General features: G+C 41.9%; 3 protein-coding genes across 6 annotated transcripts; all 3 read right to left on the reverse strand.

Annotated features, from left to right (window-relative positions):
- Positions 1 to 2,790: 2,790 nt before the first annotated feature.
- Positions 2,791 to 17,656, reverse strand: LOC142388579 (period circadian protein homolog 2-like). The gene is made up of 22 exons (XM_075473996.1): positions 17,519 to 17,656; positions 13,796 to 14,366; positions 12,992 to 13,084; positions 12,647 to 12,801; positions 12,333 to 12,454; positions 11,761 to 11,962; positions 10,900 to 10,951; positions 10,191 to 10,333; positions 9,955 to 10,033; positions 9,725 to 9,831; positions 9,397 to 9,550; positions 9,195 to 9,303; positions 8,853 to 9,114; positions 8,418 to 8,577; positions 8,182 to 8,312; positions 7,838 to 8,047; positions 7,466 to 7,711; positions 6,223 to 7,307; positions 5,880 to 6,099; positions 5,526 to 5,757; positions 5,220 to 5,370; positions 2,791 to 5,135 (listed from the first exon to the last, which is right to left on the reverse strand). Exons 2-22 carry the CDS (start codon positions 14,131 to 14,133, stop codon positions 4,980 to 4,982), a joined length of 4,407 nt encoding a protein of 1,468 aa, XP_075330111.1. The 5' UTR covers positions 14,134 to 14,366; positions 17,519 to 17,656; the 3' UTR covers positions 2,791 to 4,979.
- Positions 17,657 to 20,592: 2,936 nt separating this feature from the next.
- Positions 20,593 to 74,158, reverse strand: pik3cb (phosphatidylinositol-4,5-bisphosphate 3-kinase, catalytic subunit beta). Of its 4 annotated transcripts, none has more exons than XM_075473998.1 (24): positions 73,883 to 74,158; positions 58,658 to 58,737; positions 42,779 to 42,974; positions 39,877 to 40,105; positions 38,392 to 38,615; positions 36,550 to 36,729; positions 35,534 to 35,701; positions 33,851 to 33,940; positions 33,434 to 33,688; positions 33,215 to 33,311; positions 32,987 to 33,117; positions 32,565 to 32,615; positions 31,642 to 31,830; positions 30,498 to 30,619; positions 30,060 to 30,203; positions 29,827 to 29,926; positions 29,049 to 29,245; positions 28,856 to 28,965; positions 28,609 to 28,687; positions 26,364 to 26,531; positions 26,145 to 26,268; positions 25,916 to 26,061; positions 23,888 to 24,020; positions 20,593 to 22,305 (listed from the first exon to the last, which is right to left on the reverse strand). In XM_075473998.1, the coding sequence occupies exons 3-24, from the start codon at positions 42,935 to 42,937 to the stop codon at positions 22,168 to 22,170; spliced, it is 3,234 nt and encodes a 1,077-aa protein (XP_075330113.1). In that variant the 5' UTR covers positions 42,938 to 42,974; positions 58,658 to 58,737; positions 73,883 to 74,158; the 3' UTR covers positions 20,593 to 22,167. The 4 variants fall into 4 exon arrangements, with proteins under 4 accessions (XP_075330113.1, XP_075330112.1, XP_075330114.1 ...); XM_075473997.1 differs by having other exon boundaries at positions 73,873 to 74,158; XM_075473999.1 differs by lacking the exon at positions 73,883 to 74,158 and adding an exon at positions 59,256 to 59,274.
- Positions 74,159 to 87,041: 12,883 nt separating this feature from the next.
- Positions 87,042 to 88,769, reverse strand: foxl2a (forkhead box L2a). The gene has a single exon (XM_075474001.1). The coding sequence runs from the start codon at positions 88,545 to 88,547 to the stop codon at positions 87,627 to 87,629; it is 921 nt and encodes a 306-aa protein (XP_075330116.1). The 5' UTR covers positions 88,548 to 88,769; the 3' UTR covers positions 87,042 to 87,626.
- Between the last annotated feature and the right edge of the window lie 55,410 nt (positions 88,770 to 144,179).

Below are 144,179 nucleotides of genomic sequence, written 5' to 3' on the forward strand. Positions count from 1 at the left end.
ATTAGGTAACATTATTAGACAGCATGGCATAAATTTCCATTGCTATGCTGATGATACTCAGCTGTACTTATCTATAAAACCAGATGAACCCAATAGGTTGGTCAGACTACAAGCATGTCTTAAAGACATAAAGACCTGGATGACTCAGAACTGTCTGCTTCTAAATTCAGACAAAACTGAAGTCGTTATCTTTGGACCTGATCGTTTCAGGGAGAAATTGTCTAGCTATATAGTTACTCTAGATGGTATTTCCTTGGCTTCTAGTCTACAGTGAGGAACCTTGGAGTTATTTTTGACCAGAATTTATCATTTGACTCGCATATAAAACAGGTTTCTAGGACTGCCTTCTTTCATCTTCGTAATATTGTTAAAATCAGGAACATCTTGTCTTAGAGTGATGCAGAAAAACTAGTCCATGCATTTGTTACTTCAAGATTGGACTACTGTAATTCTTTATTATTGGGCTGTCCCACAAATTCTCTGAAAAGCCTTCAGTTGATGCAGAGCCTTCAGTTATCAGGCCCCTCTCTTGTGGAATAAGCTGCCAGTAAATGTCCGGGAAGTAGACACCCTTTCCACTTTTAAGACCGGGCTTAAAACTTTTACTTTTTGATAAAGCTTATAGCTAGGGATGTCTCAGGTGATCCTGAAACATCCCATAGTTAAGCTGCTATAGGCCTAGACTGCTGGAGAAGCTCATCTGTCACACCTTTCCTCACTTTACTCTCTTTACGTATATGTGACATTATTGTGGTCATTAACTCGTGTGTCCCCCCCCCCCCCCTTTCTGTCTTCTCAAACCCCAGCTGGTCGAGGTGGATGGCCACCCTTCCTGAGTCTGGTTCTGCCAGAGGTTTCTTCCTGTTAAAAGGGAGTCGTTTCTCTCCACAGTCGCCTCAGGCACGCTCAGGACGGGAGATTGGACCGAAAAAAAAAGTTTTCAGTGCAATCTGTTGGTTTTCTTAGCTAGGAAATTGTTTTTGAATTGGCTCTATATGAACGAATTGGATTATTTTATGAATAATTATGATTACAATGAATTGAATTCCAATTGGCTTGAATTGGACTTCATTATCTAAGTGCTTTGAGATGACATTTGTTGTATTTGGCGCTATATAAATAAAAATGAATTGAATTGAATTGAATTGAATTGAATTGAATTGAATTGAATTGAATTGAATTGAATTGAATCAATAAATTAGCAATAAGTATAACTTCATCACAGATAAAAATAAAATTTGAAATAAAATTAGCAATAAAATAACAATAACAGTAACAATAAAAGTAGCAAGCCAAGGTAAACTCCAGAGATGTGTTTTCAGTCTGGATTTGAACTGGCCTAAAGACTGAGAGGACCTGACAGACAACGGGATGCTGTTCCACAGTCTGGGTGCTGCCACAGAGAAGGCTCTATCACCTCTGGTCTTTAGCCTGGCTTTGGGAACAGCCAACAGAAGCTGGTCAGCTGACCTCAATGCTCTGAGTGGAGTGTAGGGCTGCAGTAGCTCACTTAAGTAAGACGGGCCCATGGAGTTTAAACACTTAAAAACTATCAATAAAACCTAATATACTATTCTAATTGTGTAATGTTTTTTTGTCTTAATTGTTGAAACATGGAAACAAGGTTTCCGAAAAGAAGAAAATGTTAGTTCTTCACAAACTGCTTCAGCGTTTCTGCTTAGCTTTTGTTAAAAGAAGAATATTAATATTAATACTTTGAATTATTCCTGTTTCGTTTCTCGTTTTCAAAACCTACAGACTAGCTGGCAATGCTTGCTCATAAAACATCTGATTAGGCGTGCACATGTAAACACAGGATCTACGAATGTATTGAACTAATTATTTTGTTAGGAATGGATGGACTGATAAATGATTTTATTTACATGTGAAAGGGAATAATCTTCCCGCTCAAATTAAATGTCAGCTTTAGCAAATTACTGGAAAATTAAGAGCGATTTCGTCTGAGATTATGCATCATCGGTGCTGTTCTGGTAAGACACCGATTAAAGAATCATTCATCCAAATGAATAATAATAGTAGAATTTTAGATTTCCATTTTCCCAACTTGCAGTGGTTCTTTTTGTTCTGGTTGCAATAATGATTTATAGGGAAAAGAGCTGTGAAGGCCAGCAAAGGTCAGGTCATATTGTACAACTTGTGATTCAACAATGTCTGTCTTCCCACGTCGCCTGGAGAATATACTGCAACATCTGAATATTACTTCTCATCAGAACTCTTTAGGGTTCAGACAACATGACTGCGGTCACAAAAGAAAGGAAAAAAGACAGTAGCAAGACTGCTTATTTTACTTCAGTTTTATTACAACATTTTTCCAAGTTTAAAACAACACGTGTTCTCAGCTACAAAAATGCACAGAATTGTGCAAGATTAATATACTGCAGATTCCTACAGTGGCAGTGAGACAAATTTACACGACAACACACAACACCATGTGCCACCGTGTGTACGTAATTACAGATCAGGGTGCCTCCAAGAGCCAACCAGTGTGTAACTTGTTTAAAAATGGGTTTCCTATTTGTAAAGCCTTAAAAAGACAACACAAACTCAGCATACTCAACGACCTCTTTCCACATTATCAAATGAATACATGATATTCTGACATTCTTCAGGGTTTATACACAGGTAAGAGTTGGAGACCTGTTGGAAACATTTTGCACCGAATTAGATAAAAGACAGAGATGGACTGCAGCTGCTAAGTGGTGACAGTTGTCTGTGTATTCATTCACAGAAGCAGACAGAAGGATCACACACACACACACACACACACACACACACACACACACACACACACACACACATCTGCCAGATTGAGGCAGCCCATCGCTCAGTTATCACTTAAGTGTCTGACCGCTTTGTCTATTGCGCTTTGCCCACATGCATATATTAGGCATGCTATGTTCTGCTTACAGTAACATGACCTGGGATTTATCAGAGGTAGGGTTCGTCCCCAATGATGCTCAGAAACTCTTACCATCATTCAAATAAAATTTAACACGCATACACACAAGAAAAATAGAAAAATAGAATAAAAAAAGTTACAAGATGACATTAAAAAAGACAAACAAAAAAAACAACAACATGAAAATTAACTAAGTCAATGAGATGCTATTGGTCCAGTCTGTGTTATATTCACAGCCCCTGCATTTCTGTGTCAGCACCATAGTTGTTCCCAGTCCCACAGTCTCCTTAATACTTCATGCTAGATGACAAGGTTGCTAGATTGCTTCTACAACCGTCTCCTGTCTTTTGCTTTCACGAGAAGCTTACTGAGGAAGCATGATCCTCCTATTTTGCTACACTTGTAATGCTGCTTTCCCACCGTACTGCAGACAACAGTGCCGACACTCGATAATGGCCTTAAGAGTCGGACACCGTGTTAAACAGAAGCTTTCACAGTACTCAAGGATCCAGATTGCTGCACACAAACAACACACTTTCAAAATCAAAATATTAAGAGTTGGCGCAAAAAAATATTCTAACACTCAAAAACACACACAAAAAAAATGCAGGGAAAAACTATCTAAGAAGTCTTACTTTGTATTTTTCCATCTAAAAACAGATAATTGACCAAAAAAAAAAAAGGAAAAAAGCATCTGAAAAGTGTTCAAGTGGAGACCCTGTAACGTTGCATAATGTAGAAATTCGAGCAAATTTGTTCCGAAAGTGACATTATGTTGTAGTGCTGCTTTATTTCAAATGAGAACATTTGTTGAGAATTTTTCCAAACTGCATGGAAACAACTATCCCACATTCGTTTAGCTCTTAAGCTTGATACCTTTCTTTCTTTCTTTTAACAAACACCAATCCTAACAACCGTACAACGTATGTATCGGTTTTCTGCTGCCGAGTGTTTCACGTTAAAAAATAAATACTTTGGCAGCTTCTCAGTGTGTAACGCCGCCCGCTTCCTTGTAGCACCTATGCTGTTTTCAGGAGAAACTGGAAAAAGTCAGCTTCAGCTTCAAAAGTGACTTTAAAGGTCCTGTAGCATTTTCTGTCAAAGCGTGTAAGTGTTAATATATTTCTCTATAGCGGTAATTATTTGGCTTTAGCTTAAAAAAAAACTATGCTACTCACACTATCTACTCAAAATAAATAATAAACTGTAATGAATAGATTTATGTATCAGATTGTCACCACTGAGAACAGTTATACTCCGCATTTACGCCAGTCCGTGTCCTGCAGAGTCAAGTGCGACCACTGCTGTACACAATGATGCTTAGAGAGGGTGGTGACATTCGAACTTATTTATGACACAAAAGTGCGAGTGCCAGCTCTTTTGACCGGGCCGACTCCATCCAAAGAGCAGCACAACTATTCTACATAAATATTGATGGGAAAACAAGGCAAGTAGGCCTGGAATTAAAGGTTTTCGAACGCGACCGTGTGGTGTATCGAGAAAACACAAACATGATGTGGGGTAGCACAGCATGGTAACAGCAGTGCTGGGCGGCTTGATAAGGAACCTTTTTGCAAAAATAAATTTCCTAAAAATCCAACCAACAAAGAAAGCTGTTCAGAGGATGTCTATTCGTCATTCATTGGATTTGTATAAAAAATAAAAAACTTTGCCTCTGAGAGAGAGAGGATGGGAAATGACTACATTAAAAAAAAAACACTGCTCCGGGGTCATTTCGGAGACAGCGTGGTTGTGCGTAGAATGGCAGAAACTCTATATGAGGGTCGTATTTGCAAAGACCTCATAGAGCACTACTGCCTCCTTGTAAGGGCGCCCGGAGAAGCGCACCTCAGTGGCAGTGCTGCAACCAGCACACACACATGAACACACCATCTTAACACGCATCCATCAAATTGGCAACACAGTCCTCTTGCTCGTTTGTGTGTTTGCGTGCGTTTGTCAAGACGGTCAGGCACACATCCATAACATGTGCATGTATGTGTGCATTCTGAGGGTCCATGTCTGGATGACTATGTCCTCCTGCTGGCCGTGTTAATGTTCAGGAGCCTGAATCCGGCTGCGGCTGAGGCTCCTCTGATTGGCTCTGGGTGCTCAGGCCCTCTCGGCGCAGCTCCTGACCCATCTCGCCCATGTCCATGTCCGGCAGGTCCTCCTCGATGTGTGTGGCTGCTGCGTCCTCGCAGTACACACACTCCTGCACAAACACGCATGCACGTTAAGGACCATTTCTAGTTGCTCTGCTGTTTTCGGAAACGCATGCACTGTGTGGGTTCCTCACCTTCACGTTGATAGCTGCAGGTAGACCTCCCCTCCTCATCCAGGGATGTTCCTCCACGAGCTCTCGTCGCTGATCTGAGGTGAAATGAGGCTGGCTCTTCTGCATCTGCCTCAGTCTCTCCTTGTCTTCTCTCAGAACCCTCTGAATATCCCTGTTTGCCAGGCGGTTAAAAGAGATATTTATTGGTTTACTGAAAGTGATTCAATTTGGAGCACAAAAATTATTCATAAATTACATGGCAGTGATTGCATCAAGTCTGTTCCCCTTAAAAAAAAAAAAAAGACTTAAATCCCATTGGTAACTCACCGAGATGGCATTTGATATGTCATCATGACCTTGTCATCAGCATTGGCCATCAGCAGCCAAAGTGGCTCCTGGAGAACGTATTTGATTAAATTCTCCCCGTCCCCCTGACTTGAGGCTTTGGCCTGTGACTTGCTGCTCTCAGAGGCTCCTTCCCCAGGCATTTTTGGTTTCCCTTTAGGATCATGTTCCAGGGAGTCAATACTGCCGAAGTATTTGCTAGTGTTGCTGCTTCCTGCACACATGGGAAAAGATATAAATTAGCGTTTTTGTTTTTACATTAGTTAAAAACTACTGACCACATTGTGCCCAAAATGGGGCAAAACTCTTTCTGAGCTTGGATGTTTCTCAGCTGACCTGTTCTGCTGCCAGAGGCTCCACTGGCCGAGGTACGACAGCCGTTGGAGCCTGAACCGGAGCCGGAGCCGGATCCGGACCCTGACCCTGAGCCCATTGAGCCGGAGGTGGCTGACCCAGTGCCAGAATGCGAGTCCTCATGCTCCCGCAGCAGGATGTCCAGCAGATCACTGGATGAGGAGTTACCGTCACTTTGACCCCCATCACAAGGAGATTCCACCTGAAACAAACCAGCGATAAGAGAGATAAGTTACTTCTATCATCAGGTGCTGTGGTAGCTTTTTAGTGCAAGCATGTGTAAATTAGAGTAACTTTTAGGCTACTGGCAAACTGTGGCTCTTACCTGTTGGTGATTCTCAATCTTGGCTGTACTTCCGTTCTTTTCCCCTGCTGCCCCCAGTCCCCCTGACACTGCTGAACTGCTGCCCTGCCCTCCAGCAGAGAGCACAGCGCTGTCCTGACGTTCCACCGAGCGCTGCCCCTCCTCCATGCTCAGCAGATTCAGCTGCAGCGGCGAGCTGCAGCGGGACTCAAACAGTGGAGGTGATGTGGTGGGCTCCCGCACCCCGGAGGCAGGGGTGGAGGATCGTGAGACCGCACTCCCTCTGGGATCGACTGCCGGGGCTTTGGGGAGTTCGGGGGCTATGGTGTAAGGGAAGGCTTGAGGTTGAAAAGGGGTTGGAGGAACAAACTGAGTCTGTACTGCGAAAGCAGGCTGGGCAGCAAAGGGCTGCTGAGTAGTGAAGGCAGTCTGAGGTGCCTGGAAAGGCTGTTGGGTAGTGTATGGAGTCTGAGCGACTTGGAATGGCTGCTGGGGAGGAAAGGCAGTCTGTACAGGAAATGGCTGCTGGCTGGTGAAGGAAGGCTGTGTTTGCATGGTGAAGGTTGGCTGGGGCGCTTGAAATGGCTGCTGGGTGGCGTATACGGGCTGCGTCTGGGGCTGCTCAGTGAAAAATGCTGGTCTGGGTGCAGCTCCCAGCTGGCCTATCTGACCCAACTGTCCTATTTGGGGATAAATGTAATTGGGCAACACCAGAGCCACAACAGGTGTAACAATGGGCGCAGGGAACGGAGTGGTGGTGGGTGGAGCTTGGGTGTTCGGCCCTTCTACAAAACCAGCGGAAAGAGAGGGGTCCGGGTGGGGGGCCTGAGCTGGAGCAGTGGGTGTTGGGGGATAGAGCGGATATGCAGGCACCATGGTGGGGTATGAGACATTAAAGGCTGATAGCGATGCTTCTGATGGAGACCATGAGGTCTGGTTGAGCCCCTGGAGGGGAGGGCGGGGTTTGTGGTTAGACACAGTGCTGTCCGATGAATCAGGATGCTTAATTCGTGGCTTTTTGGATTTCCTGTTGCGGTTGCCCTTCTTGGCAGCAGTCTCTGGCCTTGTGGTGCCTTGTTTGGCAGCACTTCGTAGTCCTGATGATTCTGAGAGGATACATGTAGAAGTGAGAAAACTGTTTTTGCTAAACTTATACACATGTATGTAGTTCTGAACTGGTCCGAGAGTTAATTCCTCTTCCCATTAGCTGAAATTCAACTATAATTACATTGAATAACTCTTAAAACTTTGAACGTTGCAGTACCTTCAGCATTGGTTGGACCTCTCTGTTTGTGGAGATACGAGGAACATTCCTTCTGGAAGCTCCTGGCGTTGCGGAGCTCTCGGCAGCGGTTCAGGAAGGCCTGCTCTTCTTTTTGAGTGTGTGCTGCTAGCACCTGCTTTGTAAGCCCCAGCTTCTTGTAGGCCTCTTTCTCTTGGCTGGGTGGAGACACCATACTGACCGGCAGAGCTGGGGGCGCCGGGCTTTCTGCCACATCCTCGATTATCTCTGTAGCACATCACATCAAACATCTCATTGTTCAGCAAATAGTTTAAAAGTGCTCTTTACTCCAGCTCGGTTTCTGTGTGTGTGTTCTCTATCACGTCCTAAAAAGGCTTGAACCTAAAAACTCACCAGATTCTGGCTGAGGCTTCTTGTCTCCGACGTGGACAATGGTGCTGCTGTAGCTGCACTGTGAGGTGATTGACACAACGCTCTCAGCCTTACTGTGCAGAGTGAGGGGTGTCAGGGTGCCCCCCACCACAGCAGCTGCCCCAGATGGATGATGCTTCTTGGGTGCTTTCATGTTTGACAGGCCTGGCTGGGAGTCTCGCATCAGAGAATCTGGATGAGTTGGGGAGAATTTTTTAAGTAAGCAACCACCTTAGATTATTACTGTCTTGTTTCATGACAAGATTTAAACCCACAGATAAGAGCGGTTGCATGTGTATGTGTACAGATGCAGTAAGTCTGCATACCTGTGTGTGTATCCTGAGGTATACCATCTTCTATTCCCCTCTTGTCATCATCTGAGTTGGATGAGGTGGTGTTTGATGAGAACTGGTACTTTCTTTTCACTGTGATGGGTACATTGCAACTCTCCAGATACCTAGGAACCAAAAATCATTTATTTCAGAGATCATCAAGTTGCTTACATTCAGTCACAAGTGATCTTTAACCTCCCTCGTTCATGAAGAAAATCACCAGCTTTTACCTGATGACACTGTCGAGGCAGCTGATCTGCTGGTAGGAGCAGACAGTCTGGTCTTTGCAGGTGAGGTCCTCCATGCTGCCTGCGGTGCTGTCCCTGAAATGCTGAGGGGTTCCTGAGTCCTTCAGACGCACCCCTGAACTCCTCTGAACTGCTGACGATGCTGCACAGAGAGCGGGGAGAAAATGTCAGAACACACACTTAGAAGTGGTGATTCCTCACTTTTTGTTATCCGAGTTGTGGTTTAATCTAGTGCTGCATGTAAATGAACAATCTAACACTTATCTCAAGAAAGAAAAGCCCACTTATCCCAACATAAGTTACATTTTCTTAGTAAGTCTGGTTGAAATGGAAAGAGCATGTAGCTGCTCCCTGAACTGAGCTGTCAGTTAAAGCGATCACAGAATGTCAGGTTTTACTGTAACAAACTGGACTTACTGTCAGTGGTCTTCCTCTGCTCATGTTTGGACGCCAATGGTGAAAGTGGGGGGGAGCGCAGGCAGACCTGAGAGTCCTGGTTTTTCAGCATATGGACTCCCTTACAAATTTCCTGAAAGGTCCTGGGCTTGGTCGTGCCCGTCTCCTCCGCTTTGTTCCCAGCTGCAATGTTCCCGTTGCTTTCACTGGACGAGCTGATGCCCACTTGTTGTTCATGAGAACCATTGCTTCCATAACCACTGGAGCCCATGTTGTGGACGGGCTGAAGAGAAAAAAAGACCGTTAAGGGAAGTGACAAATGCCTCCTGTGTGCAAGTTGAAGACTTGTGCGCGTTAGCTTACTTGAAGTAGTAGTCTGTGGATCTGCTCGCTTATTTCCTGGATGTCAGAATCCATCATCTTCCCTCCATGGAAATCTGGTGCTGCAAAAACATCTTCGTTGACAGGACCCCTGAAACACATAAAGACACCACTGTCATCTATCCTGTTCAAATCAATAGCCAATAAAAGTCTGTGACTACAGCGACATGTTGGAAATACTCACATGCGGACTTTGTGCCTGCCGATCACAAAGGACACCTTGCGGCTCCAGGGATTGACGAAGCTGGACCAGCTGGTGTCGATGGTGATGTACTCGCCGTTTCTTGCACAAAAACGGATTGACGAATGGTCAAATGGCTGACCAGCATACTGCAGAACTGTTTGGAAACAGGATGCATTATTTATGAGTGACAGAGACAGAAAAGCACGAAGGATTGGTTGAGCCTCTCAGATTATTAAATTCTTGCTTTGTAGCTAAATATGTATTTCAGCAATTTAAAGAACATAACCAGTTTCATTTCAGTCCCATGAATTTAAATAAGTGTTCTCACTTTTGCGATGCACGGCCAGCATTAAGGGTCTGTCACTTGGGTGCAGATTGAGAAGTACGGATGTCCCGATCAGGTCCTGAGGGAGGTAACCTAACAGAGGCACAGCCCTGTTGGAGAAATGACAACAGTTACTTCAGTGTGATGCAGCACTGCAAAATGAACTCGAAACATGAGCGGGAAAAAAATAAAAAAGCTTCCATAAAGGTTTCCCAGCGACTCGTTTCACCCACCTCTCATCGACATCCTGAAACACACAGTTTGGTGTGTGTGTGGTGGTGAAGATCCGTTTGTCAGAGGGTATTCTGGGCGCTGAGTAGAAAGGAAGAAATATAATATAAATATCTTTTCAAACAATATTATCAAATCATTTTGTAATGATTACATGTTGCAGAGGGAGAGAACACCAGAATAAGCTTCAAATTTCAATTGAAGAAATGCATCTGGAAGCATGTCCGTCAGTTCTCACCTTCATATCCGGAGTGCACCCTCTCAGCCAGCAGGAGGCAGCAGAACTGCTCTTCGGCCAGCTCTGCATCCTGTACTTTCATCAGGTAAGGGGTCATACGGAAAGGATAGTACTGGAGATCCCCCTCGCGTTCCTTTCCACCACTGCAAGATAAGCACGCTGTTGGTGTGCAGTCTAGTTTGAGCACAACATCACATGTGGGGTTTATAACTTTCTTTACAGAATCATAAATTTGAAGGAAACATTTGTTCTTTGTACCCACCAGACAAACCCTCATGTTATGTTTTGTTAAGTAAATCAAGGTTAAAACTCAATATATAGTGAATTACCATTTTTTACTGAAGTAATTGTGTAATTTAGGCTAATGAACTCCAGTTCTAACCCTTTATAGTTAATCAATTTTCAGAAAACATACCTTTGGTAAGTCAGTAAGTAACTTATCGAACTTGGAATATATTAAAGCAATAAATGCCTATAGTGATAGTTTCTGATATATCACAACACCAGTAAACTCATTTTCAAATCTTAATCAAGTTCTTTTCGTTTTGAATCTCAGCTGTTATTCTCCATCTGGTCACTAGATGGTGGTGCAGTTCAAAAGCTCACGGCTGCTGACATTCCCACCTACTCCCCTCCCCTCATTCACCCTCTCTCAGAGCTGGTTTGAGCAGGTAACTCATCAAAGAAGCTTCCGGCTGCTGTCACTCACCTGATGCGGCAAAAGAAGGATTTCTCCTGCATGCACTCCGTGGGAGACGACTCTGAGTAAGACAGGGGGGAGGGGAGGGGAGTGTGATGAATATGTCATCAAATAATAAAGCTTGACTACTTCCAATCTGTTATGTGTTAATATTCATAACACCGTTCACTGGACCCGAGAGTTGAGTATCTCACCCAGGAGGGGAGGATAGGTTATTGCAATACAGGATTTGTAAAATGATGAAATAAAACTCAAGATTAAAAGTAGCGATAACACAAGAAAAAGGTTCCATGTAAAAAAAAAAAATAAAAAAATACAGCTGCTTATCACGTGCAAGACTTTACACACCAAATGATCTCTGCTCTGACAGAGCAGGACTGATGCAAACTAAAAAAATCGACTACTTTTGAATTAGACAGCAGAATGACAGCCTAAAGATTTACACAAGAGGAGGCTCAACGCTTTTTTTTGATGATAACTTTGTAGAAAAGTACATGTAATTGTTGATTAAAGCTTGCTGCTTTGGTTTGTAATGAAATGCACAGGTGTACCTAACAAAACGGTAAACAGGAGATTCTGACTGCTCCCATTGTGATGACATCCTCTGTGAATAAGCGACAGGTGCATGTGCGTAGGCGTGCATTCATTAATGTGTGGCTAAACGTGTTAATGAAATATGTGAAATGCGCTTCTCACCACGTTTGTAGGTAGGCGGGTCGTGAAAAAAATAGATGCATGTGTACGCGTGGGTGATTTGGTTTATGTTTCATGTGGATTTGCAACGTGCACATGCTTTGCAACGGAAATCTACCATCTGACTGTAACCTAGATGAAGACAAAAAGGGATATAAGCCCATTTTTGGCCTGTACCTGCTCCAGTGCACATGCTCCATGACGGCAGGCGGTAGGGGGTGGTGAAGCTGTAAAACACGCTGACATCCTGGGGAGTCAGGAACTCCACAAACTTGGCGTTGTTGAACACTTCGCGCTTACAGTTCAAAATGGTGGCCGCCTGGTCTGAGATGTAAACAATCTTCCCCGTGATAAGAGACACGGCCACAGCAAATATATCCTACAGGTATAAAGACAAAGAAAAGTCACCAAGTTAGTGGGTGAACATGATGGTGCAGTGGTTAGTACCGATGTGTCACAGCAAGGGCTTTTCTGATTTGAGCCTGGTGGGCTTAGGCCTTTCTGTGAAGAATCGGCATGAGCTTCACTGAAAGTCCTCATCTGGTGCCTGCAGCTTATTCCCACCAACCAAAGTAATTGGTCTTACGGAATTGGTTTAAGTATGAGCATAAATAGTATATTTGTTTGTCCTGTGATAGACAGGTGGCCACTGGAGAGGGTCTAAACTTTGTGCAACTTTTAAACGGGAATTTTCCCGAAATTTTCAGCTTGAGCACCGCTGATGTATGGTGAAGAGTGGTGATACTTACAGTGTTTTTGAGGGTGTATTCTGAAGTGATGGTGTTGATTTCCTCAATGGTGTAAGATGATACATCGAACCCTGGTGGCTGACTGTCATTACTCATTAGCATCTGGTAGTACTCTTCATTGGCTGCCAAAGCAAAACAACACACATCACTGCATGCGTCACAAAACAAAATATTCAACCACATTAAAAATTTTTTTTTTTTTTAAAGAAGCACGTTTAATTTGTCAATGTAACATCACCAATACACTATAACAGCACTGTTAAGAAATGTAAGAAAATGTGCATGAAAATAAAGCCAAAACACGTGAGTCCTACCTTTCACCTGCTTGATACATCGGAGCGCATATTTGAGCGTGTTGACAGTGTTGGACTTGCCCTTACTCCTCTTTTCTGAAGGCAAATGCATCTTCAGCTCCTTGAGAGTCTTGAAGAGCTCCTTCTGTGTCTTAGCTTTGGCTGACTGTTCACTGCTGTAGGATGTGACAGAGGCAGAAACACGTGCGTCAAAATGACAAGGTCTCACCAGTGATGTCACAGTCAGCTTTCCAGCATGGGGAGCAGCACAGGACTCGGATGGTACTGGAATGGTTCTGGGATTTATCTTTCTAATGGTTTGCCTTTGAGAGCTTTCTGGAATTGTGAACTGAAAGCACCGCTAACCTGCAGCCGCTGGTTGAAGGGTTGTCCTGCTCGGAGCTCATCAGACTGAAGGCATTGGAGCTGCTCGGCGGGGAGGGGCTGTGAGAGTTGGAACTGTAACCACCAAACACACGATATGTTATTTAACACGGTGTTCAGAGAAAAATACATCAAAACAAAAAGAGTGTTGTAAAAGAACAGTTACATTGGAAACACAAAAGACTAAATGTTTCCAAACTTATTGTTGTAGAATACCACAAACATATCATCCGTGTTTAACTTCACAAATGGAAAAGGTTTTAAAATGCTTTAAAATGTACAGACAAGGGGAGAAGTGAGGAAACTGAGTTATTAAGGAGAAAGAGGAGCCATGTGACGCAGCGTCATCGAGGGATGATGGCGTAATACATCAGACGACTTTTTAACTGCTCTGCAGCCCATTTGTTTAAGTCGGATTTGCCTTGATAAAAAATGTCTTACAGACACAGATCCAAGCAGAATCCCACGGAACTTAATGGAACAGCTGCTGTGTCATAATCACCGACGTCTGACCGGGAAGTTCAACCGACCCGTTCATTTTCAAAAGTTTAATTCGTAGTAAGTAATCAATCCTGCAGAACTTCAGATTGTGTTGGTTTACAGCTAGCTTTTGTATGCTGTATGTAGCTGCAAGTATGACTCATTAATGACTCAAGTTGGAGAAAATGAGCCTTCAGTAACTTCAATGAACCTTACTTCCATGACCTACATGGTCCGCCCCCCCAGGGTAGAGAAAAAAAAGCCCACCTCCAATAATATGATTCAGTGCATCTGACGGGATCTCACCTCTTATTGCTTCCTAAAGACTCCATAAGTGCAGAATCCTTGCCATTGCCACTTGAGCTGCCCACAGATTCGTTGCCGTGAGACTCATTGCCATGAGACTCGTTACCATGGGATTCTGTCCCACTCCCACTTGAGCCGCTGCCCCCCATCTCTACATCCTCATGTAAAGGTTGCCGTTGACGCTTCCTGTCGTCATGGGGGGAGCCCAATGAGACTGGGTGCTCGTGGCTGCTGTCGCTCCCTTCGGAGGCCAGTCCTAACTCGGGTTCGAGTTCTACCCCGTCCTGCCCGCCGCAACTCTCGTTATAACTGCTGGCCATGCGGTGACGTTGGCTCATGGAGTCACAGAGAAGCTCCTGCTCTTCCTCAGCCTAAAGGCTTAGACTTGCCCGGTTCTGTTCTCGCCCGTCTAAAGCTGAGGCGCGATGGTGCTTCGGATTGCTGTCTTCATACAAGGGACGAGCCAAAGGGCAAAGGATGGGAAATTAAGTTGTCGTCCACGTTCCAATGCCATGAGGTGTATGGCACTGGGATGAAAATGGAGTTGATCTCTTAGGACCAGGGGTGCAGACTGGGGAAACAAAAGAAGGAAAATACTTGTAAAAATCCCCTTTACAATACAGTGCACTTCTGTTGATAACAACACCAAGAAAACAGTGCTAAAATTAGAAGCAATCAATATGGATTATGACAAACAATCCATCATACCACAGTGACCATGACTTTGATCTGATCGACAAGCTTTCTATCTCAGCACTGCTTAAACTCAACACTAAAGGGCACGACAGTACAAAGGAAGCGCGTTTTCACACACAGGCAGTAAGGTTGGAGCCATCCATCTTTCAAATGGGCTGTACAGTTAAACTGGTCGTTGTCTACCCTTTCCAGGAGGATTACAGCCTCAGGCCACTGTGATCTCTTTCAAATTTTCAAAGAACTGCTCACATAAAAGGTGAGTCTGCAGAGATGAAAATGAAACTCTGAGGATTGAAACAGCTTGGGAGTTCACACACATCACCGGGACTAACGCGGATGTTGCAACGGGGCAGGATTAGTTGGGGCTATTTATGTTTGTTACAGGAAATACAATAGGTACTGAAGACAAATCCAAACCATTTCACAGCTTTTCTTGCTGTCCAGTATCAGGTTGCAGCTATTTATGTAAGCGTGCAAATTCACTGGCTTGTCTATTCTTCACCGTTTACATAAGATTTTTATGTAACTTGGGAGTTTTTTTTTTTTTTAGGAAAGTTACTCATATTTTCAAATCTACAAAACAATAACCCGGTAGAAATTCCAAGCCCCTACACATTCACTGCCACCTTTGTAGATGGCCCACTAGCAATTTTAACAGTGGAAGCAGTGGAAGCAAGTGGAAACAATGGCTGCCGCAGAGGGCCAATCGGGTGAGAGAAAGAAGCGCCAACAGGTTAATATGACATCAGCTCAAATAGGGTTTAAATCATTACAGACACACTTTTTATTTGATCTTTTTTAACCAAAAAAAAAAAGCCATGACTTTAGGAGTGGTGTGTTTCATCTACTGACACAGCATATGTAATACATAATCATAAAATTAGAATTAAGGCTAATTATCGGGCAGAACTTCTCATTGTAGCTCAGATGATTTATAAAGAAGGGTATCAAGTCCTTCAACAAGTCAACAATAAATGCGAGAAATAACCTAAAAACCAGCTGAACTCATTGGAAAAAAAAAAGCTCTTTCACAGGATAAACAGTAGATACGACATAGTTCCTTTAACTGAACAGTTTATTTGCCATGTTAAATACAAGATATGCGGCAGCGTTGCCACGTGGTTCAAACTAAAAGATTGAATTTAAAATAAACTATGAATAGCACACTATCAAAAAGACAGTTAATACACTCTTAATCAAAACTTAAAAATACCATTTAAGTTTACAATATACATTTACAAGAGCCTACCTAGTAAGTGCAAGCAGCATGGACATGAACTGACCAGAGACCCTTCTCTGTGAACATGACAAGAAACACCAGCAACCAAAATCATCCAAGGATAAAACTCCTTCAAACTCCTTCAAGCACAGTAAGCAAATACATATGCAATTCTCAAAACAGAGAATTAAATCCTCCCGGGAAATCCTTCCGCTTTCTGCTTCCAGCTGAACTCCGTTTCAGAGTGAGCGCCAGTAATATCTACACATTAGCACAGATCTCTAACATTATACAACCCTGTTCCGGTCACATGGATTTGTTTGGCACAAAGCCAATAGCCCTGTTTCATAAAACCACATGCTTTTTCTTGTAACCCGCAACTCGGGTGTATTCTTTCATCAAACGTGAGACAGAGATAACACAAAAACAGTTATGAGTACTATCTATCCGTTAATTTTTGCAAGCAATTCACTCTTAGCTGCAAAAGCAAGGGGAAAACATTCCTCTCATTTTCTTGAAAAGGAAAATGAATGAAAAAAAAGACATAGATAATGTTCCTGTGGGAATAATTGATTGTATTTTCATGCCTAATCATGTGAAGGCTTTCCCCGCTATTTGATCAAAATGACATCATCACATGAGTTACATCACTGTATCAGTTAATGTATGGTATAACACACGCTATTTTAGACTGTGTCTTCTTATACTGTAGCCTACATATTGTGTGTGTGTGTGTGTGTGTGTATATATATATATATATATATATATATATATATACATACACACACACATACACATACACACACACACACACACACACACACACACACACACACACACACACACACACACACACACACACACACACACACACATACATGTGAGTTAATCACTCTTTGTCTTACAGGAGGGCCCTCAATTAGTTTCTGTGTACTATGGGGGCAACATATCTGCCATGATTAGGAATCTAAACCTTTCAAGGTCTACCTAATCTACCAACAAGTACCTAGCTTCTCTAACCAGATCATATAATTAATGCTAATACCTACTTAATATTGATATTTACAGTGAGATAAGTCCCCAAAAATGTTACGTGCAGTGTGTTACGTGCAGCCCTCTTTGGGGACCTTGAAAAGTATTGAAATCAACTTATCGACTAGTAATTCCTACCAATTCCAGGTCCAAACGCATATGACATAAGTGTACCTATTCAATGTAAATGATTTACTCATTGTACACATGTATGTGATTACCGCAGAGACATTTTCCCAATGATTTCCCAGTCCCTTGTAAAGAAAACTGAGCAATTAGTAAATATTATTATTATAAATATATTATTAGTCACTGACTAACTTTTTTACATTTCTCACTTATCCAAACTTACATTAAATAACGGTTCGAGCACATAAAAATATAATAATAGGAGAAGAAATATCATATTTGCCTACATCCCTTCCCCCCAGCTCCCATTGACCTGCTAGTCACAATCCACACACACGTTGACCTGCAATCCACTGCACGGTACACTGACACAGTTATGTAAAAATAACAACATTGCTAAAAGCACGCAACAAAATAAGCGTAGCTTACCCAGAGACGACTCATTTAACAAAATTTTACGTTTCTTCACCTATGAGAATGCACAGAAAACTGCAACCGGTATTTCTTGGTTATAAAAGTAAAATAAGTAGAGCAATCACGCTTTCCGCGCATGCGCAAATGTCAATTTAGTTATGCAACGTATTTTTTTTAAGGCTCTGGTATGAATTTCTACCACAATTGAAAGGCTAAAATAAAAGAAAACCAACCTGTTCTGTCCAACTGAAAGTCCCCTCTCCGTTAGGCTACGGCGAAAAGCAAAAGCCAAGCTGACGAGTGAATAAAACGCTGATTTAGTACATCCAGTACACCTCAATGGGACTCTGGCTTTCAGACTGGTTGACACAGTAGTCGTTGGTTCCTCCCCGGCTTTCTACGGCAAAGACTCATCGGCGAATCAGAGAGCTCGCCGCGTGACCTCAATTCAGTCTCCTCCCCTAACATCACTCGATTGGCTGAAGGCTATGGGTTTCCATGGAGAAAGTTATGGAACAGCAACGGCGTGAGCTCATTGGTGCAAAGTGCTGTCCGTCGTTTTATATAAACAAGTCATTCATTGCACGTGGAATCTCATGTTGTCTGTATCGTGGGATGATGCAGCGAGCAGTGACGACCACACGGAGTAGTAGGGCTTGAAAACAACGTGTCAACTGTTGAAATTACATAAATATAAAATATGTGAGGAAGCAACAGCAAGAAACGATAAAACAAACTAAAAACATTAAGAAAACACATGTTCTTAGAACCAATTAAAGAAGTTGATTTAATATGCGAGATATTGCGAACATATTGGCAAAATGACATGTTACATCTCGAAAAAGACTCAGTATTTAGGTAGTGAAGACACGCCTGAGAATGTGTATTAAGTAAAAGACAGACTACGGTCGTGATGGGATAGCAGGGTGCTTTTCCATAGTTACCTGCGTCACATCTACTGTTCTACTCTTTGAAGAGTCGCTATACTGGGGAGATAAATTGTTCTTGTTCAACTGCGATGACAAGCTTGGCACAAAGTAAAGCCCAGCTCATCGCAGTTGAGTTGTTGTGTGTGGCAGAGGCTGGAGAGCACAGAATTATTTTCATTCTGCTGGCGTGGTAGCCACAACACCATATTTTCTCTTGTCGCGCCAAGAGCCTCCGTAGAAAAAAGCTCAGTAAGAAAATCTGGGCTCTCTGCGTGCCAGTTCCGAGTGGCCACACACCCCTGCTGAGACGGCTCTCGAGCCACAACAGTCCCTGCTATTTGTCTGATGATACTCAGCGCCACTCACCAGGACATCTGAAAGCTGTCTCATCCACCCACTTTCACATGCACTTCAACATGATACTATACGCAGAGCCTGATATGCATTGGGCGCTGCAGTAGTCAGTAAGCCCCCATGTTGGGCATGACCGATTTGTGATCTTTTGCTCCAAAAGCCTCACTCCATTGGGCCCCAATGAGAAGGAGAACATGTATTTCGCATTCACCTGTGGTTATTTATAGTGTAGGCGGATTTCCGTTTATTTGGAAACAATTGAAATGCAAGACTCATTCATGAATATCTCCCTTCATCATCTGTTTTTTTTTTTTTTTTACAACCGGCCACCTCATTTGCTGGTAGCCGCAGCGGACTGGAGAAACTCACACGTGGGTGGAATCCCCTAAACAGGACTGACTCATGGTGGGGGAAGCTTTATTTGTCAAGCTCAGGATTTGCGCTTTAAAATGATCCGGCCACCATAGAGCCTCCAACCTCTGCTCTGCAAGGTGTTAGCGCTTTTCAGAATGGGCGGATATAATGGAGACATTTCCTCGTTGCATTGTGGGAAATGTAGTATGCAGTGTTTGTGTTTCCCTCCGGAACTGTATGCGTAATGCAACTCAATTCGGTGTGAACCAACTGTTCACAACATGCTACTTTCTACTACCTTCTTTAGAACTGTCGAAATATGTTCAGTTTATTTGAATTAGTCGGAATATAAATTGAAAAATGACCAGCATATCATGAGTAATACACAATTGAAGAGGCTGAAATTATGCCAAGTGCTCTTTCTTTAACATTTGTGTCTTAAAAAAGTACAGAACGTAAAATTAATTTTCACATGGAGATATAAAGGCTGGACAGATGTGTGCAATAGGTGTAAACATTGATCCAAATAAGTTGAGTTACTTGAGAAAGCTTGAAGATCCCTTTGCTTGTTTGTTTCTTTTGCAAATATTAATAGGTTGAAGCTTCAAACACATGGTCTTTGGATTTTTGACAAAGGCCTTAAGTTTCATTTTTGTGTGTATGCAGGTGTGTACATATGAAAAGTCTGCAGTCTTAACAAAAGGAATTCAATTGTTTTATTGCATTACTGTTATGTAACTGCAGAGAACAACACACCTACTGTAGAGCAGGTGATTCACGCTGAGCAATGATTGCAACTTTTGAGCAACAAGAATCAAATGAGTACTGCTTTGTTAACATCCCCCCTACAGACTGAAAATGACTTCATTACCCCCAGTCTATATGCAACAATTCAGATGATAAAGAGTCTGCAAATAAAGAAGCTTCATGGTGGGCAGGGTGGTGCCAACAAAGATAGCCTTAATTTTCTCTTAATCGAATGTAGCGTGGGGGAGAAACGCTGTCAAAGTGGGACACGCCCAGAAACAAGGGAACACCTTGTCATTTTGCAGATGCTTTCCTATTCGTTAGCCGTATTACCTTTGCTTAAGTCCACCATCTTACTTTATTATCGTTTATTCTAGATTTTACTTGCTTTGATGGTTATCCACTTTATTTTTCTCGAGCTCAGCTCCATCATCCTGTGAATAAGTCTACCCTATAGTGTTGTTCATCCTCTAACCAACTCCCTGAGTTATTAGAACTGAGGCTACTGGGGATGTGTGAAATGAAACAACTGGACAACAAAAAGTCATGTGACATTCAAAATTACCTCCCGTTTTCTTGAAAAGAACACTTCTTTATAATTGCATCCGTCTTATGATTTGAACTTAAGATTCTATGAGCGGCAGTAAAATTAAATTTTAAAGAGAAAGTCTAATTTCGGAACGTCAGTTTGCATTCATCTCTGAATGTGCAACGAGAGGATTTAACCACCCTTTCTTTTCAGATCCTCTCTTACAGCTAAAAGCAGGAAAAAAAAAAAAAAGGATTCGACTACGTTTCCGGTCTGGAATCAATAAAAAGGTCATCGCAGCTCTTATAAGCAGAAACAGTGGTGCCCTGAGTGGGTGCATGGTCACACAACCCACACCCAAGAGCAGAACAAGAACACGAACCACAGGCGGGAATGCGGCGCAGTGGAAAATAACTTTAATAAAACTATGAAAACAAAAAACCAGCAAAACATGAAAAGCCTGTACATTTGACAATATCCAGTGTCTGAGACTTCTGAAGGCTAGTGGTGCGAAATACAGCTGCATCACACATAAACCAGCAGACAAAACGATTATAGGCTTAGGCCTGGGCCCATGGTTTTATATGATAAGCTATGGGTCATATACTCGGATATTGCACAAAAACCTAACGCAGATGCAGATGCTGGGAGAACACCAGAAGTAGCCAGGGATCGCAGTATGACGTCCCCACTGATAAGCCCCGCCCACTCCGGCTCAAGACTCCACCCACATCTGCTTGTATAAAAACAAATAAACTTAAACAGAGCGGCACGTGTCTGCACATTCAGTTTGGAAACAGGTCATTAAAAACGCACATATGAAACAATAAAATTACGACAATTACTTTCTCGTTTTGGTCTGAACACGTTAAGAGCATCAGCTGCAGTGAGTTTAACATGGCTGCTAGGAGGAGGTGGATGGCCCTTTAAAAGATGACAAATAGGGGGGTAGTGATAGTAATGCTTTTGATTTCATAATGTTAAGATAAACCATTCAAACAAATAGAGTTTAGTTCATTAAAAGACCTTTTGAGGAACTCTCATGTCTCTCTAAAAACATTCCAGTGTTCAAAGATCCAAACAGTGGACCGAAAGGCTGAGACCATCTTTGTCTCCAATCAGTCCTTCTCTTTTATTGTTGTTTCCCTCAAGTTTTTGTACGGACAAGTGAAGTAGTCTGACACGTCGATATGACTAACTCTTCAACTGCAAAAAAACAAACAAAAAAACAACTCATGAACAATACAATCTTCCTGCAGTTTTGAGGCACACTTTAAGACAGCGGGAGCGAGTGTCAAGGTGCACTTCCTGTGGTCATGTCGCGTATTGTTTTAAGACACGAGGGTCACATCTTTTTCGTCTCTTCCTCTCCGCCCCTTTCACACCCCTCCGTTATCTTTATCCTGCTTGAAACACTCCAGGGGGGCATAGTCAGAAAATGTGTTACTTTCATTCAAACAGTTTCAAGTACATGACAAAAGTCCGCCACTCCCAAACTTTACTTTCGATAACTGTTGGTTCAGCCCGCTCCAGACGGTCCGTTTGGACAGGTCATCTCTGAAGATTTGTTGGAGGCAAAGTGGCTGCCTCAGTTCCCTTCCTTTGGATGTGTGCTCCAACAGCTGCTGTGCCTGTGCAAAACTTGCAATGACGTCACCTACCATGATTCCACAGAAATGTCCCGAGACCCTGAATTTGGTAGTTCATGGGCACAATGCCAGGGTGGTACAAGGCTAAAAGGGATACAGTAAATAAGGGTGCAGGGTAACTGAACTGTTTCAGAGAGCAGGTCTACTCTGTATGTACAGCACATTGGGGGGTGAATCTGCTCAGGTTCCAGATTTCAGCAAGATTCCCTTCTTTAAATCAGGGTATCTGTCACCCTGTCTCCTTGGCACTTTTCGCCCCTCCCACATGTTCCCCTCACAGCGTCTCTCGGCCTTCGAGCCTTTAAGTAGTTGCAGCAGCTCTAGGAGCGGTTGTCTTTGGCCACATTATGGGCCATCCAGTTCACCTTGGTTGTCCAGCTCTCTCTCAGGGCTTCGTCAAACTTCTGGCGGAACTGCTTCAGGGCCTCCTCGTCCGTTTTACCCAGAGCCAGAGAGTCCTGAAGAGGGAGGAGCGTGAGAGGGGAGAGGAATTAGTCCTGAGACAGGGGGAAGTAACGACACAGATACAGAATAACGCGTCCTTTCAGAAGTGTCAGTACAGCATGTCCCAGATTACATGCAAGGAAAACAATCACAGATGCATACATGCATGGCTCACTATGTTCACATTGTTTCCAGCCATCGCTTTGTACAGCGATTGTATAAATGACACAGCTTTCGCATTAAAATATGACGCGTGCTTAAACTCAGCAAATCACAGCTCAGGGATGAGCAGCCGGATAAAAAGGCTCATCTTCCATAACAACTTACAGTATCGATTTAATGCATTATGCAGTCGTATGAAGCCTAAAAAAAACTATTATTTTGACCCACTATGACTAATCACCTAGATATGGCTCTATTACGCTGCCAATTAATAGAAACACTTTGCCGATACTACAGCAAAGAAGGATGCACTCATAACTCATGTGACTTGGGTTTAAATGTTAGTATCTTACAATGTCGTGCTGCTGCAGCTGCTCTGCCAGCTGTGATCGTGACACTGTGGTTGGATTTAGTTATTGTTTAACACTTTGGCTGCTTCTGTGGGCTGATAGGTGGTGCTCCAGACAGCCATTACCATTTGAATCAACTGCTGCTTGTAGGCAGGGCTGTGCCAGTTAGAAAACAAAACAGAATTGGAACAACAGAGCCGCTGCAGCCATGGTAACAGGCAGTGACATCAGAGAGATGGCTGAGTCATTTCAAGGATGCAGTCATAATCAGAGCAGCAGCGCAAGTCAGCAGCTTGTGAACCTGCTCCTGTGGTTTTCTTTCTAAACACAGCGATTCTGACCTTTTCAGAGCCATGAACTTTACAGCTCCACGCTCACGCAACATAGTCAGTTAAAAACTGCTGGACCATCACACGCGTTTTGGGGTCAGATCAATCAGTATTTAAGATATTTCTTGGAAGAAATGGACCCAATGTACTCTGGACCATTGTGGTTGTTGTGGTTACGGGGTAAAAGCTAATTTACAGTACCCCTCTGTGATGGCGGCACTGTTGCAGAAAAGGTCATTGAGATTTTAGAGCGACACATGCTGCCTTCAGGACGAAATCTTTTCCAGAGTCCATCGCTTTATCAACAGAATTCCAAAGCCACAGTCCGCACCCATTCCAAAGGCATGGCTGAGGAAGAAGAGGGTACAGGCAGTGGACTGGGCCTTCCTGTAGTCCTCAACTGTCCCCTTGAGAGAATGTGTGGAGGATTTTCAAAGGAAAAATGTGTCAACAAACCATTACTGTTGCGCAATTTGAAGACAGGCTTTTTAGAAGCCTTTTGGAGGATGTGTACGATACCGCTCCATTTCCACAGGGCAGAACAAGAGAAGTGACACAGATGCTCCATCTTAAGTTCCACTGGGTAAACTTTCCAGCCTTTAAAATCTTCCTCAGACAGCTGTGTTCTTAAGTATGGCTGGCACATATCCACGTGAAGACCCTGTGTTTCGTTTAAGTGGACCGTAACCATCAACTCTACACATAGAGCATTACGACTTTACTTTTCACCTCCCCTACATCTCGGCATGCGATACCTTTAAGTACTGGATGTCTTTGACCGAGGTGAGCTCAGGCAGTCCAGCAGTCAGCATGAGGGCAAACAGCGTGATGAAGAGGTTGCCGTTTTTCCTCAAGATCAGGTAAGCCTCCTCGCAGTACTGACGGAAACTACAAGAAAAAAAACAAAAAAAAGAAATCAGACACCAGAGTTGCTTTTGTCTTTTAAAAAAAATGATGGCCGACGGAAAGATCTGCTGCAAGCATGTCAATGATGAATTTATTATCGTTTTTGTTTGAAACAATACAACACATTCAATGAAAGAGAGGTAACATTAAAAATAAATGTGTTAGTTTATTTTCACACTTCTTTCTTTGTCCAGAGGAGGAGTTATAGAAACGCACAACAACGCTGTAAGAACTCTCTGGTGCTTGTATCTGTAGGAGATAAAGTAGATCGTTGTGGTTAGGGGCTTTTGTTGGGAGTTTTGTTTTTGTCGTGTGTTATCTGAGGATCGATGACTGGGCTAAATGCCGTTGCCCACAAACTGTTCAAAACAGGTGACAAACATTTCCTCGTTGTCTGAGACCAAGGACCCGGATATTGTTTCAATGAAGTGTCTGCAGAGGAAAAAGCTCACTACAAACACAAACATTCACTGGTGGGATCATTAAAGCTTCTTAAATAGCTTTAATTAACCAACCAACAGTTTTCTAGCTTCATATAGATAATCCTCACCAACTGAAAACAAATGAAACCTGACTGAAACTCAGTCCATCACTGCTTTAGCTTGAACTGCACAGCACTGGATCCCAAAGGTCCCCTCGTTATGATTTCCAGTTATTGGCTGTGTCCAGTCAGTGTGGCATGTCACGGCAGTGCTAACAGTACAGCGGTACAGATATTTTTCAGCTGCACAACCACTGGATGTTTTATCTGACTTTTATTTATTACAGATATTTACTCCCCTGTAGTACAGCCTTCAATGTAGATATGCAACTAGGTCATAAGAGATTACTGTACCACATACCACGGGTATTTCCACTCTTCATAGATGTTTACATGGTACTTATTGTATGCATGGCAGTACGTTGTCATGAAGCCTTTGCATGCTTTACTTACATGTGCCACACTGCACGTACACAAACCCCAAGTGACAACAACACAGACGGACACAGTTGAAGTTTGTGCTTCCGAAATAAGACTGGAAATAAAACCACCAAGTTTTTCCACACGAGGTGGCATCAGCCACGCACTTGGCTGTTTCTGATTCAAATGAACCAACTTTTCTGAAGAAAAAAAAAACAACAACAACGATAAATATGAAAGAATATAAAGTGAGCAGTCGAATGTCCTAAAATACTGCCTGACCTTTGTGCCCCGTGCAGAAATGGTCCATGTGTGCTACTGTCGTCCGAGTTAAATCAATGTTTTATGACTGACCAGTGTGTATACCAGATAATAATTTCCTCCTTCAGATAATAATAATAAAAAAGCATCTTTTCTCATCTAAATAGAACTGTTTGTGAGTGAGCAGTCCCAAAAAACGGCCTGCTTAGAGGACTTCCATGCTTGGATCATTACTGCCCACTGCTGGTTGGAATGGGGTACTGCACCATCAATCTTCCACAAGTTCCAGTGCGACTGTTTTGTTATGTCCAGAAATACTTTGACTCTCTGTGCATTTTCTTATCCCACGGCAGCCCTGTATCATTTCACATTTCTCATGCAGGGCTCCTTCTTCACTTTCTCAACACACAAATGGAATAAAACACATTTTCTCTCATAACTTGTACTTGTTTTTTCCTTCTATGCTTTGGGGGTGAAACATCCTACAAAAAGGGAAGGCATCTTACTTTTAAGCAATCAGTGGAGGCAGCTTCAACTTCAACTAACACATTTATTTTTGTTAGTTGAAGTTCTATAACATAACAGACAAACCAGTCGTTTGACATTAAACTGAATTTGCTTCCTTATTTTCTGGTCCAAACAATGACGTCTATGAGGTTGAAGTTAAAGAAGCAACATTTGAAGATAAATAAGAAAAATATAGAGTGGAACAAACCTGGCAAATTTTTCTGTGTATCCCGTCTTCCCTTGCTGAATTACATGAATAAAGTCGTGCGTGAGGATGAACGGAACACGCTCCCTCTTGATGCCAAACTTGGACTTGAAGTTGCCCAGGATGTGACCAAAGTCTATGTGAAAAAGCTAACAAAACAAGACAATCGGTGAGCCTCGAGAAGATGTGAAGGGAGACTGCATTACGGCTGTATGCTTAACAACGGACAAACCTGTCCAGTGCTGCGAACCATGATGTTGTCACTGTGGCGGTCTCCGATGCCCAGGACGTAAGTGGCTACACAGTAGCCTGCGCACGATAAAGTGAACTCCTCGATGGCTCGTTCAAGAGCATCGCTGTCGACAAACAAAAACACACACGGGGCACATAAACAAACATATGTTCTAAAGAAAAGAACAGTTTGTTAAGCTTCCTTTAAGCTCCATCCTACCCAGAGTTTCTCTCTTTAAGCCAGTTAAGCAAAGCATCTTTATTGAATGCTGCAGCTGCTGCAACGTTGCTACTGGTCAACTGGATGTTTGCGATTGTGTCTGCCGATGAGACCACCTCTATTAGCCCCGCCCGGTCTCCTGTTGCCAGGCAGCCATATGGTACGATTCTGTATGGGAAAGAGAAAAAAAAAAAAAGTAAATATGATTACTTCATTTTATGCCCGTTTCATCTATTTACTTATTTTTAAACATATTGAACTTTTTCTTTTTCTTTCTTAAACCATGTTTATTGAAAAGAAAAATGGAAACTAACACACAGTAAACTTGGTTTTGTGCATCTTACTATAGATTTAGTTATGTTATTATATAACTAACGATTTATATTTCTCCGTACATGCGAGTGGCTAAAGTATGTGAGCCTTTGCTCTCAGAAACTGGCGCAAACCCTTTTTCTAGCAAACTTTTACAGTAACTACTGATCATTTCTGCACATCAGCCTGAAGGAAGTTTAGAAACAACTTAAACCCTGGAATGTTGGTGGGTTTGCACATTTCAATGTCTTGCTTCCGATTCTTCCAAAACATTTCTTTTGGACCGAGGCCACAACCATGACCTGTTCTCGCCAAAGTATTTGTTTTTTAAGACCCGCGTGCCAATAGTTGTTGCTTTGCCCCATGACCCACTTTCTCTGGAGATTCAGTCCAGACACCAAGGTTCCGAAATTTCCCTGTAGAAGTCGCAGGTATAATTTAGAATTACATGTTCCATCAGTTATGGCAAGCTAAAGGGGCCCAAACCATGACACCAGCATATTTCACAGATGGGATGAGGTTCCGAAGCTGGAATGCAGCGTTGTGCCACTTTGGTCTCATCCCTCCACAAAAAATTTTCCAGCAGCCTTCTCAGTGTACCAAACATGTGAGCCTAAGAAAACTGCAGATGACTGGCAGTTCCCCTAATTTCTTTCTGGACCTGGCAGCCAATAACCTGCAATGCTCTTGGAGCCATCTTTTTTTTGTTTTGGTCTCGTACTTCTGGGGAAGATATTAATGGTCTTGAATTTCATCCAATTCGCAAATCATATGGCGGTAAGATTTATGGAGCCAAAAGTCTCAAGAAGTGTTTTTGTAACCCATTCCAGCCTGTGAGCTTCAACAACTATTTCTGAGGTCCTCCAGTTTGTGTGCATAATGTCATCTGTAGCCTCACGTTTGGTCAAGGTTGATGAACTTTTACCACTCGCAGATATTTTATTTCGAGAGAATAAAATAACTCTCTTTGTCTTGCTTAATTAGGTTCTCTTTACACAGTTTTAGAGCTTGTGTGAAATATTGAGGTTTTAAATCCTATTTATTTAATGAGACATGAACATTTTAGTTATCAGAAATGGATTCAGTTATCACTGGGTGGAATACACTGTCGGACTGTAAAACATCGTAGAATTAACAGTGAATTAAGAGAATCAAGAATATGTGGTGATAAAGTGATGATGCATTTTCTTCTGGCATCGCTTTAACTTTTCCTAAAACATGGCAGTAGCTCGACTGTGTGGGATCTGGACAATTCTTTTAGAATTTCACTGTTACAGTGTATGAACACGGTGCCTCTCAGTCTTACACATATGACAGCCATGACCCAGTGCTCAATGCAGACTTTCTTTTGCAGCCTGAAAGAGGTTTAATGGAGACCAAATGCCTTCAAGGCAGTTCTTACTCACGTTAATGGGTGTCGAATTTAAGTAGATGAGAAAAAGACAGAGTTGACAGGGAACGTTACGAGTGGGAAAACATACCATATCATAGTGGTTTCATTACATTGTCCCTGCTTTTGCTCCCAGTATCCAATCCCAGTGTTCGAACTCTGAACCCATGTCTACGTAACCCGAAGCACCGTCCAAAAGCTCAACTGTCAAAACAACCCCCTCAATGCTCAGATCCAGATGTTGGAGTGGATGATGATGATGAGAGGAAGTGTGAAAAGTGTGGATTTGATTAGGCTGTAACTAAGATATTGTATCTGAGTGTGTGTGTGTGTGTGGGGGGTGGGGGGGTGTGGATGTCTGGGGTGCATGGACGTTGGAGGTCAAACTAGCGTGAGGTAATTAAGTGCGTCTTCTCCTCTCCTGCGCCCCACCAGAGCTTCCCCTTCCCCACTGAGAGGAGGAACAAACAGGCCTGACAAAAGCCTGTCCTCGGTACACACACGGGCACATGAGCGCGCATACGGACGCACAGGAATGCTCACCTGAGGTCCAGATTCTCCTCCTTCCACAGAAGATCCATTAACCTTAAAATCTGCAGGGTCAACATGTCTTGCCGAAGGTCTAGGAGATGAAAGTGAAGATGAAAAGGTGAGAGGGAGCCTTCATTTGAAAATGAAATATCCATTTACTCAGGAAATAGGAAACAACTGATCTTAATTTGTCATTCAACCGTTTTTTCCACCGCTCATCTCCCACCCCCCCTCGCTCTTTTGTGTCCCAATCCCCTACCGTCTCCGTTTTTGAAGATGATTCCCAGAGTGTCTCCGCCCATCAGCTTGTTGTTGTAAACAACCCAGAGTGGTTTCATCTTCGAGTCCATGTACCGGCATTTCTCCACACTGATGGGACAATGACAGAGAGGAAAATGGTTATCCCAAATCTGACAGCGGAGAGATTTTCATATGAAAACTAGTTATCTTACTTGATGCCAGACAGCAGGACATTGGGATTAAGGGGGGAGTGCAGGTCTGACAGAGTCTCCGAGTAGCCGCTCTGTCTTAAACATGTCATCATGGCCTCCTTGGTCAGCATTGCCTCCTTGGTTTTACTCCGAGCGTTCTTAATAGTTCCCAGTTTAATTAGCTCATTGACTGACTTTAGCTTACTCAGGGCTTCCACCTGGTAAAGAGAAGGACCGTGTAACAAAGAAAAGGTTCAAATACTGGACAGATATTTGAAATCTATTTGATTAAATCAGCCAATTATCCTTAGAAATAAATCATTGCTGGCACTGACAGCTGAGTGCATTATCTTTAGAAAGACATTGTGTTACTCTCCGCAACAGGAAAGTGGTCAGATAAATGATGAGGAAGTGGTAGGAAGTGTCCAAAGGACTGATTGTCAAAACCAACATTACAGAGGGCGAAGGTTAGAGGGCAGGAAGGGTGACACTGCTGTCACAATCTGAGACAATAACACACATAAATCTCGTTTTGTCAATGTTAAGAACAGACCAACGCTATTCTGAAAATATCAGTTTTAATTAACTAAAGTCAAACACATTGAAAAAAAAAAAGAAAGAAAAAAAGTCAACAACTGAGGTATACATTTTTTTTACATTTTAAGAAATAATAGAGACTTTCAAAGACTTCTGGCACTGCATCGCAGGCTTGTGAGAATAACTCTTTAATTTTATTTACAGCTTGTAAGTTAACGTGTGTAACAGCCAACAAATAAATCAAACGGCGAGTGTGGCTTGCCTGTTTCTTTAGAACCTCAATATGAGGGATGCTGCCTCTGCAATAGGCCTCCAGGATGAGTGAAAACTGGACTGAAACTGCTGGCATGTGGATCTCTGACCTATAGAGAGCAGCAGAGAGGAGTGAACAAAGAGAAAACACTCAAATGTTGCACACTCAAAGGCTTTAATCTCTTTCCCCCTGACTTCCAATGTTCAGAGGACGCGTTCACGTGTATTTAACGAGTAACGCACCGCAAGTGCCAGAAGAGGAAATGTCCAATCTTGCGGTTCCCTTGAGCACGTTCCAACAGGAAGTGGGTGAGGGCGCAGTCATAGTAGGGCTCATAACGTAACACCTGCACCAACTGTAGCAGGTACTGCGACAGTTCCTCATCACTGACGGGGCGAGAAGGGTACAGGAACAGAGAGAGATAAGGATAAGAGGACATATTCTGAAAGGCTGTTTTCTAGCAATAACTTAATGACGACGTTTCAAATGGTCTGCAGGAAAAAAGGCAAGCAGACAGGAACAGACAAATACCATCTACTGTCAAACACAGCCGGCAGAAAGTAGCAGAATGATTTAAATAGCGTGTACTGAATTACAGTGGATAAATTGAATTGAAAACAGACGCTTGACTATACAAAAAGCGCATCATTACAAATGTACGTGTGGGTGGAAATATTTACCTCATAGAACGCAGACAGCCCACAGCATACTCTCTGACGTACTGGTCAGGGTAGTTGAAGTCCAGAAGCTCCAAAGCATCTCTGGGACTCAGTTTGGTCCAAATCTGAAGCAGTGCCTGCAGCTGAGAGATACACACACACACACACACACACAGAATCTAATATTCAACCAGTTACAGACATATGCAGTCGTTGGGTAGCTGAATGAATCAAACACTTATTGTAAATCCCATGTGTTCACTCATAGTAGAAATGAACATTAATCTTACAGTAATAAAAAGAGAAATTTTAAATTTGATTTGGAAAGTAACCAGTTTGTTAAGCTGCTAAGGTACGCTACTTTTGTTGTTTTCAGCAAGGAAAGAAAAAAAAAAGAAAATTTATGTCCTCACAATATTTGAAACATCTTTTTGTTTAAAGGCTCATTATGTCGAATGTATAAGTGAGGGAGGCTTTCTGTCAGTGTGGGACATTTAACCCGTACTGTCTAATCGCTCCCCTCTCAAATCCGGTCGTATTGCTGCCATGGTAACGTTGAGCAAAATAACAGCGATCAGGATTTTTGTCAAGTGTAAAGCAAGCCGTCTGCTAAATGCAACAAAAACAGCCGAATCTCGCATATTAAGAAAATAACGCGGGGAATTTACAAGAAGGCATTTTGAGACTTCAATACAGAGTAAAAATTAGGTTTTCGGTACATGGTAACCTAACAAAAAAAAATGTCTTCATTTTTTTATTAATTTATTGAACTTTAAGTAAGTCCTCATTTGAAAGCTCCAGTATGTCGGATGTGGTGACATCCAGAGCAGTAAACTGAACGTTGGAAGCAACTTCCTCCTTTTTCAAGCACGGAGGAAGAACTACACTGAATCACTGCTTTAGAGCCGGTGTTTTATTTGTCCATTCCAGGCTACTATTAACATGGTGGTGCAACAGGGTGGAGGACGGGTGGAGGCGATACAAAAAGATATTGTATCCAAAGACAGTGGGAATTCACCAGAGATGATAAAGATTTTTTTCATGCTTCCACACCTATAAAATAATATTTATGAATTTTGGCATATTACAGTAAATGTTACAGGTTAGAACCTTAAAAGATCCATTTGTCTCATTTTTGCTGGTAATAACGGGGACGGCGGCTAACCTGGGCCATGTCCTCGTGTTTGCTCCACTTGACGGAGAGTAGCAGCTTGGGTAGCGACTGAGGAAAATTATCCCGACAGTCGTTTCGTAGTGTCCAGATCAAATCCTTCTCGTTTTCACACAGCTGAGAGAGCGGATCGCGTTCCATGATCTCCTTCAATTCTATGTGGAACTTTTTACCACCACGGCCCTGCGAAGGATCATGAAGGCAGAAAAAAGAAGATGAAGACAAGTAAGGAGCAGGGACTTTAAAGAACCACAGGAGGGCAGCAGCGTATCAAAGTTGCCATCAACTGCCTTGAATGCAGACAATGCGCCCATGATTATGATTCAAATATCTCAGTTAAAAGTGTATTTACCAAAACAAGAAGGGCCTTCACTTCAAGACCTAGGGCTGTTGATTTAAAGTGGATCTTACTGTAGCTGTCATAATTAAATTGTGTTAGCAGAGTTGTGCCGAGCTCCACATTAAACCACAAGGTGACTCACAAGAAAAAGAAACAGTCCTCTGTAGTCAGTGGCAATCCACTCATACATAAAACTCATACGAAAGGGCTGTGTGCAGACCTGCCCTCTGTGAAGCACAGGATTACATAACCAACTGTAACACACCCAGGAGTGGGGCTTTCGTTGAGGAGCAAAGAGACAGGAAAACAGACAAGTAATTGATTAGAGTCTAGTTTTGGATGGAGGGAGTTGAATATTTTTGCTACTACACTCTGCTAAATGATAAAAGGTTTCCAAGGAAACTGTTTGAGAGGTTCCATTTGTGCTGTCTGTGAGGGGGAAGAGATGTTTGTTGCTGGCCAACATTTAACAATTGTGCTACTTCATTTTCAATTGGTTGACCCTTGTATTTACTCTGAATGAATGCAATCATTTAAACGTGCTCGCACAATTATCTCCGATTGTACAATATCTCACCATAGGAACACAGTCATTTGCACTGGCGATCTCTGCAGCTTTTTCCAGTATCTGCAAAAAAAAAAAAAGAACCCAAAAAACACAAGTGAGCGCCGTGTGAGGGAAAATACACTGATTCATCACTTCCAGCTACAGTGCATTAAGCAAGCAGAGCACGTTCTGATCCTCTCATGCTAATAGCCACCACTTCATCATAATCACTAGGTACTTCTATGCAAACCCCACAGCCGCTGTGGTGACTGCTGCAGTCATGCCTTTCAAAAAGGCCACACTGGTTCCATCAAGTGTTCAGGTTAATAGTACGAGTATGTATGCATGTTCAATTGTGAGTGTAAACGTTTGAGTGACAAATCTAAGCCTATTAGCATGCGCCGAAGGTCAAACATTCATGTTTCTATGAGATGAACAGAGTGCAGTCTCACCTTGTCAAAAGGAGGAAAGATGATGGGGTGTGAGGAGTATTCTGGGAAGTGGATGTGCAGTGCGGTCGCATTCTCAGTGTACGGGTTGGTCTGAACAGTTCCTATTGGGTTTAGCATCTCTTCAAGTTCATCTGGGTAAGACACACACAGACACACACTTTTGTTGACTGAATCTGAAGCTCATTTCATCCACTTTGAATATTAGACAGTTTGTTTGTTGGAGTGTACCAGGAAAGGAAGACCAGCAGTGCAGGATGATGTCTCCAGTCTTCAGTTGCCCTTTGTAGTCAAACACCATGGTGTTGACCCAAGCTATGGGATAATGCTGGAACACACAACCGATTGCTAGTTCAATAACACGTTCTGTGCACATGTTTGAAAACTGACGAAGACTTAGGGCCCTTCTCCGACCTACGGCAAACCACAAACACTGGAGGTCCAACTTACCACTTTCCCTGCCTTACGGATGGTCTGGTACTTGTTTAAGTGAGCATTTTTGGTGGACTTCTGCTTCTTCACCTTATCCATGACGGCATAAATAGCGAAGCAGAGGCGGGTCATGCGCGGCAGATCGCAGACTGAGATGTCAAACTCCAGCCTGCTGTCTTTCCAGGTATGGTCTGAGCGTCCGCTACTCTCGCTGCTCACCGCCGGCTTGCACAGCAGCTCTGTGCCATGAAAAAGCCCCGCCCTCACCTGGACCTGTGTGTTCAGACATGCCATTATTTTTCATTCCACGCCACGCCACGTCACAGCTGTGTTTTCAGGTTTTGTAAGTGTGGCGACATGCCAATCGGAACATGATCATACTTTCAGAGATGTAGATAATACAAAAATAAATGTTCTTAAATCAGACAAATTTACCTTGGCAGTCTCCTCTGCATTCACCTTGCTGCCTTTCACCAGGACTATCTTAAATGGGCTAGACACATCCCACACACTCGTTTGTACTTGCTGAAAAGGAAAAGTGAGAGCAGAAAGAGAGAGCTGCTATGACTGAGCGGGATTAGCAGTATGCACTGTGAAAATATGCACAGAACTCTGCCTCTTCACACCCACCACTTCTCTGCACAGATACACAAACAATGAGGGAGGTCAGGCAGGTCACTGTGATGTCAAGCCAAGTGGATTTGCGAGGGTCAGCAGAACAAACGGCATCACATGACACATAGAAATCATGAACATGACTAACCAGCACACTTCCTGCTGTCTGCTGCCTCTATTTCTGAGTGGACATTTGCTGTAAATTCTCATGTGAATATGATGGCGCATTTCATTTATAGTCCCCTATCAGATATGACACCATTGTTGGCTGCATCTATTCCTATGTACTGAACCATGTCGTCACAAAAAAACAAGCGTCCCTTTGTTATGTTCGTTTGCTTTGTTTTCACCGACTATCAGTCACGTTTCCTGATGCACAACAACACAGCTCCTATCGGGTAAATAAGTCATAAAGCAACACTTCAGATGCAAGCCTGTTACTCTCTGACCTGCATCGGTGTCTCCCTACTCCCTCCACTGCGCTGCTAGTGTCAGGAGAGTTATTATTTGTCAAGACATCATGTGGCAGTTTAACTTAAGGCCTATAAAGTTCATCAAATACAGAGGATTGCTTTACCTCAGCTCCATATGTGAACATACTTTTTCCGTCTTTGTGCAGCGAGACTGAACTGATTATAAATCCTGAGAGTAGTGGCTGGGACATACAGCAAGTCATAAATGTGGTCAGAGAAATGTAGAAGTAGTGAGGTTTGTTTTACTGTAAAGCAAAATAAGATATGAACAAAGTTCGGAAACAACTGCTCTAACAGTGCTAGTGGGAATGTCGGATGTGATGACACACACCCGAAATATTTATTCTCTTTCCAAACCACACATCAAAGACACATCTATGGCCCGCACAGCATCAGGTAATTAAAAACACCAGGAGACTCCGTAACAAGACCAATTAAACTGAGCCTGACATTTGAAATGTGGCTGCGCACATTGAGCAGTGATATCACCGTGCACCTGGAAGCAGCAGCGAGGAGCTTCCGATGTTTTCTGACAACGTGGCAAATGCTGGCAGGATGCTGTGAGCTTGCTCTGACACACTTTGAACTCTTCCTCATAAAAGACAGGTGGCAGCTGCTAAATACATATTTACTTGGTAAACGTCCACACCTGCGTGGTTTCTGTGCAGGTGAATCAATCAAATGGTGGTGCCTTAGCTATTTCGGTGCAACAAGAACGCCACAAAGTAAACAGTGGGCATTATTAACTGAGTGCTATCTAGTCTACATGAGAACATTTCTTATGTGCATCACTGCAGTCAATTTAGTCCTGCCACAGCCAGAACTATACATTAACAATATTTGCATGTGAAATCAGTTGAAGGATATGAATTCTGTTCGACTCCACTTAGGAAATTCAGAATCATGTGGAACGGATTGCAAAACACAGTTACTTTAAATACAACAGCAGATGTTTAATAGACAACTGCCAAAACAAGGAAGTGAGAAGCGCATACAATCACATTCATTCTCTCAGCCAAACTGGACTAACCGTGGGAACTCTTCTCTTGGGAGGTAGTGGCAAAGGAGGGTTGGAGGACTTGCGGCTAACCACGGCTCCGATGGCAGACATTTCCTTGTCAAACAAGGTCTTTACAGTGCTTGTGTGGACCAGGGTGAGGTGAGGAGGCTCCTTGGCTTGGAGGCATGTACGGATGTACTGTACACAAGACAGGACAGGAGTATGTTTCAGCTATGTGTACATTCAAGCCACTTCTACAGAGGAACCAAAGCTCAATCAGCTGAGTTAAACAACCACATAAAGAAATACAGAAAATATGGAAGCAATAATAAATTAATTGTCTCCATAAATTTGTCATCCCGTAATTAACCAAATACATACAGATTTTACTACTTTGGCATCAACTCAACTGATAAAACTACAAAGTCCAGTGAATCTATAGGCAACTCCAACCTTAAATTTCATTATATTGACAACCTGCCCAACTTTATCGAGCACGAGGCAAGGTCATCTTTACCCATAAGCGGTTTAATTCTCTCAGATAACAACCAGACTTGTTTTAAATACTTGACACCCCCTATATGTGATATTTTTAGAGTATTCCCAAAACCGTGAACAGAAATTCTTTCCCGTTACCTCATTAACAGCTTAACACTGGAAGGACGAGTTTGATTTGAAATGAGTTGATAATTACGTGCATTTACACTTAAATGCTACACTGAAATGTCCTGTAAACCAACTACGGCACATTTAAGAGTAGCTGTAACGTTGAATCCTCTAATAAAAAAAAATAAAAATAAAAAAATACTAAAAACATCAATGCTGAGCTATCAACAGTGTGTCTCAAGCCAGATTTGAGCTATTATAACAACAGGAATATGTTGTATAGGTTGTTATAAAATGTTACCATCTTAGACCTATACAAATCATGCAAGCCAATTTGCAGGAAAAAAACAAAAAACAAACCCAAAACAAATATACCACTGTTAAAAAAGGACAATCCCTGTCCCCTGAAAACTGGTCAAGTCCCATGTGTCGCCACTGACCTTGTACTGAATCAAGGGATGGTCTCCACAGAGGAACTCCAGGCACTGACTGACTCTCAGCACATACTGACCCCTCCATTCTTCTTCTTCGGGCGCGTGGGTGGTCAGCCACTTCCTCACGGCTGTCTCCATCAGCTCAGAGGGGGTGACAGACGATGACACCTTCAAACTGGTTGAGTCCTGGAAGATGGGACGAAATTATTATTATTTATTTATTTTTTAAATTGAATAATAAAACAAAAAAAAGCAGATTGGTAAAACAAGAGAATGCACAGCTGAATCATACGAGAGATGTTTGTGATAAAATAGCAAAAATGCCTAACTCGCTTTCTTCTTTATAAAATACAAACTTCCAGTTATCTGAACATTGAGATGTTCAGGAGAGAAGACGAGCAACATGTTCACTGGGCACCTCCTAATGTTGAGTTTGCTTCTACGTAACAAGTGGACTAGCATGTGCAGAGGAAAGAAAATAAAAATACACAAAAAGTCTTGATCTGTTGGAAAATGTGTTTAAGCACAGATGACTCCTCCATACTTTATCACTCACAGTCTAACATGCTCTGAGGCTCAATACTTTCTGCTATTTATAGCCCAGTGCTGACCTGATACCAGAGATGGAATTGTAATTTCCTGGAGGTTTCATTAAAATGTCATCCATTAATAATTAACAAAACCGTGGCTACGTTAAGGTAGAACTGCAACATTTAGAGGACATGAGAGAGCGGACTGAAAAATACCTCTTGACTGATCTGAACCATTTAGTAAAAAAAAAAAAAAAGTAAACTGAATACGAATTGGATACTAATACAATAAGCAATTATGCAAACAAAACAGATGTTAGCTATTGCACAAGTGCCAATGATATCACTGGAAGGAAGGTTCACACCAAATCCCAGCCAGATTCCCTTTTGAACAATAAACTGTTCCGGCACACTTCCTGTCTGTAATGGAGCTTATTGTGTCTGACCTCCCAAATAAGACTTCCTGACAACGTCCACCTGAGCGCAGTGGCACAGATGGCCTGACTTTGTGTATGTGTGTGTGTGTGTGTGTGTGTGTGTGTGTGTGTGTGTGTGTGTGTGTGTGTGTGTGTGTGCGTGCCTGTGATGTTGATCAAAGCTGATATACAAGAGTCTGGAGGGACATGACCATCTGTTTTATTATTAGATAATATCATTTCTATCAAAGTGGCAATGAGACAGATGGAGGGACACAGAAAAGTGAGTGCAGAGTAGGAGAGGTAAAGGGGTTCATTTTAATCAGTGTTTTGGGTCCCATGAGATGTATTACTAGTATGCGAGATCGTCTAAGAGAATGGCATAATTTCACTGATGGTTTTGACCCACTTAGTCTTGTCACATGTCTCACTAGTTGGGATCAATCACGTGACGTTTGTGAAGCTGCCCACTGTGAGCAGAAAAGGGCTGAGCTACAGTAACACGAGCAGGCACTGGTGGAATCACATGGCTACTCAGACAAGTTGGTTTTGTCTTCGAACGGTGCACTAAGTCACATTCTTTCTTCATCATGCAAGCAGATGTTAAACATGTAACTATGCTATGGATAGGTAATGAGTTTGTTACGCTTTTTTAGCTAATAATGAAAATGACAATATGAATTTAGACAAGGACATAAATCAGCCATCATCCTCTCAAATTGTTAGCAAAGTACAAAGATTAAATATTTGAGAGTGAGGCATGAGATATGTCAGTTTATTTTGAAATACTGGTTGAATCTCTATATAAAGAATAAATAAAGCCAGCATTCTGTCCACTGATTTAAATTCCCCCAACAGTATGTACTGTGCAGCCCCTCCCACAGAGGCTTGCAGACCCTCACCTGGGACTGGTCAAAGTGGATAATGACTTTCAAGTCAGCTGGCCGGTCATTGACTCCATCTGTCGATCCTGCTGCCGGCTCCAGCTGCGGGGAGAAGCAGGCCTGCAGCCACTCCGTGCACGTCATCATTTGCACTCGCTGCATCCTCTCTTCGCTGCTTCGAAACATCTTACTTCGAAAGTCCTTCACTTCCTGGTCGTTTATGGCATCCAGTTCATGAAGACCTAGAAACAATCGGTAAAGAACAACATTGTAGGACAGAAAGCCGTTTAAACAGAAGTGCTGACCAATGTTTAGATTACACTAATAATGTGGTTTGAGAAAACATCTTCATTTTACAAGAACCTAGACTTTAGAACACTCTTTGGGCTCCAACTGATAAGAAATTTTAAATGTCAAGCTTAAAGAGCTGTTGAGAAGAAAGATGCTATTTTGATGCACAGACGTTTTGATTTATGGGAAATGCACAAACACGTGTAGGACAAATGATGCCATATGCTAGTAATAGTGAATGTGTAAAAAGTAGGACAAACACTTGCCTCTGTTAAGATTAAAGCAGGGCCTCCAAATGCTCACAAATACCATACTGTCGGCTGATCGTACTAATCTACTTCCCGTTTAACTTTTTTTTTCTTTTAAAAAGGTTGCTGCACAATGCTCCCTTGGTCTTTGTTGAAAACACGTTGACATTTAAAGCCTTTTGACATTCATATGACCCTCGGCACTAAAAAAAAAAAAAAAAAAAAAAAAAAAAAAAGGGTCTCTGGACATTATGAGGCATCACAAGTTTGTGCGACTGCATATCTGGAGGGGACAAACACAGTGGGCTGTGTGTAATAGTTTTGTTTTTGTTATTGTGCATGGATTGAGGTGGGTGAGGGGTGTCTATATGAATGACTATCCACGCATGCCTGCTGAGGTTCCACTTTACCAGCAAAGGCCTTTGGTCTAACAGGAGCTTTCAGAGTGGAGCTGGATGGAGAGTATCAATATTGTCCAAGTCTCCTTCACTTAGACTCGGAACCCCTTCCTTTCCCTATCTGTGGGCTAATTTGACTTTCACCCTAGGAGCTTTTATACAGCAGTGATTAATCACCTCCTGCTCCTCTAAAATGCCTAATCTTCAGCAGAAATTATACAAATTGGCTTGTGGTGAAAGATATGGCAGAAACTCATCCTGTCAACCATCATAACGATCACGCCTCTCCATCAGCCACCTGGGCCACTGATAGGAACCAGCTGCACATGAGCCTTAGGTCTGATAGCTGGGGTGAATGTGCTGAAGAGGAGAGTTGCTTAACATACTGTAAAAGGCTTGCAGTGTGTTGGGAAGGATCCACTGTCCTACTAACCACCTCATAAGTGCTTTCCGTTATTAGGAATGCCAAATAGGGGCAATAACTGAATCACTCAGGAATTGAGAGATAATGAATTATAATCGGTCACTTGAAATTGAGGCGAGTGTTAAATGTGATGCAGTCTCACCTTTGCCAATGAGTACACCAATTTTGGAGTCCAGCAAGCGCTCTGCCCTTCCGCAGTTGCGCGTCACCAGCTTCAGGACTGGCAGAAAGGGGCGAACGTCGCACAAGCGGCGGGTTTCATCCTCGAGTTCTTCGTGCACAGCTGCCTGGTTGACGCACTCGAACATGTGGCTCTCCATTTCGCCAAGGGAGGGAAACAGAGGGAAGGTCTGCGCCTGCTTCCATAAGAGCTAGAAAGAACCAGAAGAAATGAGAAACCACAGAGATGGTTTTATTTCCTTCATTAAAGCCTACTTGGAATATGTGCAAATGGACTAAACCGCATCTTTGTTTTTGAGTTGATGATCTTGTACATGTAGGAATAACTAGTTTTAAAATGCAGGACCGTCACAATATTTCTGAAGGAGTTGAGGAATTAATAATCAGAGCAAATTCCTTGGAATCCTTCAAAACTATCTTTTTAAATGATCAGAACCGCACATATGTTTTATGATCTGGAACAAAAAGCCACAGGAAGGTTACACAGCTTCTAGGTGAGAAAACCATTCCTGTAGTACTATATTTAACAGCCAACGCTGGCATGATTCATGTTGCTCTACCCCCCACAGCATGATCACAGGGTTAGGTGTCAAACAGTGTGAGTCTTTGTCATAAGGTTAATCCTGAAACAGACACATGAGTCTTTGTGATGTACACAAACAACAGTTTCTTCTCCAGGAAGGGCTGTAATTTTACGTTTCTTTATAAAAGTATATGCGAAAGACGTAGACGATTCATTAATCTCATCTTATAAACTTGAGATGAATGACTGAGAACATTATTTTCATGCCATCATTTGTTTGAAAGTTTTCTATGTCTTTAACATGTCAATAAGGAATCAGTCTCAACCAGCACAAGGACTAACGATGAGTTCTTAAGAAAGGGTCTCAAAAAGGGTCTAATTTCTAGGAAATGGAATACAGACTTTATCATGAGTGAATGAATGAATGCAGGGTTATGACTGAATGTAAAAACGCATATACCTTCTCATCTTGGCTGTTTGCAGGCATACAGACTTTGATCACTTTATCTGCAATGCAGGAAGTATTCCACCCCCATGCTAATGCTAAATGCCTTTGTCATTAGACATCTTTTATGCACGCACAACTGAGAAAACTGCAGGGAAACATTGTTGCAGAGTTATGTGTTATCTGGTTATGTGTTTTTTTTGTGTGCGTTTCAGAAAATGACAGGCAGATATGATGCACACAAAGAGGAGCACATACAACTTTGTTATGATCGTAGACAATCAAATTTAAATGCCAAAGGCTGGGATCACACATTTTAAATGTCTGCATAGCAAACCATTACACACACTCACAGCAAAACTATCATTCAAATAACCTTCAGATTAATTTAGAATTGATTTAGTTTGCTAAAATTCCTAACAAAACACATTTAACCATTGGGTAGAGCAGCGTTTGTTTGTTAGTTAGTTACCTGCAGTGTTAGCCGAGGACATGCAAACGTTGCTGGGTTCAGATTCACCAACGTTAATCATTCATTCATAGTTATTGCATGTTGGTAGTATTTCTTCCCTTTGGTGAAATATTCACTTTACAAGTTGCCCCGTTGTCATCTATTTTAGGTATGTGTAATCAAACTTTTGAGCGTTTGTACCGCTTGGGCGCCATGTTTACTGTTGACTGCACTGGACTCGCCACGCAATGTTGTGTGGTGACGTCATTAGCGCCCACTGGAATCGATAAGGGAATCGTTTGCAAAATTGCCAAACGATTCCAAGGAATTGAAACACTGGGAACCGGTTCTCAACAAGAACCGGTTTTCGATTCCCATCCCTACTCATGACTGTGTTATTCAAGATGGTATCCATCTGAGTTGATCTTGGGCAACAACACACAGGCTCCAGGTATGACGACACGCATTGATCAGATGCTGATTGGTTGAATGTTAGCTTGAGCTGGCGAGAGTGAAGAGGGCCCGATAAAAATTGATTTCATAACAAGGGACAAAGCAGCAAACCATAAATAGCAATGAAGCACAGGTGAAAAGCTCAAATGGCTGCACTGGACAACCTTTCTAATCTTAACACTTACTTTCACTCCACCACAAAGACGTCCACTTTGAATCTCAGATTTTAGACGTTCACAGATTATTTCTCCATTAAAAGAGGAAAACGAGTTGGTTTACAAAAGTTTCCCAGTAAAGTCAGGGTGACAAACATAAGGAAAACACTATTTTGAGAGAAGGGGATCTTTAAAAAAAAAATCTCCCATCAAACCAACCGCACCAACCGTGTATGTGTGTGTGTGTTTTCTTTATCAAGACAGAAAGCCTTCAGGCATGTAAGGATAACAAACCAAGCAAAAAAATTAACTTCTTTCAACTTTTAAAAAATTTTTTAAAGCAGATGTTTCTAGGAATCATCAGTTTGTTAGATTCGGTTCGGACCGGAGTAATTCAAGTGAAAATGAAGTCTTTAATTGATGGCAACAAGTGAAGCATCTCAGCGCTGGTCTCGGTATGACAGAACTCTCGCAGGAATCCGTCAGACAGAGCCACAATTTCCGGGTATCATTTGTATTTACAGCCTCATAGGTTGGACTCACACTCGACCGAGTATGATTGGACATGAGTAGGTTCAACATACTTCGTCATATTCTCTGGATCAGCCCAAAACAATGTGTGTGTGTGTGAATCTGCCCTTGCTTTCCCAGGCTTTCCCAATTGTTTTGTCTTTCTACTCCTGGATCACTTTAGGTCATAATGGAAAAGTACTGAGACTTATTTCATTCATAATGTCTAAGAACAAAGCCAATTTTTACAAGTTATTCGGTGAGTCACAGCAGCACAGCTTTGCTATTCAGCTTTCTTCTATGGCATCACCAACCCAGTAAACTCACCAGTTTGATGTGTTGAATTGTGGCCTCGTATGGAACGTCCATCTGGATGTAGATACCAGTGGGCAGCAAAAAGTCCACAGTGACCTGGTCCGGAGCATGCCCGGCCACGGGTGAGTGGGCCGCCCATATGTCCAGGAGGTCTGTCATGGCAGGAGGCATGGCAAGGGGCACCTAACACCACCTCAACCATAAGGACCTGGAGGGACAAAAGAGAACAAAAAAAAAAAAAAAAATGTACTCCGAAGTTTACGGTTTGGATGAGAATGTTGGAAAAATTTAACATTTAATGAAAGACATCTCTTCGCGTATATTTGTTCTTGATATGTCATCCTGATGACTGAAGGGTGTAGTGCTTGGATATGAACAAGGGAGTTTAAATGCTTAATTACGGGGTTGAAAATGATAGCTTAGCTAAGCACTTAAAGGCAGTCATGCCCTAACTCATTTGTGGCCTTCATCCCAGCTATGAACCAAGAACATAACAAGTCAAGAAGGTCAAAATTTAGCAGAGGACAGAAAGAGACCGCTTCAGTGGCTTTTAAATCAAGCCAGCATTATGAAATTGAACAATAACTCATTAACCAGCTTCTCAGTCACATGTATCACCACCGGGCTGTTGTTTTCACCCTTGTACATTCATTAACAAGAAGTTGACAGGCACCAACATTTCAGTGTCACTCTGTTCACAGTGAGAGCAGCCCTGTACTGAGTGCATTGGGAGGCTGCTGGATTTCATTTGGACGAGGGCCAGCGCTCAAAGGAATGCCCACTAAGCAAACAGAACAAAAAGTCCAGCCTGCCTTCCCCTCATCTGACAATCTGGTCACCCTGGAACAGAACACGCATACAATGAAACCACTCACACTTACTAGACAGGCACTACATGCATAAAGGATAGCGTAAATACATATTTACAATGCAAACCATCTCTTAACACCCATGTGCATACAGACTGGTGTCAAGAAAAGGATCGATAGCAAAGCAGGAGGGTTTCCTGCCGCAGTTACTCAACATATAACACATGAGAAGAAAGCTAGTTCGTGTTAGTCAAGACAAATTGCAAAATGCCTCAGAAGTAAAACAGTCAGTGTCTGCTATGCAACTGTGAAAACACGCAATTCAGGGACACAAATGCCCACCCGTGGATACCAACAAGCACCCAGTGCATGTTAGCTGAAATGCAGTCAGGGCCTTTCGGACTGCTGGTGTGAAACAACCCGCTGCCTGGTTTCCATTTGGGCCCGTGGCTCAACCACTGCTGTGCCGTCAAACCACTTCCACCTGCATTTTTCCCATGACCTAGTGCTCAAATGGCATTGCACATTAACTCTTCCAATAGGCCCCGGGTCCATCTCCATTAAGGCTCGATCTGCCCATTAAAAATGACAGCCCTGATTGCTTCTAATGGTCTTTTCCCTTTCCAAGTTAAGTGCTGAAGCAACCAGCGTATGAGCCGCGGAATGGTGCAATATCTGTGGAACCACGATCTCAGCCACTTAACATTATCAACAAGGCAAATGGAAACAACCCAGTGAGAGTGTGTCTGTATGCTGTTCAAACACAACAGCAGACTGCTGTCAGAACAACTCACTTAAAAGGACCTTTCATGTTTTGTGCGTGTGATAGGGAACGACAGATCTGATCTGATAAACGTGAAAACAACAACAACAACTGCAAAGTGCCGTACAGGAATGTTTATGCATCTGAATACGCCAGGCAAAACACACACAACTCAGACAGACACTATAAGGTTGCAATAAGAAAATACACAACAACACAAGGGGCCATTCAAACCAAGAGCCATGGGCCAGACAACAGCAAACTTGTTATGTCACAAAGGTGCACAGTTACAAACTGAAAGGTAACTTGACACCATGTCTGTCTGCAACACTGACAGCGCTGTGTTATCAGGGAACGATGAGCATGTACAAGTGCTAGCATGTCCGTCCATACTGACTGCTCTCAACAATAATAATAGGTTTCAAGAGTGACGTTTTCACAGTAGACAGCTTGAATAGCGTCTCATGCTCCTGTGATGTCAACACACTCAGCTTCTCTCTCCCTCTGCCTCTATCTTGCTAATATGTGTGCTTACCAAAGCACACATAGTGTACAGCACAGGTGAACAGAGTTTCAGGATGTGGTAGCAGACAGCCAGAAGTCTGCAGCCAGGTCAGGTTTCAGCAGGCGGAACAGAGGAGAACAAGTGGGTTTGCAAGATCGGGAAGAAAAGAGTGTTTTATGTGGCAACAGACAGGCGAGCCTGAAAAAATAAGTCCAGTTAGCAAACACTAGCCGAGGTAAACAATGTATCACTATGCAAGCTCCCCGGGCATATTCTGAAGACTGCCTGTGTTTGAAGGTGCAGACATATGATCCCACCTACATCTGTTTTCGGTGCAAAGCGGGGATTTTGATATTAGGTCCCACGCACAAACTGAACTCCGATTCAAAGCACAACTGATATTTCTGGTCTAAAATATATCAATAACAAAACTGCCGAGGACCGAAGAAGACCAGCCACGTCTTTGAACCGCCACGTCCTCAGATCAAATATCCACCATCGCTCTGGTAAAGGCGTGTGACAAAAAAAAAAAAAAAAAATCAAAAGGGAGATCAGAGAGAAGTGAAACAAAGACTGGTTTAGTATTTAAAAACAAAAAAAGAAAAAGGGGAAAAAAAAAAAAAAAAAAAAAAAGGGTCAGTGGCAAAAGGTAAACAAAAGCCAGTCACATAACCTCCGTCACGTGCACCAGAGGGTGAATCTCTGCTTCCTCTGAACCAGAGACATGTTGGGATTGCTTTCATGCCAGATGCATTTAACAGTAACACTGGTGTTACTCAGCACTCTCTTTCTCTGTCTGACAGTAAGAGGCCTGTGAGGCTCCCCACAATGGAGTGAGTGTCTCCACGCGTCTCTGGGTGTGAGTTATTGAAAAAAGAAAGGGCTTAAACAAATGGCGTGTGTGTGCGCGCGTAAAAGGTTATGCTTGGTGATTAAGGGTCCTGTGACACATTTTCTTCAACCCTGTGCTAAAAATAAAGTTCACAGGGGGGATCCAAGGCCTCTTCACCCACCCCCACCCCCCACGACCACCGCCCTCCCGTAAATCACTAAGGAGATATACATGAACTGCCTGAGTCAGCGTTTCCGTTTCTGTGGAAGCAGTGGGTTTGGGTACAGATGCAGGTTGGATTGTATATTTGAGACTCGTTTTACCCAAAACAAATTCAAAGCTGATCCTTTCAACTGTAGTATCAGAGATAACATTTGTTTTTTGGACCGTCTAAAAGAATTTTAGAGCATGATCTTAAACTCTGATAATATTTCCTATGTATTTTTTTGAATACTTCAATTTCTGTAAATAAACGTAAAAATAGAAAATAAATAAAATAATGAAAGATGAAAATGATCTCCACCCACGATTATCAGGTCTTAAAATGACATTTACATCCACAGCTGTTGCCCATATTTTTACATCTTAGCACCCTCACCACTAATTTTGTTTCAGTTTCTACCACGAACCACATTGGCACCGAGAGGGAAGTCACTGCTTCTAAAGCCGTAATATGATAATGACGCATTGCACGAGGTTCCATCTACACATTTCCCACAAAATCTTCCATTCAAAAAAATCTTCCAAAAAAAGAAAGAAAGAAAAAAAGACGAGTATTGTATTTCATTGAAAGGAATGCGTTTGATGTCAGCTAAAAAGCTCGGGCGTGAATGTGTCGGGTAATGGGCTAAGAGAGACGGAACTCATGAGAATATTAGACATGAATGATCAGTGCTGCGCGTCTGTAATCTAAAAGAAGGTTGACAATCCTTCTTCTACTCAACAGTTGCTGGCTTTTCATTTTCTTCTGATTCACAATTAGAGCATGTGAATAAGAAAAGGTAAATGGAAACGTTAAAAGTAAGCGATCAGAGCTGGCAAACCAACTTACATGACTGATGGGCAACTTCCAAGCTATCCAAGATACTCCCAGAGTCCAAAGTATTTCCTAAAGAAGAGCTCCCTTCTCTTTCTCTTGTTGCTGTCCACCACAGCTGTTGTTGTGGTCTTTTTCCTACTCAAGGTTCGTTTCTGGTTACTCCTCCTCTGAATTACAACCACAGGTGTTGTAACCTACACAGATACCTTCTGGTGACACTACGCAGCCTAGTTTATTCACTCCAAATCAGTCAATGGGAAAGTGTCTGATTTGCACGTCTTTTTTGCAGGTCGTCACATCACATTTACTTGCTAGCTAATAAAAACTCTGCCAGTATGAATTTGTCCAACTGGTGGGTTGGAAAGCAGACAGGTGCGCATCAGTGAACCGTCTGAAGTGTGCGTGGGTTATGAGCTGTGGAAATCATTTTACTTTGGTAAAGTGATTGTGTCAGGGATTAGTGTGCGTGTAATGAATGTAAAATCTTTCTTTTGCTTTCTGTCACAGGCTTTATTCCAAAAAAATGACATCATTTCATTCCTTGACTTAGCTTTGCTGCATCCTTCATCTATTTATTGCTACAGTGCCTCAGTTCCTCGACAAGGTTCGGTTTCATCTGGTAATATAATACCAAAGTCATCATCAGCAGTACTGAGAAATGATGCATCATGGTCAGAAATAAAAACGTGGAAGTACTTGGAAACAAACTCCCCCCCTGTTAAAAAAAATTCCAACTGGTTTTATATCATATGCATCTTGTTTCAGGGAAAAAACATTAGTGAAGTGAATGAGTGGATGTATGGATGTGTGTTTATTTCTGTTTGTAAGGCTCGAGCAAATGAACCACATCAGGGCAGCAACCTAACCACCTCCACTGACAGTTGTGTACACCCACTTCTCAGACAGGAAGCAATGACACTAGGAAGTGAGTGACAAACAGTCACTGGAGAAAAAGTCCAGACTAGTCATTCATAAAAAGCTGGCGAATCAGAGTTGGCTGTTGTTTTTTTTTTTTCTTCAACTTAATAGTTTTTTCAACAGTGTCTGTTTAGCTGGAGTTAAATCAAAATAATTTTGTCAGCTGGACAAGAGAAAGATAAAAATTAAAAAAAGAAAAAAAACATCTTTACAAGCCTAACAACAGTGTTTTCTGCACTTAACCGGTTAAATTAGACTTGAAAGGATACACATTACATGTGTTTTTGGGTTAAAAACTTGAATTGAATTTGTTAATGATGGCTACTAACATACCAACCCTAAAGGGGTGTACAAAGTGATCCTGAGGGGAATTCTATAGGCAGTGTAACTCCATGGAAAGTGAATAAAAACATGAGTACACAAGCAAATGCAGACGAATGCCAGACACCATTTCCGTAAGTGTTGTAGTAGGAAACAAGATAGAAAGAGTACAGAAACTGAGGGAACAACTATAACATTACAACCACCCAATCATTGTCATCTTGTATTTGGACGCAGACATGTCAATTGTTGCCATATTTCAAAATGATCACCATCGGCTAAGGCCTAAGCATTCTAAGCTGATTAACAGGCAGGCACAACCTTGGGCCGCACAGTGTTGTTGCTGGTGAAACATAGGCGGTTAAAGAGGTGTGGAACATGTGACACTGGCTCTTGTACGAGTCAAACTGTCTATCCTAACAAAGTTACAGATCAGCATGCGTCTATGTAAACTGACTAGATTGAATCAGGGGACACCGGTAGCTCTGACAGCTGAAGGAAAAGCAGAAGAGAAGTCCCTCTCATCATGAGTTTAACTTGAGCCTGGTTTCATCGACTTAAAGTTGTTCATGTATGGTCTATGGGTCCTAACAAAGTTATTTTTCTATGACACAGTGTAGCCTTCAGCATAGCAGACATGAGCTCAGACTGTATCAAGACTAAACAATACTGTAATTGAAGAGAAAATAAGAGAGCCATTCAAAGGCAGGGGATCCACTTTTACCACATAACCTGAGGAGGGATGAGCACATTTTTTAACTGGCAAAAGAAAAACCTGATTAGCCATCCTTTACCTGTGTGATGGATTATTATGATGTCAGGCATTTTGTGCTGAGCAACACAAAACTCCCGAATGCATTACAGTGACGATGGTTACGATTCACTTGCATCAAAGATTCCTGGACCACTATTAATCCACTGCGGCTGTAATCCTCTCCGAGCCACAGCAGCACTGTTCCAGCACAGGCAGGAAAACGTCACATCTGAGGAAGGCTTAATCTTGTTCAACAGCCTCGTCTGAAAATCTTATGTGACAACTGTGGACAACCACATCAAAGTACCATTATCTGGAGCATCATGATGAGCCACTCTGCCAGAAAGAGTGTGACCATGCAAGTCTACAGAGTGACTGTATCAAGTCTGAATGACAGCAAGGGGTCTGGGAGCTGGGCCTTGGCTTCTATCGATTCATCAGGAAGACCAGGCCATCGACTAGGTGGAGGAAGGACGGAGCAGGGGCAGCACGCACAGCATGCAGGGTAGCAAAGTTGCATAAATATTCATAAATACCATCCCTGTTTCAAGAGGTGCTTTTAGACTTTCATAAGCAAATTACATCAATCAATGACACTTATTTACAGCGACAAGGGTTTGGAAATGTTGAGCCAAAAGAAGACAATCTTAGCTTAGAAACCATTAATTTTTTGTTCAACAAAGACACAAATGAACCTTGAGTGTAACAGGAAAGGTTTGTGATGTAAAAGTGAAGTTACAGAAGTTAAAGATGCTCCTCCACAGTTATACAATTCACTCAACAAAGAAATGAGGTCATGATTTTGACTCATCTATTAACCTCCAGCTGGCAGTTATGTTATTCCAGGGTTTCCCTCTGCAGTGTGGTGTTTTCCTAATCCGGGACAGCTCAGCGCGGACTTACGTAAAGTATTTTTCAGTTCGGTGTGTGGACGTCTTCGTTGGCATGGTCACGCAAAACTTCACGACCCATCTCAATATAGAAATGTGGAAGAAAGGCGTGGAGTGGTTAACACCACCCCCTGAAACATGCTGCTATGAATAGATGTGTAAAGACATTCTATAAAAGGGTGCCGTGAAACTTCTCTTAGGGGTATTTGGGGGAAAAAAGCATGCCACAAACTATTTTCCTGAGGTCTTAATCAAATCTATCAGCTTAAACTTCATTGAAAGCTCTTCTTTCAAAAAAGAAATAATTATCCAACTTCATTCCAAAGAAAATCTTTACAGTATTAAAAAGAACAGATTCACAAAGGAGTCAGTGGCATACCACTGATTATTCAAGAGTACACAAATTGCTATGCATATAGTTGTTATAACAAAAAAAAAAAAAGGGACTGCAAGCTCATCCATTTAGCTTCTGTCACAGTCAGTGTGGAGGGAGACGGAAGCAGATGTGCATCTGTGATGTTCCATAAAGGCTGATTCACTTCACACACACAAGACAAGCGAGAAGAAGCACACAGGCAACACACAGACGTAAATACGAGCAGTGTCGACGCAGATCTCTCCATGACTTAACTGTCGAGACTCGTCACACCTCCTTCGGGAACGAGAGCAAAAAGAGCGGATAGGAGGGGATGATTCATGAGGACAGGAGGAGGCTGTCGTGGTAAATGATTGGAGAAAAAGATGGAAATTACACAAGATCTTCAAGACATTCAAGGAAAGATCAAACAGAGTGGGCTGGGAGCGTCGAGGAGGATCAAAACAAGACTGCAATCTGTGATGGATATAAAAGATTAGAAAAAGATGGGAATTCTAAATGTGATACAAAGTGTGACTGTAGTGGGAGGATCCAACTGAGCTGGGTGTCCACAATAACCCTCTGTTTTTGGCAACTGTGCAAGCATGTTTGTATGTGTATGTGCGTGCCACCAAGGACAGTCCCATGCCCTGCACAAACACTGCCCTTGTGTTGCCCTTGCCCTGCTAGCTTGGCCTCACAGACCAACACACACACAGGGACACAAAATACAGAGGCTGGGAGGGAGGAGTGCAGTCACATGGTGTTGTTCATGTTTTGTTTTTTTGATCTGTGGCTTTAGGCAACTTACTCTCACCTTCTGTGACCGTCACAAACTCACACAGGCATCAGGGTAAATATCTAAGCAAGCTATATGTAAATGAGCTGCTATGTTAGTCTAACATAAATGGATACTCAATACTACAGTAAATATACGCGCACCACAGGAACACTGAAGCCTTACAGGCATAAAATTCCTATGTGCAAAGTCTGCCACGCCAATCTGATTCTGTGAAACAGGAAATGAGGTAATCAAATGTAGGCACATCCGTGCAGAGACCTAAAATAACTCATTTTTCTAGTCTCTTGACAAATGAGTGGATGAGCAAGATTTAAAAAAATATATATAACCTACGTTCCCATGAATAGACTTGATGACATAAAAACTATAACGAAAGATCTAATTTGAATAGCACGGAACGTAAAATTTCCTTGTTCCTCTTTCTAAAAAATAATAATTTGAATAATGGAGTCCTGAGGTCCAGGCTCCGCTTTCCTTTGCCTCAGAATCCAAAGATCACGGAATGATCCGCATGCTGACTGGAAGTGGCTGCAATAGTTCCTCCTGTTTTGATGTAAAGTTGGACCGTGTACAAACAGCTGCTCTATGAGGGTGACATAAGGATTAGTCTTAGTTCAAATGGACAAAATAGCTTCTTCTTTCTTTTACAAAAACAACAAAAAAAAAAACAAACAACAGAGTGCTTTCCTTGGAAACAATGATCAGCCTTCACTGGAGAGTGACCATCTTGTGGACACCCATTTTCCCCACTTAGAGCCGATCAATTTTCCACGAAAGACAAAGTTACCACAAGTCACCAAATGGCAAGTTAGTGTAAGAAACATGGGGCTGAGCACATGCTAATTATCACTTCATTACATATGAATGATACTAAATCTACAGTATTTCTCTCCTTCTATCGGCATTTAATAATTTAAAGAGAAAAGGGTTAACATGTTTATAACCACTTCAACTTACAGTAGCTAAATCAATATAAATCAACTGTTCTGGCTTCTGTCACTACTGCAAAGTCCAGATGCTGGTTCATACTGCTGGTTTCATGTGATTAAACCCAAATACCTACTTTAGAGCCAAGTAACTGTCAATCTTGTGACTATTCTCAATAACACTCTATAAACGTTCACTCTATAAACATTCACAGAGCCCGAGATGGACTGTTTTGTCTAACAAATAATCTGAAACCCAAAAGGTATTCAGCCAACTATCATTTGCATCCAGGAGACCGGAGTGAAATCAATTTTTTTTACGTCATTTTCAATTATTACCTCTTATTCTTCTTTGCCTGATTGGCAGAAGATCAAGCTTTAAAGGTGCAATGGTAAGATTCTTCAATATCTTACATAAAACTTTAAAAAATAACCACAACAGTCAACAAAATGTGAAGAAATAACAGTTATGTCACAGATGCCCATGGATTGAGGTGCAGAGATAGTGTAATTAGTGTTGGGTTTCTGGCCGACAAACATTACTAATGTTGACCAGAAATTCAAGGGATAAAACCATGGTTGGCTAACCTGACTCACGTCATCTGGCTGCGTTCACCAACTACACACGGGGGCGTTCCCTTTCCTCACACAACCATCTGAGGAGCCTGGGAGTCATACGTGTTTCGTCCGATTAGAAAATAATCAGAGCCAATCATTAATCGCTGGGTGGGACTTTGGATGAATGGCCGCGTTATGGCCGCCCATTCATGCTCCAGAGGGCGGGAGTCAGGTAAGCTCTGAGCTACGTCACGGGTTGAGTCATTGGGAGTAGCTGAAGTGGCGTGTCAGTCAAGATGACGGACAGATTCTTCATTCAATCACATGCACGAGTTTTAGAAAAAATAGCCCCATTTGAAATCATGTCAGTTGTGGGCTCGTCCCAGATGGTATGCAAATACCAGAGGGCGGGAGTCAGGTAAATGGTTGGCAGGGTTGGAATAAAAAAAGATCTAAGTTGTTATCATTTTCCAAATTCTTGGCGACTAGATGACATAGATCGATCATAAAGCGCTGAGTTTTTTCAAAGGTAAGAGTTTTCCTGTATGCTTGTGCAAATTGTTAGCTTATCCAAATAGATGTGAACGCGTGTCCTAATATGCCGAAATGTGCTGCTGAATAACAACAATGCAGATTAGTGCCCTGCACGGGCCTATTATCTGGGCCCGAGCCCGGCCCTGGCCCGAGGGGCTGGAGCCCCAGCCCGGCCCGGTCTGACAGGTTTTCAGAATTCTCAGGCCCAAACCCGGCCCTGCACGACTTTTTTTTTTTTTTTTTAACCTCCCATAACAATGTTTTAGCGATAGAACACTATATTCATTGAGTGAGTTCGTAAATTCAATCTGCCGCTCTGAAAATGGGATAACGCTCTGCAGTTAAAAAAAAACAAAAAAAAACAGCATTCTATTTTTCTTTGAATAAGCAAATGGTTTCTGACAGATCAAAATGGGTTAGCATTCCAGGTGCCTGTATGGACGGAGAGCGGAGAATGTGTTGGCACGTTTGCGCCCTGGTCGGTTACCCAGACAACATTGTTCATAACTGATGCATCAAAGCCGAGGACTGTGACCAACTGCTGTTGAAGCTCTTTTCGGATATTATCTCCTGTTTTAGCATGGTTTGGGAAGCATGTTGTGGTAAGTAGCTTGCTCCTGAGTTCAAATGTCAGTGTTACATAGTGACATGTGATAGCCATGTAGCTCATCTTACGGAAATCCGTCCACATATCTGTAGTCATGCCAATATTTATGAGTGACATCTCCTCAACTGTCCCTCCTCTCCTTTCACTCGCCATAATTTTGCACCTTCGGGAGATTGTAGTGGGGTCGGGGAGAACTTCACTGGCTGAAATGCGGCCATATGTTGCACCGACATTTATAAAGTCCTGTGCTAAGTCTCTGAAACCTACTCCCGCAATCGTTTCAAATGGCCGAATGTCCATGCAACAGAAGTTCACACATTTTCTTGTGACCTCTGACTTCATCCTTTCTGGTGATGGTTTTGCAAAACTGTAATAATTGCCCACACTCAGTTGTTTGTGACCGCTGCTGGATCCACCTAGCCTAGAAATCTAGACGCCCCTAGCGGCCGCAAATGGAATTTGCTATTTGCTGTACGGGTCTGGCTTGCTAGGCTAGGATCCACCACATACCCGTTCAAAATGTCTCTGGAGATGTGATGAACCTGTTTTTTTGCTGTCATATGACAGAACAGCTTTGCATACAACACACTGAACAAACCCGTTTGGCTCATCTTGAAGGGTTGTAATGAGATGAAACTTAGTCCAGAACTGAGCTTTTCCCTTGGTGTTGTTCACTCTCTTCAATTCACCATTTTCAATCTTTTTCTTTATGTCGTTCTCCATGTTTGTGGGAGTCGGGAAGTTGCGCGAATCGGATGTGCAAGTGAGGTACCGTATGCCTATAAAAGGGAGGTGCTGGCGCGAGGCAGAGCAGCTGCTGCGTTCAATTGTTTCCATTCAAACACAACACAGTTCTTTAATTAGCAGTTTTTTTTTTTTTTAACAATTAAATTGAAAAATAAAAGTGCCCGAGCCCGGCCCGTGTCCGAGGTAATTATACGGTCCTCGGGCTGTCGGGCCCCTCGGGCCTAGGGCTCCAGTGCAGGACTCTAATGCAGATATCATAACAGACATATCAGAATCTAAAATAGTTTAAAAAAAAAAATGCCATAAACAAAGCTGAACAGTTAACGCACAGTGCTTGGTTAAATAAAAAAAAATAAAAAAAAGACGACGGCTTGTGTTGAGGGGCCTGCAACTGCTGAGGGCCCGGTGACAACAGAAGCTGCTCATGACCCTGATGGGGCAGACTGCTGCAGGACTCTCATATGGTTCTGCTTATTAAAAAGGTCCCATCCCTTTGCTCTTTGCAAAGGGATGGGACCTTTTTACATCCATCTTTCAGACGCTTAACTTAACTGCACTGTCACCATAACTGGTTCACTATCACCATGGCCGTCAGCAGATGACATGGTCTGGCAGGCCAACCTTTACTCATGTTGGCTAGCAACAGCCCACACACACTCGTACAGCAACGTTTTGTACTTCAAGATGCCTCTTCAGCGTGTCCTCAACTGAACACGTGAGGACAAAGTACATCCCATAACATGTTTTGCTTTATTCAGTCTATTTTTCAAATCTCGCCAGTCGAGTTGAATGACTGCAGCACTTGGCAAGCAACCAAGACAGCCAGGAGATTAGCTTTTAGCCTCAGCACAGACCACAATGTCTTGCACGCGCCTTACAGTGTTCCCCTCTTTCAGGCACCGACATCAGAGACAAGAATCCTGTTCAATGATTGCAGCAAGTCCAGGTTGCTCAGCATATCAACATGTCATTAGGGTTGTTGTTGTTTTTTTTTATTTATATATGTTTGATCTTTTCTATGATGTGGCAGTACACTGATTTATCTACACTTTATCTTTATGATCTGCAAAAATGGAGGCAACAACAACAACAACAACAACAACAAAGGTATGCCAACACAGGTGATGAGATAAGATGGCTCATTTACAGCCATGCAGCATCTAGATGGTCGTATTTTGCAAAACGCCAGTAATCTAAATGTTGTTCATTGTGCTCAGTGTCTCAGACGTGGAGATAAAATGATGCATTGTTACGACACCGACGCTCTGTCCATCACTGCGGTTGATCAAAGCCGTTAGTAGCTCAGGTTCAGAGATAAAACTCTCCTGTTAAAATGAGCCCAATGTTTCTCAAAAGATTCAAGTTTTCAAAACAATCAAAGTAACTGGAACACAGCTGTCAGTTTGCTGGAGGTCGACACGCTGTTGCTTTTTACCAAACGGTGCCGAGCCCAGCTTGTCACATGACATTGTGAATAATGCAGTTGGTGACTGATGCCTGCCTCAATGGCATGTGATTTTGCTGACTGAATGCACTCCGATGACAACTTAGCTGACTGATTTAAAAAGATAAAGAGTGATCTCTCCCTGAACGGAATCCACATTCAACTGCATTACATGTCATTATATTGTGTTAAGGCATTTCTAAAACTGCAATAACTATGTTTCCAGTAGGTATTTCCATATGAGGGTTACTTTTCCTTTACATGGAATTCTTGTCTCAAGTGTCGTCCTCCCCACAGTTCTTCTACGTCCTCTCTACATAGAAGGTCGATTGCATCAGCTCACTTTATGAAAGGTGAGATGCAAGATTGTCAATTTTGGCATCGCTTCAACAACAATGCCAATGTGTTGAAGAGCCCTGCAGTGTTACCACTTAGAACTACAAAAGACTGGTCAGAGAGATGGGCAAAAAGTTCATCAAAAGAACAAAACGGTGTGAGATTATTTCAGGTTCCTGTCAGAAACAACTGACTGCGAAACGATTCTTCAAAAAATGGAAGTTTGAAAATAGATTCATCGAAAAACCACAGCCTGTAACACACAACTTCCACAGGATCGTAGCTTCTGATTAAATCATGAAACAGTGGAATGACTGAACAGAAACTGACAAAAATAACACTGAGCAGCTGTAAATGCAGCGGAGATGGCTCCCACACACACTGCTGATTTTTTAGCAATGGTATCCCAGCATCTTGCCAAGCTACCATTTATCTCCAGCATAAACAAAGGACCACACATCGGCACTGAAAGTCACACACACAAGCCTGGAAATGGGAGACGTTTCTTGGCTTCAGCCATCATTTCGCTGTGGAGGTGACCGAGTTGCTGGGAACATTTAGTTGCGGTAAATGACACGGCGATGTTCGTCTCTTCCATTTTTACGTCCACCCATCTGTCTATTTAACTAAGAATTCAGAACACAAACTAACATTACCCACAAGAATCATTATATTTTAAGAGATGGAGAAAAAAAAAAAAACTTGACACAGCATGCATGTACAGTAAAATGCCTTCTTTAACCGCCAGCTATAATTAGTTAACTTTAGCAGCACTTGATCCATTGTCCGGCTGAAAACATGGACTAAGCTAAATATATTCAACAACACCTCTGCTAGTGATTTCAGTGACATGAAGATAATGCAAAGCAAACATGCTTCTGAGGATTAGCCCATGGGCAGGGCTTCCTTGGATTGTGTTAGAGAAAGGGTTATGACAGACTGCTTGATATTAACTTAGACAGAAAAACCAGCCAAGGTCATTTCTGTGGATAAGGAACACTAAAAACAAAAACGCAAATGCAAACAAAAAACAAAAACAAAAACAAACAAAACTGAACAAATGAAAACAAAGACCCTCATTTGGCTTCCTATGAAAAGTTGAGTGACTGTCTCGCATGGCCAGATGAATTCCTGTTGCTCTGTGGCAGTAATGTCAGAGCTGGAGGGAAGATCAGCAGAGACAGAACATAGCATGAGTAATTGGATCGAGCTATTTTTCCACATCTGAGTGGGTGTGAATGGGGGAGAAACACAGAGCGCAGGTGGGAGGCATCTGTCCTGATTATTGGTTGTTTCTGGCCACCTGCACAGAATGTGTTTTTTATGCTGATAGATGCCAATGATTCTCAACACTCTTGCACTGCCACATGTACAAAAGTCTGAAAGTTAACCATGTGTTTACTCTGCAAGTGCTCACAGCTAGGATGCAAATAATGAGGGAAAAACATCAGCATGTTCATCTTTTGTTTGTTCAAAGGCCAAGAAACGTACGCCTCAGGGCTGCGATGATTATTGTTAATATTGGCAAGTCTGGTAATAACTTTCCTCTAATCATGTCATCAGTTGACCTACAAAGTGCCATGGTATGTTTCCCACGGATCAAGATGACAACCTGCTTTATCTAGCAAACCCTTTGCAACCCAAGAGGGACAGATACAAAGAAACAAAAAACCCTGCTACTGTGGCCCCCAGGTTTGAGAATCTTTCACTCAGCGAGCGGCTCAGATTCGCAGTGAATTACCTCAGAAACAGAAATGGTGAAACTTAGTTGTTCTTTGCTTTGCAATTAAAATCAAATCATCACCAGAACTTTCATTGTTCACCTAAAAAAAATAAAAAATAAAAATCGGTCTTTGTCTAATGCTCATTTTCCCAACGAGGACATCTAACTTCTAAAAGGCATTTAGGTTGTAAATTCATACTTTCCATTGGTGACTGAATGCACTAGCAGTGACTCAGCTATCACTGGAATAAACTTGTTACATCTGATGAGATGTTGCCATGTGGGCATGAACATGAAGTTGGTCTGAGAAAACAAAGAGGAATGGGATGAAATAGAGTGAAAATATGGAGTTAATATGATACATAGGATTTACCAAGTGAGGTCCGACTGTTCTGTAAACCTGCCGGCTAGCCGTGATATTCTCTGGTGCTGTGCACTTAGTCAGTTCAATAACTGACTGAAGAGGAGTTGTGCCTAAAGGAGGGATCAGTACTCAGTTCTCAAGCTACTGCAGCATGCTATATACAGGTCAAAGCCTGGCTGAAAACGTACAGGATTCAGTACTAGTGAGAGAAACTGTTGGCAAATTTCACAAATTGCCTAGTTCTAGTGACGTGAAAATAAGTAAGCACACCAAAGGATTTGTTTTGCTTTGCTGTCTATGCGAGTTACATATGTAACTCATACATATGTATAATGAGGAAATGCATATGTAAAATGAGGAAATGCATATGTATAATGAGGAAATGAGGAGGATATAGTACATGATAATTGATGCGATGAGTGTTGATGTAACGGTGAAACTCTGATCTTTGACATGAAAGTAAAGCGTATTGGCTGACTTCCCAACATTCCCCACCTGTCAGGACGAGGCCTACGCTCCAGGATTCCAGCTAAGTGCTCAGTTCCTCCGCTCCAACTCTCAACACGGTAACACACGCACGCGGCATACATGGCAGCATCACCAGGAAAAATAGGTCAAGATTGTTGCAAGACACAGCATGCTCACACACAGAAAGAAGTTTTACCTGCTGTTTCCTGAAGTTTCTTATTTCCTGTGCCTCTGCTCCTCAGTGGGGCAGTCCAGATAGCTTGTGAGACTCTGCATCTGATGAATGAGAGGACAAACCAAAGTGTTAGCAGAAGGGAAAAGAGTATTCGAATGCATCTCAACAGAGGCATACAAAGTTGAACAACGTCCGAGACTGTGGAGAAACTAAAAGTGCGTTAAGACGGATTAAAACTCCATTACAGAGTACACAGCGATATGGGTTCAATATGTGAGAAACTATGCACTGAACTGAAGTATGCACACCTGATTAGCCCAACGGCCCCAACTGACTCAAAATACAAGATAAGGTAACAGGCCTGTTTTCTCACCATCTGTTCTCACTGCCTCTTTGCCTTAAAAAATAAAAATAAATCACTCACGCAGCCTTCTGCCTTTGCAGGAATATGCATCTGAAAACCTTTCCTAGAAAGATTAAAACCTAAAAAAATAATGTTTTTGGAAAAAAACGTGTCAAACAATTCATTTTGGTAATGTTTATCTGTTCTAACATGGAAAAGAAATGCATGAAACATCCTGTGATATAGGCTTATTATCAGGAACTCAAAGTGCCTTACCAACAAAGAAGCGGTGTGTAGAATTGTCTTTCTCATCTGAAAAATCTGTGGAGTGGAGCCATCGTGAGTACAGCATGATTTACTGTTTATTTATAGCTCCTACATGTAAGAGCAAGAAGCAATTAACATGCTTTAATCTTGTGCCAATGTATGAACAGCTTGCAAAGCAAGTTAAAAAAAATAAATAAATAAATAAAATAAAAATTGTGATCTTCCATGAGGACTGATTTCTATGAAAAATGTTTGAAAGCACTTTTCCAGGAAATCCCTGGGGATGTAATGATTATATTCACTCATGTGCCTTCCTCTCAATGAGCTCATCTCATCTGTCCACTCTGTGCTGTCATGTGTCTCCTCTCTCCTCCTTCCAGTGAGCCCTTAATCTAAAGGCCTTTTCAAATATGCCTTTCAGGCCAGAGCTGATGTGTCCACATTGAGCATCGGTGTCACATGTCAAATTAGAAAAATGGCTGGGAGGGTCCATGTTGATCTGCACCCGATGCTCCTCTGAGCTGGTAAGCGAGCTAGTAATGAGATGAAAACGGGTTATGTGTGTAAGGACAAGTCAATATGGTGGAACGCACCACTCTAACCAGTGATGTTGTCATTGTCAGCTAGATTGATCTGTGCACACAGCGATGCGAGGCTGATCCGACTCTGTCATGCATGTGTAAACTACCTGAGAGGAAAAGTTTTGGGTTGACGAGAAGTACGATAAGCCCCAGCCCACAAGTAACACAAGACGATCTTAAAAGATGCCTCAACTCCTACAACGCAGGAGAAGTGAGTAAGGAAAGAACACTTGCCAGGCTTTATGAGCAGGGATACAAAGGTTTTTACAACTCGTGCCACATTATAACACAAAGCAAATTGAATTCAAAATAAATACACAAGCTGTGATGAGCTCCATCATGCTTGGAAAAAGAAAATCACAATGCAGCTGTAGCTTATAACAAAACAATAGTCAGGTGATTCAGCTGTACATCACATTTAATTACTACTTTAAAATGATGACACCAAGTAAGGATGCCTCATGCCTGGACTCTTCCCTTCTTGTGTCTCTTCTTGTGTCTCTTTTTCTCACGTTTCAGCCAAAGGAGTGAAATGCACACACAAGGAAAGGAAATGAGGAGACAAACGTCTCTCTACACTGCTCTACTAAGCAGCTGGTATATGACCTTCATCAAGTGCTGGTTAAGTCTGGTGTATGTCACATCACCTTTGTTGCAAATTCAAAGGTTAATCAGTCTTGCATGAAAAGGGAGTGAGACGATAAAGATTTCCTGAAAGTTTACCTTTCGGCTTAAACCAAAGCAACATGTGGGACATGAAAGTAACTTAACACTTTAGAATAATTTGTGAGTCGGCATGGATTCATCTTGTGTTTTGCACAAACATAAATTCAAACAAGTAAAGAAGTCCGGCCATCCATACCACCTCTCTGCAGTTCAGAGAGCTGCCACTGCTGAAACCAAGATGTGAAGATGTGGAAAACAAATACTATGGGCAAAAACACGCGAGCTGACGACACACAACGCACAAACTCCGATTGAGGCCAGTAAACTTCCTGTTTTTCCCCAGTGGTTACGATGGCCTATCTTGTTTATCAGGGTGTAACACAGAGAGGTTCACAAGAATAACTGCAGGGAGTGTGTGCAAGTCAAAGATGTTTTTTTTGGTCCAAGCACGAGGATATGTTTAAAACAGGGTAGTGGATAAATACATAGGAACTGCCCAGAAAACAGCCATGAAAATAATTCCCCACACACAGCTACAGTAGGGCAACACATAGGGTGACCGGTTCCAGGAAGTGTGCTGTTTAACAATGATAACATCTCAGGCCAGAGACGGTCAATGTTTAACTCTGTGACTTTATTCAAGTCATTGTCACATGACCCTCTGCAAGTGTGAGTGTGTGTGTGTGTGTGTGTGGAAGTTATAGTGATTTTTAGGAGAAAACTCAAAAGTAAGACAGACAGAAAGTCTACTATGGAGTGGTTGAAAGATGAGGTTTTTACAAACCCCCTCACAACTCTGGTCAAGCGACATCAATGGATTAGGTTTTTGGATTATTTTTCCAAGTTTGTTTTTCACACGCTAAAAGTCACCTGTGACATCCAATCAGGAATGTCTTAACACATTTTGTCTCTTTATAGAAACAAGGAATGAAATGTCAAAGTGTTCTCTCCAACTCTTCGTGGCGTCACCTGACACGCCAAAGGGGAAAGGGGTGAGCACTTTCCAAAAACAATAGGTAGGGAATTGGAAGGAGCACGTTATAAAAGGAACCGGTAAATGAATAGGAGCTGCCGGTAATGATTGTGGTAACACCCAAAACCCACCTGTAGCAAAAGGTCTAGCCCCTCATTCTTTACATTATGCCAGGACAATGGGAAATGGGTTCAGCAATTACTTGAAACAAGCTCAAAAAAATAAATAAATAAATAAATAAAATCAATGAAGTGCAATATAGAGGGTAAAAAACAGAGTTTGTACAATTATAACTAGCCTAAAAAGTCAATATTTGGTATGAAAATCTGTTTTTATTAACACAGCCTGAACACCTTTAGACAAATTTTTTAGTAATGTCTTTAAGTAGTCTTCAGGAATAGTTTTCTGGGTTTCTTGAAGGACATTTCAAAACTCCTCAAGACCTGTTCCAGTCGAGTTTCAGTCCAGTTCTTTTGTAATCTGGCATACCTCAACCTTTCCCTTCCTTAAGAATAGAAACCAGCTCTGTTGAAACTTCAAGGAACAGCAGATGGGTCAACTGAAAGGTCAGCTCCATCTCTCAGCCACCCCCCCCCCCCCAAAATGTAATGGTTGTCAAACTGCTATCTATGACATTTTACATTTTTCATGGTTGAAACTGAAGAAATGGGATCAAATGGTGCGTCCTCGCGACACGCCACTGGTACCAAACTGCTTCATGATACATTTTAAGATAGGTTCTTTACCAAACTGTCTGTTATGTACAGATACAACACTAGATCATCCGTTGAATTAGGTGTCTTCATGTGTTTAAATGGTTCATAGAACAGTGTTAATTAGCTTGATAAAATACATTCCTATGAAAATGGTCAAGTACAAGGGCTGGACTGAAAATACGTGAACAGGCTGCACAAAGAGAAACTCTGAAATGTTCTTTAAACAGTCTGCTTCCTTGGAAGCAAATTTAGAGTGAAAAAAATAGAAAGGTGGCTAAAGGTCCCTGCATATTACTGTAAAACAGGATCTTAATCCAAATCGGCAGAACACTCAGTGCGTGTGTATTGTACCATAAAACCTGGCTGACTTAGGCTACGGCTACACGAAAACGTTTTTCACTGTAAACGATACTTTTTCTTATCGTTTGGCTGTCGCGGCCACACGGAGTCGGCGTTCCCACTACCCCAAAACGATAGTTTTTGAGAACGGGTTCCAGAGTGGGAAGATTTGAAAACGGTGTCGTTTCGTTTCCATTGTTACAGCGAAAACGGATTTGTTTACGTCTGCACAGCCACATGGCTAACGCCAGTGACGTATACACATACGTCAGTGACCAGAACAAAAAGCAGCTTCCATTCAAAATCCGGAAGAAGAAGACAACACAACAAGGACAGACAGCGATCATCATGGACCCCACAACATTGATAGCAGCACTGCTGCAGACGCTAACTACAGCGGCATTGTTGAAGGAACAACGTGAGCTTTGCGCTGGTAGAAGTAGGGGCGTACACGCATGCGCATTGCTTCTTCTATTGTTCTGGTGTAACTGGTGGGGGTGGCTTACAGCGCACCTAGAGGTATTTTGTGTGTACTGCATCGTTTTCAGCAAGCGTCGCGTTGTCGTGTGGACAGAGAAGCTCCCCTGTGTGGTCGAAATCGTTTTCGTACCCGTTTTTAAAAAAAACCCTCGTTTCGTTTTCGTGTAGCCGTAGCCTTACTGGAAGCATTCTTTTGTTCGCATCAGAAATGGCCAATTTGAAGAAATTCCCTTAAAGGCATTCAAGAAACACACTCCACAAAGTGGAGATCGAGCACAGTCATTACTAAAGCAACAGCATTTTTCTTTTAGGGCCCATCTCATTTGGGGGACTTATTAAGTAGTATAAGTAAGAGTTTTGTTCAGATAAAGAAAATTACTTACTTTAGCTTTTTGATGAGGCTTTAGTTTTCCTCTAATTTACCAATCTCAGAACAGAGAGTGGGCAGGTGAGGAGCCAAACCAGTTTGTGTACGCAACTGTGGACAAATTAGAGGTTCTTTCTGAGGGGCATCAGTAGGAAAACAACTTTCAGCACACTGCACAGAGTAGTGGTTAGTGACGTCAACGTCAAGTGTTACACGCAGCTTGTGCAGTCTCTTCCGCAAAAGTAACACACATAAGTGCACGTAGACCCTGCTCCGTCCTGCAGGACTAAAGGCTCTAGCATGGTTACCGCATCTGCTCGCGCGAGCAGTGTTGATGATGTCACGAGTTCGTGCCCGCCATAGGACCCTATATAGTGGCGCAAGTCGTTGCGCGAGTAGTTGCAATTTTCTCCGTCACAGAGGTGGCGCTGCTACGTTAAGGTTACCGCTACTCTACAACCACGAAAGTGGAGAAGAAAACAATGCCGCTGTCAAGAGCAGGAACACTGTAATTAATGATACTGCTGCAGTTTTCAGATCATTTTAATTTTTTAATTCAGTCAATAGAGGTAAAGGTCTGAAGCCCCCGGCATCAACACAGTCTCTGCCCTCTTCTTTTCCTTCACGTATCTGTCCCGTAGCTTCTTCCACACATTCTTACAGAACTCTCCCTCTTTCCCCAAAGTTCTGCCAATCTCTGTGCACCAGTTTTGGGAGTTTACGTGCTCCCTGTGCTGTTTCACTGCAGTTTCGTACAGCTGTCTGTACAAACGCACCTCCTCACTGAGCCTGGTCTCACATCGGTCCATCCGGTTCGTTGTGCTCGGCGCCGCCAAGTTACAAAAATCGACTGGTGCACAACAACGCGCTGCGCCGTCTTTTCAAGGGAAGCGCCATGCCTGAAACGTCATTTTGATGTCACGGTGCGACACCGCCGTGACAGACGCGGCAACCATGCTACCGCCTTAACAGAGAGGCAACTCTTTTCATCATCGGGGTCTCCCTGCAAATTGCTGTCACCCTTATCATTTCACAAATACCACAGTGAGAGCCCTACTTTGAAATGACTCTCTTTCTCCCCCATTTAACCACAAACACACCCTTCCCCTCCTCCACCCATCCTGGTAGAAGAATGTAAGGAATGCTAAGGCCTTAAATGACTGGAGGCTTCATCACCGGCCAAGACTCTCGCTGTTCTTTACCTTGGGGCACTACCAGACACACACACCTCCAATCTTCTAACTAGCCCTTTCTTTTATTTTATTTTCACTGCATGGGCCATGAGGGTCAGTCCTATGTTTTCATTTCTTGCTATTCTCATAAATACCCTTACAAACGTAGCTGTGAAAGCCATGAAGTGCTTCCTTTGTATACAGTTGATTGGTTTTTGGGGCCCTGAGGGCTGCGTAATAAACCAATATGCCTTGAAGGCACTCCCAGCCTGACACTGCATCATTGTCTTGTTGTACCTTGCAGTGACAACCAAAGTATCCAACCAAAATAATAATAATTTGGGATGTGAACAACCTGCTTAAAATAATTAGAAATGCGTGTCTCGACTGCTCAGTGTGTTCACAACTTCAGACGGTTTAAACACAGGTCAAATTCCTAAAACTTTTTTTTTTTTTTAATAGGGGCAAGAATAGAAAACTGTAAACCTAGAACCTGTTAGATTCGGTTCTTTAATTGGAAGCTCAAGAACGGACCGGAGTAATTCAAGTGAAAATTAAGTGTTTATTGGTAGTCACACGTCAAAGCATATCAACGCTGGGCTCAGTGGAACAGAAAAACTAGAAACCTGCCTGACGAGGTAAGACATCAACTCAACACATTTTGCTGAGGTTTTAACAATAGACAGAAATCATATCAGGTACAGACGGTGTGACAAGGAGTTAATATATGCTAAAAAGGAATGTGCAAGTCCACACATTTCATGCATCTCCCAAACCAAGTGTGGCCTGAGTGGCCATTACAGTCGACTGTGCGTCATCGTGGCCTCACCATAAACAAAAGGACATCTGTCTGTCCATTCTAAAAACAATGCACACCCCACTCATTAGCACAGTGGGATGTTTATGAGCCTCCATGACAGCAGACCATGAGAAACTCACACAAACACAGAGGGTTTCTACACTTTAAGTTTGAAGTATTTCACACGAAGGCATTTGATCATTGAAAAACTCTAAAGTGTCTGCGTCTATCCGTGGCCTTTACCCACTTCTGCCCTTCTTTCCTTTCATTTAGCTACTTTCCTCAATTTCCATCTCTAAAAACTATTGTGAGGTGCCTTCAGGTGGGTGGAGTTCAAGCCTCTGTTCTCAAAAGTTTCTCTCCAATGCTGTAAATCAGTTACCTTTTGACTGCCTGACTGAGCAAAAGTCCATCGCAGGCTGGGATACAGTACTGAGGATCGCTTGGATGACAAGTGCATGCTTATTCAACACTGGACAGAACTATAAGACAGGCGCACGGTGTAGCTGAGTCAGCTCAGGCAGAGGTCATATAGTTTAATAGGACAAAGGGGAGACAGAACTGAGAAGGAGGCAGTGAGAAACTCAACGCTGTTCAGACTTATGGATGCAAAGAAATAAGGAGAACAGCAGGATGCTGATGACATAACTTTGGAATTAAACTCATGCAAGACAAATGTCATTCTACACCAAATCAGACAGAAATAGGAGCTAAACTCTGTCCATAATGCATCATTTCCAAAAACGGCCCACGTGTCGTCAGACTTAGAAATGTTTCCAGTTTTTAGCAACATCTGGATACGTGGGAGAATAAATGTTGGCATTATGGCAGCATGCGAGCATACCTCAGGGTGTCTGCACATTTAACCAGAAGTATGCGTGCTATCACAAGGCTCAACGCGTGCTCACAGAGTACGTGTGGGACAGAGTGTGTGTCACCAGCAGTTGCATCATCATCAAAATGTGAGCTTAGTTGATTTGTGTGCATTTAATCTCTACTGTAAAACAGAAACAAACTGTTCCTCCGGTCTGAGTAGCAATTCTTGGTCTTAAGGGAGTCGACACACAACCCAAACAGTTCCTGTATGTACATTAGTTTTGTTGCTCACGGAGTGGGGGTGGGGGGTGGGTACATCCTGGACAGGTTGCTAGTCCACGAGTAACCTGACATGCTTGCTTTTTTTTTGGACAGTGGGAGGAAGCCACAAGAAGAGCATGCAAACTCAGAACGGCCCCAGCTGACATTCAAACCAGGAACCCTCTTGCTGTGAGGTGACAGTACTAATCAACACGCCGCCATGTTGCTCTTGTAAATACCCTTATTATTGCTCTATCAAAGCTAAGTAATTCAAACTTGACAAACATGCATTAAAATTGCCTCCGGCTTAAATAAATCTAGTGCAGTATTTGACCCTCACTTAAATCATGAAAGTTCCAGACGGTACACAACCTCATCACAAAAATCAATACTATACCGATGCCTCCGTTATATACAGCAATGTGAAATATGATCACCAATACTGGAGTTCACTGTTTGAGAAGCTTTGCATTCGATCGCCTGTGTTTAAAATGAGGACTAATTCAGTTGTGCTGATTAAAATGAACCTCATCCAAATCCTGAGGGGTGTAGTAATGTGCACGTTATGTCATCGCAAGAAGGTTGTGTGTTTACACCAACTGGTCTGCTGGAGGCTTTCTATAAGGACTTTGCATGTTCCCCCTGAGTCTGCAAGAATTTTGTCCAGATGCTTCGGGTTCATCCAAACATTTGCGTGGTGCGTTAGTTAGTGTTTCTACCACAACCGTGGGTGGAAAGGTGAGCATGAGTGGATGTCTGTCTATTTATGTTAGCCCCATGGTGGACTGCCAACGTGTCCGTATCCTGGCTGTAACGCAGTGTGACCCTCAACAAGACCAAGTGGATCTAAGAACTATTGGATATAATTTACTACCACAGCTGTTAGTGCATTTTCCCTTGAGATTTTCCTCTTGAAGTTAAATTTGACTGAATGACAAGCAAGGCTTGTCCAGGTTTATATACAGGCAGCCTCTAGCCACAAATGTAGTGCGCAGATAAAGGCAGACAGGCTTTTCCCTTACACCAAACGTGTTCTTATATTACATGTTAATACTAATCATTTTAGACACAGCAGTTATAGACTATGTGGACTTAAATTACACGGAATTTTCCAAGCTGTATAAATGTTGTTTTTATATAATATTACACTGAGATTATACATACCTCTGTGTTGTTGATCACCTGAGAATCATCAGATTAACGTCTAACAACTAGTGGCTGACAGACGGATGTGTCTGAATTCTTCAATTTTTTTGTTGCCGTTATTGTGAAATACTCGGCAGATGGGAGCATGAAACAACCAGCGCAGACTATTTCAAAACTGAAAATAATCGTTTCTTACCCACGTTTACCGACAGTGATTCAACGCAAGAGGAAACACAGCAGCGTCTCACCTTCACACCGGTGCCGCATCACACTGCACAACAAGAGCCTGCATCACCAAGCGCACAGAGCAGCCTGCAGCATGTTAGATGAGTCTGCACTTCCTACAAGAACGATGCTGTGATGTTTCAGCTGAGAGCCAGGGCCAAACGAGCCGACTTAAAAGCAAGTCTCAAGTCTGTTTGGAGGACGACAAGATTTACTTGGCGTTAAGAGTGTGGGATGGAGGCTGCAAAGGTTTGAATTGGTTCAGAGATTTTGTCTACTGGGTTCAATTTAGACAAATTTGTTGCTACCCACATATGCACTTGACCACATGTGGTTTGAGTGCAGACAGATTCCTCTCCACTTTTACTGTTTTACATTACACTCCACAACATTACAGTGGCTTTCTTTCCTGCTGTCTTCCCTGCATTCCTCGGCAGGTCTCGGCCTGCTGTGCAGTGAAGATGAGAATTCCAACAGGCCACTCTCACCTCTCAGTCAGAGACATTCCTTGCTGTGGCAATTTCCATTCCTACGTATTCACCATCCTCCGTCCTTAATCAGCACGGCCATAAGACACGATTCTGAGGCTTAAATGCAGTCACGATAATCATGACAGCCAGCAGACAAATTGCAAAAAAGCCACATGGCATAAACTAATCCTCACAGAAGACATCCAACATCTCCCTTACATGTTGTTCTTTGAGAGGATATTATGCAAGCCTCGTGCTGTAATGAGTGGCAACTGCTTTAAAAGTGAAACAGCAGGAAGTGTGAGTGAGTAAGAGGGCGAGAGGGTGGAGGTACAAGCAGGGACATAAGGGGAAAGAGGGACAATAGAAATGGCAATTGCAACACACAGGTGTTTTACTCCAAATGAGCTGGTTGTTCTCACACATACAATGCAAAACACACCGTTTTATCCGAGGCTGCGAGACCGCTGCTTTTCAGACGTGGAAAAAAGTAAAGTATTGAATAAAAAGCATTCAATGGCAGCGATGAGAGAGGGACAAAAAAAAAAAAAAAACTAACTCAAAATGTAGGGCTCATACCGGCCAGGATAAACCAGGAGATCAGGGACCATTAACACACAGGGAGCCTGTCCACAATGAAAGCAAACATTCTGCATTTAGTAGAATATACTGCAAGTTATCATTTTCTAAATGAAACCTCCCAAATCCAACTTTTCTGTCCCCCACCCCCACATCTACAATTCCACACTTGGGCAGATTAAAATGCAATGCTGGTACCATTATGGGGGAGAAAAACGGCAAAAAGTATGAATGGAATAAACAAGGTAAAAAATGTGAAATGTTGTGTTTGGGATGTTGACAATGAAGTAAATCTGGTTAAGTCGAGGCAGGAAAAGCCTTGTTTGTGCGATATGCCTACAAGCTGCTATCTCGGCCGCCAGGGAGGTCACAGCACGGAGAAAATAGCAGTGGAAATCGCAGCCATGTCTTTAAGCCTATGAGTCAGTAGGTGCCATCAATGCACAGTCTGACTTCATCATACACCAACATTTACCATATCTATGCCATAATGTGTAGCTTGACAAACTTTTTCAGAGTTCTGAAAACTCAGAGTCAAAAGATGCTTTAAGAGTCTGGAGTTTTCAAACTTTCCCACACCATTTATTCTGTAGTGATGTGAACACTCTTTAAAGTTGAAGGTCAGTATTTTCACCTTGTAGCCATTGTATCGCAACGCGCTTCGGTTTCTACTGCTGTACACCCTGAGGTTTTCACACGCACTGAAATAAGAGTTGGAGAGCCTCTGAGCACAGGAATAATACTATGATAAACGTGCTGTGGAACTGAAGACTTAAACCAAACACACCGATGGCATTCAAAGAACGTGTGCTCGTTTCAGCTACACGTGTTCTTGCTTGAATTTTACCAATGAGTTGTAGCATGATAGTTGCCAACGAGACCGATGACACATTTTCTCGAAAGTTGTAGTCCACTTTCCTCTGTCAGGTCACTGTCACCAGTCAGGAAGCTTCCAACAGAAAACAACCCAACTTTATGTTCAGCTTCGTAAGGCAAACGAAACATAAGACAGATGCCATCTCTGCTGTTTTTGTCAAACACTTGGTTAGAATTCTGCTTTCATTTGTGCCCAGTTTCTCAGAGAGGCCCGCTTTCAGACTAAATCTGGCTTGGGGTAAATAGCTGCATTGTTGGCTGATGTCTGAAGAGTGACGTCAGCTAGCCTTATCAGTGTTCTCCAACTTTACCTCAGAGGGGACTTGACACCAGACTCTGCTCGATGCAGGGCTGTCAGGACCACTGCCTGATTGAAAAAAAAAACATCAAACGGCTCAAGCGGGGGAGAGATACATCCCACCACACTGTATGGTGTGTGGCTACAAGATTCTCTCTCTCTCTAAGCCTTTATAAAGCGTAAGCTGCAGCACAATGCAGATGAAAATGTGTAGCCCCCCCGTCCACCTCAGACGTGTGTGTACTTCAGGTATATTAGTAGCACGTAACGCAAATCAAACCGCTCATCTTGTTGCTGTATGAAATGTTAGATCACAAGACTGTAAATATATTTTCTGGATATCAACGTTTGTAACTAAAAGATGAAAACTTGGGAATTTCTAGTTGTCCCCCTAATCTGGAATACTTGTGTCCAATTTATCACAAAGCACGCCGGCTGCTTCCACAGACACAGAACGAACTCAAACTCGGATTTAAAACTTTTTTTTTTTTTTTTTTCCCTCTTCCGTTATCAAGAACGAAGCGAAAGGGGGCCAAAGGATGCGTAATGACTGTGGCATGCCAAGTACAAACATGCGAGCCTGCACCAAAAAGAGAGTGAGAGGATAGAAAAAAAGCTGTCACAATATCCGTGTGCAGACAACTTTACTGGGAGACGTTACTGGTTTGGTAGACATGCCAAAACCTGAATCTAAACTGCAACATTTCGCCAGAGACTGCCTAACTGTTCAGTCAGGATCACTCTGTGACGTCAGAGCAAAACTGTCCAGCGTTGGAACAAAAATATGTTTTCTGTGAAAGCAAATACAGAAGGCTTACCTGAGGAAATTTCTAAAACAAGAGTCTGTGGACGGATGAAACAACGGTGAAGTTGCGCAACAATGACAGAGAAGAGTATGGAACAACGTTCAAGGCACAGCACTCAATCATTCAAACATAATGGAGGCGGTGAGGTGCTGTGGACGCATACATGTCGACTACAGAAAGCAGCGGCAAACGTTACCGTATAAACAGATAACAACCAAAACCATACCTCGAAGGCAACGGTGAGGCTTCATGTGGGAAAAGAAATGCAACGTCCTGAAATTTCACCAAAATCCAAACCAAACAAGCTTGCTTTTTAACTTACTGAGAACAACACTTGATAAAGATGAACAAACATCTCGTTCATTTGGTCTTGTCGAAGGCTTTCAGGCAGCCACCAGCACATTTCTGATCAGTACAGGTTAAGGCTACTGTTAACATCCATCCATCCATTTTCATCCACTTATTTGGTTTCCAAATATCTGATGCAATATTGTCGTTCAACCCCAATCACTGCTTGAACTTTACACTTCACATCCTGGTGTCTTCAACCTCATCGTGATGTGTTAAAAACAAAAGTAGGAATATAATGTCCGTGTTGACAAATGCATGGATTCGTTCCACCTGTCATTAACGTCCATTACACACTCACCTGTGGCATCTGAAGTGGACTGACTAGATGGTAAAGACATTGGGCCTCATGCAAGAATATTTTCATATTTTTTAATTCTAAATTTCTCTCGCTTCTTTCTTAAGGTCTCGTATGAACACGCCACGTCAGATTCAACAAACGACCTGCGTAAATGATGAATGCCACCTGTACGTATTTAAGTGCATGTGCACGAGGATAGTAAATTTGCATACTCCACGCCCAAAATAATACCATCTAAGGCAACACTTCCTATGTCCTGTGCCAGGAAGTGTTGAGTCATGAGAATGGCATCAAGGCACAAAAAGAACAACTTTACGGGTTCTGAGATTGAAGTTCTGCTTTCAGAGATCCAGAAAGGAAAATCTGTCATTTTTAGCAGTGTCAGCAGTGGAATTACGGGATCTGCTAAAGCGAAGAAATGGGAAGAAATTAGGAGTGCTGTTAATTCCGTGTCACCTGTAGTTCGTAATGTCACCGAAATATATTTGATAGAAAAATGGCTTAAAAATTTTTTTTAAAAAAGGTTTTGCCATGGGGAGGTGCTCAAGGACTACAACTAAAGCCGTGCAATCAGTTGTTGCCTCATCATGATGGCACTTTGATGGGGCGGTCCATGAGAGGGGTCTTTTGGCATATTGTCTGCATGGGCTGGTTCAGGTAGTGGGAGACCCTTGTTCATGGCAATATTGTGCAAAACGCAGCACACCTCCTCTGGGCTATAGAGCAGTTTGGCCCTTGCTGTATCAGACACACCCACCTGGCCTTCAGCTCAGTGCGCTGCACAACGGAACGAGTGCTTTGATGCGTATATGCGTGCTGCCTATTGCTCCGATTATGTTTGGCAGTCCAGCCAAGGCACGAAAGTCCCTCTTAATTTGTACTTGTTGGACAGCGGTGTATGGGAATTTGATGTAACATGGGTGATAAACTGATGAGAGTTTTGATGCACGACTCACAGAGGACTGGGACACACCCGATCTGTCTCCAATCTGCCTTTGAAAGGTTTCCGTGGCCAAAAGGGTGGTGAGGACCTGGATGTGTGGTGGAATTGGGTTTGATCGGCGTGTTTCTCTCTGTAGTTGTGGCTATAGCAAGCTGCATATTTGCAGCAGCACAGTCGTTTGAAATCTAAATCAGCCATTCGTCAGTACCGCCCGGATATCTACACGTCTCGGAACACACGCTCTCTTCCAAAAGCCTGACTCCTAAGGCTTCCAAAAGTAGCAAGTCAACCATGAAGCAGCTGGTTACACTTCCCATTGACCTTGTTATATCCAGAGTCAAATTAACCTTCAATTAGTGCATAATTTAAGTCAAACAGAATAATGTCAGCATAATTATGGGGTATAATGTATATATTTATTTATGATTGCTTCAAAGTAATTAAATATACAATCCTATTCTACTATTTTAAGAAACTCCTACGACAGGTCTGGATCACTCCAACATTCTGTTCGTACCTGAAAGAAAACTCAAAATACGAAAAAAAAAATGGTGAATGTGCAAATTCTCTTAAATCACTCGTAAGCACGACTTAAGAACAGTTCGTACGAATGGTTGTTGCATGAGGCCCATTGTGTCCAAAAAAAAAATTAAATAGCTCAGACTGAAACAAGCGCACGATGTTAATGGCATAAAAGCTGACTGCATGATTTACTCTGTGAAGTTTCACATCCTCTTTATTTGGCTCGTCTGTTGGTCCATTTCTCAACAATAAAGCTGACCCACTGTCGTCAGCGTGACAGCTGAGCAGGAGTCAGCTTACTGAACAAGAGCAGGATCACCGGCAAGTACCTCCGACTAAAAGAGCTTCTGAGGTCATTTCCCCGAAAAAAGACACGAGTAAATCTGTTTTTTTGTTGGTTTTTTTTACATCTAAAAAAAATCGAAGGCATCATCTTCAATCCACAAAGTTACAGTGAAAACACCGTCTGTTTGGGTTTAGGTCACTCCGGAATGCTACATTCCGTTCTCGTCAGGAGGGAGCACTGAACAAACAGCTAAGACCTAATGAGTTTGTTGTTGACCCGCTTAAAGGCAGAAGTGAGTGCCAGCGAACACATTTTGAATTCTGAAAAACTGCAATTTAAAACTGTGGCCAACACACTCACGGTGTAGCCTGCGGTCTGTTTTACGCCAACACTCTGGAGTGACTTTATGCAGATCAATGGCTGACAAACTACTCCTGTTTGTTAAATGCGGAGCCGCTGCTGAATTGGAAAAGCATCAACTTTACATCCACTAAGTTATGGAAATTGCGAGGGCGCCACGTTATAACCAGCAAAAATGCGACGTTAATTTGACAAGACCGGGTGAACGGAGTTTTTTTTTTTTTGATGTGACGTCTTCATTCCGCGGGTGAAAAACGCACCGCTTAAAATCAGTCACTTAAAAAGTGGGGACCTACCTTCACTCACTTCTCGGTGTCAGGTCGTTGAAGAATGTGCCGGACAAATTAAAAACAGCTCGGAGGTAACACTGCCGCGACGTCTTCACCAAACAAACTGTTTTCGCATACAAGGTGCCTGTGTGGACCCAGTAGCTCGAAAAGTCTCTCTCTCCGTAGGACACAGAACTCGCAGGTGGACAGCAGCGCGGTGTGCTTCCTGTTTGTTTGAGAAGGTGAAGCACCACCACCAACACATTTCCCTCCGCCAGCTCCCTCTCAGCTGCCCCCGTCACCGCCACTATCAAAGTCCTGCTGAGTGAGCCCAAGAGGACATCCGGTCAGAACTTCAAGAATAAAAGCGGTTATTCAGCTTTATTTAATATCACACAATTATTATAATAATAATAACAATAACAACAATAAAAATAATAATAATAATAGTAACAATAATTATTATTATTACTAATAATATAGTTGTTGTTGTTATTATTATTATTATTATTATTATTATGCCGGAAGATAACTTTACGTTGGAGATTGGAAAACAAGCTATTACTTGGACACCAAGGGGCTTTATTTGAAAAATAGTAATATTGAGTGGTATTATTTAGGTAGTAGTATAATTTGACTTGAAGAGTGCATGCAATCGTCACTGTACTAAAAAAGAAATAAACTAGAAACCGATTCAGCGATAACAGTGTTTGTACTTGGTGTCTAAACGTCCTGAATACACTTCTGTTAGAAGGCAGGTGAATACACCTTCCATGCACTATTCAGTAAAGATAGGACATCCTACATGCAAACCGACACGTGCATGTGGGTTAAGAGGCTGACGTGCACCGTGCAGTAAGTTTTCTGTATTAGAAACAGTAGGCTACTGTCCTCAGGTTGCAGGGCTTAAATCCCCAGGACAGCCTGTAACCTGGTGTGACCAGATCCACCGCATCTATAGTAGACGTATCCCTCTTATGAGTTCCACGGCCATCTTTCATCATCTTTCATTAATCTGACCTGACTGCAGAGTTTATATCGGTGAGGAAATGTCACAGGAAATGAATTATTTCTAGAAAGAGAATCCTTTATATGCTAAGAGAGGTCCAGATTGCACAATTGTTGTGTTTTTAATTCTGTCCGGAAAAAGGACTAAACACAATTATTCTGTCAGAAAGAAAACACATATTTTGAAGTTCACATTGTTATAACCGTGCGCAGTGTTCCAGTGTAAGTATGTCCGCGTAGCACCCAAAACTTAAACAACAACAGTGACATATCATTTAAAGTTGTGAAATCATGTCTTCTTGCCAATTGGCTTTGAGGCTTTTATTGTGAAGGCCACGTCTTGTTTTCTTGTGGGTTCGTTCAGTGTGGAGCTGATTTGAGGCAGACATTGTGACAGCCGGCTTTCCTTCGACGTTTTGTACCTATAACGGGTACAAAAGACAGATGATTTTTGTCCGAAATCAAATATTTGTCACCCCCTTCTAAAGAAAGGCTAGACTGACTATAAATACTACTTTGTTTTCAAATGGCAGTCGGCTTACAAAGAATCTGTTAAAACAGGCGTCATATATAGCCGTTTATCACCACGTTAAGCCATTAAAACAATGTTGTTAAATATTGACCCCACTGACTGGTGTGAAATGGGTATTTTATCTTTATCAGAGATCACTATTTAATTTATCCAACAACATAAGTTGTTAGTAAACTATGAGATCTGCTGCCATCTAGTGGTAAAAGTATTATTAGACTAATTATGTATCATTTGCTACAGTATTTAATGTGGTTTGACGAAAAGGCAAATCAATTCCTAGGCAATGCTTAAATCGTGTTTTACGCGATCATCAAAGCAAATTAAAATGTTTTTATAAGCCATATTTAAAACAACCAATGACAGTAAGAATTGTCCTCACCTTTTTGAGCCTGAAGAACTGGAGCACTTTTCCTTTTTTCCGATGGACGCCCTGAGTCTTGATTGAACGTCAGTGTCTGTGACACACCTCCTCATGAACATGACAGACCTTTCAGTCTTTAGCTGCTGTATGTTAGGTGCTGGTGTAACATTGATGGAATGACTCTGTGCCTTGTATGTGAGCATCATGAGCTCATACACTGTTGCCCTGTCAGTACCCTTTGGGCCCTCTCCAGAGAAAATACTTTTAAGCTCCACCTTCTTCTTAAGTAGATACTCTTACCGTTTCTCCCTCAGGTAGCTCACGCAGCTTACAGTTTATACAGTCATGGCTGTCTGTTTTTGCCCTTTATTCTGATTGTTTTGGCCGACTATTCCACATTGCCACAGCAGGTCGTTTTAGCAATCTTAGCCGCGCAACGGTGTTGCTCCTGTGCTGGTTGTTTACGCGTGTTTTCGGTTGTAAACCCAAAGTGAAGTGTTTTCATTTCCCATTTGATTGCCTTCATCTGTTTTGTCCTGAAAACTGTTAGGATACTGATTAACAATGCTCTTTGCAACAACAGTACACTGACTCAGGGTGGGATTTAAGCATATCGCACTCATGGCATTTACTATAAATTGAAGTGTGTGCCGCCTATGAGTCTCTTCTGATCTCTCTTTGTTACAGAGGAAAACCTTTAGACTTGGTCTGGTCTTCTTCCAAGATGTCCTTGTATTGTGCTGTATACTTATAGGGTGGTGTGTTGGAAGTGTGCACTGTGAAGCTGATGATGTCAGATTCAGTGGTGTCAGAGTCAGTATGATCATAATTCACTGCAGAGTCCCCTCACTGTTGTTGAGTTGACTGTCCATATGTAAAGACAATAAACAAGACAAAAACAGTGGACTGTGTACTACACATACAACAAACGCAAAGAATTTGAATTCAATAAATACTTTCAAAATGATTAAAGCAAGTGCATCTAGTACAGTCAGAAGATTGTGTTTCTGTCACGTTCTCTGTAACATTTCAACAAAGCTTTCTTTAAAATGAATCACTTGTATTGCTTTTGGGCTACTGAAAAGACATGGAGCAGAGAGAAGAGGAGAGCGACTCTCCCTCTGGAACTTTAGCATATTCTGGTCCCTGTAAAGGCTGCCATGTTCTCCTACAAATTTGGAGTTTAAAAATGTCTGCACCTAATCTCTTCACAATATGCATACATTTATGATCTGTGTAATATGTATTTACACTATTGACAAAGAACATATTTATATTGAAACAAAATATAACAGCTCTCTGCAAACAACTCTTGTGTTTGATGTCCTTTTCCATGACGTAAATCATTCATCAACCTCTCTTACTCCCATTGTGGACAACTCTTCACGCATAGTCCCCAGTGTCTCATCATCCAAATGGGTAAGAGTGCCTTTTTATGATGTCCTCCATTGCTGTTCAACAAGACACACAGAATGAAGGCGCACAGCTAGATCAAAATCAAACTGTCTGTACACGGGCAATGGGAAATAGTCAGCAAGACTTTCAGCACATAAACAAGCATAGAGTTTCAGAGCCACATTGTAAGCTGAGCGTGACGAGATCCCACACTGGTACTGACATTTCTCAGACACAAAATAAACCTGTTTCACCATTATTAGCACAATCGTACCTGCACTACGGCCATCATATTTCTGTATGTTGTGCCCTTGTATGTTACAGTAGCTGTTTCTACTTGGATTTCACAGCTTCCTGAATAGCTACACTGTACATTTGGCCATCAAATGCATTGGTCTGACCCACTCAGAGAACAGGAGGAAAAATATCCCTGCAGGGAAGATAGGCTAGGCAGCAGCAACAGGTACCTCTCTGCCAAAGAGCTACCAAGGTTTTTGAAGTGGTGGAGCTTCCGTGTACATTGTTTAAAATATGTGCGCTTACTTTCAAAGCACAATGTCCAGAGGTGAATGAGAGGACCCAATTTAAGTATTAGCTCTGGGTAGTGGAGTAGGAAGTGGTTCTGTGGCTTTGCAGGTTTGTGTGGAAAAAGTGCTACTGGAGCCTGAGGATATTCCCTGATGAGAATTTTGAGATATGCCACCTGGTTGATATGGATCTTGGGTGCACAAATCAGCTCTTCAATTTCCCTGAGTTTGAAGTAATATTGCCCGTTCTGAGCTGCAGTCCCACTCAAGTGCTTCCCATCTGATCTCTGCTCCCATGGAATTTCCCTTGAGATATGATTCCCTTCAACTGGGCCTAAGAGCTGCTCAACAGACACCAGGTTCTTGATTTACAAAGCAAGATCAGCTGACACAATCCCATCAAACAGATCATGCCCTGGACACGGTGGGAGGGCTGGTTGACATGAAAATGCATCAGCCGGATGAAAACTGAGTCAAACTTCACACAATCTGTGATGACTTCCTGACACTTGGACAACTCCTCAATGCAATTTTCATATGCTTCCCCTTTTTCTTTAAAGGGACAACCTTTAAAGGCTCACTTCTATAAGACAGTAGTGACAAAAGTTTTTGCTTCTGCTGAAGTTTGTCTGCAAACCCCACTAAAAGAATGTGACCCCAGGTTATCACCTACAAATTTTATCATTGTTCCCTGTCTACTAAAGGAAAAAAAATCATTTATTCTGACCAATATGGCAGATATCCTGTCCCTGCAAAGTATCGCAAACTGAATGGAGTCTATATCGGATCTGTTATGTGGCAGTATTTCACCCAGTGTCATGTATAGGACCAAAAGTTTGTGCTTCTTTGCTAGCTGATCCAAGGGGGCTTAATATGTCAAAAAACATCTTGGTACGGGATGATCGAGGCAGAGAAGGTACACACTGCACAGGCTACAATTTCTTTTCTAGAATAATGCACATTTACAAACATATTTGGATCTCCCTCAGTGTGCATCTTTGCGGCATAAGTATTGTTCCTGAACTGATAGGTGGTTGAGAAGTACCTTTAGAGAGTCTTTAACTGGCACATCTGGCAGAAGCATCTTTACCACTGAGGTCAATACTAAGATAAATTTCAGTTGGGTCAGTGTAACTAAAGTTTCTCTTGGAAAATTACTTTTTAGTTTGATCTGATCATACACACCCTCATTGTACATCTTTAGTATCTTTTATTTGGAGCCCATCCACTGTTCATGGGTTCACTCTCTGGCTATCCCAAGGTTTTCCAGTTCCTGACTGACCATGGACAGAACATTTGTCATGCCACATGTGTGCTGTTCTTGGAATTCTCCAATTAAAGTTGTGTGTGGTGGCAAAAGAGAAAGAAATAAGTGCATGGCTGTTTGTCTCATTTGTCTCTGTGTTGGTCCAGCGGTGGATTGATGACCTGTCCAGGGTGGCCCCTGCCTCTCGCACAATGTCAGCAGGGATAAGATCCAGACATGTTTATGTCTAAGCAGTGTTTGTATGTATTCGAATATCAATATTCCCCACTTACCAGATACAGCAGGTGCCAGCTCAGCATACACTGACAAGACGGATGTTACAAAAACGCTTGTTCAAGTGCACACCAACCTGGTTGTGCTCAACCGAAAAGAAAGGTAAACAAAACTGTCTCAGAACAACAATTAGAATTTCAAAGAGACCAAAAGGGCAAAATTTTCCACAAAAATGTAGACAATGTGCTGTTGATTTTTGAGGTCAATTTATTACTGTGTTCAGATTTACAGCAGCCTTATATTTTCCCACAATGCACTGCAGATCTAAAGCTGTCCACTTTGCCTTTACAGTAAAGGACTGAGAATACACTAATATTACTGTGAAAACAAATCATTTAGTCTATCACGGGTTCTTTCAGTTGTACTTGTTTGAACTGTTGTGTTTGTTTAATTTATGGAAAAACAACATATTTTATGAGTTCTTCTGAAATCTTGTGTTCAAATTCTTAGTTTATAAGCCAAGCCATGACTTAGGCTGTTGGATAAATGCTTTTAGTTTCCTCTGGCATGAAGTTGGGAAGAAATAGAAAAAAACAAGTGGAAGAAGACGTGGGGGGAAAAAAGAACTGAAGACAAGTAAAACCCATTTATTTTCCATTCCAGGATTGTATCCAACATAAGCCATCTGAAAGCTGACAGTTTAACAAGTCACATATTAGGCAACATTAACAATGATTCTGTTTTACATCGATAACAAAAACAAACAGATTGTATAAGTTAATTTCTTTTTAATTTGATGTAAAGTATGAACCATTACCTTAAATTCATCCGATTCAGAGCGACCATGCATGCTCACACTCACTTACCAGTCAACCTAATATGTATGTTTTTGGACAGTTGGAGGATGGTGGAGCGCGCAGAAAACGCACCTATGGACCGGGAGAACATGCAAACCCCACTCAAACGAAGCATTCCGTGGAGAAACAGTGCTACCACACCACCGTACAGCCAACGCACGGATGAAAGTTTATGGATAATTCAAAAAGCATCGAAAAGTGAGTCACATTTAAGTGTAATAGCAAGTTCGGCGCCACACGGGGGCAGCAAAGATCTACAAAGCACAATTACTGGCAAGAAAGAGATTGTTTTGAGGGAGAGCTGATTCTTTCATTAGTATGCGCACTTATAGCACGTTTGGGTGACTTCTGGAGAAACTTCCCACTTTGGCGACTCTAAGTGAGGCACAGATGACGGCATTTAGTGCCATACATTCTGTGCCATGTGGCACTACAGCTGACCAAGGGCTGTGATGACCAGGTCACACATTAATCTGAACCATACAACCATTTAGAACAAGCTTTGTCAGAATATCCACTTACACGTTGGTGTAATATGTTTGGTGGGCCTCATCAGTGATGTAGAAGTTAGTCATGTGCTATGTGTTTGACCCATGGTGGGCAGGGTTAAAGGCTGTCCCCTGAGTTCCCCTCATAATGTTCTCATTGTCTGAAATTTGCCAAACATAAGCCAGGCTCAAAGGGAGCAGCCTATGCAGTGTAGTTTTAGGTCCAGCATGCTTCCATTACTGCTCCTCTTATTCGATTAAATGTACCCTAACTCGGTCCAAACCCACACTGTGCATAATCTCATCACAGACGATAAGCATGTAATAAAAAACATATTCAACTTGAAAGGATATCTTATGTGAATGCGTATAATTATGGATATCAAAATATAATCATTTGTTTAATTGTGAGGCCTTGCCAAAAGGTATGTAATTGCTTGAAAGAAATATGGCTGAAGTCGGATTGCAGAGTCTGAGATCTGACCTGGGACTGGGTTTGGCATGCACATAAAGGCAAGACCAGGGTCAGGCCTAGGGCCAGCTTCCTGTTTTGCATGTCTACGCTGCAGCCAATAGGGAGACTTACTTACTTCACAAATCTTATTACTTACTTTTAGGAAATTCAGAGTCAGAATATGACCATTTAACAGCCAAATAACTGACTGGATCATCTATTCAGAGCTGACTGAAGATTTTGTCATTCATTTTGAGGATAACATCTCATACAGTTAGCGCTTCACTCCTCTGTTGTGAAATCTAAGAAAACCCTGGGAGTATGAATTTGAAGGGCTTTGGAATTGTTTTGATATAAACAAGCTCAATGTTTGGAATTCACATCCGAATGAGGTTGCATTTATATTACTGATATGGCCTGGTGTATAATTGGCTTTCGGTGATTGCATGTCTCACACCATCCCCAGAGGTCAGCTAACCGTGAGGTTGGACTGGTTTATTATATAACCCAAAGTATCCAGAAGAACAGGTGCTGGCCCTTAATGATCCCAGTGGGAACTTGGTTTCATCATTGATTAATTTGAACGTTAACAGGAGAGGAGTTATCCTAATAGCCTCTTGTTGCCAACCCCTGCGGAAGTTTTTAGTGGGGCGAGAGAGGAAAGGGCTTTAAAAATAGGCTCCATCAGTGCGCGATGGGAAAAGACCTGCCATTTAAATCCCGACAAAGCAATTTGCAGCTCATAATCAAGAGAACGGAAGCATTTTATCGCATTTCCCTTTACAGTATAAGCTGGCCAGTTCCGCAACATCCAAGGCAGAAATGCTGCGGTGGGTTTGTTTCAGTAGGCCGCGAGAGGAGGGGATGCGCCACGATTTTAGATTTAATGTCCCTGAATTCTCAACTGTGTGTTGGTGCAATGAAATATGTACATTTGAATTGATCACCACATGCTCTTATGGTCACAAAGCGTCGTTATCAGAATTTGCCCCCCCCCCCCCCCCCCGCCTCTCCCCACACACACCCTTATAGACTTTTTAGCTTGTGACATCTGAGTGTCCTGGTGGTGAATGGAGGCTGTCGCCTGATGATTTTCTCTGAGTGGCTGTCAGCACCTTCTGTTCCTTGAAAAGATAACACTCGGGTTGTATTTATAGTCACTGTATTTCTAGACATTTGATGAACCTTCGGTGACCAGAAGTCCATTTAACAAACGCACTGCTCCTCTTTGTAAACTGTGGCGGTGTATCAACATACAATAATGCCATTATTTTGGCTTATTAAAGAATTATTGCATGTGATCCATTGTTTCGCGGGGGTTGTCATTAAGATTGGAATCTGCAGTCACTGAAAACATCACGTAGATCACCGTGGCGAGTTGGAGATTCACCAGAGGACGCCTTCAGAAAATAAACAGGTCTAAATGAGGCACAGAATAGCACATATTTGCAAGCAGATTGAAACCTCTGGGTTCTTATGGTCCAAGCAGAGAAAATGAGAGGACAAAAAAAAATAAAAACTCATGCTGTTTTGAACAATTGCCGGATTTTCTGCGAATCAAATCTCTGCATATTTTCCTGTTTGGAACAGATGTATACCAAACAGTGCTGACCCCCACTCTCCTATTCAATGGGTTTGGGGTGATGTGCGCCGCTTTTAGGTGGAAACTGTTGCTCCTCGATCTCAAACATTAGCCAGAATGCCAGGAATTCAATTGTGTGCAGGCATTGGGAAACCTGCAACCTGCGTGTGACTTGACCGGCCGGGTCGCATCGCCGATGTCCTGTGGAGCATGCAAACTGTCATACCCGGAACGAGTCCAGGTACGCTCCTGCCTGCGAGGGTGTGTGTGTGTGCGCGCGTGTGTGTGTGTGTGTGTGTGTGTGTGTGTGTGTGTGTGTTTGCAACGGCGAAGAAGCGAAGGTCAAATGCGTTGCCTCTACAATGAATTGACCTCATTCGCCTTGTTGATTATAATCTGTCATCTCCGAGAGCACAACAAAGGATACAATCATGGTTATTCACAGAGCGCTCTGCGGAAAAGACGCATGAAAACAAACCGCACATTGCGCTAAACCTTTTCACCTCGAGCAGAAATATTCGAGGATTGAAGGAAGACATGTTCATCCCTGTGCATATGTTATTGGGATTATCGCAGATGTCGGTGAAAGGCATAGGCTAGATACTACAGGATAAGCTTAAGCCACACCTATATTCGGACTACATGTGGAGAATTTGCATATTATTTGTCTTAGTGGTAAACTCGAAGCCTTTTTTTTGGGGGGGGGGGGGTGATGATATAATTGTGACTTTTTCTTAACAAAAGTCATTTCCACAAGTATGTTCACTGAACGTCGATATGCATGCAGATATAGGCCTAAATAACAGATTTCACCAATTTCGCCAGGTGTAAATACTCCAGATGCAGTGGATATGTAGCCTAGCTTTTTTTTCTCTTAAAGAAAAAAGAAAGATGCACATCCAGACCGAGACAGCCGAGGATCAGAAGACTGAGTCTAAAAGAAGACCAAGTTAAAGCTGGCCTGCGTCGCCGTGAACCTCTGCTGGCCTTATCTGTCTCAACCCCCGAGACATCCTGTATGCAGGCCCATTGTTCCCGGCTGGCTGGCTGAACTGACAACCTCTGTGCGCAAATGCACACCTGCCGCGCCCGGGTCCACGCACGCGTCAAAGATGTCTGCACATTTTCATGACTTCCACTGATCAGGATTGAGGGGTTTTAAAAGTGTGAGAGACAAAAAAAATTAATAGAAAATGAGTACATGAAGTATGTGTGTAGGCATGTGCACTGTCACCTGTGAACATGTGACGAGATTACACGTATAAAGGCCAAACGTGGCCCATCGACAACTTTATTTACAAGTTTAAAGGGGTTAAAAAGTTAAAAGCATGTTACCAACACACGCGCCGTATACACCATACATCAAAGTGATAAACAATCAAACACACCGTTTAAATCCTGATTTGGAATTAAGAAGGATGACCATTAGGCCTACGTCTCTCTCTGCCCCTGTGGTTTCTCTAAAGGTTAGTTACACTCGTTGAAACATTATTTCTTCTCAAACACTCGTATTTGTTATTTTTGGAAGCTTGTTTGGAATACACTTGCCTTTCAAACGCACCCTTATCTCCTTATTGTTTACAAAACATTAATGTGAGGAAGCCCAGAATGTACACAGCTACATTTCAGGCTTGCCCCGACGCTCCCTGCGCACACGGGAGGAAAAACGAAGTGTCAGCGTTAACTCCGCCCGGGACTGCGGCTGCCCGCTGACCCCGGTGATGCTGCATGGCACTTTCATACCGCTCTCACCAGGCCTCCGCAGCTTCACCAGAGTCAAACGACAGCTGTGGGCTGTGGAGCGTTCTCCAAGAGTAAAAGACGTCGCGTTTATTCAAAGCTCGACTATTAAGTTCGACAAAAACTTCTTCTTTCATCAGCGTGACTTTGGTTAAACGTTGAATTGTTCAGGCTGAGATGAGCCGATTGTGTGTGTGTGTTCAGGGGGTTGGGTCTCTTTAACAGCCTTTAAATTTGAGTGGGTGATAAATGTTCAGTCAAAACCAGTCCACAGAGTCTCGTGGGTTTCATCCGCATGCTGCGGTATGAAAGTGCGTAATATGGACTGTCAGAGTTGAATATACCTTTGCGAAAATGTCCGGATTCATTTCAGTTTCATGGAAAAGGGACACACAGACACTGGCCAAAGTGTTAGGAATTGCAAGTCTTGGATTTATTTTGAAGTTACTAGTTTATTTTATTTAAATAATAATCATTATATGCTTTTAAACCACTTAGATTGGAATGGATAAATTCAATTAAGTTGCTGTATTTACACACCGACGCGCGCAGACACAACCGACTACTTTGAATAACTGTGAGCTTTTCCCCATTTTGTATCAGTACTATGGGTTTTAGTTTTCTTGAATTTAACACATTTGTGTCTGGGCAACTCCAACCAGTGCGCCAGCTTGCCACACAAGCATGGCCTAATATCAAATATCGCCCTCCAATATTAATTAACCCCGGTATACATGTAGTCATGACAGTAGAAGTAGGCTGTGACGAGAAAAATAAAGCTTTCAAAGCACGTGCAGACACGAGGCACCGATGTTCCCATAGTCCCAGGGTGCGTGTGGTTCTGTTGTCTTGTTTTGTTTCTTGGTGCTCTTGGATGATGAGCTCGTGTTTGACAGTTGCTGTGGGGAAGAGAGGGTGGATAGAGGTGAACACCTCCTGGCGCTCTTTCAAGTCCTGTTGGGAGACGCTGGATTGTACCGGGCTTGGAATCTTTGAAGAGTGATCCCATAACTCCAGTGGTGCAGAGGGTTTTTAAACTGTAAATAACCGAGCACCTGGGGCTGTGATGTGTGGTCAGAAAAGTCCCTTTATTTTGGAACTGACGCGCGCCTTAAATGTCCAAAATGCTGTGTTAACTGGGGAAAATCGTTATGTTATATCAAAGCAATTCACCCGAATCGTTTCTGCCTCATCTATTGGTAGCCTAACTGTTGCCAATCTATCGAGTCTGATCTTCTGACGTAGCGGGGCCTCGAGGGGAAGGGATGGTCGGTTTACGTAAACGCGGTTAAATTAAAAAGTGTCTCAGAAAAAAAACTAATAATATAATAATTACTATAATAATAATAATAATAATCATAAAAAGGAGCCGTGGGTCTGAATATGCATGTCAGTGAAAACTTTCCTCTGGGTGGAATAAATTCCCCTTCCTGCGTAATTTCTGGAGATAAAGGATTATGGTTTTGCATAAATTATTATTATTATTATTATTATTATTATTATTATTATTATTATTCCCTACTTTTATTTTCTTTCCTTCCATAATGGATCTGTGAATATGATATTATTGTCTGTTTGTTTTAGTAAAGCCAACATCTGCAATAAAGCAAGAACAAAACACCAACTCTGGAGTTTTGAGAGTGATATCCAACTTAAATATGATTATGATTACTATTATTATTATTATTATTATTATTATTATTATTATTATTATTATGCATTACTGTTATTATCATTAAGCAGCAGTGGTGGTGTCCTTGCTTTTGTTTCTCATCCAGGACTGAAAAAGTATTTTTCAAGAAATCCTCTGAGAGAAAAGCAGCTTAATGATGACACAACTCTGCATTTTGTGTTTTGTTTTTTCTTAATCTAATCTAATTTAATTGTATTTATTAATTTATTTATTTTAGTGATGGCAATGACACAGTGAACACATAAGGACCTCAAAGCAGTTTTACACGGGATCGCTGGCGAAATATTAAAAAAGAATAGACCCATTCAAAGTGCCACGAGAGGGAATAAAAGTTGGAATGGTGCATGGCGCATGTTCACGTGGAGCATTTGTGACTGAACAGCTAGAAAACGATTGTGCAGCGTGACGACATCAGCCGCCGTGAGAGAAAATATCAGACAATGGAAATGCTCACTGCTGTATAACTAATGTTTATTCCAATTAGGCTAAATTCTATGTTATTTTTCTCTAAACCATGATAGATACATAAAAAATGTCTAAACAAAGAACCAAAAAAACTGATTCAATATGGGGCTATTTTTCGAAGTGATCCAGCGCGTGAATATCGATTTGTTTGTTAGAAAACAGTTGATTGAGTGCAGCGCCAGTTCTCACCCAACTCTGCGTTGTTTTGTACAATAAACCGTTAGAAATGAAAACAAATTGGAAAAAAACAACAACAATCTATGCCGATATTAGAGTGAACTTCGGTTGCGTTGCTTTCACCTATTTCTCTCTGCCGCTTTATCCGGCATTAAGTGTGCAACAAATTACTTCACGACCATTGTATTATTTTAAGAAATACAAGTTTATTAAGAAATTCACAAACCTAGAAAAGAGGGCAAAGTGCTAATTAAAATGAAACATGACATAGCTAATCACATTTACAAAATAAAAATAAAATAATTAGAAAGAGGAACAAAAACCTGGCACTGGCTGGTGTCACACGAGACTTTACATCTTACATACACAAGTAATCCAAACGTTTGAAAAGCCCTGAATTGTACGTCTCTTTTTTTTATTTTTTATTTTTTTTTTATGGCGATCTGATGGATTTCTACCCAGAACTTTTGCAGGCCGTTCTCGACCAAGATTTAGCGTGCAGGTCTTGCCCTGCGCATGTCACTCAAAGCCAGAGGGAGCTGTGATTTAATAACATTTTATAGCACTGACTTAATGAGGGCATCTTATGTCCTCTTTTCGATCGGCAACACTTTGGATAAGCCGTGCGTAATGGTGAGAGAATTCCTTCCGCATGCCAGAAATACAACTGAAGCAATGTCCGCAATCCCCTTGATAATGAAAACGTTTTCATTATGACAAAATATGTAGGCTACTTGAGCAGAGTGATGGTCATCAGTCCAAGTGTAATACAGGCGCACGAAATGGCTCCCAGAGGTTGTGCTACCTGGTGTGTGCTGATAACTTCTCTATCTCCCGTTTCCATTTTGCAAAACTGCTTCCTCGCCAACAAGCGCGTATCTCCCCATCGGCTTTCATGGATGTCAGCTGGACCCAAACAGCTCGTCAGAATAGTCTCTTCAAAAATGCTGCAGGCTCTGTTTTTGAAATCACAGGAATCGACTCACTCAGTCTTCATTTATAAACAAAGCGTTTAGTAAACTTTAAATATCAATCCTCGTGTGTAACGCGGAGTGTTTGGTCTCGTGTTCCCAGTAAGAGCAGTGCATCATAGAGAGCTCCGCGGGCTGACGGGAGCAAGCGAACTGAAGGCCCGCTCCGTTGCTGGAGGAGACCGGAGGCGGCGCCGCGGTGGCCGGGCTCAGCTGCTGCGCATGGTGGGGATGCGCGGGGTGGTGATGGTGACTCATGCCGTTGTAAGAGTTTACCATGCTGGGCAGCGCCATGCTCTGTACCCGGGAGTAGGGGTTATAAGATGTGGGTGCCGTCAGCCCCTTCACGTTCACTGGACTCACGTTGCCGCTGGCCATCTGACAGGACGTGTAGGACATCGGAGTGGGCGGCTGGCCTAACGACCAGGAGTTGTTCATGAAGCTGGACTGCAGGTACTTGGGCGGGGACAGGTAGCCGTAGCCGTCTCCTCCAAACAAAGCCTTCCCCGGCTGGAAGTGCGTTGGTGGAGGTCTGAAAGGCCGCTTCATCCTGCGGCGTCTCCTGTAGTTCCCCTTCTCAAACATGTCCTCACAGGCTGGGTCGAGTGTCCAGTAATTCCCTTTCCTCTCTCCGCCGCCCTCCCGCGGAACCTTGATGAAGCACTCATTGAGGCTCAGGTTGTGCCGGATGCTGTTCTGCCAACCTTTTTTATTTTTCTCATAGAAAGGAAATTTGCTGATGATATACTGGTATATACCAGACAGGGTGAGGCGCTTCTCCGAGCTCTCCCGAATGGCCATGGCAATGAGAGCGACGTAGGAGTACGGTGGTTTCTGGGACGGATCCGGCTTCTCCGTCACTTTGTCCTGGACCGGCTCCTCTTTTGGTCGCTCTTTCTCTTTGCTCGTGTTGGTGTCGTGGATCATCAGGGCCATTGGGTCATCCTCTGGACTTTGGTAGGTGGCCATCATCGCGCACACCAAGAGCAAAACAAGCCCAGTCCGAACGTTGAGAACCAAAAGCTCTTTAGCGCGCTTATATAACGAAAGTGTTCGCTGCAGAAAATCAGCATGCGCCTCAAACTGAAAGCGCGCGGGCAAATCTTACTTTTGCAGCTCAGTAGGTGTCACACAGCAGACCTCCTCCTTTCAGCTGGAATTTTTCTAAAACTGGTTTCTGAAGGCGCAACCCGAGTTGTGGTTTGTGAGTCAGTAAACCCAGCCCTTTTCTTTTTTCTTTTTTTTAAGGCCACTGACAGGCTAGTTTTGCTCCAATGCGCTCTGCGGAGCGACGTAGCGCGTTGTGATTTGTGCCTATTTTAGTTCCCGCCTCTGGTGGTCTTCTGCATGTGAAACTTCTATTTATCAGTGAAAATGTGGACATTTAAACTCGCTGTTCCGTCCACATGAATAATAATGATTTAAAAAAAAAAAATCCAATGCTGGAGAACTTTTAAATAGGGGTGCATATTAAAACAGATTGCAGGAAATCGTTTTAACGCGTAATATCACACTTAAACTGCTATAAAGGCTGTTGGCACATTTAGCTTTTCTGTTTGGGTTAGAAAGCAAGCAAGCTTAGCAAAAAATAAATAAATAAAACACTTTAAAGGGAGATAGAAAACGGCCTGTGCTGTTTTCATGCACAACACAGCACACAATGACACGTTTGAGGCCAAACAAAAGTCTGTATGAATTCTGATTTTCAGTCATTTATGGGATGTGAAATGTACTTTTCTCTGATCACTTTGTTTTCCACCTCCCAAAATTCGTCCAAACAACAAGTCACAAAATAGATAGATATCTGCCGCAGTTGCCAAATGCAGACTATACCGTTCTCACCAAATTTATGTACATTTGTGTCAAAGGTTTTAAAGAAAATCCGGACAGCCAGAGCAGCTTAATTAGCTCACACTGGAGAGGGAAGTGCGTGAAGAGGTGTACATTTCTCCGGCCACCCATGAGGGTCCCCTCGGCTTTCTCCGGGAGTGTATTTCCGTGCTCTGGCAGCCTGTGCAGGTGGAACAGCATTGGCATGTGTGTCATCACCCTGCACCCAGTCTGCAGCCGGGCCGCAGCAGCTGAACCACGGTGAGAGCCAACCATCTCTCAACATGCAATTACCGCAGACTCCCAGTTTGAAGCGTTTGCGGCGCGATGTTTTTTCTTGTCCCGATGTCTTTCTCACATGTTTAAGACGGAGAGTATTTCCCGATCATCTCAACACCGTCATTATTGCCTCTGCTTTGTAAGCATTTGGGGCTCGGTTAAAGCATGACATCATTCAATACGTTGGGCTAATTGATCCGTCTATCAACCAACACGAGACCGAGGAACAAGCAGCAATCTGCAGCACAATAAGATCATATTTATGCAAGAAAAAAAAGTATATATATATATATATATATCTATATATATTTATATATTTATATAATTTTTTTGTCACACATAAACTCTCTTTTGTGAGAAAATAACTGCATCAATCCTTCTTTTGAGCTGTGAGATCACACAAAGGAATATGCATTAAATCCTCGTTTAACCGCTGATAATTGCGGTTATTCATTGGAGGTAGTTGGATCTTTGTTACGGGAACGAAACAAACAGGTCAGCAGAAGTGGTTTGAGAGTGTGTGAAAATAAAAAAGGAGGCCGCGAAATGTCCTTAGTTCCAGTCCGCTCCTTGTTTAGGTTGACTTCGTGAATTCGGGGTTTGTTTAGTCTTCTTGGAACTCTTCCTGAGAGAGAGAGTGAGGCATTCTCCTCTTCCGAAAAAACCGACAAAATCTTGAGGGAAGACCTCTCAAAGTAAAAATAGTTCCCCTTTTCTATTTTGGCAACTGCAACGGACGAATAAAATCGAAAAAAAAAGCATATTAAAAAAAAGAATAATAATAATTTGACTGTGAGAAAAACTCTGCAGATGAGCTAAAACAGGATAATTGAAAGATGTGTAAATTTGCCCTAAAACTGTTGGGTAGCCTAACTGTATAGGAAGCGTTATAGTTATTTTCCTCTTAATTGTGCTACTTTTCATTCACCAAACTGCCATTAAAGACCCCCTAGTGGTCCCCGTACACTCCTCTTACGTCACTGTCAACGGCCTACTTACTGCTAAAGGCACTAACATAACTAGAATTGTATTTGAGCGCAGATATAACTACGCTGCCTGTGTGATGTGGCCCAGATAGACCTATTTTACAGCAGCTTGAATAGGCTTCTCGTGTTGCATGCTGTGATAAGTTCCAGGAAAGTTGTCCTCACTGATTTAACGAATTAGCTTGATTTTATATCAGCTCAAATAACCAACTTCAGGTTTTCAAAACGTGGCCAGCGTCGTCATGCTAACGGACTTGCTGCTTGACATATGAAGTTGTCTCCCCAGGCCTAACACCGGACGGTCTCGCGGTGCTTTTGTGCTCCATTCATCCCCTCCGCCATTAGCCCTACCTGTAACCTTCCCCGGGGTTGTGAGACTCAGCATGCACGCGCGTCATGTCACAACAGAGCTGTAAACTAGCATGTCGACAATCCGTAAACAAAACAAGGACCCTGAAATTTGAACTGGTTGTAATAGGCCTCCGAGGCGCTGTGGAATGTTCATTTGAGTGTGGCCTGTTTTCTAAGGACGGTAAAGAACAAATAGTTTTTTATTTGACCTAAAATAAGTGAGGCAACCTACTACAAGAACGAGTCATTGACCGCGCCTGCTGATAATTATCCGGTTGGGATACGGAAATGTTCTCTGCAGTTTATTGTACGTCACAAGTCCAGCAATTTCTTATCTATTTTCCGCAGTTTAAGTCTACATGGACGTCTTAAAAACAAACACACACACAAAAAACAACAACAACCCAAAACACAAGTAGGCCCTAGGCTAAATATAGAAATAAATGAAAAAGAATGAAAAAGAAAAAAAAAGGTGCAGTGAGCTATAAAAAACAACAACAACAAGAGCACACCTTCACCTTTTCAACTGTGACTGCTTATCGTTTTCTATCTGCTGACTGACAGCAGTCACACGCGCAAACTGTCAGGCGCGTGACCTCTAAAGTACATTTTCTAGCCTGATTCGAACAAGACGGTGGCACGCAGTCCAGCGACCGAGAAGGCTATCACAGACTCAGAAGAGTCCCTGTTTTCCTCTTAGATAAATATACATCCTCCAAAAGTCCTCTCGAGTTATCGCTTGATCCGCCAATAAAAAAAGATCCACCTCGCCGATTTTCACACATAGCCTCGTATCTAAAATGTTAAATATTTGTAAAAAGTTAGACTAGCTTTATGTCGGGTTATGTTTAATGCGGTCATATATAAATGTAGCCTGTTTGACTTTATCTGGAGGAAGTGGCTTTAGAGTCCTGTCCGGCGATGCTTTCGCAGTGGAAATTGTGATATGCAGGAGAGGTTCGAAACGCAGGTGTTCCTAATAAACTTTGGATCAATAAAGAGAGTCTTTTTTTTCTTTTAATCGTCAGTGACACCTGTGTTTGCCAAATATTTCTTTTAAAACTGTCAGCTTTGAAAGAGTACAGGCGACATCTTGGCGGCACTGGGCCTGTTCGGTAAAGTTGCTTTTATACTGAGCTCGCGGACGATACATTTTTTGAAAGTCTAACATTGACAACCAGTTAGACCTCAATAGCGGTCCGTTTGAGCACTTTGGCACGCAAAGCCTCTTGCACGAGGAGTGTGCGTGCGATGGGCCTACTGACAGTGTGGTAAGAAACCATCACTGGACCTGGTAATAATGTAATTTGAAAGAGTGGAATTCCTGCGCTCTTGCACTTCCTGCCCCCCTCATGTCCGCAGCTCGGTTGTTTATGGTTACGCGTGCGGGTGGAATGCGGCTAACGGAACCACTGGGTCAGGTCAGGACGGGAGAACACCCACCCGGACAAGAGGCAGCGAGGCACCCGAGGCAGGCAACAGGTGCGAACAACCAAGATAAATGAATAAAACAGCTAATGTCATTTTATATTTCTTATTATGTTTTATGTTAAATGTTGCTGTAAGATGCTATTTTATCTTATGCTGGAAAAGAACGGAATACAAAAAAAAAGTGCTAATATTATTCCCATTATTGTTATTACAAAAGTAGTAGTACTGTATTTAAACAATTATCATCATATGATAAATAATAATATGTAATTATATATAATTTAATTAACATTAATATTTCCCATAAAGATAAAAACTCAACAAAGTTAACTTGAAGAAAAAACATTTACAGAAGCTAAATCAAAACAAAAAAAAATGTTTTTATGAATCCACAGCTTTATAAGATCATTCCAAAAAGTTCCACTCATTCATCAATAAAAAACAAAAAATCCTGCTTTGATTAAAGTGCTCCACACCCATGCACCTCAGTGGTGTTCCATGTTTGCATTAACATGGGAATAATGAATTGCTAACCTATGGGCGCTCATAAAGTCCCAACTTCACCGTAAGGCTTCATAGATTAATGTTAGAGCAATTCAATCACAAGACAGAAGGCAATGAGTAATCACGACAATCTTCTTGGAATCTTCTCTTCAGTGTTACACAAATAAGATTCCCTGTCTTATTTTAAGTGGGGGTGGAGGGGTGTTGGCCGTGTTCCATTGGTCCATCTGCCCTGGACAGGCTGCAGGGAGAGACATCTCTCACTGTTTGTCCCAGTTTGATCTTACTGGGTCGGTTCCTGGTTCATTTGCATCTGGCTCGCCTGCATGATTAAACATCAACAACACATTGCTGCTCCTCAATGGAATCCTTATGAGGCTCTGGAAAACGATGGGAGAGTGGGAGGTGGGTGAAGGGAGGAGGCGAAGAGGAAGGCAAAGGATGTACCCTCAGCCCTCATGCAGCGCCCCAAACATGGCTCTCGTTCCTCTCAGAAAGACAAGAGTGAGACTGAGCAAATAAACACTGACCACCAGATCTCGTTTACATCCTCACCCGCATGGATTAAGGTTTGGTGGGGGGTGGGTGGGGATGTGTGCTGTTCTGCATATGCACACATGGTTTTATTTTTGGGTTTTAGTGCGCACATGAGCTCCTATATTAAGAAAAAAAATCTTATCGGGGTTACAACTCAACTTGCTGACTTTGAGGAATCCATCCCCGCTTCTTGCCATCCCACCACTACCCATCTCCTTCCATTGGCTTTATTAGCTCCCCGACAGTGTTTTTCTCTTCTTCTTTGTCCCAAGTGTTTAGATTTCTCATCGGGAAGCCACAGAAGGTCCTCTGACATGCACATAATCCATCGAAAGACTAAGAAATATAGAATAATTATCTATTTTTTTTCCACAGCAGCACAGATAGTGTTTCAATGGTTGTGTCTAATGTTTTCCCACTTAGGAAGATTTCAACACTCAACTGAGAAATACAAGAAAATTCCTGAAATACTTAAATTTTCCATTGGTTTTGAACCGGCCCAAGTTTTCAGCACCCTTTAACAGTTCGATGCAGCGCAGCCACGTATGTGGGCATGTTGCTCAATGGAGGAAATCAATAATGGACAGTCATCCCTGCATCCACAATAACCCCTCAAAAATGAGAAACGAGCGTGAACATAAATAAATGTGACGTATTTGGAACAGGGCCCATGCATAGGAAAAGTTTAAAGCAGAGACGGAGGTGAGGAGAAAGGTGAAAGTAGAGGAGAGAGCAGGCGAGTGCCTTAGAGCCGTGTTGTGTTCCCGCTAACCTTCACTGAGAGGTGAAGTGCTGCAGCCTCCTGCCAACAAGGTTCCCTTTGAGCTTTTCTTGAAATGCTGCCAGGGTTGAAAACGAACACAGGAGCAGAAAAAGTGCATGTAGAAGTACTGTAGAGTGTGTGTGTTCAAAGCTTGTGGAGAACTTCCCAGTCAACATATATGGATCCCAGGATTTGTGCGTATGCTCAACGCAGTGTTGCGGTAAACAAAGCAAAAGCAGGTGGAGAGTAACAGTTTAAAATGCGGTAAGCTGGGCAGTCAAAGCGAAAATATAAGCTACGTGTTGATTTGAATAATAAGACGAACTCCCACCAAGCCAAAATTTCCTTTTTATTTTTTTTACAGTATAAGCTTCCCAAAAACCTCCCAGGCCAAACTTTTTTAACCCCTGGAACAGCTGAACACAGTCAAACTCCCAGATCACAATCCTAAAGTAACCTCAGACCCATTTCCACATCTTTATCTTGACTGGGGATTAGATTTCAGCCCAAATCAAAACAAGTCACTTCGTTAGAGGTAATTACACAGGTAGCCTACCTCGCTGGGCAAACAAACATGGCTGCCAGCTGACACCCTGAAGACAGATCAAAGTCTGGGCCTGACAAGCAACAGGAGAACATTCAGACACCGGCTTGTTAACCACTCACATACTCTCATTTTCTCATGAACGAATAGCTGTAGGAACATGTTTATGCGAATCTTCCTCACCCTCTTCGTTTCCACGGAGAGGGGATTCTGCAGATGAAAGATGGGGAAGAGTCAGAGGCAAGCAGAATGACCTTTACAGTTGAGCAGCTGCATGAGAGAACAGTGTGTGTTAATGGTGCAGAACAGCAAAGATATGCTGTGCAGGCTGTGCTGGAGGTGGTACCCTGCTTTGGTGGTCTGTAGGTATAAATAAATGTATTCATTTATTATTTCACTATGCAACTCAGTTTGAACTCTTCCTTCTGACCAAATAGAACTTTTATTTGCCATGAATACTGCACAAAACTCAGTCTTGTATTCTAAGGAACAAGTCTGCCCATTCTTCAATAATAACTGTTGGCAAAAAAAAAACACTTTTCCTTCTGTTTCTCTCTCTGTTTTGCCTTTCAGCCCCCCTTTTGAACCAAATTGTTGCTGGGGCAACCAGGCAAGGTTATTCTTGCTTTCCTCAACATGCCAGCCTACCCGTGCACTAAAGAGCAGAGGCTATGTGGGCTGTAGTGAATAAGGTAAGAGATGTTATCTAATCTCCACATGGATAGAGACCAAAGAGAAGCCGGGCAGTCTCTGCTGAGCACCAGCTGTTCACTTTGGCCTTACTACCTGTTTTCCCTCTTCCTCTCATCACTGTTTTATATTGCTCTTGTGTGTCTTCTTTATCTCGCCATCTTTTGACTATTCATAAAATATAGATATAGCCGGGAGTCTACAATGTTACTTTGCTAATGACAGTTTTACTGACTGGTGTTGTGTGCGATGGCAACCATGCAGTGCCGTTTAATGTCCACATGTACACACTACCGGTCAAAAACAGAACAGGGAACATACGTTGGAGGATCTAGACTGGTATGAAACATACAACCTAAACGATATTTTAGGACCAAATATTTCGGTATGTTGAAAAAAAAACGTGTGGTTTTCACTTAATGATTCAGTGAAGCAGCAGCAAGTCGGGGGAAGAAAAATACAGACACTTTATTTTGTGTGTGGACATCTTCGAAGCCAACGCTGCCGACTTCATACGGATCCAGTAAATAGAATTTAATGATGAGTTCTTGAAACCACACACAACTAAAAGCACACTGTGCTCAGCCATCAGAGTGTCACTCTCTGCAGGATCTGTTTGCACGCAGCGCACCACATAAACCTTTCCAGTTCCAGCTCTCCTGCCTCTGCTCTGACCACAATAACAAACAGGAAAACCACGCAATGGGACACACACGCACAATGATACTGTGGCTGAGCTAACCTTGATGATGGTTAAAGAGTGGCCTGTACTGCAGCAGAAGATCGGATATGAGTTTGAGGTTTCCAAACGGAGAACAGCAGGATCCCATTGGACCAATAAAAGTCACTCAATTACAGCTGTAAAATACATGCAGAATATTGATTCATGCTGTTTTAACTTTTTCCCAACCAATACCAAATTTTTTGGGCGATAGCGCAGATGAAAAACAATAAAAAAATCTTATATATCAATATGTTTTTACTGTAATGCTCATGTTACAAGATATTTCTGCTGATGTGTTGAGAGCTAAGGGCCTTCTCTTTGCTAGAAGAGTTGCACATATATTTATATTTATGTAAATTTTTTTTGAAGAATTAAGGTGAAACATTTGAATAAAAAAATCAATTAAAGGAAGATTATTACTTATAAGACAGATGGCCAATCTATTTATAGAACTAACTGTTATTAAGACAGTTTCTTTGAAGAACTTCAAGAACAGAAAATGAAAAATCTGCATTTTTAAAACTATTTTAAAATGTGTCTCTCTTAGTTAATAATAACTACGGTACTGATATACAGTGCAACTGTGGACACTTTAAGTCTGGTCTTTAAGTGAGTATAATATTCAGTATTCCTTCTGAAACTGTTTTGAACTTGCATTTATTTCCTGAAATAAAATAAATAATTTGAGTAAAAACTCCCACTACAGAGTTACTCAGTCAGTGGGAAACTGGTGGTTGTCAGAATTTCCAACCATGCAAGGTGACATCCATCAGTTTGATTTCCAGTGACGGAGGAAAAAAGGAGGATCTGAAAAGGAGAACATGCCCCAAAGAGCAGAGCAGGGCCAGGGCAGAGTAGGGGGGATAAAAGGAGGGAGAGAGCGCTTCCTTTGGTGCGTTTTCCCCCGAGGGCAAAGAGGAGGAGAGGGTCTGCTCCCCTGACAGATCTGAAGATGTCCTGTTTTGCTTTTCCTCAGCTCTCCCTCTTCCTGCAGGAAGCAACATCACGCTGGGCACCAAAGACTTGGCAAGTTTTGGTACTGATGTGTGTTGTCTGCATATGTGATGGAACAATAATGGATGGTCGTGCAGATGTGCAAAAAAGGTCAAGAGTTATTGACATGAGATGCTGAAGAAGTAGTTAAGCCTTTGTATTTATATCTGTGTCGGAAGACTTTAATATCATTACCGCATAAAAAGAAAACTATCAAGACAATTTACATAGGGACTGTGCAGCTACAACTCAAACACAGGACTATGGATGTAAAATTTTTATTTACAGCATGTTTTTAAATGTGATAAGCTGACATTACAGCTGAAGTTTTAGAAAAAAATGTAAAAATAAATCCAGCATATTTCTCAGCAATAGTTTGCTTCTATTAGCCTGGTATGTAAAACTTTCATCTGGTGCCGATTAGCACTCATTACTGGATGTAGAATAATACTACAACACTGGAAAACCAAAGGGGATATATCCTTCAAGGAATGGATGGAGGAAATAGCCAAAGTCGCCTCTTATGAAAGACTGGGCTTTAAGATGATAGGTAGATTAGATATCTATACAAAAATATGGGGCCCCTTTATGGCAGTGACCTGAAGAACTGAAGAGCTCCACCCTTACAAACAACTTAAAATATGTTAAAACACAAAAATGTAGTGGTGTATAAATATAATATGTTGTATCCTTAGATGTGTAAGATAGCTGGCATACTGTGTAATTTGCCGTGGTGACCTCTGGTTACTGAACTTATTATGTTTGAATTCAGAGAGATTTTCGGAGATACCCACTCTCTAATGTTTCTGGAGTCGAGCTGAAGAATAGCTGCATAATGTATACACCATGGAGGATGCCCTACCTCCGAGCTGTTCCCTTTGTCCGTCTTTTCTGTCATTGTCTTGTCTTGTATAGTGTGTAGCCTGCTGTGGAAACTTTATATTTTATTTTATTTTCTGACATGAAATGCATTTAGCAGGCGGTGTTGTTTTATATATATGTTTTCTGTCTCTGAAAATCAATAAAAAGAGAATTCAAAAAAAAAAAAAGTAAAACTTTCATCTAAAATGCTGACATGCCCTGTAACTTCTACAGCCATCCGCCAGATATCCCCGCTTTTTAAAATATATACGAAGATGAAGAAGTTGAACTGACAGTTGAAGTGGAAATTCAACGAGAAGCTTAATGTTAATGGTGAAAGCACTTAAAGGAGTAGAGGTGTTATTAAGTATCACAGGAGGCGGAGGGAGCCGCCACTGGACAAGGAGCCGGTCGTCAATCCTAATGTCGTCAGGATAGTAAAGAAAAAGATAACCATACACACTCCCGACCCGTTATGGTCAGTAATATACGAGGGAAAAAGCAGTGGAAGTGCCAGTAAACATGCAGCAACTAAAAAATATTTCTCTGCAGTGAAATAATTCCTCCAAAAGAATTTCATGTTTGATATTTGAATTATGAGGTCATGTTCGAACAAGTGATGAAGTTTGGGATACAACAATCTGTATGCATTACAGTACATGCAGCGCACACTTTCATACAGTACAAATGTCATTCATAAAAACTGAGGATGGTGATAGCAACCACTCACACACAAACTGCGACTTGCATTCTCATGTCTTTCCACACTTTTATAATTCACACTGACATCATCACAGAGTCTACACACCCAGTGTAGACTCTGTGGCCGCGGGTCTCCCAGGATGCACTCAGGCTCTTTAAAGGCTCTCTCCAGGGCCACTCTTTCTCTTCCTCTTACTTTCTGTCTCAATAAGCCACATTTCTCTTCTCTTCTCTGCTCTCCTCTGACCATTTGTTCACACTGGCTGCCCCTGTACATGTGTTTTCCTCTCATTCTTAGTGAGAGACTTTATCTCTGGATCAGATAAGGCTTCGGTACTGGTCTTAAACCTTCAACAGATCTGTCCAAACACATGAGCTCATGTCAGAGCGCCGCTGCCGCCTGTTAACTCCATGATCTAATATAGAGTCCATGTGTTTGTCCTTCTTGCTGCGTGGAAGTGTGGTGAGCTCTTTTTTTGACTCCGTCTCAATTTCCTTATCGTTTTCTCCTCCAGTGATTTCCTTTTTGCTATCCTGACACTAAATTCTGATGTTTGTGTGATTTCTTTTATTTCTGTCTTGCTTCTTTTTTTTTTTTTTTTGCCCATGTGTCTCCACCAGCTATGGCTGTAACAGCTTGAGTTTGATCATGTTAACACTATCAGACGAGGAGATCTCAAACACAGGGCGTCGTCAAGACAACAAAGCTGAAGCCACACAGGCAGAGCTGGGCCCGGCCTGCATGATGATCTATTTGGTAACCTGTGTAAGGTTTCAGGTAAGGAACTGGGTGAGCAAAAGGTTGTGAAAGTGTATGTGTGTGTGTTTCAGAGTCTAGTACAAAGAGAACAATGGTTGGGTATGTGATTTCTGTGTCTGCACATGTATTTCATCACTCTGTGTGGCTGTTTGGTGACTGGCTTGTGTCTGTGTGTGTATATTACATCCCTGCAGGGAGGGGAGGGGTTGCATTAGGAGGGGGCTAAGGTTACCCCCCGATAGAGGCAGTGAGGGGTCATCCCGCGGCGGGACACTATTCAGGGGCGACCCGGCCGCCCCTTGTGGCCCCCCGAGCAGACGGGACTTCTGAAGAGAGAAGAGGAAGGACCAGAGGAGAGTACCCCGGAGAACAGGACCCCCGGTCTGCCCCCAGACCCCGGACCCCAGCCCCGTCAGGGCCCGACCTAGGTCCAATGTGTTCTCAATCAGGAGAAACACAAACAATACTTTTATTAAAGAAAGGAGACTGCTGAGACCAGCCGCACACGCAGACACAGAAAGAGAAACACACAAGATGTATATTACCCCCATCAAACATTAAAATGTTTGTGCTTTCAATAAAAAAGTTCTTGCAACTCAAAATAAATACTGGCAAATAGCTGTCACATTGCTACTATCACCATCACACACAGCGGCAAATCCTGCCTTCCTCTTCCTCCTCCGCCCGCTCTCTCCTCCATTCTTTTTGGTCCCTATCCGGGAAAACAAACGGAGGGATTAAGGATTTGTGGAGGGGTAATGGGAGCCAGGTGAAGGAGTGTGACTGTGGGGGTCTCCTGCCAGATTAGGGGCGGGGGGGCAAGTCCCAATCCCTCACACTCCTTCCTAAAGGCGGCTAATGTTTCTTTTGAAGAAATAATCCCATTTGGCCATCAAATAGGACCTGGCAATTATGAGTCTTTGCGGGGCATGTATGGTATTACCAGGCTTACTACCAGTGACAGGAGATAGTGTGATGTGACATCAGAATGGAATAAAAAGTTCATTGAGAAATATGGATATGAGCTAACCCATTTGTAAATACCCCCAAGAAGCCCCCCCCCCTCCTGTGTTGGTTGTCTTCAAAGTTGTTTATTCAGGTAAAGTGCAGATTAATTATCCCCAAAGCTTTGCAATAGTTCTATTCTGTGAAACTTTATATTTGAAAACACAGTGCACATAATCTTCCTCTGCTTCCGTTTATTTTGTATTGTGAAAATTGTGAAAATAACATGTAGTTATTTTTGTGTTTTGCTGGATTTTTTCAGCGCAGCTGTATGCGACAACAGATGGAAATGAAGGTGGGGGAAGGTGTACAGTGGACAAAGCGAGTCGAGCTAACCAATCACAGCTTATCTCTTTTTTAAAATGTTTCTTTATTCTTTTTTTTTTTTTTATAAATGTTTTTTTTTCATTGAAACTATGAATATTGAGAAGCAAACAGCACCCCGGATGCTAAATGAGGGAAAACAATAGGTCCTGTTTGAAACTAAATGCTATTTCTAGGTAGGTTTCACTGCAAATACAACTGGTGAAAAGCTGATGAGATATATATGATTTCAACAACACAGAAATACTGTCCCACTCATACTGCTAATTTCTCATTCTTATGTCAAATATTTCTTTCCAAATATAAGTTTTTTTCATTTTTGTTGTCATCCTGGAGCTCTTTTTTCAGCCATCCTTACTGTTTTAAGGTATCTTCTGCTGCTCTGGCTGCGCATTATGTTCTTCAAGAATACATTCAACCGTTTAAATCTAAATGTGGGGCTCTGTCACTTTAAAAATGACAAGTTCCAAAACCCGCTTGTATGCAATCTGGATGAGACACAGGCCAGCTCCCGCATGTGGCCTATAAACGTTGCCCCCTTGTGGATCTCTGAAGGGACCAAACAGCTTCGCAGACATCTCTGCTTACTGCCTGTCTGACGGACTGGCTGATCCATCTCAGATAACAGTCTGTTTTGTTTGTTTTATTGATATGTTAGTCCAAACAGCCCTTGCTTCTTCAGAGAGACTGTAAAAACACAGAGAGCTTAACTGAGAGGAGAAAGGATTGTAATACAAATGTTTGTTAATTTTAAGTTTAGATGAGGAGGCAGGGTATGAGTTAAAATCAATAGATCGCGGGTTTTTAAGTTAGACACCGGGATCTGAGAAAATATCCTCCCTTTAATAACACACACAGGCTCATTTATACATCTGTTGCCACTTCAGACACCCCCCTTTCTTAAATCTCTGGTAAGCCGGATGGAGAGGAAGAATTAACCCTTATGCAGAAGAAGGTGAATTAGAAGTCAGACTTTTCACACCTTCTCTATCTTAAAATACACGCACACACACACAAAGACACATGCACACATATACAAAGCACCAGCATTCTGCCCGTGAGCTCAAGCGTAATATTCAGCAGACGATGGAGAAGTGTGTGTATGTGTGTATTCCTTTGGGGGGACTCGTCATGTAACACCACCTTATCGGCTTCTGTCTCTTCGTCATCAGTTGTCTGTTGCTCTCATCTTGTACAGAGGGGGGACTCCCTACTATCAAACAATCAAAGTTTGGTAACCTTTGCCACAGCAAGGCGGTTTGATCATACATTTTCCTATGATTCACAGGCTGTCTAGACAAATACAACAATAAAAAAAATAAAAGTATTTAGTATGAAATTAGGATTGACCAGCTTTTAAAAAGCCCCAGGAAGTAAAATCCCTCCCTTGATCCCTGCGATGTGAAAAAAACAACAACTGATCATCGTTTTCTAGTCTAACTAGTTTGACGTAAACTTAGAAATGGCCCACATTTTCGAGGGTGAAAAGTTCATTGTGACGTCAGCTGATTACACTGAGTTCAGATCAGAGTCAAGCTAAATGAAAGGCCCCTTGCTAAAACATTCAACTGTAAAAAGTCTATCAATGATTGAGAAGGAAGGAGAACACTTCTCTCCTTTGTATTCCTCCTGTCTTCCTCCTCTCTGCATGCCTCTGTTAAGGGCTCGGATCGTTCAGTGGGCGAACGCTGGTGTGTTGCACATCAAAGGGCGGCGCACGCACACCGAGGAACACGCCTGAAATAAAAGGCCAGCACAAAAACAAACACCACCCTTTGTTCTGAGGGCCGAGGCCTGCTCTGCCCATGATTAGAGAAAAGAGAGAGGGAAGAGGGGGCTGAAAGTGCGTGGACGTAGCAAGGCGCAACGTTTGCTTCATCAGATGCTTTGAGAGGGATCTGTAACAGTAAAAGAACCGGAGGAGGTCAGTCAGCAGCGTCCCAGCAGCCAGGAAATATCACCGTGGTGGGGTTGCGATGGTGGCACGACACAGCTAATCACTAATTGCTGATTGGCTTTTCCGTGTGCAGAGATAGCTTCTGCTGATGGAGTGTGGCTGCTTGAGTTAAAAGAAATTTATGAGTGCAAGTGGACAAGGGCATTGATTGGACCAACAGCCCTGTTTCCAAAAAGCGTGTACTGTATGATGGAAATAAATTTAGCCTTACACATCTTCCTGCTGTCTGCCTCCTATCCTTTTCCTTTGAAATATGAGGTTTAAAAGATCTGTAAATGTCTGTGTTCTGTTTTACATTTTGCACAGCCCCCTAAAATTACTGTAAAGTCGACCTGAAATGGTTAAAACACCTGTAATGAATGATTGTGTTTCTTGCTCTTTCACTGATGCAGCTGCCTGGTTTTACTTGTACCTCCTTGAAGTCAGCTTTTATGTTTGTCGACCTGAACAACTTCATTGGCAGGGCAAGCGGCAGCTCGGACTGGAAGTGTTGGAAGTCATCGGTGGAATCAATCTCAAGCAGTCAAGCACAATAGAAAGAAAAGATGTGAAGGTTGACTGGTCAAGAAACAAAACACACAAATACAATGAAAATCTGAGAATAAATATGTGACAATAACACAGCAGAAAGATGATTATTCTCAACAAATTCAAATAAAAAGAGCAAGCTGGGCCAAAAGAAAAAGACAAACTTATGAAAAATACTGCTGGGTCAAACATTGCCTCAGTAAACATCTGTGTGACTGAAGTGCCTATGAACATGACACTGGATCTTCAAATGTGCCAGAATCTGACCTTTAACCTGTCTCTATTGCAAAAATCCTGGATACAATTAAAAACCAAGTTCCTTGTAACTCCAACGGTCACCATATCGTAAATGATGGGCTCCATGGCTAATAAAACAATCTTATAAATTTTGGACCAGAGGTTTGTTGGCTGTCAGATTCGGATTTGCCTCCACTATTCAGCAATATGTTTTATCTCAAACAAAACATTTGAATTCTGATTTCTTTGATCCCAAAAACATCCCAGACATACGTTTCTAATACTGCAATACCATTACCTCCTTTGTTTCATATCTGTTGTCGGATATCAAGAACAGGCCTCATCCTATGCTGTCCTGTTTGAGAATATCGATCTGAAAAAAGAGTTGTATCACTCTCTGGTCAGGGAGATTATATCCGACTGCTGTAAATCAGACACAGGTGGATGAACTTCCTCTTTCCTATGTCTGCCTCCCAGCTAACCTCTTCTTTACCCTTCCTTTCTTCCCCTCTTTGTCAGTCTCTTCTTTTTTCTTCCCCTTGATAAACCCCTCTCTCTGTATTCTGGCTCATAGTATCACGAAGATAAAAGAGGGAAAAAACAAGAAAGAAAAGGCTTACTGCCAAGTCGTGACACAATATGGCATTGACTCACCTCTTCTTTTCCAAATCCTGTCAGAATAAAGCACATTCACATACTCATCTAAACATGGCCACGAGCAATTATGAACGAGGGGGGGGGGGCACATTCCCATCAGCACTGAAACATTATCCTAGCATTTCAGTGGCAGCAGAACAGCCGTTAAGAAGTCGGGTTTGCTGTTTGGGGGAACGACAGCTTCAATGACACGGAACGTCTGCCTCAAATCCTATTCATCCAACTTTAAAAAACCGTCAGAGGGAAAGTGCAGCCCACTGTTTTGTGCAGCCTATACATCAGTCTGCCTCCGCAGCTGCCTTGGGCCATTTAGGTTCATTAAAGACACAGAATGTAACAGACATTTGTAACCAGCATGCGCAGGTAACACCTACACTATTCAGTTACAACAGATGAGCTGTCAAGTGCTTCTGTAAGATTTGAGAGAATAAAGGATTTACAGGCAATAGAATACATTCTTGATTAGATCAACATGCTTATTTGCGTTTCTTCGACATCCTTACTTCAACTGTTACTAACGAGCTGATCTTGCCAACCCTGATATCCACACCCAAAGATTCGTGTTCTTTGAGGTCAAGTAAGACCCAACCCTTTCGCTTTTATGTTGAAGGGTGGTGTTACTCCAGACAACTACAAAAGGCTGCTGGTCCACATAACAAAACTAATATAAACTCATATAATCTTTGTTAACAGTGTTTTCCCCTGGGCGGAAATAGTAGTCACTGGATGCATTTGAGATTATGTGCATAAACATAGCACAACCTGCAGTGTGGATTTAATTTCCATTTATTTGAAAAGGATTTAATCGGGATAGAAATCCATCCGCATGCTAATTCTGGTTTGTAAAACATGACAACTGATGATATATAGGCCTCTGAAAGGGGTTCCTGTTTGTTCTCTACAGGACTTCAGCATGGCTGAAGAGAAGTTGTTGACATACCGAAAGGGAGGATTCCATCTGCGCAGTCAGTGATCTGCATTGTTTTCACTATTTGATACTGGCTCAACTCGCTTAAAACCTTGCCGAAATTGTAATAAAAAAAGTATCAATTATGTGGTGTATCAACAAGTAGGGGAAAAAGCAGTAGATCTGAGATGCTTTGAAATGGAAAATGCTATTACCCTACAAATTTAAACAGCATATGTCTTGTAAGCACTTGGCTTAATCTTTTAGACATAAAAACTAAATTCACTTAGACACACTTTACCTCACTTCTGATTTCTTGCATCTAGGGGGACACTTCTGTACTGGATCCAGAATCTAAAGATTCACACCGCTGTACTGATCACTGACAGAACAGGGGGACGGGGACGGTGACACATTTTTTTTATGCTGCTGAACATGAAAATAGATCCACAGACGAACACAGGTCACAGCATTTAATCAATAATAATAACAACAAAAAATAATTACTGATAAACTATTCATTCACATTTAGCAGGTGGAAAAGTCCCACTTGGAGGTTCTTGGCAGTCCCGGCAACTTCAAAGCTCCCGCACACTTTCATTCTGCTCTTTTAGACCATGTTGTCCTGTTTCGCCTGACACTAAAGTAAGACTCATGCTGCTTTTTATTGTTCTGCCTCAGTGGTTTGAGGGGAGATATCTCTAATTTGCTATCTCACATTGTGTTGTGTAATGATAATTAAACTGCATCTTGAAGCTGATGCAATTATTATGCCTTTTTTTATGTTTCATTTGACACAAATCAGTTCTGTTGAGTTTATTGTGTCCTGCAAGTAAGTGCATAACACACACAACACAACCTGGTTTTACATAAAATCTTTGTGTTATGATGGACATTATTTGTGCTTTTGTGTGTGTGTGTGTGTGTGTGTGTGTGTGTGTGTGTGTTACCCCTCACAAGTATTTCTTTGAAGTGAGAAATTTCAATCTTGGAGCTGGTAAGCCATAAAAAGAAGATTTACTGTACAGTCCTTTATGAGAGCGTCAGTTTTAAGATAGATCATTATGTTATCCTAACCCTGACCTAGTAGTTTTTAATGCCTAACACTAACCAGCAACATTATGTAACATCTAAGCGAAACCAAACCGAATGATATTGCAAAATACTGTAGATTTAGGAAGCGCTTGGTGGGATTTGGGAAGAACTTGTCTTAAATATGATATTCTGTTCTGCACTGAATTATAATCTGTAATCAGTGATTTCCATTTTTCTGTTACATTATATTAATTTAGCAGGCACTTTCTATCCAAAGCAGCACAAAACTGAGGAAAAGATCAAGGAGAACGTTGGGTTCGATATTTTGCCGAAGGTCACTTCAATACATGAACTGAAGAAACTGCAGATAGCACCGGTGACCTTCCTGAGGGCAACCAGTCAGTCTCCTGAACAAGCTCTGAAGCTTGTTCATCATGTTGCCATAAAGAAAACACGCACACACACACGAGACAAGCTGATATCAGGTCACTTTCTTTTTAAAAGTATCCAGTTTAGCACAGCTGTTTTATCTCTAAGGGCTGTAAAATAAAATATGTCACAAAAACAAATAGAATAGGAATATTTTCTAAAACTTCTCCACACACCATCACCAGCGCAACTGTTAGTTTTCAGCAGGTCTTACATGAGCTAATGCTAATCGTAATTAAACCTCACAAAACGTGTTTCAGGCTCTACATTTTGACCCTTCCTTCATTTTATTGTTGTGTGTAAGGGCACCATTTCAAAAGCGTAAATATTTTCCCAAGAAATCACTCTTGAGATAAGGGTAAACATTCCTCTGCGAAGGCCGTCCTCAGCCCTGTGGGTGTGCACTGCGACTGGCAAGTGCGGCGGTGGTGCGACTGAGATTGTCACAGACATCAGGTCAAAGAGGAACTGAAAGTTCTCCAATTGCTCCTCAAGGGCAAAGCCTTGGTCTGCTGCTACTGTCTGCTCTAACTGAGCTCAAGGAAGTAAAAATATAGCGCTGCAATGTCATTGCTTTTACTAACTGATAAACCATCAGTGCTGTAAGTCATAATTCAGTGTTTTTTTAAAAAAAGGCACGAATCTGTCAGACATTAAAAAAACATTTCATTTTAATCTTTAAGTATTTTGACCTTTGTGCAGTGACTGTAAATAATGTGTTATTTAGAGATAATAGTATTCACGGATAGCTTGAATTGACACACTTATTAGTGTAAAAACAACAAACAGATGCAATATACCTATCCTACTCCCTGTTATGTAACTTGTAATTGTTTCTCGAACGCAAATCCTTGACTTAGCAAGCAACAGGGTTGCTCATTTTGTCAGATGTAGAAACATTGAAGGAGTGATTGGAGGATAATCTGTTCTTACAAAAACCCACCACTGTAAGCATAGTGCACCGCTGCATGTTATGACAGATGTAACATCAATATTATGACAGCACAATTGAGTGTTTGAAAGGCATTTCAGCTGTAATAGGATAGGGAAGATAACTTTGCCATTCCAATCAATTAACAATGTGTCTTCACGGGAAGATGATTAGAGATCAGTTTGTTCCATCATCAACAAAAATGCATCATAAATGTCTCAAACATGCTTCACTTCTTTACTCACTAATTCTTACATTCATAGATGGCAGCAGGGAGTTCACCTATGTTATAGGAGCGAGAGTACACAAAAATTCAGATAGTTTTGGCAGTTAGCAAGTCTGGGGTCAACAGGTCTGTGTTAACACCATGTCAAGGAGGAAATACATCAGCAATAATCTTAGAGAAGCAATCGTTGCCGTCCATCCATCTGTGAATGTTCAATAGGCCATTTCCAGACTATTTGGAATTCATCATTCTACAGTGAGAACGATTATTCATAAGAGTAAAACATTAAAGACAGTTTCCAAAACTTCCAAAGAGTGGACACTAAGCAAGTTCATCCCAAGGTCAGATTGTGCAGTGCTCTGAGAAACTGCAGAAAAACCCGAGAGCTCCATCTCAGACCCTGCAGGCCTCAGTTAGGATGTTAAATCTCAAAGTTTAGGGGAGTACAATTAGAAAAAGACTGAACAAGTGTGGCTTAGTTTTGAAGAATACCCAGGAGAAAGCCTTGTTTCTCCCAAAGGAACATGGCACATAGGTTTGCAAAGTTGCATCTGAACAAACAAACAAAACTTCTGGAATAATGTCTTGTGTCCAAATGGACAACACCATATTAGGAACAAACCAAACACAGCATAAGAGCACAAACACCTCATATCAACCCTTAAACACAGTTGTGGAGGGATGATGATTTGAGCTTGTTTTGCAGCAACAGGACCTGGGAACCTTGCAGTCATTGAGTCGGCCATCAACTAAAATCAAGCCGAATGTGAGGCCATCTATCTGACGTTTTGCTAAAAGTAGATCATGCAACAGTACGGTGAACCATGCGTCGAAGCAAATCTTTAACAAGATAGCAGAATCAGAGTATCAAGGTGTGACAACGTCCCAGTATTTAAGAGAGCTGTGCAAAAGCCCACAAAACTACATGAACTGAAACAGCTCTGGAAAGAAGAGTGGACTAAAATTAAACCACAACAGCATATAAGACAAAAAACTTCAAGTTATCGCTGCTAAAGTTGGTTCTAAAAGATATTGAATTATGCTACGTACAGTTTCTGCATTTAGGGAAGTTTTTGTTCAATTGATAATAATGAATTAAAAATGGAAATGGAAATTTTCTCATGTCTTGTTGTTCATCTGAGGTAGTATTCACTCAATTCTAAGACCCAGTATGTTTTTTTCTTTTTTTCCTCCATAATGCGCAGACACATTGAACCTTACCCTGAAAAAGAAGCTTGGTTAACTTTTTCACATGACCGCGATTGCACGGTTCGATACAAATGTAGTTTTTTTTGGTTCTCTTTTTGATCGGATGAACAGACCCTTGAAAACTCTTCCTGTTTGTTTCAAATGAATAGATATTGCTCACATCATTACAAATAAATATTGCTTCATGACAGCAACAATGGAAAGAAGTTTAAATCTATGCCTCAATTGTAGAATTGTCCGCAGCTATCACCCGTCTGCCACACCTTGACCTCACTCTATCTGTGCCACTGGATGTGTTGACACTCACCGTGTTCCTGATATCTGGGAACAACCAATTCCACAACCTCCTCCTCAACCCCCAAATACCCCTCCCATCCCTCTCTTCCCCATCGCTGCCGAGGACACAGGCCTCATGGGAACCGCCTATCTCCACCCGGCGCACTATCAGATTGTTGACACGAACAGATACCCTTGCAATCAAAATATTTTGCTTCTCCTAACACTGACATTGGCCTACGTGGACATACATCCCAACCCCGGTTGGGATAAACAGCTCCTGTGTTCTCTGTGTGTGTGTGTGGGCGTGCGTGTGTGTGTGGGTACAAATTCTTGTGGGTGTCCAAATTTGCTGACAGGTGCATTAAATAATGACCTTAGGCATTTTTTATATCAGTTAGCGATGTGTGTGTTTTTGGCAATGAAGTATGTGCAGACGAGAGTGAAATGGGGGCAGGTTGTGGTCTCCATTGTATTGTATCACAGTCACACTCGGCAAGATTGCATGTTGTGAGCTGGTGTTCAAGCATATAAAGAGTTGCCTGTAAAAGGTGAAATGAGAATCCTTTGGAGGCGCTGGCAACATTCCTGAAAACAAACTAAAACCTAAAGTCACTTCCTCTCTGTTCTCCCTTCCATCCTACACATTCTCTCTGCATTAAAAACAAATCAGCCACCTCGGATCCCTTAGGACCCCAGTGGCTAAATGCGTCTGTGGAAGTGCTCGATTATTTTCACCTGACACAGGAAAGAGCCCACTCATAACAAACACCGGGCGAGGTGGTGACAGATCTCGTTAACCCGATTATGAATGAAAGAGGGAAATCGGTCGAGGGGTGTGAAAAGCTGTGAGGTGAGCGTGTGCCTAGATGTCTCCCTGAGGTTCAGCCTGACCTTTAGTACAAACTATATGAGAACACACACACAGAATGCACGAGCTAGTATCCAGAAGGCATCCGTGTTTGCTTCACTAAATATGTTCAGCAATGTATTTGATTGAGTCTGAAGAAACCCATAACTGCATGAATGAGACTGACCCCAAAGTATTGGAAAAAAATAATCTTAGCCAGACTAAGTCAGTGGGAGGCCAATAGTACCTGATTCCAACAGGACAAAGAGCATATGGTCACAACATGTGATGATAGGCCACTGTTTGGACAATTCAATTCAATTCAATTCAGTTTATATATATAGCGCCAAATTACGACAAATGTCATCTCAAGGCACTTAAATATTAAGGTCCAATTCAAGCCAAATAGAGTTCAATTCATTGTAATCATAATTAATTTCAAAATAATTAAATTCACTCATATAGAGCCAATTCAAAAACAATTTCCTAGCTAAGGAAACCAACAGATTGTACCGAAACTGTACAATCTAATGTGTCGTATCCCGCAAACTTTTTAGACAATGTCACAATAAGCTATATTTGGGTAACTGATAAAAGAGTAAATTTCAGAGAAGACTACTGTTACTGCACTTCATTATGGAAATTAGAGGAGTATATGAGATTTATGTGACAGGGCCAGTCTGTTTGCAACTGGACCCCATATAGATTTGAGCTAACAATTACTATGAAGTTCCACTGAACCGCTTCCTATTCCATGGTGAGCCGATAACTTGACCTAACATGTAACCTTTCTTTACCCGCTAAACTGAAACCTGTATTCTAAAGAATACCAAAAATATACCATAAAGGCTTCAGGTTTTCCATACTGGTTCATGGCAATGCATTTGCAGAATCTGCACTTGTTAGCTTTTTATCCTGTTATCCGGTTAGCCAGTGGATGGATATATGCCTTGATTTAAGGGTTGGGTTTTTCAGGTTGTTTCACAGGCAGTTTATGCTGATTAGATTGTAAAAGAAAAGAAATAAATAACACTGCCAAAAATCGAGGACTCAAATACAGTTAACAGTAAAAAGGAAAACACGTCACACTGAAGCCAGTGTACACTTGGCAGATGTCCGCTGTTCTAATGAGTGCCCATTAGGAGATGAACTGATTCCCTTTCAGAAACTTTAAACCAATTTCCTGAGGCCTACTTACTCCTTTGAAGAATAGGGATACTAAGAGGCTGCGTGGCCACTGGGTCGCCAAGGTGACGGGACATCCTGGCAAGAAAAACAGGAAGTGAGGGTAAGAAGTGAGTCTGATTGGACCCCTCCTCGTTCGCGTGCAGTGAGATAAGAAAGGCTGATGGCAAGCCAGCCTGTTTCGTTTCTTTCTTTTTTTTTTGTGGTTTGAGTGTTAATGGTGCAGTTGCATTCAATTAACATGGCAGCGATGTGACACCTTCATCACAAATGAGCACATAGAGGCTTCATTAAACCAGGTTGGAATTTTTCATTCAAGATTAGGACAAAAAAACTACCAATGTATATATTTCCATCGCTCTCAAGGCAAATACTCAGAGACATCTTGCCACCCTTTATCCCAAACCACACCACTGTACCATTAAAAGATAGCATGCAAGGCTGGCGAAGGTCAGTGTTAACCAAACCACCCCTATTCTCTGTGTTATCTCCCTCTTTTCCTCCCTACCACGTCCTTGGGCCATATCAGACTAAACACCTTTTTGTCTGCCCGGAGGAAAAGTTTTTACCAAGAATATAGAATCTTAATAATGAAAGGGCTGTATATAAAAAGTTAAACAAGAAACTATCAAATGTGATTTTTCTTGTGCTACAAAGATCTAACATACAACAACAAATGCCCCAATGGCTTATTTTCTTTTAAAAGGGTACGTAAATATCAAACTATAACCAATGTCAAAAAGTGTATGAGACTGATCAGAATCTATCACTCAATTTGACAACCATATCAAGGAATGAATTAGATAAATTAATATAACATGAAATATAAAAGGATTGAATGTATAAATGATTACGGGCGTCACGGTGGTGTGGTGATGAACACTGTCGCCTCACAGCAAGAGAGTTCCTGGTTCAAATCCCGCCTCGTACTCTGGCTTCCTCCCACTGCCCAAAACATGCATGTTAGGTTGATTGGTGACTCTAAATTGACCCTAGGAGTGAGTGTGAGTGAAGATGGTTCTTTGTCTCAATGGCCCTGTGGCCCTGTGATGGACTGGTGACCTGTTTAGGGTGTAGTAGCGCTTTAACACTACATGTCATATTCACCCACTCACTCACACACTCACACAGCATGCTACACAGTGCTTTCTGTTCGAAACATTCACACATATAATGATGGACGCATCAGTTCGCAAAGGTTCATGTGGGCCAGAGAAGCCTGGAGTCAAACCACCAACTTTCAGATTGGCAGGCTACAGCCGCCCCATCATGTGTGTCATGTGGGTATGGAAAATGGATGGACTAATGATTACATAAATACTACATGTGATGAAAGAGCAGTGTCAGCGTAAAACTACTCACTTTTAAATTGATGGAGACTCCTCTGTCTGTTGGAACTTTTAATGCTGCAGAGGCCTGTGGGCAGTTCTCACAATCTTGTGGCTTGGTTTTCAATCTGAGATACATGATCAGCTGTTGGGCCTTATACAGGGAGGTGGGTGGGTATTGTACATTATGTCAATTTCAAGGTTCACATTTGGAAATGTGATGCGTATTGTGTGTAGACAACTAAGTCTTAATCGTGGTATATGGTTTGAGTCTGAAACATAATAGTATGTATGTATGTATGTATTGCTGTTCAATTATTGTTTTGATCAGCAGGGTTTCTGGCTGTCACCACTTTTTAGAAAAAAGCTGTAAAAAGTACACATGCTACCTGCCCTGCACTAAACTAAGAACGGACAAACGTGATATAAGCCCTGGATTCAACTTGAATATTCAAACAAATCACTCAGTAAACTTACCAGACTGCAGAAAAAAAGACCAGACAATAAGTCAAAGATTTTTGAGCTCTGAGCTGTGAAGTTATTCCCGACCCCCACCACCACCGCCAAAGACCCTGTTGCATCTTAAAGAAAAGGTGTTTGAGGGTCTAAGGGCTCGTCAAAACACCAGGCTTCTCACATATGTCCAAGGACAAAGTCCCTAACACCTGTGGGTGCAGAGGTCGGAGATGAGGTCGGCGGGGAAATGTGTATGGGTGGATTGCAGGAAGGCTGAAAGGAGCGTATGAATGTTACGGAGACATGCATGATAACCATGCTAAGTGCTTGAATGTGTTTCGAAGGATGTGTGTGTGTTTGAAGCATGAAAACTTGAGAGGGAGGACAATGTGAATAAGCAAGTGTGCAACATGTGTGAATATGTGTGTATTCTCCACGTCGCTGCCTTTCCATACGGTCCAGGTGTGCTTTGGGGCCTATTGTCATCCAACTGGACTTATCGGTCCCTCTTCTCCCTGTCAGCTACCTGCTCTTTGATGTCTGGGAAGTCTTTCACCCTTTTTCTGTGTGGGTCAACATTCCAGCAGCGCACACACACACACACACACACATGCACGTACAAAAACACACCTGCACATACGCACACAGACATAAAGACACACAGACACATAGGCGAGAGGGTAGGATGAGGAAAAAAAGGCAGAGGAGAAGGGAGGAATAACAAAAGAACAAGAGGGGAGTGAAGTACAAGTAAACACTTGCTCTGCATCAAAGAGACAGGCTTAAAACTAAGTAAAAGCAAAGTCAATTGTGAAGAGCTACCAACCGAATGATCAAAACATAAGCGCTATCAAGTATTCACTGAAACAGACTTGAGGTGTAGTAATTATACACACATTACATAAATAATATCTCTGTTGTTTCGCTGTATCTCAGAGAGTCACTTCAACTGGCAATGTGAAAATTGATTGAAAAAAAGCTGAGATATTCATTTTTCCTGAATAGTTTTGAGCAATGTATTAGCAACAATGAAAACATTCGATGAAACATTAAAGAAAATGGTGAATAATAGTTTAAATAGTTTAACAGCTTTGGGAAGATGTTTTTTTTTTCTTTTTTTGTCAAAAGCTAGAGAAGCTACGTGTCTCTAATCCATCTGCTAAAAACAAAGTTAGAGCTTTACTATTAAGTATCACTTTTAATTTAGGTTAAAATAACCAGCAATGTCAAAAATGAAACATACAGTTATTTGTTTAGCTATTTTCTCATCATGCTAACATCTAACAGCTAAAGCCTTTTATACAATGAGCAGATGCATGATTTTAAGTTTCTAATATTAACTTCCTCTCGTTACACTTTCAGTCAGTGTATAACATTGAGGAGAAATAAAGGATATGAGCAGTGTAGAATACACATTTGGAAGAGAAAGTTGAAAAAAAAGGTGCTGACACTTGCCAAAGTACAACATGAAAATCACTGACAGTCATTTGGGAAGCATTCTTTAAAAAAAAAATAAAAAATTTAAACTTTTTCCCAGTTTACTTGGCCCAAATATTTGATTCTGCGATGGCACCAGTTGCCCAGAAATATTGACCAGCAAATCCCGGAGACATTCGCACCAAGACTAGCTAATGTCTTGTCAGATTCAACTACATACCACCATATATCATCCCATCATAGAAACACAGTGTTTAACCAGAGTTTTGTCTCCTCTAACTACTCCAAGCCTTTTTTTTTTTTTTTGTCTTTGGCTGTTTTCTCAGTGCTCTTGATGACTGGTGCTGACAGATGACAGACTGTCAAGCACCTCTGATCACACAAACAGCTTCACACTACACTTTCACTTACTGTTACCATCCTCTTTTAAAACCCACAGCTTGACTGGCACTTCTATACCAAAATATATAAAACCTTTTTTCTTTTTTAAAAGAGAGAATCTTTTTTCTTTGGAAATCCATTTATGTTTGTTTTCCAGCGTGGACTGTTTTAAAAAGCATTAACTGGTGGAAAAACAGAATGAAAAGGAAGAATATACATTTTTTTCTGTCAGGAAAGGGGAGAAAGGGTGGTCCTCTTTCCAAATTTCTCTATTTGACCTTTGTACTTGATGGTGTAGTTTTACATTTCAGGTTAATTGGTGCAGAGATGATGCCTGTGCTTGTGCCCCTCTGTGCATGTGTGTGTGCGTGTCAGGGTTTGGGTCATGCCTGAAAATCTCCGTCTCCCGTCCTCAACCAGGTGCATAGCAGAGCTGGAGAGCTTTTATCCCAAGCCGATCCCTGGGAATGCAGGGAATTTCTCCCAGACGCTCCTGGTCACAGTGCCCCGGCAGCTCCTACTCTCACACACAGATACACACTCTCTCACCTCCCCCCCCACCACCACCACCACCACCTAACCCCGACACCATTGACAGACACAGCCCAAAGAGCAGACACCTGGCTTTGCACACATACACATACATACACCCTTGGGGAACTTCAGGGAAAGTCAGGGATCAGCAGAAACACTCTAGAGAAACAGGAGAAGACAGAAGGGACCAGATGCAAGATAGTACTCAACAAAAGAAAGAGGTCGAGGGTAAGGGGGGCCCAAGAAGTGAGACTGAGACAAAGACATGGGACAATGACTGAAAGTTTGACATGTAAAACTGAGAAATAAATCCTAATATTGACATAATAAGCTCTCTTTAAAAATGTATACCTATATGTGTGTGTGTGTATATAAATATACATATATAAAACTCAATCAAGATCAAAACCAATGACACAACCTGCTTGTGTCATTAAGGTTCTTTCCCAAATATTTTTCAGTTTATAATATGTATGTAGACAGCGCATAAAATGTTGAAATGTAACAGTGAACTATAGATGTTGCAGACAGCGTGGGCAGAAAAGAGTTAACTGACTCTCCCAACCTGTCAGTTAGGAGTTAACACCACCTAAGAGTCCTGTCAGGCTCACTTCCTCTCCTTTCTACCACCTGCCAATCAACCCGCCACAACGCAAAACCACACCTGTGGCATGTGTGTTTTTGGATCTGTGTTTTTTTGTCTTTTTTTTTTATGGTTATAAAGTAAGGATGACACAAGAATGACAAAAGCTTTTTGTTTCACTCCGTCAGGCAGATTAAGATTGTGACATGACATTCAGATTGTTACAGGCAAACTCTGTAAAACAGATCAGATAAAGTGAAAACAAAACACTCGTTACTACAGAAACCTGTTGCTTGTAGCTCTTCCGAAGCAGTTCTTCTTGTTGGAGCACTGGCTGGCATGTGCGATAATGTCTTGACTCAATTCACACGCTGAAAGAATGAAAATCATTTAGCCGGTGGGAAGAGAATTCACATGCTCCTTCGATCCTAATGCACACACACACACACACACACACACACACACACACACACCAACATACACACACACCCTTGAGCACACACACACAGTTCATTATCTAAACACTGCAGGGCATGATTCTTCACTCCCATCCTCTTATCCCTCAGTCTGTGGCTGCACCTCTGAGGCCAAGGAAAACACTTGGTGTGTGTGATACACTCAAATCTCACACACACTCCCTCTCCTACTCCAAGTCCCCAGATGTTCTGTTATTCAAGGTGTACATTGAGAATGCTGCAAATTGCATCATACCCTGGAAAACAAGAAATCATCTGTCATTGTTGCCCTGAACAAACAGAAAATCCTCATATCATTACACTTGATGTATTTCCAATTGATTCGTTATTTTTGAAAATGGGTTGTTTTCCCATAGTAAGTAAGTAAGTAAGTTTTATTTGTACAGCGCCTTTCACAGACCAAGGTCACAAAGCTCTTTACAGTTACAACAGAAATACACAGTTATGCTGCGTGTACACCAAGAGCGACCTACGCTGCCTGGTAGCGGAGGTAGCTGGAGAAGCTTTGCTTGAGAATTCGCTTTGGTAGCTTTGTTCGCTCGTGACGTCACATTTAGAATGTTCAATTTTTAAAGGCCCCACGGCTGTGCAGCACCCCCGCGAAAAAGAACAAAGGAGGAAAGAGAGGGCAGGGACACGAATAAACGTGTTGTTATTTACAATTTGTTATACGAGATATACATCATGTAACAAATTATGTAAAACTACATTAGGTACACCTGAGAAGAGCAGGAATAGCAGAGGCAGCTGTGAAAAATAAAATAAATTCGACATAAAATCAGACATAAATGCAAAATAAAACTTAATTGCAGTGAGAAAGGTATGCATGGGGTTACTACACTATTGTATTGAAGTACTCGACACGGCAATTGCAACAGTCTCAGGATTAAACGACTATTGTTTGGATAGGTAGATACGTAGGAACTAGGAACCAAAGTTTACACGTCTGTTTCCGCGAACCCCGCGGATTGTCGGACCCCTACAATCTGTGTATTGTCATTGGTTTTCGCCGAACCGCGTCATAGCTCATTACCATAATATTAGCTTGAGTTTAATCGCTGGAATTCGCTCTGGTCGCTCAGTTCGCTTCGCCCCTGGCGAATTCGCTCTGGTCGCCCAGTTTGCTCACCCTCCATAGAGAAATAATGATTTCCGGCGCTCAGTTAGCGTAGGTCGCTCTTGGTGTACACAAGGCATTAGGAAGTACATACAAGTATAAGTTTAAAAGGCCAAGGAAACTCCTAATGCCCCATAATGCCTTTAAAGCAGGGATGTCCAAATCCAGTCCTGTAGGGCCGCAGTGCTGCTGGTTTTAGATGTTTCCCTGCTTCAACACACCTGATTCAGATGAAATGGATCTCTTCAAAAGATAGTTAAGTTCTGCAAAAGCCTGCTAATGATGCATTGATTTGAATCAGCCGTGTTGAAGCAGGCAAACTTAATCTAAAACCTGCAGGACAGCAGCCCTCAAGGATGTGGACATCGCTGCTCTAAAGCATAGCAACTATGTCTCTGTTGTCCTCAGAGACCACCTGAACGAGTATGCTACATTGGAGGAAGTGCACAAGATTGACAACAGGGTGAAATGAAAGTGCAGACACAGAAAACGAGTTTAACAAGGCAGTGAGAGCAGCATGACAGCAGCGCTGCAGCAGTGCAGCTGTGTGGCATCTCTGTCAGTTGGCCAGTCTTTGTTTCACATAGAATTCCTCCGCGACTCTCTAACAGACTAACGACCCTCCCCGGTCTCACAATGCTGACCAGCCATTGGTTCCCCAGGGGGCCTGGACCTCCCCCACACTCAGACAGATACAGACACTGCACTTAAGGGTGTGTGTGTGTAGAGGGGGATACCAGAGACAGAGTCAATGTACATCTGTCTGTTGTTGCGCTGGTCATATTAAAAATGTGTGCATGATTTCAATTTTTCAATTCATGGGAGACCATTAGTAATTTTGAAAGCAATAACAAGAGAGAACCTTGAACAGAACTCAGCTCACTGGGGAAAATCATCTGCTTGAAGACAGCCAAGCAGAAAGAGGACAAAAAAGAGCGCGACAAAAGAGAAAAGGAGGAAGAGAGAGAATCAGAAACAAGCATTTATATAGCCCACAGTAGAAAATCATGGTTAGCATTTAGAGTTTGAAAACTTTAATGGCCTCATGATTAGATTAGTAGTCACCTATAAACAATTTCAATCCATGATGATTAATAATGCATTAACTGTAATACATCTCAGTGTATATTATCCTAAAATGACTCTATAACCTCTTATAGATATTCTCTCATCAATAGATAAAAGCAATTTCAATTTTGGGCTTTGAAAATTCCAGCAACTGTCTCTAAAAATAAAAGATCTATCTTTCTGGTGCCAGTGTCTGAATGACTCAATCAACACGCTGTAGAGAGGACAGTTAGCTTAGCTACTGACAGTTGCTGAAGTACTGTACATACTGTAGGTTACAAATGACTCAGTTGCAACAGAAGATCACATGTCATGGTGAAATGATGAACTTTACTCACAGCTCAAGAAGTTCTTTACCTTGACTTTAGTTTAGCTGTAGAGTGTATAAATGTTTCTGTAAAGTTTTTGAAGGGTGCTTGAAAGCAAGTTTGGGGTCTTCAACAACCACAAGAGTCAATAGATCCCCAGGGTATAACGGTTGCCACACAATAGGTGATTGTATCTTTCCTTTCTCAGAGTTGGATTGCAAAGTTGAAACCCTTAATCTATTCTTAACACACATATGAATCTTATCAAATTTGTGCTTCTCAGTAAGTTAATAAAATGCAAAATGTGCCCAGGTGTCCTTTCAAATGTATTTTTTATCATTCATTTATTATTTATCATTTGCTACTGATCTGTCTTTGTCCACCATGTCACCCGATATATTAAAGTATTGTTAGCTTAACAATTCAACACAAAAGAGTTAAGTAACACAACAACTTACCTGTGTGACTGACCGTCCCTGCCTCTATAAAATCATGTATCAACAACAGTGGACAATCATGCTGTGAATTAAGGCTGCAAACTGTTGATTATGTTCTGCCACTGCATCAATACAGAATCTTCCACATCCTCATCACGATGCATCTCAGAATTGAGACAATTCTACACCTCCAATTAACATAAGATACACATATGTAGTACAAACAAAGAGTGTGCATGATACAAGATTCAAAGTGGATAAAAGAGAGGAGCAGCAGTCAAAGTATTGCCAATTTAGCAGCTTATAGTAGGTAAATTGCATACTCGAAGCATACATACAGGTTTCTGTTATGTACTATAGATAAATTGAGCAACAAAGCTGATAAATGTTACTTATTATAATGTTTATGTTAGGGTTGGGTAGCCTTGCTCAAGGTATGAACAAGATGTACCATGGAAAATAAAAATTACACAGTTAATGGGAATTAGCAGCTTTTCGCAATAATGTCAATGTCAATTTTATTTCTATTGCATGTTTCAAAACAACAAGGTTTACCAAAGTGCTTTACAAATTAATTTTTAAAACCAAAAACAATACTGGACAAGGAAATACAACAATACAATAAGATGAAGCAAATAAAATAAGATAAAGAAAAGAAAGAAAGAAACAGCCACTGCAACATAAAAGACCTGATGGGGCTCAAACTGAACTTGAATTAAAAGCCAAGGTAAAAAGGAGAGTTTTGAGAAGGGCTTTAAAAGGCTGTACAGACTCTGAAATGCAATAAACATAGTGTGGGGTGGTTGAAAGAATAACTGCTCATCAGAAACTTGCTGCTCCTGCAGGGCCAGAGATAACTGGCAAATGGTGCAGCAAGTGAGAGACATGACAGCTGTGAACATCATTTATGTCACTTAAATAGAAGTCAGGCTAAAGTTGTGAAAAAAAAAAAAATCAGGAAGAAATGGGTAGAGATTCAAGTTTAGCTTTAGCTAATACAAAAGTGAGCTGTAGACCTTTTTCTAAACCAGCAAAATATTGACATGTCATAACAGGACAGGCACCGGCTGAACTAAGAACACATGGCTGCTTAGGTTACAAATATGCTATTGTACAAACACAATAGGATTGTCATAGCTGATTAGATTGGTTGGTTAGCAACACAATAAAATGACTAAATTTAATCTTTTAATAAGTGGAAGTGTTCAATTTTTCACTTTTTGTTTTTCAGAATGTTGTTACTCATGTTTTCTGTCACTGATTGGTTATGTTCAGGAGCACTGCTTTCGCTTTGTGTTCAAGCAATACTTGGTATCAAAACTACTTGGTTAGCCCATATATCGCTAAAAGTGACTAAACACTGCAGTTTTAGCCATCTTTTACTGGTTACTAAGTAGGTTAGTATGGTGACAAGCAAATGTGAAAGACACGTGGGAAGATAGCACTTCTTTTACATGCAACTGGTGGAGGATATGCTGGGCACTTTCCATTGTAATGGTAAATAACATTAACATATCACAAGCCATGCCTATTTGTTTAGAAGTTATGCTTTTTTTCATAGTTTTTAGACAAAGCATGCTTTGAAATGTTTGCTTTGAAGTTTGTGTGAAGTTTGTTGCCCTAAAATGCTTGTTTTAAGCCAACAAAGAGTTGACCAGCTCAGCAGGAGCTGGCCCAGCACAGCATTCTGGGAGACATAACAGTGGGAGGCAAGGCCACAAGCAGCCTTGTCTCACCTTCTCTGCTCCCTCAAAGCCAGCCAAAGCCAGCCAAAGCCAGTCAAAGCCAGCCAAAGCCAGCGTCCACACCAGAGCCTAATTCAAAAGCCACACTGGAGCTTTAGTCGGCCTTAGGGCGTATTCAGACCAGGAAAGTCCGATAGTTCACTTGCTTTGGTCCGAACCTTTTTTTTTTCATTTTGGTGCGGTTCGCTTTCAGACTGTACATTTCAGTAAACGGACCAAAATATGTCAACAAAGCCACGCGCCCTGAAGTCGTTCGGCTATTGGTCAGAATCGACACGCGCAACACAAAGTGCTAAGTTCAAAAGTGAATGTAGTCATGGACGCTTTCCGTGCCGTTATTGCTTTTAATATAATCAAAACTACATGTTTTTTCAACGTTTTGCTATTTTCACAACTGTGTAATTACTATGCTGCTGTACAAGTAATTTATCAACAACGACGACAAAGGGCAAGGCTGCTACGGAGGATAACGCTGATGTGTGCTCATTAAGCTGAGACAATTCGGGCTGTTCAAGCAAGACGTATATCTGCCCAAACGTCCACAAGAGCACGGGTCTGCTCTTCGGCCCACGTTTGTCCCCTACTGATTTTCGGTCTAGAAATATTATTTTCGGTCTTTCGTTAGCTTTACCACAGCCGGTCTAGTAATTAGAAGAACGACGCTCTGTTCTGTTACCTAGCAGCAGACAAACGACGGATGCTCCCGAGGTACAAATAAGCAAAAAGTCTGGGATTAGGTCCGGTCTGCTTTCACACCTCCAAAAGATCCGCACCAGGGTTCGTTTGATCCGGACCGAGTCCGACCTTTCAGCTCGGTCTCGGTCCGCTTGTTTGGTCCGGACCAGAGTTCGGTGGTTTGTATTCAGACCATCCCAAAAGGTCCGAACCAACGAAAATCTGGTCCGTTTGGTCGTTTGGTCCGGACCAAACGAGGAGGTGTGAATACGCCCTTAGTCATAGAGGATCTGACCAGAATAGTCCCAGTGGTTCAGCTCTCTCCAAAGGAGATCGAGGTGGCTCATAAAATTGTAAGGACTTTTTGTGACACTGTGACTGGGCCTTCAGAACCCTGGGCAAGGGGTGTGGGGAGAGCTGTTGGAGTTGTTAAATTAAAAACCAGGGCTCCTATCCCCTCTGGGGATGGCTGACCTGGAAGAGGAAGCTATGGTAGAGCACGGTGCAGTTTTAGCGGCAATATTCTAAGTTGAATCTTCTCCTGAGTCACAGCTTTCTCCAAAGCCACAGACTTCTCCTGAGCCAGCACCTGAACCTTTCCACCTAGCCTTCAACGCAGTAGCTGCCTCAGCCAGCCTCTGAGTCTTTGCGGCTACCTCATCCAGCTTTCGAGTCTTCATTTCTGCCTCATCCAGCTTCCGAGCCTTTGCCAGAGTCTTCACATCAGCCACAGCCTTTGTCAGAATCTACACCTTCACTTGAACCTTCGTCAGAATCTTCGCCTTAATTGTCCGCCAGAGAGGTTCCTGTTCCTTCGATGCTGGATGTCTAGTTGTCCCCGGGTTGGGCCGCTGCCTCGCCAGTCCTACCTGTGCATCTGCCCAGCCACCTTCCAGCCCCCATTTGGGTCTTTGTGTCCCCTGTTTCTCTAGTCTCTTGCCCGGCCCCCGGATGGACCTCTGTTTTGCCTGTACCACCAGCCGCCTGCCTGGCCCCTGGAGCGTTGTTAATCATGTTGTTTCCTCCGGTATCATGCCCGACCTGCAGAGGGTTTTCAGTCTCGTCAGTTCCTTTGACCTCCTGTTCGACCCTCGGAGGGCTCTCTGCTGGGCCACCGAGGGACTCTTGAACATTTGGACTGGACTTAGACCATTTTTAATCCTTTTCTGTTTGTTTTTTGATTTTGGATGGTTCCCTCTGGCCAAACCCCTTCCACCCGCTTGTGTTTGGTTGGACTTTTTTGTTTTTATGGGACATCTGGAGACCTTGGAGGCAGGGATTCTGTCATGGTCTATGTTTTTGTGTTTTGGCTTATTAGTTTTGATATCATGCTGTGTTTTTTATTCTAGTTAATTTTTGTCAGTTATTTATCTTCATCTAGTTTCATTACTTCCTATTATCTTTTTATCTTCCCCACTGTGTATTCTGAGTTTTACTTCCTTTCCTTGTCACACCTTGTTTTCATAACTGATTATCTCACCTCTCAGTACATTTATGACTGGGTTTCGGTAACTCCTTGTCAGACCATTCCACATTGTGTATGTAGTTGCCTTTCTGTAGCCTCTCAGTCACCTTTTTCCTTCTTAGCCAGTCTTTTGGTTCCTGTTTCTTTTGCTCAGTAGTTTTTTTTTATCAAAGCTTTTGGAAGTCATCTCCACCTCGTATAGTCGTGCATTTGAGTCTGCCATTTCCACACTCATGACAGATTTAGAAGGAGCAGTGTGGTTTTCGTCTGGGTTGTGGAAAAGTGGACCAGATATTTTCCCTTGCGGAGCTGCTGAGGGGGTCATGGTCATGGACCATCCAGTCTGCATGTGTTTTATGGACTTAGAGAGAGCTAATGACCGCGTCCCGTGCAGGATTCTTTGGGGGTGCAGCAAGAGCTGTGTCTGCATTCTTGACGCAAAGTCGAACTTGTCCATAGTACATGTTGGACTCCGCCAAGGCGTTCATCTCAAGGTGTAGTTGGAGAGAATAGGGTGTCTGGTTTGGGAACCTCAGGGTTGCCTCTCTGCTCTGTGTGGATAATATGGTTATCTTGGCTTCTTCAAGCCATCAGCGTGCACTGGAGTAGTTCGCAATGGAGTGTGAAAGACCCGGTAAAGTGAGCCCCTCAAAGTCCAAGGTTGTGGTTCTCCGATGGAAAATGGTGGAGTTCTAACTAACTTGAGATGGGTACTGGCCTTAAGTGCAGGAGTTTAAGTATCTTGGGCAAGTGATGGCAAGTTGTAGCAATAGATGGACAGACAGACTGGGGGCTTTGTCAGCAGTAATGAGGGCGCTAGGTGGCTGGGATCAGCCTTGGAGATAGGGTGACATCTTGGAACTTGGAGTAGAGCTACAACTCCTTCGCATCGAAAGGAATCTTCTGAAGTGCTTTGGGCATCTATTTGGGATGTGTCCTTGTTGCCTCCTTTTGGAGGTTTTCTGGGCACATCCAATTGAGAGGGCACCCTGGGGAAAATCCAGAAGTTGGTAGAAAGCCTACATGTCTCCTTCTGGGAGGATCTGGATATTGTTGCTGGGGGGAGAGGGATGTCTAGGTTTCACTCCTGGACCAGTTGCATCTGCCACCTGACTTTGTATAAGCAGAACAAAATGGATAAATGGATATTTGATATTCAAGATTACATTAGAGGAAGTATCTACAGTAGGAATCTATAGTTTCAGTTCTGCAGGCCTACGTCACAGCTGTACCAAGTGTGGTTGAATTCTCATTGCAGCATGGCTGTCTTTTACCAAGTCCTTGTCATTTTCTCCTACTATCTTAATTTAACCTCATGAAATTTTCCAGACTTGGATGGACTGGCAACTTGTCCAGCGTGTACCCTGCCTCTCTCCCAAAGGAAGCTGGGATAGGCTTCAGCCCCCCTGCGACCCTGAATTGAATTAAGTGTGTATAGTAAACTGATGGAAGTTTTCCAGAGCTTAGGAAAAGACAAAAAGGTGTCCTTTTCCTTTTTTTTGACTGTACCTAATATGACCAAGGAGAGGTAATAAAATGATGATAACACAGGTCGGGAGCAGTTCGGCTAAAGATAGGTGTGAACTAAAGGCAGTAAGTTAAACTAAGTTTCACAAAGACATACTGTTTCAAAATAAAAGAAGGAGTAAAGCAAACTATGATACGAAACTAGAAAACCCACAAACCAAGAGAAAGTAGTTCAGTCAAAAATAAATGAATAAACAAACTCAAATCCACTGGCCATGTCAGGCAAATAAGGTGGGTACAGGTAGACACAACTTTATTTTTCTCAAAATGAGATCATTTCTGTTTAGTCACTGTGTTATCTAGCCTGAGAAGGACCTGACAGAATCTCAGGCTGTAGCTAGCTTTGTAGATGTAGTTCATTGCGGTTCAAAAAATGTGAAGCTATAGTGAAACCTGTGTGGATTTGAAATGTGTAAGGTCTGTGTGTAAGGCAACCTGTTATATGTTGGTAACAAATCTTATTTTGATGATATCAACTATTGTAGTATTTGTGGAGGCAAACTTCATGAAGAAATCTAAGAGAAGAGAAAGAATGAATGAGGTTGGAGCCATCATGACTTTTATAACAGAAGAAAAAAGAGTAGACAAAGGACCAAAGGGCACGTGATGCACTTCCTGTTCATAGACCCAGGGGTGACAGGGACACGGCAGGGACATAATGTTCAGACAGGGGAAGAAATTAAATAGCACTCTCCAAAGTCATCCTGACGTTGTGAGCAGTACTAATTCAGACAAACAGGAACTGGGCAGATTGATGAGGAGGGAATTTAAAGAGTGCAACACAGGACCCACCTCTTTGGCTTCACTCTCAGCGAGTAACAATCTCTCCATCATTTTCATGTCATCACTCAATTAAAAGGTTAGGCTTTGTTTATTCTCTCTATTAGCTAGATTTAGAAAACATCAACAATCACTTATTACCTAGACTCACCGCCTTCAGGCAAAGCCACTGCTAATTGTGGTTGTTTGAGTGTGTGTGTGTGTGTGTGTGTGTGTGTGTGTGTGTATGTGGGTTTGACACAGGCGGAGGAAGTGAGGATTATTTGATACATTGTTTTTCAAAACTTTACATCACAAATAATGTATTTTGGAATAATTCCTTCTTTACTTCTTTTGTTAAATAAATGCTTATTGATTTCTAAGACGAACCGTGTTTTAGCTTTAACTCTCGATATCAGGGACTTTTGGTATTTTAAGAAAATGTTCAAAAACAGTACCATTGGGAACATATCAAATTAAGTGATGGTTATTTTTAAAGTCTTTGTAGTGTGACTTAACCCTTGTATGGTCTTCACTTATGGGACCCTCTGGTGTCCCTCGTATCAAATTGACACAAGACATATTTGGGGCTTTAAAAACAATTCTAACATAAAATTTTATTTCATAAACCATTGACATATGTTGTCTTTATCTCAATTTCAAACAACTGAGATAACATATATGTTTAATGAATACAATCAGTCTCTACTAGTACACAATTAACAATGGAAGCGTGACTACTTTTTTTGTCATAAGTTTACAATTGATGTTAAAATTTCCACTGGTCACCAAAAACATGTCTCCCCTTAAAATTAGTCATGTCCAGAATAATTTTCTGAACTGAGTCAGAAATCAGCAGCTCTGACTTGATATCCTCAACATAAGTCAGTGCAAATCATGTGGGCCCTGGTACCATCCGTATTATGTTAGCAACTGAGCGGGGGTGGGGGCTCTCTCACTGGGGATGAAGACCATTCAATTTGTCCATACTTAGACAAATGTGTCTGTGAGGCTCTTGGTCTGCTCCAGCGGCCACCTGTGGTGCTCCTTGTGGTGCATATTCCGAGTGAAGGTCATCTTCAAATTCACATTCAGATTCAGATCTAAATTATCCTCATATTTGGAGACATCTTCCTCTTCCACATCGCTATGCGCCTGACTCTCTTCAAATATGAGTTCCAAAGCTCTCTGGCAGCTAAATCTTTTGGTCATATATGCTGGAAGACTGTACTGTGATTTAGAGGTATTTATCTCTTTGTCTCACCCCCTTGATATGCAGGTGTAAAGAGAAAATGTTTGATTTTTACAATGTTATGGAATAACATCCAAAAAAGAAAGTGAGAACAAACAGCATCTGTGTGCTTTGATGATAAGAATGTAACATTGTGTGTCTGTGTGGACATGTTTCTGTGTATCTCTGTGTATGCGGGTGAAAATGACCCGAAGACCATATGAAGGATGTAAATGTGTGGGGTATAGTAGCGTGTGTGCTCTAAACTTTTTTTTTGTTTGTACATGTTTATCACAGAAAATAAGCTAAGGCCATTGAGTTTCAGGTAAAAAAAAAGTATACTTGTACCATTTTTCTTCTTTTAAAATACCATACAATGGGTAATGACACATTTAGAATACCCAGTAATGCCACAACAATTTACATCATGCTTGCTATTAGTAGTCCATCCAGGCTAAGCTGTCTCCAGGTTTAACTGACAGATATGCATTGTACCAATTTCGTAATACAACTCTTTTAACAGACCGTTGACTCTGTTAACTTTAAAATAAAAGCTGTTCACTGATTCCAAAAGATTTTATCACATCGGCTGTGGTATACTTGTCACATTTTTATATTTGATGACTCGCTGAGCATCCTTGCAGCTATCTTTTGGATAAGAGTAACTTGGGAAAATGTAAGGCTCTATCAATTGAGTGTGAAAGCCAGAAGACAGTTTGCTAATTAAACCTGTTCTTATTTCCTGTCAAATATCCCTGCAAGTCGATTTTCTGAGATATGCACAACTTGTTTGTTCATGTAAATGCTGCATACTCTGACTGTGTCAGCACTGCAGAGGAGTGGACTCAAATGTTGACAAAGGAGAGAAGTGAACAAAGTAGCCAGCAGATGGTCTTCGGAGGCTAATTTAATGATTCTTAAAAGGAACCCATGAGGCAAATAAACAGAGAATCCAAGGAGAAAGAACACAGGGACATGAAACTGAAACAGCATTAAATAATCCAACAAGAAACAACTGAAAAACAGTGGTAAATATGCTAAAGGAGTGATGAAGGGAATCCAATACTGGTGGCACAGAGACAAGTGAGACAAACAAACATGTGTGCTCGCTCTCCAAGGGTAGATTTAGAATAACTAATTAACCCAACATGCATGTTTTTAGATGGTGGAAGTCAGAGTAACCAGAGAGAATCCATGCATTTATGTGGAGACTCCACACAGAAAGGCCCTTCTTGCTGTGAGGTGACAGTGTTAACCACCACATATCTCAATCCAATCTAATGTTTGCTTCCACTTGAAGTGAAAGCTGAAGTTTTTGTTTCCTTCTCTTCTCGATAAGGGTCACAAGACACTCAGAGAGGATGAGGGGGAGGATTATCAGGGAGTCTGCATAATTGCTTACATAATTGTTACATAATTGTTTTAGTATTTCTATATTACACATGAAACAGAAAACACCTTTGCCCTCCATAAAATCAGTTTTGAGAGATTGAAAATTGTGTTTGCATGTTCACAACAAGTCTAAATGTATAGAAAAAGCTATGCTTAAAAAAGAAAGGCCTCGGCATTGGTGTTTACAACCTTAAAACATAAAGCAGCTTGTGGGTCTATGTGTTGTTTTCTGTAGTCTGTTTGCCTTTGCCACCACATCAACATGATAAGCAGGTACATTTGGAAGCAGAAGATTTAAACACCTCTGTTCATATCTGTGTCTCTCAACTCCACCTTACTGCCCTTCTATCTTGTCCTTTCTCCCCATCAGTTCTCTGCTTTTCTCTTCCCGTAGGGTCCAGATAGGCATCTCCCCCAAAAATCTGAGACAGAACTCCCACACACAGCATCGCCTCCATCAAATACCACAGAGTAAGTGAGTGTATGCCTCTGTCAGAGGTTTGTGTTTGAGATTGTGTGGGTGAACATAAAGTCGTGTGATTGAATCTGAGCAAATTGAGATAAGGTGGTGCTATGGAACTGCTGTTTGTAGGAAGAGTGTGTGTTGTAGCAGTTGTGTGCGCTGTCCCTGCAAGTATATAGTAGGTATATGTGTCTGAGCAAAGCAGGAAGCCAAGTCTTCAGCACAACGATGTTGGCGATAAGGGCGGGTGCATGTTATTGTGTGTGTATGAGTGTGTCCCAGCGTATGTGTGTCACCAGGGAGCTGGGACGGGGTTCAGTGGCAGGACAAGCTCGTTCATGCTGGTATTCGTGAGAGCACCCAGGGCGAGATGGGATGAGGGAGGTGTTGGGTCAGGGGGAGTTGGGAGGGAAATGCCCTAATCCTGATACTGCATTTTAACAAAATCAGGTGTTAATATTTGTGAAGAGCAATACAGCAAGATTCCCCTATCGTATTTCTCTCATATTCTATTTTGTTTTCAATTGAGTCTTCGAATCTGTATGAAATATCCAGAGACAAGCTGATGAGATCTGGGTTTAATCGTTATTGAAAGTAGAAGGAATCCAGTGTCTTGGACACTAAGGCAGTGACGGTTGCCAGGGTAAACCTGTTGGAACCTGTTCTCAGATTTGATGCTTCATTGTGTTTCACTAAGAGAAGATCAGTTCATTGCAGTTATACCTGTTGATCAGACAGAATTTGGATTATGTAATTTGTATATCCATATATATATATATATATTTTTTTTTTACTCATCTCATTTTGTTTTCTTTTTATAATTTTAAATCAGATTTCCATATGTAATTATTTTTTTTATTGATGATTAAAGATGGACTTGAAAGGGAGGCATGTGGTAAAATCCAATACCACTGACTCATTAAACTACAGTACAGCAAATTTTGTTATTTTTAAGGACACACAAATTATGTCTCAGAAATGAATTGTTTAAAGCTGCCGTCGGCAGGTTTTCAAAATTCAGAGTCTAAAGTCGGAAAATTCGAACTGATACAACTTTCAGGTCCCTCCCCCTCTGTGGACGAGGTTGTGCACGTGAGTTCACACCAGTGTGCGCGCACACAAGCTGGGGGCAGACTCACGCTCAGCATGGAAGACGTGGTTGGTGACTGTTCTGCTCAGATAATAGATCAATAATAAACCTAACGTGATTGGTTAAAAACAGCCGGGAGCGCTCGACTTTTGCAAGCACGATTACAGGCTTCAGAGGGAGCTACAGAATTCGGGATTTTTCCTAAACAGCCTATTTAATATTCTACTTCCAGAATTCCATGACAGTTCAAGCTAATATGAAGTTGCCGACGGCAGCTTTAAAGGGGAAGTTTTGTTTTTTTTTTTTTTTAAACCTGGACCTTATTTCTGGTATAAAATACGTTCATCTACTCATTGATAACATTTTGAGTCCTGGGTGTAGAAAGCCCCCAATAACAACAACACGGCAGCTCTGAAATAACAGTGGAATAGAATGCATTCATTCATTCATTTGTCTTAAAGTATTGGTGAGAGAAAAGGTATGGCAAAACGCTTGCTGCTTATTTTGGTCAGTCATAATTCACTGAGTGGTTAACGACACATTTTCTTTTTTTTCCTCATTACTGTGACTTTAAGCCTCAAACTGTTTTGAACGTAATGCACTTCTCATTCATCTAGACAGAATGCAAATTTTCTGGATCTGAATAGCCAAGATGGAGATGACCAGTCAGAAAACCTGAGCATGCAAAACGTTTCTCAAAAAAACCAAAAACCATCTTGTTGCTGCATCCATTATTATGCTCTCTATGTCCCGATGCAAGGTGTAAACTGGGGACCATTTTAGACCGCTTATATAACCAGCTGAAGGAAGCAAGTTTTTGTTTTTCTCAGCCTTATTTTCTTGCAAATGTTATAAAATTGCTGCAACAGCAGCTCTGTAATGGCACCCCTTTACAACTTGTCTTGTGAGTGTGTTTGGGGGGGGGGGGCAGAGCAGCAGAGCAGCAGGTGTCGATAGTGACATGAGGAATGTCTGACAAGACTTTGGCTCTGACCCGGGGTGTGAAGTGACACTCGCCGCTTACTCTCTCAGCCTAATTGCTGTTACTTGCAGCTGTCTTACAGACAGTATGCACATAACGCCAGTTTAGGCTCATGAAAATGGTGCAAACTTGCTGAGTAAAAACTACAAGGAGCGAGGGTCCACTTGGGGGTTGTTCACTTGTCTGTGTCTGATTGGTGTGTCTGTGACTTGCTGTGTGTCACTGCCAATCCTGTACAACACATCAGTTTGTCACATACAGTTTCCTGACTGATGTGACACTTTCTAGTCTAATTGAAAAGCACCGTAAAGGTGCTGACAAGGTAGTGACTTTGTGGAATGATGGTGCACTTGTTCCCTGTTATGGGGGTCATATGCCCAACTGGTCCAGGCTTAAGAAATATTGGCATCTCTACAATCATATAGTTAACGAGTTCATTTTCAATGCAGCCAGACAGCTAGACTTATCAGGTTGTCTGAACTTCATTTAGTCAAACTCCCGGTCTCTTATGGTTGGGATAGCTCTGCCTTTAAATCAATAGAAAGTTTTAGTGTGATTGGTGAAGACTACTCTCTGAGCAAAGCCGGCAACTCACTGCCGATGCATGATAGCTTTGACTCCAGTGCTCAGAAACACACGTCACATCCACTAAGACCAACTCAAATCGTATGGACACAGACCCTCATATTACGCACATGGCACAGGAAGAGAATGATGAGGTGACTGATAGGAGCAAACAAAAGCTGTGCCCCTACACAAACACACAAACACAATGAGCATTGAGAGCTGATCACACACACACACACACTCACATTTAGGAGAACTATAAGTAGCTCCAGTAAAAAGTCAGCTTATCTGCGAGTGTGTTGAAGTGTAAATCTGCACATTGGCTATTTAAACCAAAGGATATCCTTCCTTGTAGGACCTTTTAAGATTACACTGTGGACTGTGTGTGTGTGTGTGTGTATGTGTGTGTATGAGCAGAAAAAGTTAAATCAAGCTAGCTTTATCATTTTTTTTTAAACCAGTGTGAAAACACTCAGGTGCTTTGTAACATTTGTCCATGTGTTTTGTCCTGTTTATGATGATAGTCATGACCCTCACGAAACAACGAGTGTAAGTTGCAGCATCCGGAGATGTGTGTGCATGGGACATTATTTGGAAAGTCAAAACAAAAGTTAAGTGAGTCGTGAGCTCACGAGTATCAGCCCGCTTGTCATTCACCCTTTCAAGTATACATTAAATGTTTTCAGAGGTTTCTGTACATTCAAACATTTGCACTGAAACACAATCAAAAACACTGATATTACTGATACGGCTACAGTGGCGATATCCATCTGCCGGCGTGTGGCACTGCGAGGTGAGAGCAATTTGAACACAGGGATGAACAGGGGCGGAAGGTAAATATTTGGTCTAGTTTAAGTGCTGGTGTTTACATTAAGAACAGCAAAACTGTTTGCCTGAAGCCTCTTTGTCCTTTCGGTGTGTAAACTTGGCTATGAGATAAAACCTCATCGCTGCTCGCCTCTCAGAGATGAAGAGAAAGACAGTGAGGGAGGGATAACAAAATAAACACTAAACCAATGAAGGAGCGCTTTTCTGGTAGCTCCTATCTCTATCAGAAACATTTACTGCACCGTGGCACAACAAATAATGAGGTGACAAGTGAGCAAAAATATAAATAGTGCTGCTGTGAACCCTCACGGAAGACAAAGAGAGTGAAACAAAAAAGCAACATGAAAGGCTTGAGGACACACTGATAAAGAGATCAGCTTAAGAAGATCTTTCATTCCCAAGTGCCGACAGCACATTCATGACTTGTCCATACTGTAGGAACAGGCCAAGAGAGAAAAGTGATAGAATAGAAATATGACAGGAGCGATGAGGACAGAAACATGCAGACTTAGGAGAAGAGCGGCAAAGAGATTTGAAGATAGAGTGTGGGCCAAAAAAATGAAGAGGCTCGGTCGGGACAGAGATGGAGAGATAGCTCAGCTTCGAGGTCCAGAATGTGAAAGAAAGAGGCTTTTCTGTGGAGCTCAGAAGGGCTGTCAGTCCAAGAGAGCCCACGCTCCAGCTGAATATTTGTTCAGCAAACAGAATGAGAAGAAAGCGAGAGGGGTAAAAGATGGGTGGATAGATGAAAGGACAGTTTCAATTTTTATGGTGTAACACGGCTTTGCAAAAACTGAAGTATGTAGCAACAATCCTTTCTATGTAGAATAGGGCTGCGGCTATAAATTATTTCAGTAATAGAGACAAAATTGTTTTTGATAAATTAACAATCAATCAAAAAAGATTACATTATCAATGAAAGCTTATATCAGTGAAAGAACGCAATGTCTGAGTTTATAGCTTGTTTGATAATTATCAATATAAATTAAGAAGTCACTTTACCCGCCAGCTAATTAACGTACCATCTTTACAGCATCTATCTCCATTAGCAGTCATACTGATTTAAATCAAAATGCTAAAATGAAATGTTACCTTGTGTTGCTTCAACTCTTTGGACTAGATGCATAAGATACATATTTTATTTTGCTTTGATGCTGAATCATCGATGTTCTACTCTGGTAGGCTAATTTGGTTTTACACCTTTGGTCTTCCACCATTAAAATGTAGCATAAGCATGTTGTATTACAGTAATAATCGCTGACTCAGTGACCACTGAGCACTTCTTTATTGTGACGATTAAACAACGTAGCGATAATTTGCATTGGAAAACTTTTTTAAATGGAATTATTTGAGTTACTTGAATGTTTAAGCCCTGATGTGCTTTTTTTGTTGTTAAAAAAAACCTATTACAGCCAGCAAATCAATCAATGGCCATCCACCTAAAATGACCCCATGGACAGCGTTACTCTGAAAAATAGACTTGTCTCAGTGGTAATCAGCGCAAATCGGTGAGTGTGAAAAACACTTCATAACATCAACCTTTATGGACGAGATCCAACAAAACAAAAAAAAATGCTTTGCCTCATCACAAAACTGCAAGATTAAACTTGGCTAAAAAATCTGAAAAGAAACCTGAGAAATATTGGGAGCACATTCTTTCGTGGGAAGATAAATTTGCTCAGCTGAGATGGGGGTTTGGGGAAGATCACAGATGGAGAATAGATCTAGATGTACTAAAAATCTGAACAATGATCTTTGTTGGCGTTGTGTTTCTGTTTGTAGATCAGGTAAAGGTCTACAAGGGGGTTGGACAGAGGGACAGTTCCAAAGAAGATGTGTTTTTTTTAAGATAACACCTGTAGAAATATACATTAGAAATATTCACAGGCAAAATATGACTTCAAAATAAACAACTCTTCTTAAATGAAATAATTCCAATTGCCATTTGTTACAACAAATACGGAAAAATCCTTCGTATAAAAGACACAAGCTGATGTGTTCATCCAGAGAAAATGAAGTTAAAGCTGGTAGGAATGTCCTGCATTTGAATATTTTCATTGTGAGTCAATTCTGTCACTGAGCAGAGAGACAGTGAGCCAACACTGTTGCAGGACACTTAAACTTGCTTTTCATATCACAAAGAGATAGAGCAATTGCCATGCAAGATGTCTTTGGAGTGAACAACCACACAGAAGACCTCTCATGCAGGACTCTGAGGGAAGGTAGTGGGAAAAAAGGAGGAAAGATCGATATGTTTGTGAATTGGGATTGGGAATCACGCAGCATCTTGCGCTGCATCGTGAGCAGAGCAGAGTCGGTAAGGAGAAGCAGAATGGTACCCTTTGCCTTCTCCCACGAGCATCAAGCTGCCAGGTCAAGGATTGAACAGGTTTCCCTCTCCCAGCAGTTACAGATGTGGATTTTATCATGTGCATTTACAATCCAAGAAGAAAATGGTAATCTTGACATGATCTGAACTGGAGGCTAACTACCTATACTTGCTCCCTTGATCACTTGAAGATGATATTTTAACTGAAATCACATTTCTTAACCCATGGTCCCCCTAAACAAGTCCAATGATCTTACAGCTAAGGATCCAGGATGCTAATGTGTACCCAGAGCCAAACACCTCACATTATCACACTCATTAAGATGTCCTTGTCAATCGCATCTATAAGATTTCATGAAAATAAGCTGCTGACCACATTCTAACTTACTTAAAGTAGCTGTTTGTGGTGCTGGAGCCTTATTAGAGGCTCTTTGATGCTGATGTATTTTGATTGGGAATTAGTTTTCCTCCCCCCCTTGACAGTGTCAATTGACTAAACAAGAGCCAGCTGTACAAGCCTGTGATTGCATCTCATCTCCCCACTGTTTGCCCCAAATACCCCGTCAGCAGACTTGTTGCTCTTTTAATCCGTATGTATGAGCCGAGCTGCATGCAGACATGTTTTCTGAACACGTATAGGTGTGAGCAAAATCAGTAGTTTGCCAAAAAACAAATTTTTTAGAAGAGAAGGATGTGCAGAATGGGCGGATCGGCCACAGTGTGGGCTTTTGGTAAATAAGAATAAAAAGATACAGCGTGAGATATATTCTAGCCGGTGTCGGAGTGGCTGGTTCAAATGAAAGGCCCTTTGCGTGGCGGGGCAGCACGCTGATTCAGCTGCAGGTTATTGTGCCTCTTGCAGTGAAAATATTATGATACATCTGCACATATTTAACTCCCACACAAGCCTGTAGGCACGCAGAAGTACACACTTTACAATCACTTGTCACGTGACTGAAAAGTCAATGAGAGAAGCTGCAGAGAGGTGTTGTGATACCTTAAATTCAGGGGAATTAGGGGAATCCTGTCAATCAAAATGACACTAATCTCTGTGTGAATGATCTGCTGTGGTCTTCTTCTCACATAAAAGCTACTCGGTGCCCTTTTACTCCTCAAAACCAATTACAAAATATCTCCCACAACTGCTTAGTAACACTTCCACTGATGGTGGGGGATACTCATACTAGAAAGAAGACACGACTCTCTCAATGAGTTGGGAATGAGTCTTTGAAGTGTTCTGGATAAGAGGTCAGAGTTTTAACACTAACACACATACACACACACATGTTCACATCCTTGAATTGTTAGTAATTCTGTTGACTTATATTGTCTCTTTAACCTCCTGACTTGATATGACAGCATGCCAGCAGTGACCCTGACCCTGTTTTTTTTTTTTACCTCATTTTAACCTGAATTCAGCTGTATTGGGTAAAAATAGACCACTGACTGGTGTAGACTTGCTAAAGTCATTATAATTGACCACTTACTGTCTTCTGAGTGCATTTGGGCCCCACAGGAGAATAAAAAAAACACTTTCTTTAAATCTAGTGGGAAAAAAACAAGTCTTTTGGAAGCAGTGAGAGCTTCATAAGTGGGAAAAGAGTAAATCTTTGCAACATCCAAGGAGCATCATAATATAATAAAATGCTCCATTGCATCCACCAGAGCTGTATATAGTGGGAGACCTGGGCATAACCCCACATGACCCTCTGGGCCTTTGGACTAAGGCGCCGTGAAAATAAGGCCTCACCAGTCGCTTCATTCTGCCTCTCTTCTCTTGTTATTTGTTCAGTATGTAGTACAAATTTCCTCATGTTGCAGGCATATAGGGATCAACGCTGCGAACTGTGCCCAACCTCGGCTTACCTTATGGACCTCGTTACCATGCCACAGAGTTCAGGCCTGACAGATCCAATAACCCCTTCACCATCATTCAGGGGAGAAATTGCTCCAAGCAACCCACGCCGAAGAACGCCCCACGCCTCACCCCGCGTTTAAAGTTATGATCCTTATCATAATTAATTCAATAAAGAGGTAATGTGCTGCAAACCCGGCACCCCCCTGCCTTGTCCAGTATGCGGCGGGATATAGGCTTTCAGGTCTAGGCTCTCTCACTGACTTCAGTGTCGAAGGTAATAGGGAGCAGACAGAAGTTAGACAGTGATAGGTATGTCTGCACCGGTGCGAGTAAAGAGGTCTAATCGAATTTGTTTTAGACTTTAAAAAGATACTTTCAGAGGTTTGTGTTAATAACCTAATAAGAAGAAGAAATGGAAAGCTGATCCAAGGTCAACAGTGGAAGGAGGCCATTTTTAATTTGAAAAACTGGTGTGGGCTCCAAATAATTGGCTACCATCCTGTGGACACACGCACCAGCTTCCAGGCTTGCCACAACATCACAGGGCTGGTAGGAGATGAAGTAAATTACTGCAACAACTGTTAAAAGACCTGCAGACTGATAATAATAAGAACACATAAACAAACTGGGGAGCCATGCTTAAATGATATTTAGTATTTGCACATGAATGCAATTAAGAATATAAGAATGAATAATTGTAAAGCATTTATTGCATTTTGATTTTGACATTATAGACACATGAGAGAAAAGAAAAAGACAGAAGGACGAAGTGTTTGTGTGTAGGTTTTACTTTGGCAATGACGGTACTATGATCTAAACTTCTGTTAAGAATAACCATCAGCCTCACTTCCCTGCTGAGACCCATTATCTGAAATAATATAAATATTATCAGTAAAAACACAGAGCATGTCATCACAACATTTTAGAGTAATTGGGAACGTGACCTGGCTTTAGATGAAAAATAATAGCCCTTCCTGGCTCTTATTGTTTCCAAGCCCTAATTATTTAAACAGACTTCTGGAGATTGAAAAACTGATTAGATGAGAACTATTACACTCTGCAAGTCAGCAGGTGTGTGTCTGTGAGCATAAGTTTTTATCAATGAGTATTGAGCAGAAGCTTTGCATGGACAATGTGTGTACTATCGCCCCAACATCTTTTCAACCAAACTGTCCAGGATCTATGGAGCCAAGGAAACTAGGAAGCACAACTCCCATTTCTGTATTTCTGTTTGGATTTCAACCACTTCGGAAGAATGATGTAGACTAGGCAATTTACCGAGACGACATATAAAACTAAAACTGTGATGGTGAACTGATGTTCCCGTCCACGAGGAAGCAGAAACACAGGCTTTCTTTGTGTAAACACCGGGACAGTTCATTTGTGGAAGGAGTAGTTGCAAAGGAGAGATGTACAAACAGGCCGGCCATTTGTTGAGCTAATTGTACTTATTTGTGCCTTTTAGAAGCTTCCTTCTCCCTTTTCAGGTGTTGGGCTGCAGCCGGCACATATCTATGCGGCATGAAAATCCTAATTTCTTAATCTTGGAACAAAGCGGCACCTGTGAGCCCAGTCAAGTCCACTCTCACTAAACAATGCTTGTCATTCATGCATTTGTCCACAAAAATGTATTAATTTCACAGTCCGCTGTTGTAAATTGTGAGATGGTAACGTATCTGTAGGCAGTTGTTTTCTGTTAGGCAGAGTTCGTGTGGCATGACGGGAATTGTGAGGCATAAAAATACAAACATTTAAGGCATAACAACAGTTTTTTTGTAACTGTCTATCCATGTTTTCTTTTGTCATGTAGCCCTAAACTGTAGCCATTAGTTCTGACCCTAATGATGTACATTTAACACATTTCTTGGTAACATTCTGATTTTTCTGTTTACATGAGCTGCAAATAAGATTTTCTCTTTAGATTCAATTTCTAGGTGCATAGGCGCTGTGGTTGTGTGTAAGGACGTAGTTTGATAAAAATACGTTACGTCTCCCCACGCAGCTGCAACGTTTGCTCCTTTCCAAAGTCTTTGTGATATCCATATCTTTCTGGTTTACCTGTTGCCCCAAAAGTGGATTTTATTTTTACCTTGCTGCTGGCACTGGTGTTGCCAGGTCTTGTGACAGAAACGAGTAAACTTATCTATGAAAAAAAGTCCAATTCAAAAGACTGGGCTCTTAAAAAAAAAAAAAAGCCCAGAGTCACCAATAATGAGCAGACCTAGTAACTACAGAGGGGTGAGTTGTAAAGCAGAAGTGTGTGTCACCAGATCCTGAGAAAATGCTGATAGGATGCACACATATGTGCATGATGCGAATAAGATCAGCTTACTCCACACAACTTACTTCAAAAATTGCATCTTCCTCTGGTTAAAGTCATCTGAAAATGCTGTTTACATGGCACTGTCTCATTCATTCATTCATGCATTTATCTACATATTTCCAATTAATCATCCCACCGTGATCAACTGCAGAACACTTTGCATTCTGCAAAAAACGTGTCTCTACACAGAAGCATTCTTCAGATGTCTATTCTTTTCCACCTATGATGGATATGTTTCTATTGTAATAAATCCAGCGATAGCATTTGCCTCACACCAAATGTCTGTCAGGTGCATAGCCCTGTGGTTGTGTGTTGAGCTTCAGACACTGCCAAAACAAACAAGTTCTGTTCAGTACTGCTGTAGCTGCCTTTGCTACGCTGCTGATTAGTTGTTATGCTACACCTCCAGAGCAGAACAGTGTAACTTTAACTAATTAACACAAGTATTCTCCTAGTGGCCAGTTGCAGCAGAGCTCTGAAGCACAAAAACACTACAGCTAAGAAGCTAAATCCTAAATCCTTGCTCCTTTGGTCAAAACACAGGTAATGTTTCTAAATTCCAGAAATGGTTCTGAGTTGCCTGGAAATGTTCCCGCAGTGAGAAGGGGTTATATTTTTGTACTGAGCTCCCTAATGGTGTTCAACTGTGAATGTGGAGCATTCATGTTCAGATTCATGCTCGACCCTTGGTCGAGTGAAAGGTTTGACTGAAAAAAAAAGAAGCTAGATCACCTTGGAACACAGAAAAAAACGAAAGAAAAAAATATTGTTGAAGTACATACAAGCAGCCAATGTCTTAAGGCCATGAGAGCTTAGCTGAATGTCCTGTTGCATTTTAAGTGGTAGAGAGAGTGTAAGTAGATGTCAGGGTCTATGGTATTTGCAGTCTGTTTCACTCTGCTTTTGCTTTCTATGTGGTGTCCTGCTTCCCTGTGGGCATATTTCTGGTCACTCATTCTACTCACCTGTGGCTGATCCTGGTGTGGCTGTTAAAAGCTCTGGTCTTGTCAGTCCAACCTAACTAACCTTAACAGTAGATGACATTGGTACAGAGGAAAAAAAAAATCCAGCATGGACACATTTACCCAAATTTCCTGATATTGCAATATCTGGAGATGAAAACAATGTGGACTTGAGGTTCCCCAATACTGACACGCTGAGAATGGAACTGATCAACTAAAAAGTCTCTGTCATAATATAGATGCTGAGGTATGAGGAAAGGTGTGTGTGTGTGCTGGTAGATGGGTGGCTGGTTGGTGGAGGGGGTGACGGTTCCTCAGTCAGCTCAGGATATTTGACCAACATTTGCACCCGTCCACCACCCCCCCTCCCCTCCCCGAGTCTCTCCTCAGATTGATTAAATTGGATCAAGATGACACCGATAATTGGCTCAAGCTGGGGCCAGTGCGCAGACCCAACGATCCATATCTAACTCCTTTTGTTGCAATGGTGTCCCTTTTCCCGCGCCGTGCTCCATTTGGAACGGTTTACCTTGGCTCCGCCACAAGCGTTTTAGCCCAATCCCCCGCTGAACACAACAGCCCGCTGACATCATGAGAGCGACGGAAAGGTTACATTTCTCGCAGATGTCTGGGAAATTATCGACGTACTGGCTTTTTATGGTCACTCATTTCATTCCTTTCGCTCAGGATTCCTGGGGGAGACGCACTGGGAGAGCAGATGAGGTGTTTTGGTGTGAAATGTTACTGTTTGATATCACTATCCATGACCTCAGGGAAAAGAGACAGAATAAGAACTCCAGGAGAGGACATGTCTTAAGTGTTATGAATCAGTGATAGGAATATGTCTGCTGATAATACTTGCATACAAAAAAGGAGATCATATGAGGACACGCTTCTGATTATACTTTTTGACAAAAGTGTAAAGAGCACAAGTTAATCATATCTGCATCGTCTGGTGCACCAAATAGAGATAGGGTGGATACAGTAGACCAGAGAGGAGTGCTGCAAACAGCTCTCTGCTTCATTTCTTTCACATGGCTGATTTATTTTTTAAGGTGATGGCAAAGCAAAATGTTTGAAGCTCTAATGATGTAAAGTAAATTGTGAGAAAGTGCAGCAACATGAGCGTAGAAAAGCTTAATCAGAAACAATATACACCTCACAACTCTGGCTTGTGACCTGCCATTGCCTGCTAAATAGGTCTGACATGTTTGTTATGCTTAGAAATTCCTGACTACTGGAATCTACTTTCACCCTTCATGTTGCTGATTTTCCTGGCCACTGCATCGGCTTGGCTACGCTTCCTCTAAACCTTTAAAAGACACACACATATCTCAAAACTACTGTGAAATTGTCTGATAGTGCTGCAAATATTTAATCATCCAGTATGTATGAAAAAAATGAGGTTATACATGCCACTAAGGGTACAGAGAACGGTTAAATCAGGCAAGTGGTGCGAGTTATTGGTGCACAATCAGATGCCTGTCTTCCGTTCTTGGCTGATGCATTCAATTACACTCTCCAGCACTTTATCTAATGTTGTAACTCAGCCCTATAGGCTAGGTTGATCCTGCTGTGCTAGAGCTGTGGACAAAAACTTGGCCTGTCACATCTGATTGAAGCAAAGCCTCATGTATCCTATCGCTTTGTCACCAAGGTTACTAATCAGATTTCCATCCAGTTCAGCCATATGTGAGATTTCCCGATCAAACGCTGTGACTTGGCCCCACTGGCCAGCCCGGGCCCATTATCTAACATGTTTTCTATGTGGCGGGGTCAAGCACAGTGTAAAGCTCAGTCAGAAACACTATACCTGTCTTTTGGAGCAAGCTGGAGGTAGAGCCACCGTCAGGTTAAAAAAGAAAGGATTTGATATCAGCAGGGTCAAAGTCAGGACTCAGCTACATCAGGGGACAGATCCAAATAAAACAACCAGAGGCCTATCAGTCTTAAAGTCTCTATTCAGTCATGTACTGTTCCCAGAGAAGGGTGGTAAACTCTCTCTATGGTATATTTCTGTGTCTGAATTTTCACTGTTAAAGTCACTCATTGAAAGAATATCATAGAACTGCTAAACTGGGTTTGAACCAATCAAAGAAGGCTACAGCAAGGTTTTGAGTCACCAAGAGCCAATCACACGCTCCCTTGTTTATTGACACTGAGCTGACCTTTGAACTCAGCCTGTGCCTGCAAAGAGGTAAGATGTTAGTCATGGTAACGCAGTGTGTGTGTGAAGGTACATTTGTGGTTGTGTGCGTGCATTAGTGTGTCCGTAAGGGAGATATTTCACAGTGGCTGAGCCTCCTGCAGCTGCAGCCAAAGCTGCTACCTGCCTGATTATCCAAATGACAGGAACTGGTGGAAGTGTAGACGCAGACCAACCCAATTATACCAACTCTGAAACTCTGAGAAAGACTTAACAGTGTCGGGGGATAGTTATTTGGAGAAGGAATACCCCAACTCTAACTGAATGTCTATACGCAAGAAATTAAGTTAATAAATGGAGCAAAAACCAAAGGTTTTTAATTTTGGCTCACGAGCTGAAGTCGTGCAAGCAAAAGGGATGGAACTGCTGCATCTGTCCAAATGTAACACAGTCAAACATATTCATTAGATGGGATAAAGTTAGGCTTGTGATATTACCTTCTATAAAATGTATTCAGAATACGAAATAAACACAGTAAACACATTCACCATAAAAAAAAGCCCATCAGTGTGTACAAAACATAGAAAACGCAAATGCACACAGTATCTAATTAGCTGAATAAAGTCAAAGGGGATTACACTCAAGCATCCCTCAGTAGAAGTCTTTGTACAAATAAAAACTTTACTAAAGCAAGTGACAAATGTCTTCTCTGCAATACGGGACATGCACCAGCAGAATAGTGTGAAACAATAATAATAACCAGACCCCGACAACACCGGCACATTGCAGCAGATACAGGGAAGTAACCTCAAAAGTTTGATCATTTTACTTATTGACTCATTCAGCAGGGTGACTGTATGGATTTATTTTTCAGGCGTGTAAAATGCATTCTAAAAAAGCAGTCAGTCTGGAGAACTTTTGAAGTAACTGTAGTTTAGATTATTCTTAAGCATGAAGCAGTACTTTGGCTTGTCAGTAACTCAATACAAGTTATGTAAATCAAGATAACACGAAACCTAAATCTTGCTTCTCCAAATCCATTTTTTGAGGCTCAACAACAGTGGATTTAATATTATGGATTTCTTGCACACTCACCAGAAATGCATCCAGTTAATGTTATCCCGCCTACTTGAGAAAAACGGAACTTAGAACTTCCAGAGGGAAGTAAGCTATTGATGTTTTTTGAATGGGAGTTTAAAGGAGCCACAGGTATCCTCAGTTATATTGGAGTTTACGCAAATTTCCACCGTCTTTGATTTCAAGCTGTGTTCTTGCTGCCACACTTCCAGGCGCAGTGTCAGGCAAACTCTCAATCCATGAATTTTAATGGCTTGGATTGGGCATTAAAAGGTTTTTGCTACATCAACAAAAGCAAGTCCTGCTGGTAAGTGAGCTTGCATTGCATGGAACAAAATATATTTTTGTAGTTGTAGGTAATTGTGTAATAATGAAAAAGTTACATAATTGGGATGTCAACTCTCAGCGAGCACGTTTCTGTTGTTTTTGTGCTCATTTGTATTTGCAACCTTGAACATTTGTTGTTTAATTTAACCATTAGCCAGCTCTTCAAGTTGTCCCATTTTTTAAAGGCTGAAATCTGTTGCTTGTGATTTGCCTGGATTTTAGCAAATATCTGCCCACTATTGTAATTTGACATAAAACACTAAGGAGTGACAGAGTCGAAAATAAAGTTGATTGAAATTTTTTTTTAGATATCTGCACATTTGCTATAACCTGGTTTGAAATCCTTGATACATCTGGTTGACACTTTAGAGATGAACTTTTTACAGATGGCAGATTTAACTCTGCTGGAAGCTAGAAGGAAAATTAATTTTCATCATGTTTTTACGTAATGAAAACAGAATATATCAATATTCAATCATAAAGTCCCTTATATTGTTTTTTTATTAGGGCTGGGCGAGTTAACTCATTATTATCGCGTTAACTTGTTAATTATCTAACGCCGATAAATATTTTATTGCGCATTAACGCAGGTTTTATTATTTATTTTATTATTGTAAAAGTCTGTTGCTGTCTGCTGCGGAACCGGAAAAGAAAGTAATTGGCGGATCCACCAAACATGGAGAAGGGTACGGAACTTTTACTCGTCCATTTTCATTTTAAAGTTCTTCCAGACGGCGGAGTCCACAGAACCAAAATCAACTGTAAACTCTGCCAATATGCCGCCCATTGATTGGATGCGAGACTCCGATTCTTTTCACAGATGTTTATTAACGCCACATCAACACCGTAGAACTAAATGTTCAAGTAAACAAAGTAAAAGACAACATTAGTTGTTGTAATCATTAAAGAAATAGCATTCTTAGGATTGTCGCTGGTACCAATAAATAATCAAAGTAATACTGGCCACTTTAGCTGCTTCTCAACCAATGGCAAAGTCATTCCCCAGAAGCAATCTTCACGGT

Source organism: Odontesthes bonariensis, chromosome 9 (assembly GCF_027942865.1).
Source record: "Odontesthes bonariensis isolate fOdoBon6 chromosome 9, fOdoBon6.hap1, whole genome shotgun sequence".
NCBI lineage: Eukaryota > Metazoa > Chordata > Actinopteri > Atheriniformes > Atherinopsidae > Odontesthes > Odontesthes bonariensis.

Excerpts from the sequence above, each read along its gene's own strand:
- pik3cb (XM_075473998.1), bottom strand. The coding sequence starts at position 42,937 with ATGCCTCCTGCCATGACAGACCTCCTGGACATATGGGCGGCCCACTCA. Across the intron at positions 26,062-26,144 it reads TGGTTCGCAGCACTGGACAG|CTTTTTCACATAGACTTTGG; the intron begins GTTTGTCCGTTG and ends TTGTTTTGTTAG. Across the intron at positions 22,306-23,887 it reads AAGACATCCAGTACTTAAAG|GACTCTCTGGCTCTGGGTAA; the intron begins GTATCGCATGCC and ends CTCCCTCTTCAG.
- foxl2a (XM_075474001.1), bottom strand. The coding sequence starts at position 88,547 with ATGATGGCCACCTACCAAAGTCCAGAGGATGACCCAATGGCCCTGATG.
- LOC142388579 (XM_075473996.1), bottom strand. The coding sequence starts at position 14,133 with ATGAGCCAACGTCACCGCATGGCCAGCAGTTATAACGAGAGTTGCGGC. Across the intron at positions 13,085-13,795 it reads TCTTTAGGAAGCAATAAGAG|TTCCAACTCTCACAGCCCCT; the intron begins GTGAGATCCCGT and ends TGGTGGTTACAG. Across the intron at positions 5,758-5,879 it reads AGCCTCTGGCAGCAGAACAG|GAAGCAGCAACACTAGCAAA; the intron begins GTCAGCTGAGAA and ends CCATGTGTGCAG.